This window comes from Numenius arquata, chromosome 5, assembly GCF_964106895.1.
Source record: "Numenius arquata chromosome 5, bNumArq3.hap1.1, whole genome shotgun sequence".
Lineage (NCBI taxonomy): Eukaryota > Metazoa > Chordata > Aves > Charadriiformes > Scolopacidae > Numenius > Numenius arquata.
Window position 1 is genome coordinate 13,037,930 of NC_133580.1, and position 123,495 is coordinate 13,161,424.

At 40.0% G+C, this 123,495-nt stretch overlaps 3 protein-coding genes across 7 annotated transcripts in view; 2 read left to right on the forward strand and 1 right to left on the reverse strand.

Annotated features, from left to right (window-relative positions):
• The window catches only part of NXT2 (nuclear transport factor 2 like export factor 2), an 8,079-nt gene extending 7,771 nt beyond the window's left edge, over positions 1-308 (forward strand). The window contains exon 4 of the mRNA XM_074147572.1: positions 1-308. This exon is cut by the window's left edge and continues 3,279 nt beyond it. The gene's annotated coding sequence lies outside the window, so the exon portion shown is untranslated.
• Positions 309-11,457: 11,149 nt separating this feature from the next.
• ACSL4 (acyl-CoA synthetase long chain family member 4) lies at positions 11,458-50,940 on the reverse strand. 4 transcript variants are annotated; one of them, XM_074147070.1, is made up of 16 exons: positions 50,816-50,940; positions 29,849-29,895; positions 26,089-26,328; positions 25,611-25,788; positions 23,720-23,829; positions 23,490-23,628; positions 21,901-22,051; positions 20,745-20,868; positions 19,876-19,947; positions 18,589-18,728; positions 17,951-18,123; positions 17,689-17,763; positions 17,284-17,475; positions 16,624-16,738; positions 15,732-15,889; positions 11,458-13,936 (listed from the first exon to the last, which is right to left on the reverse strand). In XM_074147070.1, the coding sequence occupies exons 3-16, from the start codon at positions 26,314-26,316 to the stop codon at positions 13,779-13,781; spliced, it is 2,013 nt and encodes a 670-aa protein (XP_074003171.1). In that variant the 5' UTR covers positions 26,317-26,328; positions 29,849-29,895; positions 50,816-50,940; the 3' UTR covers positions 11,458-13,778. The 4 variants fall into 4 exon arrangements, with proteins under 4 accessions (XP_074003171.1, XP_074003167.1, XP_074003170.1 ...); XM_074147066.1 differs by lacking the exons at positions 29,849-29,895; positions 50,816-50,940 and having other exon boundaries at positions 26,089-26,439; XM_074147069.1 differs by lacking the exons at positions 29,849-29,895; positions 50,816-50,940 and having other exon boundaries at positions 11,490-13,936; positions 21,901-22,035; positions 23,486-23,628; positions 26,089-26,439.
• Positions 50,941-75,667: 24,727 nt separating this feature from the next.
• TMEM164 (transmembrane protein 164) lies at positions 75,668-119,131 on the forward strand. Of its 2 annotated transcripts, XM_074147221.1 has the most exons (6): positions 75,668-76,236; positions 91,862-91,911; positions 93,580-93,646; positions 102,955-103,033; positions 112,826-112,926; positions 113,319-119,131. In XM_074147221.1, the coding sequence occupies exons 1-6, from the start codon at positions 75,772-75,774 to the stop codon at positions 113,523-113,525; spliced, it is 969 nt and encodes a 322-aa protein (XP_074003322.1). In that variant the 5' UTR covers positions 75,668-75,771; the 3' UTR covers positions 113,526-119,131. The 2 variants fall into 2 exon arrangements, with proteins under 2 accessions (XP_074003322.1, XP_074003323.1); XM_074147222.1 differs by lacking the exons at positions 91,862-91,911; positions 93,580-93,646 and having other exon boundaries at positions 75,868-76,236; positions 113,319-113,525.
• Positions 119,132-123,495: the final 4,364 nt, after the last annotated feature.

Consider the following 123,495-nt stretch of genomic DNA (forward strand, 5'->3'; position numbering starts at 1 on the left):
TCCTTTGGCATACTACAGTTAAACTGACTTAGAGTGCTTTTGTTGTTTCTTGGTATGGAGAAAAGTGATTTGTTCTGATGGTTTTGATATGCATATGCTTCCTTATCCTGATTGGAGAAAAGCGCGTTATAAAGAAATGCTGTTTTATCAGTAGAGTTTCCACACTTGAATATATTTTGTAAGTTCTTGAAATTGTTTAAGACCTCTTGTATGATTAATTTAAAAAAACCTCAAAAACCTACCTGATGTTCTGTGCCTTTTTTATTATTAGAAATTCTCATAGTTTTTCCTTACGATATTAAAAGTGCAAGAAATAATTTGTCGCTTCCTTACCTTTACTGCTTGTGTTCTAGGTATGAGTTACGTGTTCTGATTGTGCAGGATGGTGCTGGGGCATTGCAGAGCAGGCTGGCTGTGAGCTCTTTGTCAGTGCTGCAGTAAAAAAAAAAGGTCTGGAATAATGACCCTGTAGCGAATGCCTCACCAGAAGCACCGTCAGGCAGTAAACCATGCTGAGCTGGCTCGAGTAACCATCTCAATTTGAGCTTTCCCTCTAAAACTGTCTGAAGTTTAGACTGCTGTCCAACAAATACCTGGATGAAGTCAGACAAAACTTGTGTCAGATCCTTGGATTGTAAATATTTTGACTGAGAACATATTGTTGTGCCTCTGCTGTTTCTCTGTTAAGAGGAAATGAAACACGCAATGGGGAATGGTTCATGTGATAACTGCTGATTCACTCTGTTTTGTTTAAAACATCAGATTACTAACGAACACACTGTGTAGATAGCAGCTTTTAGCTGCTGGCAATGAAAAGATGAAGATGCTATTGCAAGGTCAATGTTTGTGTGGAAATAGACATTGTTCTAGAAGCATGTTCTAGAAACGATGCCAAATATATTGTGAAGTTCTTGCTGTGTTAGAAGGTGTAGGTTTCAGGGAGGCTTTGCAAGCAGTCACTCTGTAATTACCCTGAGCAAGGCTCTGACAGCTGATGCAGTGTAAAGGTTTAGGAGCACCGGGAAAAATAAATCACAGGGTCAAAACAGAAGATATTTTTGCATGTAGGTTGAAAGTGAATCCAGAAATTGTTTTTTCAGTGTTCCCTCTGGCCTGAAGAAAAGAATAGCTAAGTCTTTCTAAACAAGTTTTTCTTTTCTGATCCTAACAGAAGCAGTAGGTCATTGTAGCTCAGCTTATTCCTTCAGAAGGCTGAGTTTAATAGTAACAAATAAACCTATCTTGTTACCTTCCATGTCCAGTGATTGCATGGACTGTGAAGACTAAATGACCATCTCGCCCTGCATCAGTAATACAGGTGCCTTAGAATATACTGTTGACGGAAAAAAGTGTGTTGAATTTCAGTGGCTAATTTTTGTCTTCTTACAATCTAATTCAGTTCAGTCCCAGTGGGTTTGCAGCTTCATGGGTTTTTAAGGTTTCTAACCAGTATACAACGTATTGGATTTATTAAAACAAAAATAAGTGAATGTTGCTGCTGGGCTTAATGCTTATTTATTGAGGTCTGTGCCATAATATGAATTCCTCTTAGGTGTTGGGGTACTTTGGTGTGTGTGTTCATGCCACCAGAGTATGTCAGCTACAGCATATTCCTGGGTTCAAAGTGCTTAAAGCACTAAAGCACTTTTTTTTTTTTTTTTTTTTTTTGGTCAGAACACAGCACATTCATGTTGAATCCTTAGGCTCATCTGCATGGAACAGTCCATAGGGATATTTTGAGTTTTTATGTGTAACTGAATTAAGAGTCATGAATTCCTAATGGACTGAAGTTTTGCTATTCTGAAAGGCTTGATTTTGCTCTGTTTTTCCTAGTCCTGGGGCAGTGCTGCTTGGTAGGGCAGTCTAACCTGGTTTCATAGCGTTCCTGTTTCCAGCTGAGCTGTGTGGGTGTTCTTTCATTGGAGAGTCTTCAAGAAACAGAGGGTTTAATTCAAGTAGGCAGTTTTGTTGTCAGTTAGAGTCCCACAGGATTCTTAACTCCCCTCTGTAACTATCCCATGGTACTCTTCCCTCTTTAATGTGTGATTTAACAGAATTTGAAACAGTATATGGACTACAACAGAAAATGGTAAAGTGTGTTTATGGGAAAAAGATAAACTGTACAAAGAACAGTGCACGAAAGAATATTTTTGTATCTTTACAGTTACAGGTTGTGGGGGACTGCGTCAAAGGCCTTGCAGAAGTCCAGATAGATGACACCTGTAGCTCTTCCCTTGTCCACTGATGTAGTCACTCCACCATAGAAGGTTGGTCAGGCAGGACTTGCCCTTGGTGAAGCCATGCTGGCTGTCTCCAATCACCTCTCTGTCCTCCACATGCCTTAGCATAGCTTCTAGGAGGTTCTGTTCCATGATCTTCCCAGGCACAGAGGTGAGGCTAACAGGTTGGTAGTTCCCAGAGTCCTCCTTTTTACCCTTTTTAAAATGGGTACAATGTTTCCCTTTTTCCAGTTACTGAGGACTTTACCTGACTGCCACTTTTCGGATATCATGGAGAGTGGCTTGGCAGCTACATGAGCCAGTTCCCTCAGGAGTCAGGGATGCATCTCGTCAGGTCCCATGGACTTGCATATGTTCAGGTTCCTCAGGTGGTCATGAACCCGATCTTCTCTTACATTGAGAGGGACTTTGCTCCCCCAGTCCTCGCCTTCCGATCCATCCACTCAAGGGGTGTGGGCACAGAGGCTGCCAGCGAAGACTGAGGCAAAAAAATTGCTGGGTGCCTCAGCCTTCTCCTCATCCGTTGTTACCAATTTGCCAGTCTTGCTCATCAGTGCAGGGGGTAAGCTTTCTTTGACCTTCCTTTTCTGGCTGCCATATCTGTAGAAGCCCTTCTTATTACTCTTTGTATCCCTTGCCAAGTTCAGCTCCAGCTGCGCCTTGGCCTTCCTGACCCCATCCCCACACAACCGGGCAGTGTCCCTGTACTGAATTCTGAAACATTACCTGCTAGAGACACCATGAATGTTAGAAATGTGTGAAGTGAATAACCACATGTGTATAGCCAGTCGCATTTGTATATTGAAGTATTTGTAATGCATATTGTATTTAAACGTATCTCTATATACGGTGTGTATCTTGTTCCAGTGTAAGCTACAGTTAATGCATGATGGTGTTATCTTATTTAAACATCTGGTTGAACTGGAACTATAAGAATAGATGGGCTGGTGTAAATCACAAATTACTGCAGTTCACTGAGGTCTTGTGTTTCTTTCAGGTATTGAAAGGTACAGATGGAACAGCAGATAATTAGAATTAGAGGTTTTGTTAGTTACTTGGCAGGAGGTCTTGTGCTTTCCTTATTTGTGAGCTGTGTAATGAAGGGTAAGCTTTCTCACAAGGGCAGTCCTTTTTTTGAGGTAGGACCCGAATACAGAATGTTGCACATACTTTGCGTCTGGGGTTGGGGGGTGGGAAGAGCAACAGTTGGATTGTGAAGCTGTCATCAGTGGTATTTGTTGGACGCTGACACAGAGGGACTGCCACAACCATCTCTCAGATTCGTCTGTAGGATGAAGCAGTGGAAAGCAGTTGGGAACAGGCTGATATTAAATAAGATGTGTTGAGCACTCTTTTTAGCGTGCAGTGGATTGAAGCTTTAATGTGTGCAAATCTCATACTCAGAAAACTGTCACAAATCCTTCCCCTGTTCTCGCCTAATCTACCCGAGTTCAGCAGCAACAGTTCGCTCTGCAGTTCCCAAAACTTTCTGAGCTAGTAGTCTGTAATGCCTCTTAGAGGACAGAGCCCTGCGGATGGGCAGTGAGCTGCCAGAAAAAGAGAAGTTAATCACTGGGACTTGGATATGCGTAATAATTCCCTCTTTCTTGCAGTGGGAAACTTTGGTTGTGGTCAGCTTAATTCTGATTGTACTGAAGGAAATCCTCACAGAAAATCTTTCATAGAGGGGCTGATACAGTGTTTTAGTTACCCTGATGTGAAAGTTTACTAGACAGTTGGCTTCTACAGCTTAAAATATATGTGTGTGTGTATATATGTGTGCATATATCTTGCTCACGGGTCTTCAAAAAGTCCAGGTTGATGTTAGTACTTGTATTTTCCAGAGATACTGTCTGAATCCTTGCAATCGAGGTAGCTGACTGGAACTTTTACTGTTGATTAACTATTTAATGGGGGATTTTGAGAATATTGGCGGTTTGTTGGTTTCTCTGACATCCTCTTTCCCACACAACACTGACTGCTACATTTTCCTTGCTGAGCTGAAGATTTCACGTACATCTACCAATACAATGCTGGCGTATAGTACTGTTGCATATATTCCCATTGAAATTGTTTCTGGAGCTGGAATTTTTTCCTTGCCCCCATACTTTTCAATTATTAAAATGTCTAGGTATTCACAAGATACTTTTGGATATCTAATGATACTTTGAAATTTGGTCTGTGGACATTGCAGTAGTTTTCTACAGTGACAAGGTTGACTTGATAACTGCCAGTCCTCTCAAGGGTTAGGTTTTTTTTAAAGAAAAAATTATCACCTGAGGTATCCAGTTTACAATGATTCCCCACAAAGTTATAGTAGAGACAGCAAGATGCAGCAGTTGCCAAATATCAGAAGACCATTTTTCTGTTGGAAAGAATATGCATGAGCATTATATAGGAAGTCTAAGTCTAATAACATAAAAGTGTCTCCTCCTCTGAAGTAAAGTCAGAGCTTCTTTTTCCTGCAGTGTGGTTTGGGTAAAATCCAAACAGTAATTTGTATTGTGTAGCACAGCATTCCTAGGAAAAGTACTTGTTCCTTGGAATTGTTTGTTAATCTTTATCTGAAAAAAAACCCACCCCAAATGCAAACCAAGAAAGGGTAGACTATTGACATGGCTACAACATCTGAAACAACCTTTATCTGACAAGTTTTTTGTTTTGTTTTGTTTTTAAAAAAAGCCTGTGTTGTGTGTTGTTTTAATCTTAAGGTCTAACTTGTACAAAGGTATTCTTGGAATTACACATCTCTGTGTGTGGAACGATGTGATTGATGGCTTTAAAAGTCACTGAGCATGGGCGAAGCCAGAGTACCAAGGTGGGGTACTGAGGCTTCCCTCATGGGAACAACTTCAGTTTCTTAAGCTCCTTTTGTTTTGATAAATGCTTCCACATAAGCCAAAACAATCTTGCTTTAATGGAATGAGACCTGACCCTTCTTATCCATTGTACCTGGCATAAATATCAATGCTCTAGTGATAGAAGGGTGCATAATACAGCAATAATTGAGTTGCTTTTAATTATGTGAACTGCTGCCCGCAGCAATAGAAATAGAATAGAAATAGATTTTAAAGAAGAGGATGTTAAGCTGGGATCTAAAGATGATTGACGAGAGAGGTCTCTGTACGTACGCAATGCAGGTGTTTATTGTAGAAAAGCCGTAGGAATCACTCCGGAGAGTTGGGGGACAGCCCTCGCTGCACGACAAGCCTTGGTTGCTGTGCCAGCTGGTGCTCAGGGGCGCTCTGTTCCCCAGCCCACCGCGGTCCCGGCCGCAGCCCCTCGCCGGCCGCCGTGCTCCGGAGGGGCCGCCCCGGGAGCCCCCCGGACTCTCCCTCCTGCTCCGTCCGTCCGTCCTCCGGGCCGCTCCGGTCCCGCAGCCTCACAGCAACCGCTGTCCGTCGGCGGGGCCGCCCTCCTCGGCCGCCTGTCCCGGCCCGCCGCGGCCCCAGTCCCGCTCGATGTAGAGGTGGTAGGGGTCGTGCTTGGACTCCAGCTTGCGAGAGCGGGTGTAGGCCAGGATGAGCCCCCCGGCCAGGCAGCCGTAGAAGATCATGATGAGCAGGATGTACAGCGAGCCGTCCCCCCCCGCCCCGGGGCCGGCCCCGGCCGCGCTGCCGTTGCCGCCGGCGCGGAGGTCCCGCAGCAGCGCCCCGAGCAGCGCCCGCAGCCGCCCCAGCCCCGGGTCGCTGCAGTTCATGGCGCGGCTGCCGCTGCCCCGGCGGCGGGGCGGAACGCGGTGCCCGCCCCCTGCGCCCGTCGCCATCATCACGCCCGGAGCCGGGATAAAACAAACGGCTCGGGGGGTGTCCGCCGCGGCCGTGCTGCCCGCTGGCTCGGGGCTGTAGGAGAACCGGCACGCCGCTCTCCGGGGAAGAGCCAACCCACCTCCCAAACAGGGAGGAAAGAGCCTGGCTTGAAAATTCCACTTCCTCGCAGTGCCGAATTTCATTCTTATGCACGCTTCCACGCTAGAAGGGACAAAATAATTCTTTTTAAAAGGTGCAGCTGAAAAAAAAAAAAAAAAAAAAAAAAAAAAGAGCAGTGGTGTAGAAACCAGCTGAGCAGCTCTCATGCCCGTGCCCCTGGGAGCAGGTCCTGCGCAGGTGGGACGGCTGAGCCCCGCGGAGCACCAGCTGGGCTCCCTCTCCCACTGGGAGCGAACTGTGAGAGAACTGAGAAAAATCTCCGTTTCACTCGGAGAACAGGGCAGATGCCTTTACGTCCCCGTGATACAGAAGCAAGCTCTTTCATGAAAGTAAATGTTTTGGAAAATGTGGCTCCACCGGCCAGGTAAAGCCAGGAAGGAGCTGGTTCTAGGTATTTGGGCTTTGGCAGTCAGCAGTCCTGCTGCAGGGCTCTTTGTGGCAAAGCCTCTGTGCCCAAAGCCTGCCGAGGCGGCCTGGCAGAGCTGTGCGGGACCTGCTGCTCCCTCGCAAGAGCTGTCACCCAGCTCGGCGGTGACAAACTGCAGCAGATCAGCACAGAAGGTCCTGGGCAGGCTCACGAGCAGGTCTGCTGCTGAGTGGCATGGGACAGAGAAAAGCAAGGAGAGATGGTGGGGCGCAGGAGCTTGAGCAGCAGCAGCTGTGGTGGTCAGACACCCGAAGGCAGAATTGATGGGAGTAATTAAACCAGTTGGTAATTAGCTGAAGAGGATCTGTTCCTTGAGTAGAAAGGCCTGGAGAGGACTGAGTGTTAGCAGGCTGTTTTCTGGGCTGTTCCCAGTATGTCTGTGCTGGAGAGGGACAAAGGCTGCAGCAGACAGGCAAGTTATCTTAATTTTTTTTTTTTCCCTCCTAAAGCTCTGTGTCTGTAGTTACGGGCTTTTTGAAATCCTATGAATGCTCTGAGGGCCTCAGATTTTCCCTGCTCACAGGTTGTTCATCTGGTAACTTTTTTTAATTCAGTTGTGATCAAGTTTGTAGGTGAATGCGGTAGCCGTCTGTGTTACAGATTCACAATCTCTCTAGCATTTAGAGTAATTTTTAGATTATGCAGTTTCTTCGTCCGTTTCCAGGAGGTAGTTAGGGCTGATCACTGGGGTCTGTCCCATTTTCCATTCATCGCTTTCAGGGAAAAGGACGCGTTTCAACAGCAGACCAGAATGAGTGCCTGTCTTAAGGGCGGTTGGAAAGGCAGGTTGGAGGGGCATTGACTTGGGCTTTTCTGTGTGAACAGCACGGGGCAGGAGCGGAGTCCTGCTGGGTGAGGCTTGGAGAGAACAGCAGCTGGGGTTGCCATAACGCTTATCATTTAGTCTTTAAAGTTGCTCCGGAAGAAACGCTAGTAAAATGGGATATTTCTGCAACAATGCATCTTCCTTCCTCTTTTTTTTTTTTTTTTTTCCCCCTTAAGAGTTGCAATTCATTATTTCTTGTTTCTCTATCAGCAAAATACAACTGAGAAACAACCTCTGGTTTAAGGATAGTTACAGTCTCCACTCCCCCCTCTCCCCCCAGCATCAGTGGTATTTACAAGATAGAGGGTACAGGTGGGGGACTGCTGCCTGGTCAGTGAGACACGATTCTGTTGTGTGTCTGGGTGGGGGTTTTCTCTTGTGAGTCTTTTTACAAAATCAGGTCTCTCTTAAGCAAAGGTTTTGGCTGGGATACGTTGCAGGCATCTTGCTTTTTCATTATCTACGGGTGGCCTTCTGATAGTGTGTTGGTGGGTAGACAACAGAAATAAAATAGAAAATACAGTAGGTCATAGCTCTTACTGCCGTTAGAAAGGCTGACGATTCGTTTAGAATCTCAAGACAACCCAAAACCAGTCTGATAGATTTTTATTTTTTTTTTTTCTTCACACAGTGCTAGGTTTTTATTTGCTTTTCTACAGTATATTTTTTGTTGGTGTGAATGCTTTTCCTGGCATCTTCCCTCTGAAAGTAAGGACTCTGCTTGCCAGTAAATGCTTAGAGCGGGCTGTATGTAGGTTAAAACTGAGTCAGGCTGACTTGTTAGAAATTCAGCCTGGGTTGTGGTGTAGCGTTTGTGTGCAGAGCTCCTCAAGAAGTCCCTGTCACCACCTGTGCATTTTTACCCCTCAGCAATATCATTATTGTGCTACTGCAAGTGTTCAGAGATCCAGGTTTTAAAAATATCAAGGGGAAAAAAAAAAAAGTCACAAGGTGAGAGGTACCGTGTTACGTGAGAGACAAATGTGTTCCGGAACGCAGTGAGGTTAGAGGCTTTGGGAGGTGATTCCCCTCAGCTGCGTGGGGCTGCGGGGCGGGTATGGTATTTTGAAGGCAGGGACAGAGTGGTTCTGGTTAAATGACTCCAATTAAATATTATAAAAACAGGCTGATCGGGAAAGGTTGCGTCTGCTTAGGCTTGAAAGACAGAAAGTAAAGTAGGGCAGGCAGCTGGAGAGAACAGCGATCCGTTCCTCACGGCCGCTCCCTGGGGGAACACCAGAAGCACGAAGCTGATTCCGTATCCAACGGGAAAGGCTTAGGTTAGATACCGCCGAGTGTAAAACAAATAAAAACCCCAGCAACACCTCCCGGGGCTGGGGCTTTTGTTCAGTGCCGGAACAATGGGCGGACTTGCCACCCGAAGCCATAGTTGGGCCAGTTTTATTCTTAAATAGGCTCAAGAGTGCAATAGGCCTGTTAGAAGCAGCCTGTGCTCTTTCAAATCAAGAAGTGCTTACTTCTCCCCCCCCCCCGTGTTTTTTAAAAAGTAAACATTTATATGACTGTTTGTTTTAAGCATGTTAATGATACATGTCTTAGAGTGATAGGTATTCGTGCTCAGGTCTGGATTTTTGGGAATAATGGGGACAGCAGACAGGTGAGGGCACATGCGGAAACCAGCGCGTGTAACAGACACAGTGACTTCTGGCTTCTCTGTCAGTGTTCCCCATTAACCAGGTTATTGGTGTTTCAGAATGGGAGAACAAGTGAAAAATGCAACAGATTTTGGTTTTGGTTTTTTTTTTTTTTTTTTTTTTGCTTTAATGGCACGGGTGAGGACTCTGAGGGTCAGACACTGTGCCCAGAGCTCTGGTTGTCTGTTTTAATTAGCATTGGTCTAATGTCAAGGCTACACACTTCCAACTAAAGATGGTTTTAGATAAATTACCTGTGCTAATCAGCTTTGATAAAACACTTTGTCAATACAGACTAGACCTGATTTTCTTCAAAACATGTCTCTCCCCAATAAAGGTGCAGTGAGATTCTAGCTATTGCAGCTCCCAGTAGCAAAGCAATAGTGCAAACACCACACTGTTGGGTTTTTTTTAATGGTAGGATTACCACAGGGTCAGCCATGGAGGAACAGGGCCGACTGTGCTAAATACACATTTGTTGTTGGCCTGTCATTTTCACGTAATTAAATTTGAATGAGTCCTGACAGGAAAAAAAGGCAATCCAGAATCTCTTTTGCAGCAGCAGCAGCACTGAGTTAACGGGCAGCGTGGGTATTAATCCAGGTAAGTTCATGCTACTGTAGAATTTCCGAGTTCGACTCTCGGTGTGTCGTTCGGAATTCCCTGTAAGCAATGACTGCCAGTTTTACTGACTGTATTTTGTAAATGACCTTTGTGGCATCTTATGCAAAAGAAGTACAAGATCCGTTACTTTCAAGCTTCCAGTGTTTAAATGTTAGCCTCAAAAAGGAGAATTGATTTAGTCTCATGCAAATAGAGCTTAGGCGTTAGGCAGGCTCAGGAAAACAACACAAAAGACGCCACACCAAACCCACATACATACTGAGAACTTCTATTTCCCACGTTGCATGTGACTGTAGACCATCACTAATTTATCATTAGAACACAGTGTAGTTATTTGAAACTGTCATTCTGGGATGTGGTAGATTCGGGTTTGTTTCAGGGGGCTTTTTTGACTGGAAATTAGTGACCCGCGTTCTCAGTTCGTGTCCAGTTCCTCACTGAGCCGGAAAGCGTTTGATGGGAATTGCAGTTCAAGGCACTGGCTTACCTGGTGGGCGGCTCCGGCTCCTGTTATGCTCAGAGTTCCCTGGTGCCGCACTGGGCACTAGCGTTGCACTGGGTTGGTTAAACACCACCTCACCCCTTCTTAAGGGAATAGCTCATTATCTTCTCTGTTTATACTTTTTCCTCGCAAGCCATTTAACGACACCTTACCGTTACCCGCCGCGTCACTGTTGTGTTATGTAGAGGAACCAGGTCTCCCCTTCCAGCCCCCGCCCAAGGTTCCGTGCCAGAGCTGCTCCTGGAAGGCGTTTGCTCAACCCTCGTTGACTCTGAGGTGCTAAAGGCAGAGTATGGCAAAGATCTTGAGCAGCTAGTTCAGTATTTAGTAAGAAATTGCTTTGAAGTTCTGTGTTTGTTTTAAAATGTCTAATCATAAATGTCACTCGGTGTAAACTTGCTCTCTGGTCCTCCTTTGCCACTGGTGACAGCTCTTTTGTGCCTTTGTTAGGGTCACATGGGATGTAGTTGGCCATTAATCGTCTCTGCCATTCCTCTTCTTTCCTCCGTAGATGAAGCCTTCTGGGCCCACTGTTAGTGCAGACTCTGGCTTTCTCTAGCCAGCCCGGGTTGTTTGAAGCAGAGGGCCTACGCTCTTGTATCAGACGTGCCCAAACTGGATTTTGTTTCTCTTAGAACTCATTTCTCAGGCCGAGGAGGATGATAATTTTAAATTTTGAACCTGCTTTCTGAAGAACTTGCAGCTACACTGAGCTTTCCGGAACCTTCACATTTAGAAAATTAACTGCTCCCTCGCACTTCAGCCCCATATTGTATGTCCTTTCAGTCCAGCACAAGGTGTCATCCGTAGCTACGACATAACGGGTTAGAAGCCATAGACCATCACTTCATCTGCATCCTAGCTCTTTATTTTTAATGGCGAGAATGACATTCTTGCTCATTCTGTTTCTTACTTCTCCACAAGCTCTGTCACAAGAGGATTTAGAATTCATTAAAACAGGATAAAGTTCTCGCCAAACTGCAATTACCTTTGCAAGTAATCCCCCTATTTGAAGGCAGCCTGGTGTAACCCTTCCCCGTCTCCAAAAATGCTCGAAAAGCTGATGTGCATGGAATTGCCTGTTGCAGCACGTCCGCAGTTAGTCGGGTTCTCGACAGACAGACTGGGCCCACCCTAGGCTTTGTTTTCAGCATCCGTAGCACGCGCTTGCTGCTGCTTCTGAGAAGTTCTTCGAAGGTAAGCTCAGTTTTGGAGAGAATGTGAGGTGCGGAACAGTAACTAGAGACAACTTGTGCAATACATAAAGATCTTTACACAAACTTGTTGAACCATTTAAATTGTATTCCACTTTTGAAATGTTAACATTGTGTGTGTGTATATATTGAAAATAGCAATTCTCAGTCAACCGAGACACAGAAGATAGCTGCAGTCTAGATAAAATACATTTCATATAAATACATTCATGGTTCAAAAAAAAAAAAGTCATACAACCTGCTGACAGACTCGAGTGCAAGTAGCTTTCTTACATATATTTAACGTTTGTGATGCAAAGAGGCTGACTGAAGGCTATTTAAACATGGAAAAATTGGTAACGTGGCTCCAGGACTCAGTGATTTAAAAAGTTGCTACTGATCTGGGAAGTATTTCCTGTTGTCATAAACCAACTGTATGTGTCTTAAAAAAATAACTTTATTTTTTAGAAAAGCTATTTTCTTGTTCCATGCGCAACTAGGTACGGTCACCTTTACATACCACATTTTCTTCTTCCCTTTGCCCTCGGGGTTCTTGGCAGGTGAGCTGGCAGGGTTCTGGACTGGCCAGAGAAAGTTATGCCTGGGGAAGGCTGAAGCTGGTCCCAAGGAGAAGGGACAGTTTAGTTAATGAGTAGATAGCCATGATTTATTTTTGTCAAAATCTGTTTGAACTTGGAAAAAAAGAAAAATACACATACATGCGATAAAGGAAAAACTTGCCCTGAAATTGCAAGCTACTGTGTTCAAGAGAAGCATCATACAAAATCTTTTACTTTCTGTACAGTGACAATACCAAATAAATTTTCTTTTTAACCATCATATACACAACACAAATATTACGAATAGAAATCTATAAATACTTTAAAATGAATTTGTAATACATAGCAGTTGAGGGCCATAGCTGTACAAAATGTAAGCAACATATATAAAACGATTAAGAAAGTGCAAAGTAGAACAGTATCAAGAGCCTCCACTTTTTACAGCATTTACGGTTCAAGTGTCAAGAGCTGGCAGGGATGCAGGAGCTCAGGTACAAGTCAAAAGAAGACACAGTACAGGATTCTGCACACAAAATGATGAACTATTATTAAATTGTATCTTCCCACTTCTTCACATCTATGACTTCCAGTTAATAAGAGAACATTTTCATAATGAATTTCTGTAAAGAGTGATTTGTCCCTTTTCACAAGTTCCATAAAACAAAGATTCCCTGTCCACAGGCTACTTTTCCGTAAGTGAAACAAGACTACACAGGGAAACTGCTGTTTCTGGTTGCCTTGTTACACTTACCGTATTTAAAAGGTGAACGGAAATACCTTTCCATAAAGCCAATACAGACAATTAGACCCTGATCCTCTGAATTACGTACAGGTAACGTGTACCATCACTCACACGTACGTGAGGGTCTAGAGGATTAGTGCCTTAAAAAACAAAACCGCCAATTGCCCCTCAAAAAAACCAACAAAACTGGAAACTCCTTTGAGTTTCAAATCTGCTCAGAGACAACTGCCATCAGTTTCACTGCTGTTGCCATCAAGAGGCAGGTTTTGCGTCCCGCGTTCAGGTGGCGATCTCTCATCGGTACCTCCTGGCGCAGGGCAAGTCTTTGTTTTCTGTATGCCGTGTGTCCTAGTGGAACGCTCTGCTTGAATTAAAATACAGTGGCAAGCAAAAACGTATTTGGCGAGTTGGAAGTTTAAATAGTTAATTTAACACTCTTGAATGAAATGTCTTGTTTTTTAGAAAGCTTTTCAGTTCACCTTAATTTGAGTAAGTGTACTTTATATTCTTTTTTAGGCACTGTAAATATTCAAGACACTAACTGATGTGCAGAAGAATCCATCCGTTCTCAAGCAGTGCATTATTAGTGATCTCTAGCAAGTTCTTCACTAATGTCATCTTGGTTTTGTTTTTCAATAGAGAAGGGTAGACTTTGAATACTCTCTTTCCCCCCCTCACTCGCTCAGTATCTTACTATGACAGAAGAATAATCACAATTACATTAATTTTTCTCTTTGAAATATAGGCCAGACTTCAGAATGAATTAAAGAGAAGTTGCATCAGTCTGAAATGTGCTAGAGACACAATACAATGACCTGGTCATACTGCTTCACATAACGATGTCTGTCTCAAAACTGGAGACGATCACATGAAGCTCTATGAAGACCATCAGTGTCTAATCTGCTAATAATTAAGAATTTGGAGTCTAAGATATTCTCTGTTGTACTCGATGGAGATTACAGAAACATTCACCCATTTGGTATATTTTCTGAATGTGTGATATCTACAGTATACACAGACATCCAAAACTGAGGCATGAGAAGGGACCATCTGCACAACCGTCTGGTCAACACAACTTGTTTATTTGCCTCCGTACATTCTTTCGATGTCGTTGAGGTAATGGTTTTTCAGTTCTTTCCTTTTCAGCTTGAAAGCATCTGTCACTAACCCAGTCTCCGGGGTCCATGGTTCAGGGCTTAACCGTACTTTGATGGGTATTTCAAACCTTTCTAATTTCACTGCAGGGACAAGAAGAAACAAAAGCATGACTATGATTACACAGCCAAAGGAATTATTAATTCACACTACCTACAGAAATCTAAGACGAGCATCCTGTAGCTTGTATAATATGCTGTCCTCCTTAGTGACTTAACCTTACGGAAGGGCCACAAGCAAATTTGATCTTGTACCGAAGCTGAATGCTGGTTAGTGTGCAGGTGTTCTAATATCACACTGTACTTACAGCCTGTGTGGGAGATGACAGTCTAAAGCTTGCAACAAATGAGCGTGTAGCCTGAAGATCTGAGACTACTGTCACAAGAGGATACGCTGAAGTCTAGAGTTGTATCTGTATTATAGGAATGTAGTAATTAACTAGATTAACTAAGACTAGTCAGATGTGCTTCATATTTAAATTATAATGAAGTGCTTCTATACTTTCCATGGTTGAATGTTTCTTTCCCAAGTTTTTGCTTCCTAAGAGTTTGTTTAGAATTCAAAACAAAGGGACTTCTCTGTACTTTTGTTACATTCATCGCTTATTTTCCCTTCAGCTGGAAGCAGAGCTCAGCACACGCACAACCAAAGCTGCTGCTGTCTCTTCCCCAGGCAATGGGCCGAAGAGGGGTACGGGAAGGAGGAGGCAGGTCAGTGCTTTGGGGTGCAGGGCAGGGAGCTGCTGCGTGTGTGCGATACTTGATGGACTTTGCTATCAGGTCCTGCATGTAGGATCCCACAGGCATAGGCTTGTAGCTGAATTTCTAGGACAACTGGTGGCAGCACAGCCTCTGGGTGGCAGCAAACGTAAGACAGTTGGGATGTCTGGCAGTAAGGCTGTCCCCAGGAGCTCTTTTGTCTCTCGAACTTTAAACTGCTATTGGAATGTACTGTTTCATCTTACTTAGATGTATGCCTGCTTATGATGAAGGTGCTTTATGCTCTGCTAAAAATTAGAATGATATCTTTTAAAATAGTTTTGGAAAAAAGTTTCAAATAAGCTAGTTGTATCTCAATGGTAGATTCCTGTCTAGAAGGTAGAAAGAATGTGTAAGCAAATATTTTTGAACAAACAAAGCTATATGGATAGTAATTTGCCAAGCTCATGATAGAAGAACACAGATTTAAGTGTTTAAACCCAAGTCTGAACCTGCAGATTGAATTATTTTTTTTTAAAGGCGAGACTTAGTAGTGCCTTTCAGTCTTGTTTTCTCAGTTTCAAAAGGCAGATTCTACTCTAAAGGCAGTGCTTAGTCTGTGCTTAAGTCCAGTGTTACTGCTTCCTTGTATGAGGTGCCAAGTGCTTTAGAGATGTTTTTCCCCAGTTTGTTCATTTTTTGGCCCCATAAAGGATTGATGAGGCTTTTGATCATTCAGTACCACAGCAAGGAGTAGCAGGCTTTTAAGCCATTACAACCACAAGGATCGTGGTTGTTCAAAGCTGTAGGGGACAAAAGTTCCACGGGGGGGGGAAAAAGCTTTGAAGTCTCTTATTTAACTACTTTTCTTACCAGCAAATGTCTTGTAACTTTCCTTAAAACTTGACAGCTCTTTTGGTCCTCATTTTAACTGTATTAGACAAGCAACCTGTCTCTAGAATTTAGCTGAAAATAATCTAAGGGTTGGTGGGGTCTTTTTTGAAAATTTGATGTGGTCTTTTTTGAAAATTTGATGTGGTCTTTGCTTCTGATTAAACTATTAAGTTTTGGCAGATACAGGGGCAACAGGAAGAAGGAAGAGCAGTTAGTGAGGATAACTGAACATTTCTGCTGGATAAGCACCACGAGATTGGCTCCCACAATGTGCTGCTTTACTTACTCTTGTTTGCCACTTCTTTAATCTCTCGCAGTATTTCAGCTTCCATCGTAGGATTGTTACAAATATCTACCCAGGTTCCACTGATGCCTTTCTGCTCGGCTAACGCCGTCAGCTTCTTCTGATTGGGAACCACAAAACTGATCACGTAAGACTGGTCACTACACCAGGATTGCAAAGGAAGGAAGGAAAAAAGATCGAAACAGTTAAGACTTCCATCAGGGTGAATTGCCTACTTGATGTTAGATACACAGATCCACACTGTTCCACACACTTGATGTTAGATACGCTGATCCACACAGCACTGTTCCTATTCTCCCATACAGAATCCTTGTACATTAAGCCTTCACAACCGATGACTTACTGAAGGTGTTCTAAGCTGTTTTACAATGTTAGGTTTGATCGGTATCGTGCTTTGCTGTAATTTTACAAGTGCACATCTCAGTTTAGCTTCCCAGCTACATCCTCCTTTAGCTCGTTCTCTTCAGTTTCCCTTCATGTAGCGTGTTTAATTGAGGGGAGGGAGAGGAGAGACTGGGACTATTTCTAAAATCCAGTGGAGAGCTTTGGATCAGGTGCAGTGTCTCCAGATTAAATTTTCTGGTGTTCTGACAGGAAGCCGAAAGACATGCTAAATATTATGGTATCTGTTTGGGGAAGGGATGGGATGGATCTGGAGTGTATTAGGGTAGGAGAAATGCCAACAGAAAAACATAGGTAATTTCTTCAGATTTTAGGGAATCTGGGCACCTGTGCTATTTCAGAGATGCTGTTTATAACTTGCACTCTGGTAGGGGGGGGTTTGTTCAATAGGAACCATGGAAAACTATAGTATATCATCAGAGAAGTGGGTCAGAGCCTATATTTCATGTTTACCCTAAATGGAGTTTCTTACCTTTTGGCATAAGCACAGATATTGTCAATCAATGGGCAGTTCTTCAGTGCTGCCTCTACTTTGCCCAGAGATACGTACTCTCCTGCTTGTAGCTTCACCAAGTCTTTCTTACGATCTAGGAATTGAGGAGGGGGGGGAAAAGCTTGTTCCACTTAAACTTTTTCATTTCCACAGTCTCATTTGCAAAGCCACTATATATGTATTTTGTGCAACACTATGCAAGATTCTTAATAAGTGTGAATTAAAGCATCTTATTAATATGTTAAGCAGCTAATAGAATGTACATATTCTGCCAACTTTATAAAGGCTTCTGTAAAAAAGTTTATATAGTGCTACACTTCTTGTCACACAACTTGTATGGAAGTGATGGGGACTCTGATCTTAAAGCTTTGTAATTAATACCAAAAATTAATCTTACATTTATTCTTTTAAGTCCTTGTGCTAAATTTAGATAGTGATATTGTCACAGGAAACGGCATCACTTCCAAAATTTTTCTACAGCTGTAAGGACTTTGGGGAATGTGTTTTACACTGCGATTCTGCAAGCAGGTAACCTTAAGTAGATTAGCCCTGGCAAAGCCAACAGGATTAATAGCATGCTTATAATTACAGTTAGTCAAGGTCTTGTACTAGATTAAGATATCAAAAATTTAAGCCAACCTATGATCTGCAGACACCCATCCGGATGAAATTCCCCTATATCTCCTGTACAGAACCATCTCTGCCCATTCTCATCAACGCAGAACTCTTCTGTTGTCTTCTCTTCGTTTTTAAAATATCCCATTGAGACATTAGGTCCACCAATTATAATTTCTCCTCTAGGATTAGGCTTGTCTTTATTAGTATAGCCCCCTGAAAACAAGAAAATCCCCATACAATTATCTTTAACATATATTCTGCTGCTAAGAAAATACTTTGAAGTTAATACACACAAATCGATGACTATTATAAAAGATAAAGAACAATTACTTCATGTGCTACACCTCACTAAGCAGACAGAAAAAGAAACCAGCTAAGCAGTGGTTAAATTAGTTACTCTGAAATCAAAAAATTTAATACTCTCACCTTCTTGCCAGTCTCTCAATTTTATTTCACAACAAATAAGAGGAGCTCCAACTCTGCCAGTGCTGTAATCAGCAGCTTAGGGAGAATACAGAGATTTTTGTCATTTGAAGTATAAACTCAAACCATAAATAAAGCAGTAGCTTATCTCAAGTTACTTTATTGCAGTTAAGAACTAAAGATATTTTGACTTTCCAAAAATCCCACCAAACCCTCATATGTATCTGTATCTTAAATGACATATTACCAGAAGCATTTAAACTACCTTCTGTAATTGTTCCAGCTCCACATGTTTCTGTTAGTCCGTAGCCTTGACCAACAGGACAGCAAAAACAGATGTTCATGAATCTCTGTGTTTGAGGCGAGAGTGGTGCTCCTCCAGAAAGCATCATACGGACATTACCTCCCAGGAGTGCCTTTACTTTTTTAAACAATAGTCTTGGAAGAAAGAAAAAAGCATTAAAAATCATTCACTCAGCTTGCTTTTATAAAAAGACACAAACATTCTTCTTACTTCCTATCTGGAACACCTTAGAAATCGACTTCATCTCTCACAGATTTTTAGTGAACAGCAGGGATAATCAAAAATGTTACCTCTTGAGTAACACTTGAAGATGGCGAAATTCCTGTAATTCCACTAAGCAAACATTCCAATTTCATTACCAGAGAAAAAAGGAATCCAATGAAAACTAACTAGTCATCTGTTTTGAAGATTAGTCATTCCTACCATTAAATATCTATTCGTTTCCAGTAAGAACTTGGATTATTTCAGTTAGTCATTAGATGATATTTGCACGTTGGATGAGAATTGTCTGATGTCTGATAGCTTAAATGATTATTCTTTCGGACTGTCTTAACAAATCTCAAGGGAAAAGGTACACTTGGAGCATGAATTATACTTACACGTTACACAGAGGTGCATCATATCCCCTCTTGATTTGTTCCAGTTTGTAGTCATAGCCTATCTTGAACAGAGTTCTCTGAATATAGTTCATCTCTTGCACTTTACTCATAACATTTTTATAAATTCTGTCCATTATTTCCTATAAAGCATTTAAAAAAAGCAAGGAAAATTACCACGTAGAATAGACTAGCACATGTAAGTAAAATTCCATGTTAAAAATAAAATAAAGCCCTATTCTTCCTTTAAAATGGTAATACAGTAAGAGTGAAAATGTCTGCATCATTGGCTAGGCAATGCTTAACTGTAATGCTTTTAATGTGTGATTAATTAGTCAGTTTATAGACCATTGCGGCTTGGAGCTATTTGAAATGGGTGGAATGAAATACCAAAAATACATTAGAAAACTAGTGACTTAGCCTTACTTTTCTGTGTTCACTTTTTTCTCCTCGCACCAGTATCACTAGCGAGGAGGAGCCCTCATGCTGTACATACCTTCTGTTAGAAAACCTGCCACAAATTGGGCAAACTTGTAAGTCAAAGGCAAGTAATTGAGTCACCATCGCGGGCCTTCAGGCACACTGCAGAAATTCATAGTACCCCTCACATGTCTACAAATGGCTTTCTAAATCTCAGATTTGGTTTTAAAATACTTTCCAGCCCTCAATCTGAAGATGTCTCAACCAACATTTGTCTATTTTTCAGATAGCACTTGTGGAACGCAGAAGCCTGGTCACCCAAAGACCAACGTAAGTGACAGAAGCAATAGGAATTATACTCTCCTGAACCATTTTTTCTTATAAAAGGAAAGGCTAAGAGAGACTTGGCTCAAATGTCACCTTGGAGACAAGCCGCTGAGCTTGAGCACCCCAACAACTCTGGTGGCACAGCCAAACGCCCATATCTTAAAGTGTCCATCTTGGCCAAAGCCCCCCTGCTTTCTCCCTGCGCAAAATGGAGTTTCGGACTCTGAATGTCAAAGACTCCGTGTATCCTGCTGTTGTATCAGCAGCCCAGTAAAACGTCACTGGGAACTATTAGAACACATTTGCAGTTTTGGATCAAAAAGGGTCTTTCTTGGCTTTAGCATCCATATATTCTTGTGCTCATCTGCAGCTTCAGTACTTGGTTCAAGCAACAACAACTGGAATTTCTATATTCTGCTTTTTTCCTATTAGTGACAGTTTCTTACACGTAAAGAGAAAAAAACGTTAGTAAATAGATTTTTCTAGCATGAACAAGATATAAAGCATTTTTTTGGCTAAACGTATCTGGTTCTGCATACTTACAGGCACAGCTGCCATCAGCGTAGGCTTAAGTACGGTGCAGTCTCCTTTGCTTCCCTTCTTAATTTTACTTGACTGTAATAAAAAATGTCAACTTATGAAGCTGAAAACCAAGCAGCTCTTTAGAAAAGGACTAAAAAGAAGAAGATACATTAGCATGTAATTTGTTTAAATCTCTTCCCCGTCCCTCCAAAAAACATTTCCTGTGTAATTTTTTTTTTTCCCCATTGGGATGGAAATAGTAATGGTTAACAATGATTTCAACCAAAATACTCAATGTTTTACAAGCCCAACCTGGTTAAGTCCACTTTGTACATCTTTCTCTTACTTCCTCCCTCTAGCACTTGCTTTCTCCTCCATCTTCCTCCAGGAGTTTCTTTTGCTTGATGCAATCTCTATACCAGCAAAACATACAGAAGCATTCTTTTCCAGCTTAATTTGCTCTTAGTTATCTTACTTGTTAAATGGATGAAGGCAAACAGCTAAATAGAAGATCTACAATAACTGGCTGAAGAACTGATAAAGTGAGAGCAAAAACTTAAAATTACTTTAAACGGTCTTACGTTCAGCTAACCTATTAATAGCTGTTCTTATCCTGATAGCCAGCGGATAATGCTATATGCATTTATTAGGTTTTCTTTTAGATTTTGTAAATATCATAAAAGTAAAGGTTTTAATAAGATTTATATGGTATGACCCGCTGCTGTAGTTAACCAGGGGCATTAATTTACATCATTTTCTGAAAAAAAAAAAAGAAATTACATGTCTGAAGTGTGCCATATACATCAACATTTGTTCAATGGAAGAGGACAGCTGAGGCAGGAGAACGCAGACTGCAAAAGCTGAAGTTTGCTTTTGTCCCCCCCCCTCACCTGGTCGGAGAGCGTGAGCGGAGAGGAATAGCCAATCCTGCAGCCATACGTGATGCAAGAGATTTCTGCTGTCAATTCCAGAACGTGGGCCAGAGGCAAGTAACCGATGTAAGTATCCTTGGGTCTAGGAAAGGGAAGGATGAGATAATTAACAATGATGCACAAGGGCCCTGAAAATACTGTTTTAACAGTTTTATTGTATACTTAGTTATTACTTTTTGAAAGGTGTGGATCACAAGTGAGGCTTATTCTTCTGCATGCAAGAAGGGTGTCATTTCAAACCACAGTTTATAAACAAAATGGGGAAAATCCTACCTTAATGAAATCAGTCTGAATTACAGGATTTGCCTTGTTTACAAGGAAACTCAAAGATTCCTTAGTACTCCACTGCTATTTCCTCTGCTTGTGGGAGTTTTCATCCCAGGTACGAAATTAAGGGTGAAATCACTCGATTTTAAAATAATCACCAATGCTTTACAATTCCCTGACAGTCCTCATAGCATCTCCTTCTACAATAGCTTAGTAGAGAGAGAGCTGATCACTGAAGTACTGAGGCTTCTTTCAGGAAATCATTTTTTAAGAGATTTCTCAGCAAGAAACTCGGAGCTGTTGCTTAACATGCTTTCAGCAGCGTCAGAACTGGGTTTATATCCTGCACAATTTATTACTTTTCTGCTCGTTTAGTAAAGTATACTTGAGCAGATTCTGCAGCATGTGCATTATCCACCCAACAGCAGTATCTCTGGATCAGTGGAAGCGGGAGGCTCTGACAGGCTTCCTAAAGTCATTCTGTCTGCTTGAAAACATCTAAAAAAATTTCCCAAGTTTGACTAGATGAGGAATCTCCTCATCTGGTGGCATCTTCTGATGCAGTCTCTTACTGCAAAAATCCTTCAGACCTGAAGCTAAGAGTAATAATGAAAATAAAAAATGTAGAAACAGCATGTGCGATGAGCTAGAAGGGTGTCCTTTTCAAACGACAGGGTAGGTTCATAAACACAAGGTATATTTCTTATAAATTAAAGATTAGTGCATTCACAATAAAATGAAGAAATTTAGTAACACCTGATGCCAGCAACAGACTTTCTATGAACTTGTGTACTTCTGGAGGTTCTGTTTGATCTCCCCATATGCATGACAACCAAGTGTTTCTTACCCCAGTCCAGGTATTCTCTCGCATTGTCCTGTCATTCCAGCTATTAAGTTTTTATGCATCATCATCACTCCTTTAGGTCTCCCAGTAGAGCCACTGGTGTACATTACTAAAGCCAAGTCTGTAGGAACAGGTCTGCTGGGCAGAATGCTTGCTACAAAATGCAGGGGAAAAATTGTTACTGATTCTTATCTACTTTCTAACTTGTTATTTCTGTAATTAATCAATGTGAAAATGTCTGTAATCAACCAGTGTGAAACAGGTGCTTCAACAAAGGTAAGCACAATGTGCTGTTAAGCAGTCAGTGATGGACGCAGAAGTCTGTGATGAAGACTAGTGGTCTGTTTTGGAGAGGAAGCAAGGGAAGGCAGATTTTGAAAGGAGTGACAACTATTTGGGCATCTGCATAATCTGGGTACTACTTTTGCCATTGTATCTTACAGCTGACTGAAAGCTTTATAGAAAAAGCCTTCTGAAGACCAAGTAAACCTGTCAAGGACAGTGAAGGGGAGAAATACAGCACTGGAGAGAAACAACAGGTTAAGGAAAAAACCCAAAACAAACAAACAAACAAAAAACCCCAACACCCCAAAAAGGTGCAAGTCAGCTTTTCTGTCAACCACTCTTACAAAGGCCAAGGGTATAAAGCCAAGACTATTTTCTTTTTTTTAAAATGAACCTTCCTCAGGTAAGCTGCTAGTTAGTGAGTAAGCAGTAAGCTTACAACACTTGACTTGATTTTTGCTTTAATCCCTTGGCATTTATTCTTGGGATGAAAATTATTAGCTTTCACAGCAGCAGAAGTGTTGCAAGGGAAGCAGGCTTTCGAAAAGCAGCCACAAAACAACACCCCTCAAGGTAACTGCTGGTTTGTATCTCTACCTTAAGCTGATCAAAGATAAGCAGTTGTAATGAACGTGGGCTTCCCTGCAAAAACCCCCTTTGCCAGTTTATCTTCTCTTTTATCCAAGAGAGAGGAGATGTGGCTAAGCACAGAGTGCTGAGTTAATGAAAAGAGATGATCGAGGTTCTTCTTTCTTTTCTTAAAGCAGATGTTTACAGTCACTCCTGGCTGCCCAATGTAGCAAGGGATGTAATGGTTATTCCTCTAGCCCACTGTGCTTTTCAGCTACAGATTAGTTTTTTACTAAAAATAGACAGACATTTCCAGGCCTTCCAGCAAAAAAAAAAAATTAAAAAAAATCCTCAAGTGCTTTCTCCTCTTAGTGAAAATAAGATAAATAATAGGTAAAAGGAGCAGAAAATGGAACACAGCACGGGATTCTGTTTCACTTCCTAAAACAAAGGTGCTGTCTTAAATTATTCTGGTTATGGTTTAGAAGTTAAAAATAAAGTTTTATCCTGAAATACCTGACACTTGAACAAAGGTGCAGGACAATAACTAGAGATCAAACAAATTTTCTGTTTATTTAAAGGAAGACAGACTGGCAGAAGACAAACTGGCAATCTGCCACTGCCTCTGTGTTACAGACCTGCACAGGTTGTTTTTTCTGCTACTCATCCCTTTTTACCTAGGTCTGATTTCACTGTTAACATTAATTGATTAGTTCTCTGTGAAGTGATTCACTTACAGTTTTCTGGTTTGGCTCCCAGCTCTTCTACTGTCTGCATGCTGTGAATCTCCACATTATCAGGGTATTCTGATTTATTGATAGTCTTCTTGTCCACATAAATGATATGTTTAAGACAGGAGACTTGCGGCAATGCAGTCTATAAAAGAGAAATGAAGTTTTTAGCACTGAGTGCACTGTAAAATTATTATAGGGTTGCTTGTAAGCAGGTGAAGCTGGTACCAAATTACCTTAAGCTTGCTCTCGAGAAGTTCTACACTAGTAACCAGATACGATGCTCCACACTCATTGAGACCGTAGGTTACTGCCTCTTCACCCAGGGTGGCATACAACGTAACAACTGGTATGGGCAGGAGAGGGAGAACATGAAAGAAATGTTAAAGTAATACTAAATGCAAAAGCCCTTGCTTTAGCTCACTGGAAAGCACTGAGGGCAGGGAGGGAGGGTGGGGCATAAAATTAGTTCAATGGAGAATTTTCTAATTTGGAAACAAACCAGCTTTTTAATTTTTCCACATCAGAATTTTATGCCACAAAAGACCTCTGAAATGAGGAGGACAGTTGCATAGGAAGCATTTTTTTACTGAGAGGGTGGTAAACACTGGAACAGGCTTCCTAGAAAGGTGGTTGATGCCCCAAGTCTGGCAGTGTTTAAGAGACATTTGGACAATGCCCTAAATAACACACTTTAACTTCTGGTCAGCCCTGAATTGGTCAGGCAGTTGGACTAGATGATCATTGGAGGTCCCTTCCAACTGACATAGTCTAGTCTATTCTATTCTATAGAAGAGAAGTCATCAAAACAAAGAGGCCTACCAAAACCCAACACTGATGCACTAAGCAATCGCACAGTGAGCAATGGAGAACGCGTGTTCTGCCCCTGAGCTCTCAACAACCAGCACTCAGGGGGAGAGGTGACAGCTGAAACACCACAGCGCACCAGTCATGGCTCAAAGCCATGCCCTCTAAAAGCAGCTCTTTCAGCAGCGTCAGCTCCTCTGCTTGCTCCCATGAAATTATTGATGGGGGTGAGGCTGAGAATCAGACTAAGGAATCAGTGTTTTTCACGTTGCTAGATTATTTTTAACTCTGACTGGCTGCAGTGATGCCATTAAGTGTCTCACAGGCACCAAGGAATTCACTCTTCCCATCATCTCTCTATTGGAAAAAAAAACCCCGCAAACCTTCCTGTAGCATTCTCTCCTATTTCAAACTCTAACCTCCAAAGACCATTAAAGGAATTTAATCTTCCTGTCAAACAGGGTTTATGTAGAAGGGACAAAAAGAGATAATGTTATATAGCTGATTCTCCCTACCTCTTAAAGCATGAGGATCAACACTGAATTAACCATCCTCTCCTACTTCAACAGCAAAGTCAGCTCTTCCATTATTGCCCTCTAACAGCCTCTCTGCATGCTCTACCGTACGACCTTCTCCCCGCACAGTCAGCTACTGCTCATACGGGAAGAAAGAGGCAGCCTAGTGCGAGCAAAAACATGAGGTGGCAACACAAACAAGCTATGGGTGACAGTGTGTTGTATGCAGTCTGGGCGCGAGTGTACAGTAACCTTTGCCACTTCACTGAGACGTTTGTATGCATTAAGTCAGGTTAGAAATTTTTTTTGACAGCTTAAAAATTTAAAAAAGGAAGATCACCCATATATGTAATTGTAAAAACATCACCGAAAAACTCTCAGACTAGCATATGATTTTGATTACTGTACCATTCTTCTCTCTTCCAACAACCATTTCATGTTTGGGATGCATAAATCAGGACACAGACAGAAAATACTATTAAAACATTCCACATTTTTTGGAGAGAGATACAACTACTGACATCTTGAGAGTACTTAAAAAAACCTGAATAGTATCCGTACTGTTCTGTCATTCTAACATCTATAACATTGCTAGAAAAACCAGTCTCTAAGTATTAATTTTAGGGATCTCTGTAATGCATAGAACAGACTGGAAACTTTTAAGAATCAGACCAGAGGCAGAGTAAGTTTATGAAATTCTTACACCATCAATGATAGGATTTGCAGATTCAAAATAGTGAACAGCCAAACCAGTGCTGAGAAATGGTTCTAAAATACATGAGAAGTGAACGAGGTCAGCACTCACGAGGAAAGTTGTACTTGAAGCAGGTGAGTGCTGCAATCATCCATTCTGCTCGGGTCTCACAGAATATGACAACGGTACTCTTTGGGGTTAGTCCCAGGGCAGTCAGTCCACTCCCCAAGCGATTCACTTTCTCATTTACTTCTTCATAGGACAACCATCTGTAAGCTCCTAAAATTAACTGGTGAGGGGGGAAAAAAAATTAAATAACTGTGATAACAAGATGCTGCTGGTCCAGCTCTACCACCATAACACCATAAACACACGTACTGCCATTAATTAAAAGAAACAAAAAACTGCTTTCATTTTTCTTGAGGTAGAATAAATCCTGGATTCTGTTATTCTTTAACTACTTTAAAATGGATGTTTTATACCATAAGATGATGATTAAGGAAAACCTCTAAGGAGACCTCCATTGTTGCAGCAAGATGCAAAGCAGGTCAAAACCAAATCAGAATTAAGTACAAAATCATAATTTTACCTTTTTGAACACTTTTCCATTTGGTTGCATTTCATTTTCTTCACTCAGTATTTCTCTGGTCCCAAGACAGTCCTTCTTCCCAAACTTTGCTAGAGCGTGGTCAAACAGCTTGTCCAACGTGTCTGCTCCAGGAATGTTTATGTTTGCGAGTGAGTCAAGATGAGTGACGGAACGGTAGGGGCTTCCAGGTTTGTCCGAGATGGGCTTAGCTTTTAAACGTTTTGCCATAGCCTTTTTCTTCTTAGCATTGGTAAGAAAATACCATGGAATAAATACAAGCATACTGTACACAGATATTAACAAGTACACAGGCAGCAAGAGAATGGCACATCCTTCTAGCCTAAGTTTCATTGCAGGTATTTAATAAAGAAAATCTCTTATTGTGTCGTGAAGCAGCAAGAGCAAAGCGGCAGTGCAGTATGGCGGAGGAAGAAGCGGCAGCAAGTGAAGCTTAGGTAGTTCTGTTTCAGCTTATAAAATTTTAGTAACCTTTGAGAGTTGACAGTGGACACCTGTGGGTGAAGACCAGAGCCAAGCAGAGAGCAGGAAAAAAAAAAGAAAAAGAATTAAATTAGTAATATTACAGTCAATCCATTAGTTCTAGTCCTTCTAAGAGTTCACTTCAAATGCATCAAGATGAAGGAGACTGAAGTAACTGATTTAAGAGGCACGTACGCTGCGTGATACAGCAGCGTCATGCTCTGAAGACGAAAGAGGATGAATCTTTTCTGTACTTGCTCGTTGCATCCACAAATATTTACTTTTCAAAGACTTTTCCGCACTATCTCTGTTTGAATAGTTCAGGGCTGTTGGGATGAAGTCTGTCCTTCACATCATAATATTGTGTTTAAGCTACTGCAGTAATGCTACAATTGTGTAATTATGGGAAAGGTCAACAGTTGTTTTCCCCCTAAATATTTGTACTACAGAGAAAAGATACAGCAGATTTCTTTACTGCTTTTCAGAATGTTATATCAACTTATATTCAGATTAAGATGTATCTTGATACAGAGTCCTCAAAAGTCTACATGTTGTAATCTAAAAATTATATATTCCAAAATGGCTTTATTAACTTTGCCCCAGCAACTGATTTTTTTCATCTATTACTTTTCAACTATGAATATCAAACTCTTGGAAAGGGATTATACAGATTTGCTTTTCCCCCTCCAAAACTACTTTAACATATGTATTTCAGAACTCCAGGTACAGGAAATGGAATCCAATTTGACCAATTTTATCCAATTTAAAACAAAGCACAATTTGGAAAGATTTTGTCTGCGTGAGAACTGGGCCTGAGTAAAGACTGAAGGTGAGTGGGAGAAAAACAAAGGCGTCAGAGCAAACCACAGCTGTGGCTGGCCCGCTGGTCTGCAACTAGTCTGCACTGGCGTGCAAAAGGTTCTTATCTTCATCTGAATGGCACACAAACACGGCATGAACGTGCACACAGCAGGAAACATAAAAGGCAAAGGTGCACTAGGAAAAGAGCAGCACCCCGGACACCGGGGAGCGTGTAATGCTGAGCAGCTTATTGCAAAGCCCAGTCTCTCATGGACAGAATCTGATAAACAGAATGGATGAGAATGGGGAAATTTTCAGGGCTCTATCAAGAATTAAAAGAATATGGGCACACCTCAAAGTGTACCTTTATTAATGTATTTGCCACCCTCAGGTGATGAGGGAGGCTACAATTAACATTTCAGGTTAAACAAGAAAACTGTTACTAACAGCATAACAGAAATCTATTAATAGGTTGTTGGGTTTTTTAATAAGAATTCCAACATCTGTAGTTGTGTTGTAGCCAATATCAACAGCATTTAATGTAATGTAAGATTAAGAGATCTGCAGATACTTAAAATAACACGATCACCATGTTAATTTTTTGAATTAAACCTACAGAATAGAACTACTATTGAATGACAGTATAATGGACTAAACTAAGCTCAGACTTGTTCAGAAAAAAGAGTATTCTGCATATTTCTTTTTATAAAAAGTGAATGCTACATTCTTTTCAAAATGTATACACTTATTCTGCTTTAGTTAACCTCCTCATCATCAACTGCTCAGCGTACAGTCAAACCTCAGCAGAGGAGAGAGCATTTTACTTCCCTAAGCTCCAGTTCCTGAAAATGAAGGTTTACTGGTTTATATTACAAATCCTGTGTGATATTTTAATTCCAGTTAATTCAGTGCTCCAGAAGCAGCAGTTGTGCTTGTATTTAACACAAAATCAGCCATAGCAGTGAGAGTGCAGTAAGAAAGACACCAGTGCATGCCCGCAGTTAGACACAACGCTACATGGTAAATAAACCCCATGGAGAACTCTCACTGCTCTTCACCTTCCAACAAAAAGCGTATGACCAGACACAATGACTTGGATAAAAATCAGACTTGTTGGACTAATTCAAGCAATTTAATATAATAAGACAGTACTCTAGCTTTTAGTCAGGCTGAGTAGTAGCTTTGTCAGAAGTAATCCTACTGGTAAAAAACTAATAATCAAGAACTGACCAATTTAGAAAGGGAGGAGAGGAACGGACTGATATTTACTTAAATTCTTTAGCCAGCGTCCTGGACTGACCAATGCTATAAAGAGACATCTACTTTAACTTTTCCATTGAATTTAATCTCCTGTACATTAATTTTGTAAATTATATTTAAGCTATTTAGCAGTTTGTGTAACATTGAACAACCACAAAAGTTTCAGTCTTTTCTGTGTACATGTTATTAACAGATACAAAGAACTGAAGATCATATTTTCATACATTGATTTGCTTACAACTGTCTAATTGAATCTATATTGATTAATGGTATCTATGAATGTATACTTATTGCAATTACCTCATCTTTCCACTGCTATATTCCACTCTTTCTTATTGCATCTGAGCAATAGTGAATTGAGCTGAAGTCTCAAAGGTTAGAGCTGTCCCTTTTTTACCATATGTAAAATGATGGGGACCTGCTCCTCTTGTTATCTGAGCACTGATGAGATGCAAACACCACAACGAATTATAACAGTATTGTCATGATTTAAACAGGCATTTCATAATATTGAATTCACATTTTCTTACTGATTATCAATACTAAGTCTTTAAAACTGAATTAGATTGCAGAATAGACTGTAAGACTATGTGTGAAAACACGACTGTTTGAAAAATTACATCCTACTGTGTCATCAATAATTCTTTCTACGTGCGCAGAATGTGTAGTTTTATATGTGGAGTGATCTTCAAGCTGACTAAGCAGCAAAACTCAATTCAATGTTGACACTAACTTAAGAACTGTTACAGTTTACTGGAACGACTTTCTAACATGCTAAAAAGACTCATCAGAATGTTCAAAATACTGCCCAATACAATAAAGTAATGATAAAAAGGTTTTAATGGGAAAGAATGTTTGTTTTGTCCTAAAACTGCCACCCTCACCACACTTCTAACTTCTGAATTAAGTGCACATACAAACACACATCATACACTTGCTGCCAGTTATTTTACTGTTTACATTAGCAAAAGTTAACGGTTGCACTTCTTTCATGTTGAAATTTCAGATTTGTTTGAAGTACTCTAAAAAGTATTTATAAAAACAGGTAACTTAGCTAATTTGGACACATTTGTGGTATTTTAAAGTGCTTCTGTCTTGACAAAACTCAGTTGTAATCAGTAGGAAAAACTTAGTCTCAAGAAAACAAACTTGGCCTTTTCCTTCCTTTGAACACATTCATATAAAAACTGACACACACACACACAGAGGTAGTACTTACAAGAGTTCTGACAGCAATGACCGGGTTTTTTTCAGTGTCGATTAGATCTACATTAAAACAGAAAAAAAAAATATTAGAGGTTGGGAATTTTTTTGCCTTGTAGAAAGGAGGTATCTTTAGAATGTCTACCCTAATGCTGCTGAAGAAGAACAGCCTATGAGTTTAGATAAAGGTGACCCCTGCTGCCCATACAAGAGGGGAGCAATGATATTGGAAAAGACTAAGCTTGCAAACTACAGTGTACAGATAAAGATAAAACTATCCAAAAAGAGTTTAATTTTTATGTGAGCTGCCCCCCTGTTTAAACATGTTCTGAATAAAGGTATGAACAGAAGCCTGATTTTAATTTAAAAAAAAAAAAAAAAAAAAAAAAGGGACTTTCACAGTCCATATGGTCCGTTCTTCTGTCTTGGGGCAGAAGCAACAAGTCCTTTATCATTCTTGAGGGATGAGTATCAGCAGAAACATTAACTCAGGACTACCCATAGCATACACTCCCCAAAGAGTCATAAGGAACGTGAAACAGAGTTGGGTACTGAGGTAAGAGGAGAGTTTAGAGAACAAAAGCATGGTTGTGTAGGCAGCGAGGCTTCACTGGTCCCATGACTGGTGAAAAGAAAAGATGCCTCTATGCAACTATGCAGATATGGCTTCAAAAACTCTACTGCATAATTGCTTTCCTGGACTACTTGGGTTTATATGCAGAAAGCTTTTAACTGATGTTTAACCTAGTTACATTTCATTAGCCTTTCCCATAAGTCTAAGATTTTAATCAAGGTACCAATTTTTTTGGATTGAAACTACATTAAACATCCCTTACAAAATTCTCCTACAAACATTTTCTCTTGAAATGTGAAATAAATAAGAGGCATAATAATGTTTTGAGTGTTACTGGCACTTGCATCTGGCTGTATAAGATTTTGATCAATAACAGGACCATCCCAAACTCACGACAAATAAATATTTATCATATTTTAAATATAATACATGAGACTGACATACTGAACTTGCAAAAGTACATCCACATCCATTCCATTTGGTTAGAAGCCAAACTTAGCTATTCAAATTACACATTATGCCTTCAGTCTCCTACTTAAGTTTAATTAGACTTTAAGAGAAAGGATGAGATGCAACATTCATATTGATGCACCATCCATCAAGGACACCTTCAAGGCAAGTCAACTACATGTTATTAAAGTATAACAGTTACGTTCTCAGTAAACTTCCTCCTTCCTCACAAATAAAGAAAATGTAGCACTTACATGAAAAAGTTTCACTGTATTAAAATAAAACCTATGTAATCCTAGAATATTTAGAATCCGTAATATTTTATATTGCCTTACAAAGTTCATTATTTCTCTTAATTGTGCAATGTAACTAGTCTATTTAGACACTTATCTACCTATTTCTTGACGCTGGAAAAGCATGTTCCCAGCACCAGCAATCGCTGTGCATCAGGCATGACTGCAGTCTGAGAAAAAACCAAAGCAAACCAAATTAAATGTAGCTTCTCTCCTAGATAGCTGTGTTTTCAGCATCTCCCAAGGATTTTCCTCAGGTGAATAAGCTTCTGGCAATTTTGAAAGGTAACTGTGTAGACTAGAGTTCAGTTATCATTTGCAATGATATGTTACAGCACTTGTGTTAGAAACCTCACTCATGAGGTAATATTTTCCTTATTACTATTATATGCTGGGTGTTTACAAAAATTCTATAGTCCAAGCTTACTGTAGAAAACAAATAACCAACGCAAATGCTCATACAAGCACTGACACTGCATTTTACAGACTGCCACAGATGGAAGAGATATTCTTTGAGTATATAGACTTCGATACCCTCAATTAAAAGCTTCAGAGACAGATAACAGGCAACACTCCAGTCCTGTCCTGCAGCCAGGGCCACAGAACAAAGTCTGAAATCAGAGCACAGGTTTTGAAACTGAAGAGACACTCCTCTCTCTGTTATTTTGTTATTTTTCATGAATTTAACTGAAAATCTATGAAACAAGTGGCAACTTTTTCTTTTTGGTAAATATAGAAAAATAGCTTTTAACTAGTCACAAAAGCTTATGAAAGTAAATAAGAGCAGAAGCGTGGGAACACGGGAACAGGGAGAAGGTTTATACTTCTGGAAGAAACTATTCACGGAGCAGGAAAAGCCCTAATCTTCGCATTTAACTACTCAAGCAGAACAGAATCAACTCATACAGCGTTTGCACACACAATTAGAATTTCTAAGTATAACTCAAAACCTAAAGAAGTACCTGTGGTTAGAAGTTTTATCCTATGCAATTTAATTTTAATAAGGCAGCAAATTATTATCTTTGTAAGGAAGGACTTTAATTAGCCCAAGTCCAAAACACTGTAAAGGTTTAATATTGAAAATATATGAATAACAGTGTTTATTGTCCTTCCTCTTGTGCTAAAAAGCTTGAAAGGGATCCAATTTACTATGTAATAGCATAAGTAGAAGAAAACATATTTCTTTTTCAATCCACTTCAAATTGCAACTTTTAGAATGTTTTCTCATTGCATTAGGAAAGTCTTCTAGTACAAAAGATAACATTAGTCAGGAAAAGAGCAGAATTCTAGTTCGTGAAGAAAACCTGGACTCTGCAAGGCAAGAAGCTGTTTAGTTTAAAAACACCACCAGAGGAAGTCCTGGTTCCTCTGCAACCGAGCTCTTGCCAACTTCAAATGGAGACACAGTTCTGGCTTTAGCGTAAGTACTCAGGGTCGCCTCCTTTCAGGAAGTTCTGTAATCTTCCAAAACAATCCGGTATGAATAAGGAACAACTGTTTCCAGAATTTCTCTAGCATTCAGGCAGATCTAAACATTTTGGAAACCACAGTAAGCATTCATAATTTCTTAAGTGGAAAAGTGGTTCTACACAGTGAAAAAACCCATGAGTCGATCTGAGTAATTACGTGGGTTATTAGTTACAGTCAGTTTTTGGAAGGGAATTTAATCAATACCTAGCAGTCCTGAATTTGTTCCAGTACTGGAACTGAAAGAACCTAGGATTTCAAAACAAAATGACAGAAAGACTGGGAAATATCACATTGCCAGGAAGATGCAGCAAGCTTAAACACAATAAACAAATGAGCACATACTACCGGGCTCTCTACATATTTTGATTTTTCCAGATTTATACCTGTCACGCACAAGAATGAGAGAACATTTCTACAGATGAGAAGACTGTGATTAAATAGCAATACGAGTTAGAAGAATCTTGTGGCTAATTACAAGTTTTTGGGGGTTAGAAACATTGAAAGAAGAAAAGCTAAGGGAAATGATTCAGTTTTTACATCATATCAGTGGTTTTATGAAAACAAACTCTGCCAATATTAATGCAAGCTACTCATGGTAGAAAAAAAAGTACACAATGTCTGATTTTTGTTCCTTTCTCACAGGCAGATTTCTACATATTTTCCTCTTGCACAATTTTGTACGTCAAAGGGCAATGAAAACTTCAGAGGTATCTAATCAAACGCCAGCAGGTTTCAGAAGAACTTCTCTGCTCTGTCAGCGCAATAGAAGCTCGAAGCCTGAGAGCTTTCAAGAGCTCTTACTACGTCTGTGCAGCATAAATACTAGTACCTGTGTCCCAAGACAGGGAGAGGGCAAGTCTGGTATAGTGGATCCTGGTATAAGGGTCTCTGTTTAAATATATACATTCTATTTGAAACAGCAAAACCACAAGTAGTATTAGGAAATCTTGTTTCTCTTACTGCTGCTCAAAAAGTAGTTAATACAACTTTTACTTAACTACTAAACAAAGATCAGATTTATTTTTGGTTTCAAGAAAAATAGCTGTCCTTTATATCCACTACTTCTATTTTACTACCTCAGAATATATGTGCACTTAATGTTAGTCGGGAAAAAAAATAATCAATTTGTACGTGTGAAGTGTCATATATCTATTGCTGCAACAACTATTGGATTGGAAACCAGACCAGCCACGCTTCCCCAGTGTTTCTCAATTATCTGACAGACTGGTGTGAAACTCTCTCTCCTAATCTTGTATCACAAGGACAAGCAAATATTTGCTGAAAGGGTAAGAGCTGTTTGTGTGCCCCAAAGGCAGAAAACATAAAAGGCCAAGGCATTCCACAACTGAAAACTGCCCATTGCGAATACACTGAATTGGGAGACTATTTCGTCTAGGCCCACCTCATTAACTTTTGCCTCATTAAATTCTATCCAGAATCCGCACTGGAAATACCTGAGGCTCATTCACTCCAGTGCGTCCTCTCTCAAAGCCCCTACTCAACTTGTACTGGCTGTGCTGTGAGCCCATCAAAAGCCGGGGTCACACAAGGGTTAAAGTCAATCCAATTTACACTGCAGTACTGGGAACACCAGCAGTCACCAGAACAGCAAAATCAGCTGCTTCAGAGCTTTTTTGTGGTGAAGGAAGAAAGTGAGAGGCATCGGTTTGACTCACTGGCATTTTAGTTAATGAACATGGTAAGGGCTGGTGGCTCAGACAGACAGGATTTCAGAAGAGGATGGAAAAGGAGAAAATCTGCAACTGAAAAATACTGATATTGCCTTGAAACTCCTCCAACATATACAAAACATGCTTGGACTAAAGGGCACAAAAATAAAAAAGAAAATGCATATTCTATACTAATAAACATTATACTTCAGCCTGATCCCCTTAACATATACCCCAATCTCATCAGGTGTTATGGCAAATGTTACTCCTACTCCAATGTTTCAACAGCAGAGATAAGCGATGGTACTGCTTCCACCCAACGTTTTCAAACAAGCACATGAAAAGGCAAGCAGCATGATCAAGGACAAATTACAGGATACGTGGCCGTGGAAGTTCTCCAGAAAAAGCCATGAAAACAGGCAAATAAAAATTTATAATCTCTTTCTTCTCGTATGTAACACAAACTGGATAGACTGAGTAGTTCTGCATTTAGCTACACAACCATTTTGCAATGGAAAGGTTGTGACTTGCAGGGCTCTGATGATCCAACTAGTGAGATTTAAGGTAGCATCATTGTTTAATTTTCTGCTTCTTTCTCAGAAGTAAACTGCTTTGCCAAAATACAGAAGTAATGGCCTCCTAGACTGTATAATTAAACAGTCTTAGAAGATCAAATGATCTTTAAGTCCCCTTCCAACCCAAACCATTCTGTGATTCTATGAAATCAGTTTAAGACCTGTAAATACAAAGCCCTATTTGCGACATCGTCCATAATGTTTTTCTTACCTGCAAACACTGTCCTTGAGAAATCCCAACTCAAAAAAGCCCCTAATACATACAGTTTACACTAAAACCAGTTTCATGCATTTCATTCATTTCATACAAGGGCTGTCGCTTGCTTCCCCACATGAAAATCACGCCTCTTTTGAGTACAGACTTGGTAAGTTCAAGCTTTCTGAAAACATTCTCTTATTTTGGGCAACTTCAAATAAATTCCAAAGCCTGTTATTGTACCAGTTGTTTTGGAGCATATTGCAACAAAAGACCTTTGCTGTACTCTATCAGTTTGAAACTCCAGACTGGAGATCAAATCCCCTCTTTATCTTTTTTTATTTTTAAGCATTACAAATGAAGCAGGTTAAATAATAAAAGAAAGAAAAAAAAAAGTACTGAACATCCAGACTATTCTGTATAGGTTTGTACCACGGACTGTTTGTGCAGTCTCTAGCATAATACATAACTACAAAGAAGCATTTAAACCTGATTTTTATAACCAGATTATGTTTCAAATTTTCAATTTTTAAGCGTGATTCTAACTTGAAAATGTGATTGAAGATACTGATTACTGCCAAAAAAGACAGTTCAGCTAGAAAAGGCAGAAGTAAAACTGCAAAAGCACAAGTGAGACTTCACACTGAAGACATTCCCTCCATTTTTTCTGTGTGGAATACAGGCATCTGAAAACTGGCATTCTGTACCAATTCCGTGGTGTTTTAAGTTGAGCACTTTTACTTTGCACTGAAAGGGACTGGTAACACTCTTACAAGTTACTTCTTTCAGGTAACTTCTTAACTATGCCACCATTTCGCCTCTCTCGGCAGCGAACGGATGGTCTACGTTTTGCCTCTGTCTCCTAAACGGAACACATCTGACATAAAGCAGGAGTTTCCTCGAAGCTGGGTTTCTTAACAGAAGCTGTTTTCTTAACAGAAAAGAACTCCGTTTTCCCTGCATTTTCAGGGCACAATAAAAGTAAATAACTGATGTACAGTGTCTTACAGTCTTCAAAGTCCGATGTAATAGTCCTGTTTCTGTAATACTAATGAATGTGTGATGGGGGGTACTACAGATACACAACTTACATCCATACTTTCTAATTAAAGCTTTGATTCTAATAGCTAGGTGTTTCGTGGGTCTATTGAGCATCCATTTTTATCTGTTTTCAACTCATTGTCAGCGTTAGGAACATATGCATGGATAACAGGTTGTTTAAGTATTAGGGGGCTCATCTCCCCTCATGTTATTACCATTTGTTTATGATAATCATTTCAACAACATCCTTTCACAATGTAAGGAAATTAGGACATCAGGTGTTTTTTGTTTTGCAAATCAAGATGAAGGAGTACAGGAAATCATCTCCCTGGGTAAAAGTTTTTTAAATTTACCCAGAGACAACGCTCACGCCTGTTGGATACAACTGCTTCACCGATTCCCGGAGTGCATGCATTCAATTCACACTCTGATCAAGTCATGGTATTAGGGCTGGACAACTGTTAATGATGTTTTACTCAACAAGACAAAAAAATGCATTAATGACATTACCCTAGATTAAACATTAACACTTATTTCCTGGTCTCAAATCTGGCACGGTACCAAACATCTGTAAAGCATGACCAAGGAGGAATTGTATGTACTCTTGTGATGATGCATTAGAAATACTTAAAACTAAAATGGCATTTCCTAATACAAAATAGAATAGTAACATGAATCTATTGCTACATAAGAACAACAGTTAGGAAAAGATAAACATAGAATCATTCTTTTTTAAATAGGATTCAGCTAATAGATTCGTCTGACCAAAGCTTAGTAACATGAGCACAGGAGAGCCCGTCATTAAAAGCTACTTCCTTTATTTATAAATTTCCTGAAATCTAGCAGCATTGCTCTGTAATAACCTTTTTGTGGAAGGAGCAACTCAAACAGTAAAATGTTGAAGCACAGGAACACAAGCCCAGTCTGGCAGCCAAACGTGCAATGTAGTGACAGATCATCATAATCCCTCCTAATGCTCTGCTGAGAGAGCCCAGTGACAGTAACCTCCCGCATTCTATTGAAACCCAGACGCAATAAGGGACTACAACAGCCTCTCCCTTTTACCCTAGTTACCTGACAGATTATATACTTCTTTTTAAGTGTCTTCCCAACAGGGACTGTTCTGAAATTTCACAGACTAAAGTTCTAAATACAATTCTGTATTACTTGGAAAAAAAAAAAAAACCAAAAAAAACCCCACAACCAAAACCTGTCTCTTCAGCTCTCATTTTGACAAGACACTCTGCCACCAATTTTATATTTACCTTTATCGCTTTTCAAAAACTTCAGCGTCTCTCAGCAGGGGCATTAGGTTGCCTTGTTCTCAGACACTGGTAATAATTTAGGCAGTGAAATTAATTACATACTTAGGAAAAAAAAAAGGGGGGGGGGCAGATCGGGGGGAGCGAAGTGAATGTTCCTCCTGGCGTACTGTGTTAGCAGTCTTTTACCTACCAAAAAGCATACTGCGGAGGGATTTTTCCCAAAATTCTTACGGGTTTTTCAGAATTCTGTGGGGACAAGTCAACAAGAGGAGCACCAGAGTTGCGAAACACACTTTCCCTTTTCTCTTAGGAGCTCACATCCAAATGCAAATTCCACCCTTTTTTGTGACTAAGCAAAATGAATTAGACTTTCTTATTTGCAATTTGAAGAAATTCTGTCCTCAGTGTTCTGACACAGAGATGACCGGATGTGCACTTAAAAAATACAAGTTTAAGAAAACTGTTCCCACCCACGGTCATTTGAGATGGTGGCCCCTGAGATTTCCAGCATGAGTCATCTCTATTTTTCATTGTGTAACTAGTTAAGCTGCAGAGGAAAACAGTTTGAAAGTCAACAAAATTAGGAGCAAGCATATTTTAATCTTTTGTACAATCACAGTATTTTCCAGGGAAAAAGCAATGATGTCTTTTGAACGTTTAAGGAACTGAATTTTATTGTGGTCCTAATGCAAAATTTTAGCACAGTCTATTGCTTGGTTCATGGTGAATGTATCCTATCACTTTTCAGCCAAACATACCCAGATTCATTTCTAGATCCTGATCATCTCTAGATCCATACCTAAAACTCCCAGATAAAGATTTACCTAAGACAGGACTTCATGCTGCAAGTTTTTGCTCACTTTACTCTGAACTTTTCTTGAGTAAACTTGTTTTCTGCTACTTTCATGTGCTTTATGATAGACATATCTTTAGTGTACATTTATTTTAACAACATTATTTGGTGAGTCAAGTATTACTTTTTATACGGAAGGTCTGGAGGTATAGACTAGGGATGAGTTGTCCATGGATAATATAACTTAATTCAGCATATGCCAGCTTAGTCAGAGAAGTTGGGGATTTTACCCATCAGCAAGGGAGATAATACTGGTGATGGCATTCTCTACCAGGGAAGGCAATCTCATTGACTTACTACATCATAACAGTTCTTTGGTTTTATCTGCACTTCAAAGAGGAAGTAAGATGATCAAGCAAATTACAGTACATTGTCTCCTACAAGGCAAAGTGCAGATTCAAGTTAGATTTAACAGCTCTAAACACTATTTTGTTCAATCTTCTGAGCAGTGTAACACCACCAAATTAGGAAAACAATGCAAAAGTAGTCCAAACATAAATGTTCATACCGAGACAGGAGAACAAGGAACTAGCACAATTCTTAGAGAATTAAGTTTAAAAAAAAACAAAACAAAACACAAACCCATAAGACAGTTTTAAAGGGTGAGGTTTTGAACTTCATCAGCCCCCAATAGACGTGCATGCACATTTACCACACTTATTTTACAGACACCAACATGCTCGTTTAAGGTGTACAATTTCAGAGGCGAGCAGCTTTTGATGGTCTTAGTCCAAAATACCCGAGTAGCTTTTGCAAAACAGCAGAGGACATACTTAGAGGATCAGGTCACTGTATCACGTGCTCCAAGCCTGAGCTGGAAGCAGAGGCAGCACGGAGCAAGCGGCTTCAGCCAAGGAGGTGTGTAACCATATTGTCATTATCCCATGATGGTGCCTGTGCTAAACCATCCCACCCCTCAGCAAAAATCACTGGCAGAGGCCAGCTGGGCACTAGCAGAGCCACAGACCTTCCTGAAAGGAATTTGTTCAAGCCCTGCCAGCTCAGAAGACGTAAAAAAGGCATGCATGACTATTTTCAGCAAAGCACGCAGCTAAAACTCAAGTGGCTTGACATTTAGGTAGCTAGATCACCTTTAAAATGAATAAAGTGGGAGCCACAGTAGCAACTGCAGAACTAAGAAACTGTTTGTACAGCACTAGACTAAACAGAGTAAAGTGGTCTTAGACTTTACAAATTTTGCAGGAAGCATGAAGAGGAAACTGACGCTGCTGACCATTCTTCCAATCTATTTTTAGGAACTTTTTTGCCCTGAAAAAGGGACAGAAAAATCTTTAGTATGATACTGTGTATCACAGCAGCAATTGATGTTTAGTAATAAAAAAGGATATAATGTAACTTGTTAACAACTGCAGTGATACTCAAAAAGCTAACATTGTCAGAAAATGTTTCCATTTTCAACTTAAAAACATAAAGAGTCCTCACTCCAAGTCTATCAGTATTTGGAGTGATCATTATAGTGATGGAAGGACAAAGTTCCCTGTTGGAAGGTTTCAGTCAGGGTTATTTAAGTGCCCACTCCCTAGTTATGGTCAATCTTATTGCTTACTAGCACACACAAAAAAAGTCGCTCTTTACCTTTAATGCAACTGCAGTTCAAGTGGTTCTAGGTAAGTAGGTCGATAAATTAACGAAAAATCTGAAAAAAAACCACCATGAAATAGTGAAAATTCTAGGCACCTCTTAGGTTATAAATATATCTAAACACACCATTCAATCCAACATTTTCCTGGATCAGTAATAGGAGCTTTGTCAGCTGTTTGTTGTCAATACCACTTGTACAATCGCAAAGTACTCCCTGCTACTTGAAAACATGAAACAGGCTGATCATGTACTTTCCTTTAGGTCAGGGGATACCACTAGAAACTCATTACTTATCACTCTCAGTTTTCACCTAAATTCTATGTACTGAGTGCCTTCAGATGTTTGAATGATGTAACATGCTGCCAACCACTGCATCTGACAAAAAGCTCTAACATTTAACTCTTGGTTAAAAGAGCATTACAACATTAGACTGCTTTTAATAGCCTCAACTTTAAAGCTTCAGCAGCCTAGCATTCAAAGCTTACCTTTCTTAAAGGTAAATCTACTTAATGCTGTCCAAGTGACGGAAATATTTTTCATTTTCAGCTTTTTAAGGAAAAGTAAACCTATAAACTAAGAGATAATATGTAACAAATTTATTACTCTTTTGTCTGTCTGAGGAACACTGATGAATCACCTTACAGAAACAGCCAACAGAAACCTTATCCACTGTGGCCTTTCAGATAAGATCACACTCCTTTACACTTGCATTCAATGTCTGGGCACAGACCACACTTCAGAAAGGCAGGAAAATGAGTTAAAAGAGTTGGTGGGGTCCTAAAATCTCATACTTTAGGTATGAAGTAGTATTAGCATACACCCAAGCTACATTTATATCTTATTTTTATGCATACATTCCAGAAATTATGATCCAACGGCAGTGAAAGCGACTTGAATATTCAGGTAACACAGAGAAGATGTCCCCAAAGCCCTGCTCCTCCTCCATGAACCCTTCTGCCTCTGCTGACTGCCACTGCTTGCTCCTCTTTCTCCACTGCGGAGCAGACTGATTTGGTTCAACTGCAATATTTTTACATGGGGAAATGGGGAGGAAGAAAGACTACAAGGCTGGTCACCATCCGCTCTTTTTCATTAGGTAATGTGATCTGGAAAGAATCTTACCCTTATTTCTGACCATTCTGTGTATGTGATTATCATTCATCAAACCACCTCTGAGCATTCAAATAACCTTAGCTCAAGGCTAGAACAAGTTTTTATCTTCAGTTACATCAGACTAAAATTGCCAGTGTTTAGCATGCTCTCTTTTTTCAGTCCAGTTTTATGGAACTGTAATGCACACTGCATGAACTATTTAAAGGTGTACAAGAAAAATATGCCTGAAAGACTAAGTTTCAGTGAAATGCTGAAATACCTACAGAGCTTCTGTCATGTGATCTTAAAGAGCATGGATACTGCATGTGCACAAGCCAGATTGAGTACTCACACCCCCAGGATGGCAAACAGGAGCACACTGCTACAAGCAGGATGCTCCCCATGGTTTCCTAAGGCATAATCTTGCTCCGATCCCTGTTCCAACTTCCAGTTTCTCGCCCTGCTTTTCACTGAAGAACAGCAAGTTTAGTTTCACCTTCCAGTTGTTCCTCTTCCCTGTGGTTATACGTTTCATAATGAAAGCACTTTTGACCAAGGTATTCAAATAGAGGAGCTCATAAAAATGCAAAACTATTTGCATGCTTATGAAATAAACAGAGAATCCATTTTCATAATGAAAATTAAACGCATCTATCCAACAAAGGCACAAAACTAAGGCTATCTTAAATTCATTATTAAATTATACCATGTAAATACACAGTATGAATCAGCTGTACGTAGAGCTGTTTTCATGGAAAGTAATGTGCAAAATGACAAACTAATGGGCTACTATGGGCAGACGGAAACTACTCCATCCTCACTTCCTACCTCTGCATCTGGTGCAAAAAGACCACAGGCACCACAAACCAGGATCTCTTTCTTCTTTTTCATTTTTCTTTTCTCTTGCTGTATCACTTTGCTGTTGACATTACCACTAGATGCAGATTTACTGTCTCAACTCTTCAAAGTAACATTCAAAGCTATGGAAAATATTGTTGTGAAACTACACCTTACCTCCATAGTATTGTGATTCCTTCAGTATGTGTTTTCATTGTGCAAAAAAAACCAAAACCAAAACAAAGTTCCATATTAACAGCACAAAAGAGGTAGGAGATCAGTACTTAAAGCAAATTTTAAGATATAACACAACTTGAGTAAATTACTTTATTGAATTGACATAAAAGGGACCTCAGTGTAATGGAGACTCCAACAGAGAAGTAAAACCAGCACAAGCCCACTGGCTCTCTAGCAGAGTCTTCAAGTTCAAGTTCATGGCAGCTAACTCAATCTCAGCCTGGACTGCAGCGATCCCACTTCGACTGTTCCCTTGGGCTGAAAATTTTGCAGGCAGCCAATTACACATAACCTTTAAGTGGAGCCAGTTGTCTGACATAGGTCCCTCCTCAGCACACAAGTGTCAGTGCAAGGGAGGAAGTGGTAACCTTGGGTTTTAGTTCAGCTGACACGGAATTACTTGCACCTTTACACTGCAGCTTTGCAAGAACTTTAAACAAGCACAAAACAGAGCTACAAGCATAAAACAGAGCTACTGATGAAAGAAGTAGACTCCACCCATTTTTTGCTGTCCCAGTCTGTCCCCTCCCAGAGTGAGTGGGTGCTGGCTGCAGCTTCTGCCAGTTTAGTGTGTTCATGGAAGTGCAGTATTAGGAAAAAAAAAAAAAAAAAAAGAAAAAAAAGTAACCAGAAGCTGTAGCACGGGAACTAACCTACTTCTGTCTCTACTGAAAGCCAAAAGAAAACCCCCAAACCCCATCCCCAAACACTGAAATGTCTTACTAGAATTTTATTAGAGATTACATTTATATATTACACAATACTTCAATATGCATAATTTGACATTTATTGAAGGTCAGGAGTTAGTAACCTTCCTAATCCAAAGTGGCTGTATGGTACAGGAAACAGCAGCTGACGACAGAGTTGAGAGTTTAAGCTATGAAACGAATGGCTTCATTCACAATTTTTGGGGTTTTTGCTCTGAGCCAACATTCAGCGTGCAGTGATACGCAGCTTCCAGCTCCTCAAACTTAACTAGCATATTTGACATGGTGACGTTTCACAGGCTGCTCAACTCCTCTAGCTTCCAAGAAAAAATATTTGTTGAGAATGACTCACTGTGTATTTTACTTATCATGTACTTTAGGTAAACTGAACATAATAAGATCTTTTCCAAAATTATTGCATGTATAACTACTAGAGAGGAAACAACAAAGTACCTGATAGATTACTGAGGCAATGCGAAATGTTTCAGAAAATCTGGCCAGTTACATCAATTTGCTACTCTTTTTCAGCAAGATACTCGCATCCTCTCACCAGCAGATACCACCGTACTCTCCTTGCAATCGTACCACCAGCTTCACTCAGCCCTATGAACTCAACAGGACACTGATGGCAGCACTCACTTAAATGTGGACAGTTTCAATGTGGAACGCTCCACCTATGACACATTTATGTCATCTGCCATAAATATGTGCAGAATTGTGAACTGCAACATTGTGTGAAGTTAGATCAAACATTTTGTAGTACCTGCTTATCTGTGGCATTGCTTGACAGACAGCGAGTGCTCTTCCTACTTCACCGAGTGTGACACTGACAGTGCAGATCATCAGATGAATGCTCATTATTTGCTCTGAATACTCATTAATGTTTTTCTAAACACAACTTTCTTAGAAAACTTTTTGGTTCAAGTTGTATGGGTGGCTCTTAGCGCACAGAAATGCACAAACCAATAACTTATTTAAAATACCATATCAGACTTGTAGCCAGATGAGCAATCATTACGTGAACACAAAAATAAATGATCTTTTATTTGGGGAAAAAATCTTACATTTTAGCAAGTACTGTTGTGTATGAAGCTTGCTATCGACCTGAGTAAGCAGGATGTAGAATGAGCAACCCAGTTGCTCAGTTTCCAGAAACGCAGCATACCTTTAGCTTTCTCTTTAAAGGACCAGCGAGAGGTTGAGTTCAGTTTCAGGCTGATCAGTACATGTTATCCCGAACCAAGGAGTGTAGTTCCTATGTTACAGCAGAGTGGCTGATACAAAAAATTTGAGGACGGGAACCAACAGGTGTGTCCGCTTGATGCTGTGGAGAGCAGAGCTAAGACGAAATGCAAACTGCTGGGCTCTCTCCAGTGCCGACAGCAGGCTCTTGCTGGGAGCTGCGGGCACTGGGTGGACAGTCAGCCTCACCAGCCATATGGGTGTCTGCAGCTGGGAACCTTTGGGCTCCACAGCAAGAAATGGGTATGTTGGAAAATAATCACAGGAAAAGTTATGGGACCTATCAATATGGCAGCGTTTCTGTCTGTAAAAGCATTTGTGCTACTGAGGGACAGTAAGAAAAATGCACTAGCAGCCTGTTACAGAAAACTAAACACAACTGTTAAGTCTGTTCTTACTGTGATATGTAACAAAGATTTTCTGACAGCCATGAAAGAAGTGCCTTAGGGTACACGTGTGCTCTGCAGAAACCATTTATTTGTTTTATATTTCTTTTCCAGGAAGCTGAATTTGAAAATACAAACCAAACACACTTATAACAACTACCAACACTGAATGGAATTTCTCTTTGCAGTATTACATACTTAATATTATAATTTATTCGGCTCCTCTCTATGCTATTATTTTTCTATTCCTATGAGCAGGATTTGTGCAAACAAGGCCCTTAAAAAGACTTAAGGGTCACTTACCAAGGAGACCAGTTATTCAATTATTTTATGGGCTGCTCTCCATTTCTGAAATGGAGCCAAGCAGAAGGTGTACAAAGGATGCACCAGTTACAGAAGCATGAAGGGTCTGGTGAGCAGAGGTACAACTATTTGGGAACAGGAGGAAATATGTTAAGAACTAAGCAGCAGCACAAATATGTTTGACATTTGGTTTGAGTTGTGTTGCCTAAGGGTCAAAAATTTCTGGATGGAAAAGGAGGTGTTTTGGGGTGCTCAGTCTCCAATAACCCCAGTGCAGCAGCCCAGAGCTGTGATGCCCCGCTCTGGTGTGGAAAGGGGCACTGCTGCTCATGGAGCCCAGCCTTGCACACACATGCTCCTGGGCTGCCATGGAAGGACAAAGTCCAGTAAGAATCTTTGCTAAAGGCCTGCTGCTACTCAAGTTACTTTTGTAAAGTTAGACAGCAAACACACCAGTGGCAGTTTTACAAACTAGACAGTAGCTGTAGTTGAAACTGAGTAACTGCACATACAGAGGAAAACCTCAGCTAAGGCACGGTTTGAAACGCACGTCTTGTGTCTTATAGTCTGTAGAACAGTGGTTTAGAAAAAAGCAATAACCATCCTTTACTGCTACATGAATCTTCTGTTGTGTCTCCTAAAATGTAAGTCAGATTTATTAAGCATTATTTAAATTTAAAATGCTACACAGCTGAGTTAACCACCTGGCCAAGTAAAACAAGGAGCAGAGTACACTGTACAAATACTATTTTCACTTGAAAATGGGTTGCACAGTATCATGAAATGGCTAAAAAACCCAACCAGGTCTGCTGTACAGATCTAACAAGTAATTTGCAAAACACAACCATTAGCTAGATGTTAAGAAAAAATTTTTACGTTAGCCATGCCTATACTAGAACGAAAGCACAATGAGGTAGGCTAAACATGCAATTAACAGATATTTTAAAAATAAATTATAACTTAATTACATAATATACTTATAGAATGTAAATATAACATGCTTATATTTATTATAAATTTAAACAATTCTTTAAAAAAATCCTCTGAACACAAGCATTTCTGTAACTGTCTTGGTTTTAGTGTAGTAAGGACAGCTAAAACAGAATAACACGTCAGAGTTATTTTAATAATAATTTAAAAGTCTCTTTAATTAGTACAAATTTTAAGAGTACAAGTACTGGAATGTACTGTTCTATTTTAAGTCTGTCCTTGTCATGTTAGCTTGCTTCTGATTTCACAGGTTTAAAAGCATACTTAGATTTTCTTTTAATTGACATATACATTAATATTCTAACTGCCAGTATACACCTATGCTATAAAACATTCCTGATTACCAATGTATGGAAATACAGACATTTTCCCTGCACACTAACAAAAGTGATGAGCAAAAATCATGAGATGAGCTGCAGCATCATCACACATTTTAAGGTAAAACAGATGTGCGTGCAGGTATTCTGCTCTGGTTTTTGACACTTAACAGCTGCTATTGACAGACCAATGAATTTATAACAAAAATTAAAAAAAGAAATATAAATCTATTGCCTAATAGGCAAGTTAAAAGTATGCTTTTTAGGAAAAGATGTTCAGCTGATGAAGCAGTAACATACTCTAGGGATCAATAGTCAGATCAATATACTCTGAAGGAAATCCTAGTTCATTAGTTTTGTCCTTACTGAACAGCAGTATTCAAGTAGAATAGATGTAAGAGTCTCGGATTTAAAGTGATAACTGAGGATCCACCTTGGATCACTTTAAATCCGAGACTCTTAAATCTGTGATAATTGGTGGATCACTTTATCTCTACCTTGGAGATAAAGATATCTCACCTTGAAGCCCAGTGAACTCCAGCTGCAGAATATCCATCGATTTAGCATTAACTGTACTACAAAAAGGATGCAAAATTTAAATACAGGGAAAAAAAAAAAGAAAAATATATTTTCTTAATGTCTAGGATTCCTTACAAAACACTTTGCTGGGGTGAAAAGTACTCTTTGATTTCAATGGAAAGTCCATGTACTCAGCTCTATCTGAAGCAAAGAAAGAGGGAAACAATTCCTCATGTCCTTCACATTACACAGCTATTAATCCAAAAGCAAAGCAAATAAAGCATGCTGACTCTTTGATGTGGTAGCACTAGCTCCAACCTCATGTCTATCATAAGCAACTCACATACACAAACTTTAAAAGTCATCCATTATACAAAATCACATTCTGGCAAAACGTTGGCTAAAGGAAAACATTTCCCACCCCTTCCAGCCCCACGCCCACAACCACCTTCCCTTACTTGTTCCGCTCCTCCATTTCCCAAGGCTGCCTGTGCTATTTATTTCCTTCCTGAAAAATGGCTCAATGCACCTTTCTGAGTTTCTACTATATTTGGGATCATCTTAAAATGTAAAATAATTCTACAGCCAATCATACCAACATGCCTCACTCACGCACACTCCTCATACCTATCCTCTGCAGAAGATCAAGTTCAAGCCAGCACCACGTTTAGTCCTGACTCAAAAGGTACTATGAGCTGTGGTGGCAGAAGCCAAAAGTAGCATGGTAGCCTGAACAGTAGAAAGGCTTCTGATCTAGAGCAACAACAACCGCATAAAGAATTTCCACCCCCACCACTCATTCCTAACCTCTGTGTCATGCACTCAGTCAAGTAAATAATGTTAGGCACATCTGGCACACGATTAAAGCCATATCTTGATTCCAAGTACACTTTACATGAAGTATTAGGTAGGAACTGGTTGCCTAAGAAGTGGGGCAGGGAAAGCAAATCTACTGTAGTTTATTTAAGTTCTGTCCAATTATTTCTGTTGATCTCAGCCAAGCGGCTCAATGTCGATCACCTACTGCAGAAAACAAAACCGAAACCACATCTCCCAAACAATTCTGGCAACTGGCCAGAAGTCTTCCTCTTTGCAAGCGCAAGTCTTATTCCATACAGTGTCTTTTAGTTCACACTCGTATAAAACAAGTGAAGACTTCTTGCTTTTCCAGCATATCTGGGATTAAGAAAAGGTTCTCCCCGTTCACCACTTGGACCACAAAGAGCAATCTGTGAGAGGGCCTTGGCGCTGGCAGGCTTCGTGTCCACCATAGGTCATCACCTGTCACAAAAAACCCATCACACCACTTCCAGTGGGTGTTTTACTTTCAGTGCGATAAAAATTACTCCGAGTGAGTGGCCATAGAAGAAATAACTACTGCTGTGTTCAGCTTTCATTTTTATGTGCCTATCTACTGAGTTCAAGATTTTGAAGAAACACACAGTTACTAAATGTCAGCAGATTATGGACAATCCTAATTTCCCTTCCCCACCCCCAACCAACAAAAAAAAAAACAACCCAAGGAAACAAAAGAAAAGCAATAACAAAGTATTAATAATTCCTATCCCTGTATAGCCCAGCTCTACTAGCAGAAGAGAAATACTCTCTTAAGCTTTCCCTTGGGCCCTTCCATGCAGCTGGCCTATCCCACTCCAAATGGAAAGCACCTTCCAAATGGAAAGGCGACAGAGAGCAATCCCAGTTACAGGAAGAAGAGAAGGTAACTTTGAAATGAAGATGAACACCAAAGCAGTCACTCTCCAGCTGCTGTAGAATGCAGGAAAATTAAACAGCATGGCCAACTTTTGAGATGTGCCTTTCACAAAAAGGGTGGAAGACATTGCACCATCTAAACAACAATCCAATGTATGAACAAATGTAACAAAACTGTAAGTCTTATTTCTCAGGAAATAGCTTCCCTCCTTCCATGAAACTTCCTTCTCTCCTGAGAAAATAAATGTCCTGAAGCACAGTGACCACATGCTTAGTTGCGTATACAATGAAGATTTCCCTTAATAATTAACTCCGACTCTTTTTTGGCTTCGTTAACTCCTTATTAAGAACAGTTTTCTTATAAACAAGCACACCTTCATTTGTCATGTTAGCCACCTAACTCTATTTATTAATCATTAACTTCAATAGATTTTGCATGTTTACTTGGCTCTGGCTACTGGGTATGATAATATTTGGGTATGAACTTCATTTAAAACAGTGTAATAGGCTGCATCCATTTTACTAGATACATATCTTAACGTCACTTGGAATGTATTTGTATCTAATGCCTTGCCTTAGTGATTTGTTCAAGAATGGTTTCTCTAGTTTTAGAAAAGGGCTGAAGCATAATCCTCCTGTTAGAAGGAGGCGTCATCCACTGAACACCGGTCATTTATTACACTGAAAATTTATAGCTGCTGATAAATGTTAGATTATTCAATTAGCAGACACTGGGCAACACTGTCACTTGCTTGTACGGTGTATGTTACAGATAGTGTTACAGGTAATAAATAAGGAAAGTTTGCATGATATGCAAATACCCAAATAATTAACATATCATGAAAACATTACCACAGCGGTGTTCTTGGGGGAAGAAATGGTCTTTTCTGTTTCAAGTTTATACCGTTCTGTAGTTTAAGACAACAATGAAGGAGAACTGGCAAATACAAAGAAATAAGAGGCGAGTTAAAAATGCATTAAATATTTCCTAAAATAACTTTTATGTGGAAATATTTAAGGCATCTGTAGAACTGTATTAAAACACAAACATTCTATCGACGCATGAAGACCAGAATAAAAAAAAAAAAAAAGAAACCAAACAATCTTTCTGAAACTGTGGAATATTGCTAACTGTGTCGCTTGTTTGGGAGGAAAAAAAAATGGTTTGGGGATTTATTTGTTTAAAATTTAAGATTTTCAAGTCTTAAAAAAAAAAAGTCCATGTCTTTAATCACTGCAGTTAGTCTGAGATGACAAATCCCAAAGATTCAAAAAGCAGAACTTAACTAAAACAAAAAAAGGATATGTTTCTAATTGCTATTTGTAGCTTTATTTGCTAAATTTTGCACTTCAAATTGGCAAGGCTATAAAAGCAAGTTCGTCAGTGTAAATGACAAAGCATGTCATACTTATATTTTTATGCTCCAGCATAAGATGAAAAGAGCAACCAAGTAAGGACAGATATTATCTTTAACCTGACAATCATCTTTTACAACCACCAGGGCTGACAGCTGTTCGTTTAATGTACATGAAACAATCCTCAATTTACAGCAAATTGCTCTGTAACCTCCATCTATATTTACTGAACGTTGAAAAAAATATCAAGTATGTTAGGAAAAAGGGTGTTATAGTACAAAATATTCCAAAAGTTGCTATAATTATTTCATTAAGGCCTGAGGTAGCGCGGCAGCACTCGATAGGGGTCGGTCCGTCCAGCCCCTGTCCTCGGCCCGCGGTGCCCCCCCACCCCCGGGCCGGGGCAGCCGTGCCCTCCCCGACACCGGCTTTGCAAATAAGCGTCAAAAATCCACACAGCGTCCGAGGATATTTTAGAACACCCCAAAGCGAAACTTAATCTCAACAGGACAACAAAAACATTCAACCGGTTTCTTGCTTTGCCTTAACAGGTGCTCTTATGACGCGACACAGAAAAACATGCCCCGTGCGTAGCGCCGAGCAATGAATCACACTTCCCTGGGCTTCTGCGTGTGCTACATCAGCATCAGCCCATACCCTGAGCCCAGCCTCCTTCCCTGCATCTCGGCGGGGGGGCTCGGAGGGAGGAGACGGCGCTGCCGGTGCGATGGCAGGCCCGCCAGCCCCGCCGGGAAGCCGAGACGAGCGGGCGGGGATGTCGTTAAGGCACAGCGAGGAGCGGAGCCCGCTGCCTCCTCGGCGGTGGGCGAGCTGGGCGAGTGGGCAAGCGGGGCGAGAAGCCTGCTGCCGGCCGAGAGCAACAGCGCCTGGCTCCGGACCTGGGGGCTGAGGAGACGATGGGGAGCGAGGGCCGGCGGCGAGGGCAGCTGGCGGGGAGGGAGCCCCGGCGGGAGGCTCCTGGCCGGGTTTATTCCCGGTAGTCAGCTCACCCCGCGCCGCCAGGCAGCCTCCCCGCCACCTGCTCCCGAGCCGGTACCAGCTCCTCCCCGGGGCCTACCGCGCTCCCCCTGCCGCCACCGGGGATCCGATCCCCCCGCCGCTCCGGGGAGGCTGGGAGGGACCTCACCCCGCGTAACCCCCGGCTCCTTCCCTCAGCTGACCCGGCTGCCTCCGCCCCGCCGGGCAACGGCCGCCGTCCCACCCCCGGCGGCGACCCTCCCGCCCCTCACCTGCTCCCAGGCGTCGCCGGGGGGCCCTTCCCGGGCCGCACTCACCTCGCCTGGCCACCTCCTCCCGCCGCTACCGGCGAAGAACGGGGCCGGCGGCTCTGTCGGCTGCTAAAATGGCTGAGAGCGCGGGGGGAGGGCCCCCGCTCCGGCGGCGCCGCCGTCCAATCCTCCCGCCGCCGCCTCCGTGACGCGCGGCCGCGGAGGAAGGGGCGGGGGCGGGCCGGCGGCCGGGGGTCCCCGGGCGGGCTGAGGCGGGGCCGGGGGGCCTTGCCGTGGCGCTGTCCCCTCTACCCGGGGGGTGCGGAGGGGGAGGCCGGGCCCCCAGCGAGCGCTGGGCAGAGCCGCCGCCCCATCCCACCCCGCCCGTTCCAGTGAGGCGCGCGGCACGCGCACCGACGGACACAGCGAAAAACACCTCAAAAAACAGAAACCCACCTCTAAACCCCAGCACAGCCGCCCTCCCTGCCCGCGTGGGGAGGGTCCAACCGGGAGCTGTGATGGCGGGGGTCCCAGACTCCCAGGGTGGACCAGGCAGCGCCGGGGTTCGTCACCCGGCTTTGCCTCCAGCCCCTCTGGGGAGCACCAGGCCGAGCCGAGGCCCCCGCGTTCTTCGCTCGGAACACAAGACGTGGGTTTCATCAGCAGCACTGACGAGAGCAAGCAGGATTACTCACAGCGCGGTTCAAAAAGCCAGAGGCCACAAATATCCCTGTGATTCATGCCAGAGTTTACCAGATGGTTTTATGTGCTTTGAGTCTGAGGCTTCTTCAGAAGAAAACTAACACAAAATAACTAACTTTTAACAAGACACACAGCCACTTAACAACACGTAAAGGAAGAGGAAACATTTCATGCTCCATCTATGCTGAGCCCAAGTCCAGCACAATCCTCCCCCACCCCATATGGAGTGGGAGAGAGCGTGAAAAAAGCAAAATTACAAAACAAGCCATAGCTATATTTGGTAACAAGAGCTTGTTCCTATAAAAGACAACACCTTGCAGGAGGCGACAATTTTCTGGCAACAACTGAATATGCAATGTGGATGTTATACTTAATAGCTCTTATTCTTAGAGAAGCAAAAAGCGCATCACTTCCTCGGATGGAGGCTCAGATGAATCACTGCGTGGTCTTTCCTTTGCTTTATAAACTCTAGCACAGTCCATTATTACTCTCACTTCGTTCTAATTTGTTTCAAAGCCCACTGTTTTGTTTAATGTCAAATCATCACTAATGAGAGGGCCTGGATTGTGCAAGATGCCCAAAGGCACACCTGCGTTATGCAGACTGAACATTTTTTGATCTAACCTCCCTCTGTTCAGGAGAGGCTGGGCAAACAGACTTGCTGCAAATCGTTTTTCCAACTAAATCTCAATTTTCTAAATCTTTCTCATAAACAGCAAATGTGCAAGAGAATATATTTGTAATTTGTTCCAACTATTTTATACTTCCTATAGTCTTAAGTTTTGAATTAAATGAACTTGGATTTGCCGTGCTGTGTCCTGCTGGTGGGTAAGGAAGCGTGTCCTGTGCCTAAGCCAGTTGGAGCGCTGGAATGGCCACCGTGGGCCAGCACAGAGACTGAGCTAGCACAGTGTGCTGCTTCCAACGGCGGCTGGTCATCTCCTCGGAAGATAACAAATTCTGCAGCTCAGAGGCTTTTAGCTACAAGTAGTCTATTTCTACTCTTGATAGACAAATTAATGGAAGAAAACTCCAACTGCTTTCTTAATCCAGATAAGCTTCTGGCATCTACAGCTTAATGTAGTTCCACAGTTTAACTTCTTGCCGTGTGAAGATTGCTTCTGGATGTTTTGAGCCTTCTGTCTGGTATTTCCATTTGATGTCCCCTGACTTTTGCGTTAATTAACCACGAATTATCATTCTATCTTAACTACTTCTTAATGCCACTCCTTGTTTCATAGATTTGTATCACAGATTCCGTGCACTACTACCTTGTTCATCTCTCCTCTAGGCTGAGAAGTCTCATGTTCTCCAGGTGCAGTTTCATAGTACCTCAAATTTAAGTTGGAGCTTCCATCTCACTACCTCAGACTGTGTGTTCTTGCTCCCACCTGGATTTCACGTGCTCCTGGTTGTGTACTCCTGCGGAGTGCGACTCTTCCCCCACCTCCTCCTTTATGCCCTCCCTACTGGAGACCTCACCAGGCCATGGGACCTCCATCAACCTCCTCAGCCCTGGACAGGCTGGCCTTGCATGCTATAGCAACAAGCTCCATGGGGAATCTTGGTGCCTGCAGGGCTTGTCCACTCATGTCCCCAAGCCGGGCACCATGGAATGACATCCAGGTTCGGTGGCATTGTTGGGGATGCTTAACAAAAGGCTTTGTTGGCTTCAGAAGGATGAACATCTTTGTAATTAACCAAAATCTGTTTCCAGGTTTGCCAAAATTGTTAATTTGACTATCTAAGGAAAAAATACAACCTGTCAGGTTATACTTCAATAATGAGTCCTAAAATTAAACTCACTACAGAGAGGAACTCCAAGCGAAGAGTCAAATGTACCTTGTTCTGTGGAGGCTTTAGAAACAGCACTATGGGAAACCTTCCCTGTAGCTACAGGTATGGAAATGCCTAACTGAATTACATAGGATTTACTGATGTAGCACTTGCTTTTTTATTTGTCATACAAAATAGTTCTGTTTAAACTACTCTTTGAAAGCTTTCAAACGGTGGGGTTTTTTTAAAGCAAAGCAGAGACAGATTTATTTGCTTTCTATAAATAAAGCTACGGTCAACTAGCAATACTCTGAGGATAAATGGCATAAATGGAATACTTCCAAAGGCTTCAAAACAGGTAGCTAAGAAAAACAAGCCTATTGTCAGGAGCTTACATTCACCTCAAGAGTGCAGAAACGCCCTTGCAAACATTTTAGGAGTCCACAAAAATTAAAACTGCCTTTATGTAACAGTATGTCATACTATCTTTAAACCCAAATCTGTCTGAAAGGATTCTCATTTTCTCTCATGTTGCAACTGCTTTGTATCTTTCCAGTAAAAAAAAAACCCAGCAGTGATCTCTGTGGAATGTGACCAGCATAAAGGAACTTCCCAGACAGTGCAATTGCTCTGAACCAATGCTAATTTTCATCCTGATCACAGAAGTCAAAAAGAAGCAAGAGAAAGGTATGTTGAGGACAGACTAAAGCAAATCTAGAAGGTTTTTCACCCATGATTCAGGGCAAGCTTGCAAATAGTCAACAGCTTCTCACCTCATTCCTGATATCAGCAAAGGGATTGCATAATGTTAGCACTTTTAATCTAAGTAGTAAATCAATATTTGGAGCCTTGTGGGTTGTTTATATTAGGAGCAGTGGCTGGTGAAATCAACTATTTCTTTGATGCAATCCTGTTTCTTCACATAGTGTACAGTTAGAATCAAAACAACAGAAAACAAATTTTGTACACAAACTTTGCCGCTTTGTAGCAAGCCCTCTCCAAAAAAAAGTTGCCTCAGTTTTGTCTCAGGTTGGTAAAGTTTTAATGTGTTCCCTTTTTTTAAAAAAATAAATTGTATTTCTGCTACTTCCCAATAAACTTAGAGAACATAAAAAAAAAAACCCATGTTAGACCTCCACATTCACTCTGCTCATCAGGGCCAACACGCTTTTGTTCACTCTAGATCTTTTTAAACTGACTCTTAGGTTTTAAAAGACAACACAACAAAACCGACATAGTGGTCAGTCATACACACTTGGTGACACAAAGGATTATTGATCTCCCCAAAGAAGTGCATTTCAAGGAGGAATTTCAAGTGGGGGGGAGTTGAGGGATGGCCTGTTGAATAAAGGGCAGTGTTTTAAGAGAAGGGGCCTGCTTCCAAATGTGGGAATTGTTTTGTTCTTTGATGCCTTCTGTTCAAGCTACTTCCATTCCCTACTTACTCTTATACATGAAACCTGATTGGAAAATTATCTGCAAATCTGTTTAGAACAGTTGCCACAAAAGAACCAATTTCTATATTTTACATAAAGAATAAAACGATCTCTATCTCAGCTAGTATCTACAGCCAACACACTGGGCCTTTTGGGGAAGGAGCAGGGGGAAGGTAGAGACAAAGTTTGCTACATCTTCTGAACCAAAAACCTTTAACCAATTCTGGTACCCTGATCTACACAAATACAACTTCTCATTCTGAGTCATTATGTAGAAGAGTGTACAGCAGCTTGGAAGCCTTGAAAATATACTTGCACTATGTAATTAAATCTTTGTTTTAAGCCATATTCCATACATGAAACAGAAACATGTACATGCTTGCAGACATAATATTTGTATTCTGTAAAAACTTCACGGTCATTACCTACTCAGATCCCTGCAGGGTTTAGAGCTACTTTTTATTTCCAGAGGTAATGCCTTACAGTAACTTTCTGCCTGCTTAGGCAGTAAGAGAGACAACTTACTGTAGCAGTACCCAGATACCTATTATGCACCACAACACCTAAATATCTGCAGCATTTCAGAGACTTTAACTGAGATATACTCAATTAATTCATCAGACATAGGGGGCTACATACATAGCACTACATATAGCCCAGTAGCCTTCAACATACCATAGCTGTGACAGCAGAGAGTCATGTTTTTTGTGCTTGGATTTTGATTCTGAAAGAAGGCACCTAGTTCTTTAATGATCTTGGGTCAAATCAGCACTTCATAGATGGTAGCGTTGACACCACATAACGCCAAAGGAGGATGCAGTTTCAGTGCTGTCTTACTGTACAGTTTATGAAAAAACTGAAAAGCCCCATCAGGAGCAGAGCTTTAGAGTATTAGATCCTAAATAAGATGGTCTATGGAGATGGCGTTCCTGACTGAAGAACATACATTTCAAGAAAAGAAAGCAGTATTGATAGAGACATTGCTGATCTATACCACAAGAAATCTAGGGAAAGATTTGCTGCTCTAAATTTAGTTTTGTTAGTGCAGTTACATGTCTTACTAGTAGAACACATGTAACTGTACCATCATTAGATCATTGTACAAAACAAAGTACTTAAAACTTTGAACAGCCATTACAAGGAGGCCTTCAAGTAGTTGTCACATAATGAAATATGTTCTAGTGCTGCCTAGAGACATTCAAAAGGTAGATAATAAAATGCTATAAAAATTATATATTATATAAAAATGTTTTCTTAATTTTTCACACGATCCAGTCTAAAGTGCACAACACAGCAATAGCCATAACAAGCCAGGTTTACTATAAAGAGCCAATTAGATTAGGACAGATTATGGCTAAAAAAACAGCTAAGTAATTGTTGTCTTCTGATCTATTTCACAGTCTTCTCATCAGGACTTTTTGAGTCTTATAATTTCCTTTAAGGGAATCATAACATTTTAAACACTATGGTGCCCTAATTTACTATGAAACCATTTGGGAAATTCATTAGAGCAAAGACTAAAACTCAGTAAGGACCTTGACCTCAATAATTTTGCTATTTACATATGCCATGGCAGAAGTTCGTCTTGACAGAAAGAGCAAGACCCGCCTCCTAATGGATCCTTCTTTCCACAACGTATTTTTTTTTATTTAGAATCTAGATAGCAAAAAATAATTACTTGTTCACCTTAACTTTGTTCCAGTCTGTCATCTGACCTCAATTTTTGTAAAAATATGATACTTGATTAAAAAAATAATGCAAGTCCTAATCATGTATGCCTGTGGGCTGGCTGCAACTTCAAGTACATTTCTGAGGAGTATTTGACAGGCAAGTACAAACAATATCCTCCGCTGTACTTCCGTACAAATCATTCTCACGTATTCCTCAGAATTTGTAATGTGAGATGTCAGTAAGATTACAATGACTCAACTTACTGCTTATCTGTTTGAAGTCATTCCTGTAACTTTTGGGGGCAAATATACATCAGTAGATTTGCATGAAGGACAGACATAAGCTTATGTCCAAAACGTGTTTTGGTACATGAAGGAATACTTATTTTAGAATAACTGGCTTCCTATGTAACAATATCGCTATTACACAAAGATTAAATGGTGTGTTTCTCTGTTTATTGATGTTTCATTTCTTAAAGCCAAACCCAAAAATCTTAAAACTGACAGACTATGAGCTCTTTTCTATACTTATTAATGTAAAATCACATCTAAAAGAAATTTCTGGAAATTATTTGGTGATAAATTGGCAATCTACTTACGCAAGTCTTCTTGTTAGTGTGAACTCCCTTGTGTAATTTTTTTAAACAAACTGTAAATGACTCTTGGAACATCTGTTTCTATGATTATATATCCCTATAAGAATCAGTACAAACTGATCCTGCTTCTATCAGATATACTTTCTTTTTCTTTCAGGAATCGCTGTGCCCAGAAGGTGAAATTATGGTGTGACAACACAAAACTCCAGCCCAAGGACAGAAGTATTATATATGCTTTAAAGCGAGTAGGTAGCCTCCCTGTCTTAAAATATTCTACACATCCTGTCTAAATTACCGCAAGCTGCCAGTCTGCCCTGACATGCTTCAGCAATTCTGCTTCAGCTTGTTCCTGAGTAAGGGAGTCCTTACAAGACAGTCTTGCAGCTTCCATCCTCTCTGTCATGATTTACAAGATGGAATACCTGTAAGAATCTCACTTACCCAGCTTGTCAAAATGGCAGGATATTGCTGGAATTCAGATTATATTATTTTCATTCTGTCTCTGCAGCGAAACTTTCAGTTGTATCTTGTTTTTTCTAGCACAATCCCTTTCTTCAGAGACTGATTGATCTCTGCAGTGTTTTCCATCAGTCCAACAGAATCGCCTCCATAGCAGTGTGGACTATTGAAAAAAGAACACGAATTCCAGAAGAGCCTTTAAAAAGGTTATTTATGGATAGTTTGCAGTCGTGGTACAGACCACCTCAGCAATTTTGCATATTACACTGAACGGTGTAATAAATGTGTATGATTTTTCTTTTCTTGGTCACCTTTTTCAGACCCTATAGAAGTCACACACAAAACATTCCCCACATACACTTTTATCTCTCCCGTCCAGGTATGTCTATACAGGCTCTTGTTTACCTGGACAAAGATGCTAGAGTAACATTCTTAGTAGCATCTTTCTGTCAACAAGTCAACATTTCCTTTGCCTAGTAACTTGATTGTCAAAATCTGTGGGTCTCTATTGATCTGTTTCCATTCATAAACATTTGTGGTACACAAAATGTCTATCCATGAAAAAAAGGGAAATGACATACAAAGATGAGAAGTACACCCTAACACAGTGTCTTTCAAAAAGATATTTGAATTCTTACCTTAAAAAGTACTTTCCATGAGATCAAGGACTTGACTCAGCACTCAGATCTGTAAAGCAAAAGCACTTTTAGTGAAGAATCCAGGTAAACTTCAATCTTTAACGCTGTTCTGAAGTTAACACCACTGTGATTGCTTTAAGTGCTTGCACGTGTGACATTGACTTCCCTTTTGCAGTTAAAACAGAAGACAATTTACTTACACAATCAGTTTGTCGTATCAGTAGCTGCTACCTACTTGTACATGTTGTTCTTCAGGTTTACAAGTAAAGTCACATATGCAAGAAATATTAATAGAATATGCTTCATTTACACAGTACTTCTAATGACTGTATTTTCATTTCTGTCAGTAGTTCTATTACAAGTTGATTCCTGGAGTCAATTACTTAATTTATTCACATGACACTGAATACGCAAATTGTTTGCAAAAATAATGTTACTGTTGTAGTAGTTAAGAAGTAAATGCTTGTGGATGAAACCTAGTTTCAAATATTGGCAGACACTGGAGCTGGGGTGGGGAATGGCTGCATTCTGAGCTGTTCTCTGCTCCTGCTGATCTTGTACTCAGAATCCAAAACTGCCTGAAAGTAGACACCATCACATTATCTGTAACGATATCTGCCTCCAAAGGACAGCTCAGGTATCAGTATTACACACAGCTGAGAAATACCACGATAACAGTTTCTTTTAGTTCAGAAGAATAGTATCACTTACAGACCTATTTTCTTACTAGACAATGATAGTTAAGAAAGATGATGCCTGGGGGAGTTTCAGCTTTAGCCTATGCTGCCTAGATAATTTAACTTCTTCATTAATATACAATAGAAGCATCTTCAAATAAAAGACTCGTAGCAGCTTGAGAAAATTAGAAGGTAGTGCAAAAACAGGCAGGGTAACAAAAGGTACATTATATTCCCTAGACAAACAGCCTGAGCAATTCCATCTTTTACCAAGTTTTAGAATATTATTTTCACAACTTCTTACAACTATATCACTGGCCCTAACAAGAGATGTTCCTCTTCACAAACTTGGCCTTGCTTATCTCCCAACTATCAAGGCTACAAACAGCGCTACGGCTATTTTTTCTTTACACATTATTGCCCAGTATTTGCAGTAACACGCTTCAGGAGAAAAGTCCAGAGTAGCATAAGTCTTACTTTAGGACAATGGAGCACAGCAGTGGTGGCACCTTTCCTCTCTTCACGGTTGAAGTATGGGTTAGTTCTGCCTGCAGAAGCTGTTCAGCAAGCTCTGATAATCACATGTGCAGAGTATGTAGTGGAGGACAATGTGCTAGTTCTCAGTATTTAAAGGGTTGCTTAAAACAAAGCAGATCTATTTCCAAGACATATTTTCACACTGGATTTATGTATGATATGGTGAGCTTTGAAATCCCAAAACACCAGCTACATCTGTCTTGGGCTGGTGTAGGAAGTTCATTCCTTCTTATGAGCAAATTTCTCATATCAAAATGTAAATTCTATAATTTGGAGACTTACAAAGTACATAACGGAACATAATTTCACTCTTTCCCCTTTTTATCTCTGCTGTCTATCAAAGTTTGGTTTATATCTGAACAGACTTCCTTATAAAGTAATTTACTCCCACTATTTTTTTTTTCTTTATGAATCCAGCCTGCAATCTGCTTCCACTGAAGTTAACTGCAAACTTCCAGTACCACCACTGGGACCGTGTTTTGTGTCCATGTTCACCAAAGCAGACCTGTCTGGCTGGGAGGAGGGGGCAATCTATCCCCCCAGACATCCCATAAGCTTTGCAAGGCTTTTTTTGTGCAGTTGGAGTGCAAACAGTTGATTTTAAATGTTACAGAAGTGTTAAAACACCTTAAGCAGAAAACTTGTCAAGGCAATTAATCAGGAAAGACGACAATTCAGCCGTCAGCTCCAGACCAGGGCTCTTCTGTGCAGGACAAAAGATCACAGAATCATAGAATGGTTTGGGTTGGAAGGGACCTTAAAGCTCATCTAGTTCCAACCTCCCTGCCACAGGACATGTCCCACTAGACCAGGTTGCTCAAAGCCCCATCCAGATGTCAGATTGTCCAATGACAGAAGAAACTATGTATTTATACTGACACAATTCCAGCATCCCTGGGTTGGTTGGTTTGTTTTCCAATGAACTCCAGAAAAAGCAAGCATTAGCTAGAGATCATGGGTAGAGGTGAAAAAGGAAAGGAAATCCAACCATGTCTTTTTAGACTAGAAACCTTCAAAAGTAAGTAAAGGAACAGAATAGGTGTTGTAGCCTCCCATCCTGTGAAAGCACCACTGGAAACAGGTCTGAGCCCATGGCTGTATGCAGCGCATCCATACTCTGAAAGGACTTGCGTTTGGACTCCTATCAGTGAGTAAATGTGAATTGCAAATCACTAGAGCCTATTTTCAGATATGTTAATGGGAAATAGTTTAGAAAAAAGTACCTGGGGTTAGTTACGTGCCATGCCAGTACCAGTCTGAATGATACTACCATAAACTGTGCCACTCAGTTTTGCTCTTAGCGTCTTCAGACTATCCACAGAGTAGTGATGGCAGTCAAACATTTAACTGTATATTTTCACAACAGTGCCTGCAATATCTTGTAATTCCAGATACCACCTTTTATTGACATGCTTCTTAGTATTAGCCCATGCAGTAAAGAAAATGTAGGAATATTGAAACATCTCTGACTTTTGTACTACAATTAGGAAGTCTGAAACTTCAGCTGGAGCATTTGACACAATGCTGCCGAAGAGCAGAGAAATAAAAGCTACCTCCTTGTTCAATGTTACACTGATGTTCACTTCCTTTCCCAGAAATGGCTGACCACAGGAGAGAAAGCCAATAGATTGAAATATTGCTATGCAGAGTAAACAATTAAACAGATCTAAGGAAGCTTACCTGTTTTTTTTAAACAGATTTGAATTCCTAGCTCTTTTTCTTCCATGGATTCCTTGTTTAACAAAGGCTGGCCACTCATTGTACAACTTGTGCTGTTAATATAGAAGATTATTCAGCATTTCCATCATAAACCAAGTTGCCATGTATATCCCGTGTACCCAAAATTCAGAACCAATATGAAATTCTTTTCAAAAAAGCAAATTGATCTCAAGTTTAAAAACACTCTTAAACCTTTAACTAGTGAAGTCATATGTGGCAATTTACACTCTTGTACAGAAATTATCTATGAACTTCAGCCCACAGAGAGTTAAAAAAAAAAAAAAAAGCTTATAAGGTGGGATACCTTTTCCCCATACAGCTTTTATAGTGAAGCCTAGTTATCTTGTGAAAGACGCTTTGTCCAACGCCTCAGGTAGGATTTTCAGATGAGAAAAAACCTAAAGCACCAGTCTCCTCCTTCAAATTTACTCACAAAATTAGATTTATAATCAATGCTACAGTTTCTTCCTTTTTCCCCTATTAATCATTTCAAATATTAAATACTTTTATACTCCTCTCCAATATGCTACAACAGCACCTGAAATGCATAGACTACTTGCAGTATAGAGGAAGCACCACAAACAGAAACGACATTCTAGTCTCTAAACATCTTTTCCTTCTGCTACTCATTTAATGGTAAACCTATTACTTACTTAATTTCTGTGACTTCTATCCAATTTTCTCTTTTTTGTGTAGTAAAACCAGCAAATGTTACTATTACTTTATACCCCATGCACAAAATTTAGGACCTTTCAGAATTCATCTTGCAAATAGACAGAATTAAACCCGGGGAAGCTATCACACAAAGCAAAGGAACAAGGACAGATGTTTTCACAAAAACAAGACTCCATAAGAACTGGATCAGGCACCTAATGAGCCGCCATTGACTTCAGCAGCATAGGGCTCTGTCCTTACCAAGAGGCCAGCAACTCAGATTACTGAAATATTATCAAATATTATCAAATTAATCTGCAAATGTAAGGGCGTTCAGGAAAAACGCCCCGGGATTTGTGATGAACAAGAGGCGTAAACAGTTTCAAATCAACCACCCAAGATTTCACTTTAGACTAATTATGGTTTTATGGTGTAACTTAATGGCAATTCCTCTTAATACTGGATTAAAAGTTTAAAATAAGCAAGCCATATTCAATACCTTGGGAGGTCTACAGTAATAATACCAATTAAGCCTAATAACTTCATAAGTCTTTAGGTCTAAGACATTCCTCTGGGTGTTAGGTGATACTTCAGCCAAATACTGAAAGGTGTGATTCAGGCCAATAAATAAGTAGTTTTAGCAGAGCAAGATTAAAATGTCTGCCATTAACCCAAAATAATCATAAATAAATGCTTTTAAGTTTTTATCTAATGATCAACGTATTGCCAGAAGGATTCCTTTTTTTCCCCACAGGTTAGGTGAGGAAATTGAACGAGGACGTGTAATATTCAATGATAACATTATGTTTTTTAGGCCTGTTTGGAGACAGAATGGGTGCAAATGCTGGAGCTGATGAGTGGCCTTTCTGAGAATTCTTGTTCAAGATATTTCAAAGCAAACTACCCCATTTGCAAAGAAGATGTAAATGCTCCCCCTTTGCCTAACACCCCTCCCTTTTAAGGATCAGAGAAGAGAGGGAAGAAGCACCTGGGAATTAAATTTCAGAATCCGATTGAGAATTTAAAAATCCTCAGTTCTACAAGGTTCAGGTTACTACAATCTACTCCTTACAGTCTAGCCAAAATATTGCAGATTATTCAGGCCATTCAACATCCAAAAATACATTGTGGAAGCCTCTTGTTTCTGCTAATAGGCAGATGTATCTAGGTGTCTGTGTAGCACTACTCAAGCAGGATTATCAAAAGTTAATTCAGTGTTTATTTTGGCAGTCTATTGTATCTATGCAACAAGCCCTATCCCAAATTGCTACTGAATCATGCTGCTTGCATACTTTACTGCTTTTTTTTTTTTTTAAATGATCTTCTGCCAGACCACTCTATTTTTGTAGCATGGCAGAAACCAGTGGCATAGGCGATTTCCATTTCTTTACTAAAAATCACCTGCTTCCAAAAAAGGACAGGACATCTCTTTAATAGCAGTAACCACTACATGACTGGAAGCCTGACTTCTCTTCTCAGAGGTGCAAACCAAGCTAAAACTGGGCTGCCACCTGCTGCGCAATTTTATTTTTTATTCTCAATTAAAAATGCAAGCCATTTTGTGACAAAGGATTATATTGCAGAATGCAGATGTCTAGCCTAATTTCTCTCAGAAAAACTCCTCAAGAGGGGAGGAGTTAGACACATACGGGAAGGGAGAAAAACATGTCTTGAAGCAAAGGTGTGTATGCTGGTATGCACTCAGTGTTTTCATGCAAAATCAAACAGGTGCCTCAGCCACGAAGGCTGTACATATCTGCTCTGTGACATTAGTTCACGTGTGTATTATCTGCATGTTTACAACCCAATATACTTCAATCTCTACAAAACAAATCCTCTCAAAATACCAACTAGTGGTCACATTTAAACTGTTTTACAAAGTATGCGAATGAATGAGTAAGAGCTATCTTTAACCCTACAGATAATACAAAGTTTTGGCTGAGTGTTAATCATACTAAATTGCACTCATCTGCTTGACTGAGGGTTTTATACCTGTTTTTTTAGGAAAGAAAAGCATATTTGTGGGGTTTCCTTATTCACAGAACAGATAAGTTGCTTCAGCTAAGAAATTTTCACATCAGCTGTACAAGGCTTCCCAGCACACTTTCTTCAGTTACCACGTAAGTAACTCACTGTGAAGAGTTTGTCTCTCAGAACTTTTCCACCCATCTGCTACTTAAATACAAAGATATCTAATGAATAAGAGGAATATTAGACTTGTGCCACTTTGAAAAGCTCTTTTCATTCCTTATGAAAATTAGACAGGTGCAATACATTAAAATTGTCTTGGGGTGGGGGCAGACAGAAATTAGTAAAAATAAAGCAGACCAGTAAAACTTGATTTGTTGAGATCTATGTTACGTCCATGACATAGAACAATTATCTCAGTTTGATCACTAGTGCCCCTATGCTCTCTAAAACTATTATTAAAACTTGTGAGGAAAAGATGCTGAGTTGACTGAAATATTGACAAATGCTAACTAAAAATACAAAGTTTCAAAAGCTCAAACAGGGCTACATGTTTCAGGTGGCTGATTTAAGTCATGGAGCAATTTTTGTTTCGTATTTTAACAGGAGCCGACCTGCCAGCTAGCAAAACCATTCAACCAAAAGATATTAAAGAATTTTGGGAATACATTAAGATCTCAAGACAGAAATCAGTGTTTTGGTAGGATGTTGCACCGTTGTTAGAATTTTCTCTGTATTAGTAGGGTGCTTTGAACTTGATCTTGCACCACTCAAATAATTTGTTTGCCTTTGTCAGGTTTTTTGGGGGAAACAAAGTCAGATTCTGACATATTACAAAATAGTTGTCAGACTACAACAAATTATTTTGATAATACCAATTAGACAGGCACTGATTATGCTGCACTTTCTTCCATATAAATATCTCCTCCCTGTCAAACAATTGCAGGTAGTATTCTCTGTTCACAAGACACCACTGCAAATACCTTCATGGGTAAAGATACCAATTATATAGATACCGAGCATATTTTAAATATACCTCGTTCATTTACATAATTTGCAGATGCCTCATGGCATTACAGAAATAGGAGAGGGCATGTACTGGTATTATTGTGAAGGTTTTAAAGAATCTTTTAATGAGAAAGCTGTACCTTATTCTGCTTGCCTGACTGAACATCTAGCGTTTTCTTTTGTTATCTGGCTGACATTTGTGCTCTTTGGACTTTATAAACAGCAGCAAATGGATCTGGAAAACATGAATAACTTGAAATGTTTCAAGCTGCAATATAAATATTTTTGTTACTTCTTTCCCCCTTTATTGGATAAAGCTTTCAATTACATGCTTCCGGAGGTCTGGCCACTCCTTTGAGCTATGAACCCACACTGCAGTTTCTGCTTATCCCTTTTTCTCTGGTTCTAGTAAAGGAAATAATTTGGGTACCTCTTTTCACCATTAGTCAGAGTTTCTAAATGGAAAAATCTCTTACTGACTTCAATATGATCTGCTGGGTAAAACACCTGTACTGAGTACCAGAGCCCTGAGCCCCTGTCCAGGCAGGAAAAGATTGCATCAAGGTTGAGACTGTGGAAAAAGTCTTCCCAGCAATCATCCAGAGGAGAGAACAAAAAGCAACTAGCTCTGAAGCATGATGCATACCGTCAGCCAAGCTGTTAAAATGCTCACATGTACATAGGCCACTAGTCCTGATAAATTTAGAGAGCTCTTTTTGCCTCCCCTGTTCCAGTACTGAAAATTGTTAGCAAGCATCCACTGATGTAGCATGAATACAGGAGCCATTGACTACAGGATCCATCTGAATACTGAGATGAGAACATAAGCAGAAGTATTAAATCTGCATAAGATGCATACTTTCCTGTTTCCTTCAAATACCGTGCATTACACTGGCCTAAGCAAAAAATCCCTCTTATATTTACACATCAACTCCTTTCAAAATAATTCAATCCTTAAACACTTCAAGAAAACTTAATTCAAGTTATTTATCACTAGATTTCAGTCCAATGACTGCTGCGATTTAGAGCTGGTTCCTTCTGACCCCATCTCATTAGAGAACTGCGAAGCCTTTCCCTCTCCCAGCTGGAACAGGAGAGCGCACAATCCCTGCCCGCCTCTCTGCAAACACTGACGCCTCTTCCCAACGTTTGTTCTCTCAACGCTTGATGCCTGGGCCCCTGCCAAACCCTCAGGGACCTACTGCCCCGTCCTCACACCTTTTGCAGAAACAGGCATATATTCTTGGTATTTAAAGTAAAATTCCCTTACAGAAGAGCATCACGCATCATGCAGGTGTGTCGTGTATCACTAGAGCAGAACCAGTCCAGTTCTCACTCTTCCATTTCCTGTGTGTAGACAAGCAGTGGCAGCAACCTCCTCAAGACATAAAACAACAAAAATTGTGCTGCTACGGAAAAAGAAAGGGTGGGCATTTTTTTATTGTATTAGTTAATAGAACATTATAATGAGAAGCTAAGAGGATGAACAACCACTAGAGGGCTCATTATTCCATATAGTCTTTTTAACAAAACGGTTAAATAAACCTTTCAATAACAAAGAACTTAAGCTTGACCTTTGTGTTGTGTGAGGCTCCTACACTTTATGAAATGCATAAACTTCCACAGAAAACATGTGAGTATACCCATTTTTCCTCAATAACTTTATAAAAAAATGTCTTTACATGCCTCACCATGGTCTTTACCATGGGCTACAGTGAAATCTCTGCTCTGGTGCCTTGAGCACCTCCTTCCCCTCCTTCTGCACTGCCCTTGGTGTCTGCAGAGTTGTACCTTTCACATATTCTCACTCCTCTCTCCTGGCTGCTCTTGCACAGCAGTTTCCTCACCTCCCCTTCTTAAATATGTTATCTCAGAGGGGCTACCACTGTCGCTGAAGGTCTCAGCCAGCAAGTACCCTCTTGGAGCTGGGTGGCGCTGGCTCCATCAGACATGGGGGAAGCTTCTGGCATCTTCTCACAGAAGCCAACCCTGTAGCCCCCACCACTACCAAATCGTTGGCACGCAAACAAAATACAAGAGTATAAGGGCAGCTTTTGGTATTTTACAGCATCTCATTTCATGGATTATATTCAACAGAATAGTTAACGTGTGACTGAGGTCTATGTATGCTAATAAATGATAGGAGGATCTAACAGAACCCAGGTCTGGCTCAGAAATCTTTGTGAAAAATGTATCTGCCTGACATACCACAGTAAAAGCTGAGGTATTGAACACCACCTTCCCTAAATATCACAAGACATTAAAATACACAGTGATAACACAATGAGACATAACAGACCTGATCACATACTATTCCATTGTAGAAATGGAAGAGTACAAATTTTATAAAACTTAATTAACCAGAGATTACATCAGGTAATAGTTCTCCTTCCTACCTTTTGTTTTGTTTCTGAGAATGGAATTACATTATGTTAAATGTAACAGTTCCCTGATTTTGAATACCAAATGTCACTGTGATATTAATAATAAAGGCAAATTCCACACAGAAGTTTAGGGAATACAGAAGTGTTCAGAATCTCTCAGGTTGAGATTCATTAATAGTGACAGTGTCTCATAATCAGAATTTAGATTTCAGTTTTTCAGACTGAACTCAGTCTTAACTAAAAGGGTTTTCAGTAAGTCTTCATGGATGCCAATGTGCCAAATAAACATTAGCAAAATAGAACAAAAATAGAAAGCACAAATTCTTCTCCCTCCCTATCTATGTAGGTTTATAGAATCACATATCTCCTACATATACCAGTCATAGCTAAAATCAACTCTAACAAACATGAACCAGGCTAACAATTCTTGTAAAACTAACATGGCAATCAAATTAATCATTTTATTAATTAACTTCATATATTTTTCTGAGACATCAGCACAAAAAGTATCTTGCTGTCTATCTATAGATATTTCAGAGATCATGTTTCATTTGGGTCTGGTTCACTGAAAGACTAGCTAAGCACTGTTAGAAAATTTATTGAATTGTTGCGGATATAAGCATCTGTAAGTGTGCATTATATTAATATATTATTTTGACTCGGAAGGCACCAGTGAGGAAAGTTCTGTTAAAGCTCAGCTTCCAAGAAAAAGAGTTTTGGTGGTTCTTTGTGAAACGGCTTTTATTATACTTAGGAATATTATGGTGCTAGCACTGGACGTGAAACAAAGCAAATACCTTGAAAACTGAAAAATAGCTAAACAATAGAGGACACACACAAAAGGGAGTGAATGTCATTGAGCACTTTAAGGCATAAAATGTTTAGTTACTCATGTGTGAAAAGAGCAGTCATCTTCTTTCTGTTAGTTCTCAAGATAATTCAAGTTTAAGAATACATAACATCTGGATGGAAACTTTAGTTTTCTTAAGAACTCATGTTTCGTAGCAGATCCATTTTTTTCACACTCATCTTAATAAAAATATTTTCCCCAAGGTCCAAACAATTTCAGAGAATGCCTTTACTCATTTAACCTACGAAACTACAAAGAAACGTATCACCATTTCTCAGATGCATCCTCAGCCTGTATTACGGTTACTGACAGTGCTGTTTGACCTTTTAATTTCAGCATAGGTAGAGTAATTAATATGCAGATGAACTGTTAACTATAATTTTCTTTATCTTAAAGCAAACCGCGCACATTCAAGATATTTCTTTATTTCTTTCTGCTTTTACATCCAACTGGTTTTGTGTCTATTAAAATTGCAGCTTTTTAGGTAAGGGAAAAAATAAGTAAAACACTGCAAACATGACAGAAATGTGATTCAATGAAAAGCTGGTTCACACAGTTGCCATCTAACAACTTTGTGCTTTATATAATTATTTGCAGTCCATCAGATTAGAAAACATGAAAATGTGATATGCTTTTTAAGCTTCTATTTTGAATGTTTCAAGTTGACATTTACTTTTTTTCAGTATTGTCTAGCTTACGTTCTAGCTAAACTAGCTGACAGGGAGAGATATGATAAATGCAACAGCCTTTCTTCTTTCTCTCAAGAAAACTCCTTGAGAGGAAATCAGCAATTACACTACCACAAGACTTCTTTAAATTCATAAAAAATACATGTGAGCAACTGACTAAACACAAGGAAGTCAGAATAACTGACAGAAGAATCTCTATGAACCTAGATTTGTAGCAAGGAAAAAAACAACCAAACAGCAAAATAACAACAAAAGAAGCCACCCTTTACTGAGTGGGTTACCGGACTGAATTTTTCTAGGTGGTTGTCCTATAGGCATTTCTGGTTACAAATGTAGTTCAAAATGTGAACTGTAGGTAATTCAACACAAAAAAGTATAATATCTATAAGCATCTCAATTTTTTTTTTGGGAGAACATTTATTCCAGAACATTTATTATTTATGCCGCTGCCGACAAGTAGCCCTGACTAAAATCAGCCCTGCTGGGCAAACCCTGAGAATTGTGCTAGGCTGTATCTTCTTGCCAATTAAGCCTAGGTAGTCCAGGCCATGTCTTACCAGGAGCTAACAGTGCCGCCGCCTAATTATCTCCATCTATTTCCCATCTTCATGCTCAATAAAACAAAGCAAGTAATCAGCATTTACAGCAAGTAGTGTTGCTTGCAGCCCCACTGCTTTTGCAAATGATCCTGGGTTTGATTACTTTTTGAAAGGTGAATAAAAGGAGGAGAATTTTCTTAAGACTATAAAAATATTTCAGGACCTAGTAGAACTCAGCCTGGGGTATCATAGCCATCCTAACAACAAAAACCACATTGAAAATAAGAGAAGGAGAGAAGAAGCATGTACACATACATACTCTTCTCAACATTTTGTCAGGGTAGGGGAGCAATTTTCCCAATTTATGAAGGGAAAGTGCATTTGAATTAATTCCTGGGCTACAAGGAATGCATCAAGAAGGCCAGCTGAAAAGTGGAAGGAGGTGGATGTTAGTAGAAAGCCAAAGAGACTCTGGTTTCTATTTTGTACAGAAACAAGCCTTGCAGTTTACAAGTCTAAGCAGTAGAAATGTTGTTGCTTTCTGTGCACAGGACTTGAATATATTCTTGCCCATACTCTGCAAGTGCTGCCCAGTGGCTATTCCAAGTCTCATTCTGACTGCTGAAAGCATACTTCAGCCTGCAATGCTGTGCCCAGTACTGTTCCTCAGATGAGAAATGACAGACTAACAAGGAGTCTCAACCCAGCTTCCTTTTTAAACTTAGGAGTGTGATAAATTTGTTGCTGACTCTGACTCCATTTGCATCTCCAAAGATCATCAGATCAAAGATCCTGCATGTAGTGTTCATGCTCTTTATTAAAAAAATTCTTGTAATAAACAGCAGTACTTAACTGGCCACCTAATCCCAACTCTTTGCAAAACTTGTCCCCATTACTACTTTTCCCTTCAATCCAGGTGCCCTCTTTCCCTCCTGTCTTAGGTAGGCAATTCTCATTTCCTTCCTAGTTCCTATGTCTGTATGAGCAGGAATTCACACAAGTCTCACTTCTCAATATCTAGACCAAGCACATAAAACTACAATAATGCTAATTTGCAAGCTGTGGGAACAAAGCAAACTCTTGTCTCCAATGCATGGTCAACATCACAAGACTGTCCCCCTCACGGCTGACCAAGAAACGTCTAACAAAGGCAGGAGAAGAAAGGAGGAAATGGAAGAGAGGATAAAATGGAAGAGTTCCAGATATGATGAAGTGGGAAGGTTTTTGGTACAGTCCTGACTGCCACAGACTATGTAAAATTAGACAAGACACAATTGCTTTATGCTTCAGGTTTCTTTCAAGAAGCAGGAATAAAACCCCTTTTCCCTAGGTTTTGAAGAGATGCATCAGCCCCAAAACAACAGACTGGTGTCAGAGGACAGCATGGGGAATGTGCTCAGAGACCTGACAATTGCATCCAGCTCTAGCCATTACTAAGATGACTGTCCCTCTAAGTTTATTTATTTTTAACTTTACATTAGCACCCACACTATAGTGGATGTTATTCCTAAAGCTGTGGTCATCTGTTTTTGCATAATAAATGATGAGTTACAAATAAAGGATTAATTGTTCATCCTGACACTTTAAACCTAGTTTTCCATCAGCTAGAAGACTCTATTAAATTCCTAATCATTAGATTTGCTTTATTACCTTGTGCATAAAAGTGCACAATAAATAACAGCTCCACTGTTAAAGTAACTCTTCATGAAGATTTCTTCAGCTATACCTGTGAGTACTGTTCTTTGCCAGAAACATTTCAAGACTTAAAATATTATTTTACTTTGTTGTGCATTTTGTTTGTGGGTTGTTCTGCTTTTTTTTTTAAACAACTATACCACAAGGACAGGCAGTTTCTAGTAAATCTACAGGTGTCAGTACACACTGATGTGTAGAATCACATTTCTGAAGTACAGCAATACAGTTTGATGTTGAGAAAAGGTCTCAATTTCTATACTTAAATTCAAAGGATTTGAGGACAGGCTTAAGCTAAGCACGTGCTTAAATGCTTTTTTGAATAAGAATTAACGTCTTTTAGTCCCTCTGCTTTGAAGTTCAACTTCTGATGCTTATTGATAGTATCTACCGCATACAAGACGTCAGGCCTTGCCTTTACTTCCAGGCTTACTTAAGATGGAATTTGCAAATGATACATTAGGGAGAGATAAGATACAGAGGTTTGTTTTACAGAGGGAGCAACATTCCACAAGCTGACTTCGAACTTCACACATTGCCAGGGAGCAGCAAGAGAGGGGCTTGCTCTACCAAGGCAGGCAATCCAGGAGCCAAGGGCGACCACAGGTAGGGGCAGCAACCTTGCCAACAAGGGTGCAGTCCCACAGCACCAAAGCAGGCGGCAGAGCAGGGCTGGGGACAGTGACGGGTTCTGTTGAGAGTCCAGTGATCACTAGAGAAATGAGGGGTGACAAGTCGCGTCCAAAGCCAGTCTGGGAAGCTAGTCAGGAAGTCAGGAACAGCAAAGGACAGAAGTCTGCAAACTGCACAGCTTGGGGCAGGAGTGGGGTCTGGGCCAGAGCTAACACAGAGCTCCCAGGCAGTTGATCTGCAACTAGGAGCCCCACACAAGGCTGCTCCAGGTGGCTATACCTGGTGTACTCAGGGCCGTGGCATTTCTCCATGGATTAACATTAGGTTTCACCGTTGTTATATTTCAAGAAGCCACACTCAGAAAAATAAATCTCATCTTAGATACAAGAACAAGCCTCAGGCTCTTGTGCAAACATTTTGGTTACAAGAATTTATTGCTTTTAGAGAACCATTTCTATTGACACAGGAGATAGATCTATGTTTACAATGGATCCTAGTAAAAGCCTGAATTACTCAGTGAAAGGATGAGAAGAAATGGTTAACAAACAGAAGACAACCACAGCTTAGTGTTTGGTCAATAATACTAAATTCTTATTCACAGATTTCAGAGCACTTTTCAAAGCTGAAGAAACTGAAACAAGAGAGAATGAGGGGACTGTGTGCCAAAGCCACCCAGCAGATCAAGATCAGAGAACCAGATCTTTTGGATTTATAGTGGATCACAATCTGAACATGAATTAACGATATTGTGCTGCTGCAAAGAAATATCAATCATACCAGGATGTCCAGTTTTATACCAACTATGTTCTGTCTTTCTAATGAGTGGAAAATGAGAGAAAAACAAGAAATCAGCAGGTTGCCTCATCCACTGCCATGATCCAAAGTAGGATCAAATAGATCAGCAAAGTGCTCCAGATTACAACTACCTCTGGAATTACAATTGTAATGTTAATCAGCTTCCTCATATAGTCAACAGCATAGCCCCAGCAGATCTTATGCTGTCATAAGACAGTGTGAGAGAAAATGAGTAGCACCAGGATGAGGAAAGGCAGCGATGATTTATACCAGGTGATTTATACCAGCATAATGTGCTAAACTATGATGCAACTCGATCTTACTGAGCATCCTCTTTATTTTTTTAAAAAAGCACGTTTCTCAATGGTCAAGAGTATTTTAAAATTTAATTGTCCTCCTCAGCTTTGTGACACCTGCAAAATTAATAAGTATGTTTTCTGTTCTGTTATTTACATTGTTAATAACAAAAAGACCCAGACTGAAGACAGGCTCTAGGAACCCAGCAATATATTCTTTCCTTTCGACAGTAAACTACTGCTTACTAACCAGTTTCACGTAGACCTTATAATACATTTTTCTCCAGACCGTATTTCTCTAACTTTTTAATGAAAAGGTCATGTAAGTGTCAAAAACCTAATCAAACTGACAGTTGGCTCTGTCCTATCCACAAGGCCTGGTCCTTACTGGAGGAGAAAATCAAGTTATGTGGCGTGATTTATTTTTGACAGATCCATGTTGACTGCTATCATTCCCTGCTTACCATCTAGGTGCTAATAATAGTTTGTGAGATTGTTTGTCCCAGGGTTTTTCTGGGGATTTAAATTAATTACACAGATTGAGCTGTATTTCTCTGACTCCGTCCCCCGCTTTGATAACAGCAATATACAGTTGCAACTTCTGTTTTTTCTGCATCTCATTCACTTTCTTAGTTAAATTTGTTCTTTAACTGTCTTTTCATCATGATCACTAGGCTCAAACAATTTGAAAACATTTGGTTTACCTGAGTGCTCCTAATCTGTTCTTTACTTACTCTGGGCTGAGATAATTTTGTTCTTGGCATCACCAGTTCTAACAATTTGCTTGCAGGTGATTTTTTGGAAGTCTGATACAATAAAGGCTCTAATCACTTCAGCTTTCTTTATAATTCATTTTCAGATTTTCTTCTCTGTTGAGTAGGGAATTAATCTTTTTCTCCGTCTTCCTCTTAGTATTAGTGTACTTACAGAGCAGTTTTTATCTGATAGCTTGATAGTTCAATTGTTTTGCAGCATATCTTTTTCAGTCTTTCTTTCTTGCTCTTAGTAATCTTACCTGTCTTCCTCTATATTTTCTTCATGTGCTGAAGGCTACCTCGTAAGGTGGTCAAGCTAGCCTTACTATTATTTCTATTCTACTCATAATTAGGATAAATGTGCCCTTGTGCATCTGGTTTCTGCAAATTCACTTTCTGCAGCAGGTTTGTGCATAATTAGATCAACAACAGCTGCTTTAATGAATCAGCAAACACTGAGAAAACACCATTTTGTAGGAGAATTCTTATCAAGCTCGAATTGTGGAAAGAAGAACTTTAAGATCTTGGAAAAGCCTGGTGGGTCCCCCTTCTTTCGAAAAAAAAAAGGAATAATTTCTTCCACAGCAGAAGGGCAGGTGCACACTGCCTCCAGCTTTACAGCCCAGGTGTTGCTGCCTCTCTGTCTATATAGAAATCACTTTGGCTCAGCCAGTAGAGATCTGCCTCACCTTTTTATATTTATTTGTGGAATTTTGCTTTTATTTTCAATTCAGTACGCTCAACAGTTTGGCCAACGCAGTTGCAGTGCTGTCCTGTGGAGAAGGGCAGTCCCGTAACGGCCAGGAAGGGGAGAGTGATGTGCTACGGGCAGTGTGTGTGAAATAAAGTCTGTAGTAGGTAGTGTGCAGGGTATGTTTGCTCACAGTTCTACCTACCTTGACAACATCTCCTTAACACACTATCCTACTGAGATCTCTATAGACTCATAGAATCATCTAGGTTGGAAGGGACCTTTCAGATCATCGAGTCCAATCATCAACCTAACACTGCCAAAACCACCACCAAACCATGTTCCTCAACACCACGCCTACCCATCTTTTAAATACCCTCAGGGATGGTGATTCCACCACTTCCCTGGGCAGCCTACTACAGTTTTTAACAACCTTTTCAGTGAAGAAATTTTTCCTCATATTCAATCTAAACCTCTCCTGGCACAACTTGAGGCCATTTCCTCTTGTCCTATCGCCTGTTACTTGGGAGAAGAGACCGACCCTTACCTTGCTACAGCCTCCTTTCAGGTAGTTATTAGCCTTTCTGACAGAAACAACCTGTATTTGCAGTACAACTGCCTCACAAAGCCACAAACCAGCTGCCCCCAGGAACCAGGCCCGGCCTGCACTGCTCGAGGCCCGCTGTTGTGCGCAAACGGGGGCCGTGCTCGACGTCCCTCACTTACCCGCTTTCAGAGAAGCGCCTCTCAAGTTTGGCTTTCTACTCTGTGCCGTCAAGACACAGGCAGCTGCAGTTTCTTGCCCGACTAATACCCGCTGTGACGGCACTTGGGAAACTCGTTCATCAAGTTAACGCCGCTGGTTGAATCGAGTGGGCAAACACTCATGGGCCCGCCAGCAGCGCTGAGGGGAGAACCGTGGCCAGTCCTTGCCTTCCTCGAGGGGAGCCGGGCGGGCGGGTGGGGACGGCAGGACAGACCGCGGACAGCTGTCCGGAGGAGGAAGGGGAGCAGCCGGGCGAAAGCTGAGGCAACAGGCGGGAGGAAGCGCAAGGCAGACGCGAGCGCGGCCCGCCGCGGAAGCCGCGGTCGCCGCGGCGGAGGGGAACGAAGGCAGGGGCGGGAGGCGGGAGCGGCCGGGGCGGAGGGAGGGAGGAGCGGGCGGCCGGCCGCCGCCAATCCGGCGGGCTCGTCCATTTTTCGGTGTGAGTCAGGCACGTCGGTGGGGTGATGCTGCGGCGCTGGGAAGGCGGCGGCAGCAGCAGCGGGGAGCGGCCCGCCCGCTCGGGCTCGTTCCCTTCGCCGTGCCGGCGCCGCCGCTGAGGCGAGCGCCGCTTCCTCCTCCCCCCCTCCCTGGTGAAGGCCGGCCCCATGGCTGGGGGCGCCGGGCCTGCCTCCTCCTGGCCGCGCCGCGCTCCCTGACAGAGCCGACGGAGGGAGCGAGCCCGTGGCCGCCCGGCGGGAAGGGGCTGGGCGGGCTGCGGCGCGGCCCGAGGGGCGCGGGGAGAGCAGGTAGGGCGGGCGGTGGGAGGGAGGGAGCGGCTCGGCGCAGGGCGGGGGGGACGGTTGTAGCGCTGTCCTGCGGGGAAGGGCAGCCCCGACGCGGCCAGGAAGGGGAGAGCGACGGGGGCGGGCGGAGAGCGCCGGCCGGGGAAGAGGAGGGGTCCTGAGGCGAGGGGCTTTCGCCGCGGCTGACGGGCTCCATTCATCTGTGGCTCCTCCCTTCTCACAGGCTGTTACGTGCGGCTTCCGTCCGGGCATCGAAAGGAAAAGCCAAAAATCAGCTTTGCCCTGAGCCGCTTGCTTCTCCTGAAGCTTGGGAAGGAAGGGGACTACAAAGGGGCCACCCTTGCATTTCATGTTTCGTCAGCCCGACAGCATTTTGGCTTGGATTCCATCTTGCTCCTACCTGTTCCTGGACAGTAACGGGGAGGAGAAGAGGCAGCGTCCCAGCATGTCTCGTTACAGCCTCCATAACCTCCTGGACTGGATGTACGGGGGTGTGGACCCCAGCTTTGCTGGCAATGGAGGGCCAGAATGCGCGGCCTTTCTCTCTGGGCAGCAGCGCCTTCTGGAGAGTTTGATCTTCCTCAGTGTGGGCGTCGTGGAGATCCTTCTGTCCCTGTGGAAGCTCAGGCAGCTGCATTTCAGGGAGCTGGAGGGTCACCTGCTGCAGCAGCCCCAGACTAAGCAGGAGAGCTTGGGCAAGAATGTGTTGCTGGTGGTGCTCTGCCTCATCTTTGGGCTGGAGGTGGGCTTCAAGTTTGCCACCAGGACCGTCATTTACCTCCTGAACCCCTGCCATGTGGTCACTATGATGCAGGTAAGGCTTGTGTACAGTCGCTGGGAAGTTTGCTTTAGTTTTCTATTTGCAAAGCAGTATTTTTTCCCCACAGTTGGTTTGTGTACCAAAAGTGCATTACAAAATGTATAAACGTTTTAAAACTGACTTAGTTTTTAATCAGCTGAATTGAAATGTATGAAAAAAACAAGTGAAATGAAAAGGTGATATCGTAGCTATGACTAATGTCCAAATCTGGTTGAAAATGCAAAAAATTAAGGCTGTCTCACCACTTGCTTTCACCTAATCCTTGTTTCAATAACAGAAAATGCTGTTTCCACTGACAGCAGTGGTAAAATTTGTACTAAATATAATGAAAACAAGATTATTGCTAAAGCGGCTATGTAATTTACATGCAACTTTTTCAAGTAAGTGACTTCTAGGGATATGAATGTATTTTGCAAAGGTGTTGAAGAAACAAATTGCTCTTTATTTTGTGCAATGTTGGTTTACCCTTCTAATTTTTGAAGCTAATAATAAGGAAAAAAGTGTTGCTAACGTCTCATACATGAGGTGAACAAACTGATCTGGCTTAATACCTGTGGATAAACTATGTACTTTAATGACATGTGGCTTGGTTGTTGATGCGTGATAATGTCCAATTTGTGTAGCTTCCAAGATAATAGAAACATTTGTAAACAGTTACCAAACTGATATCTAAAGCTTACAAGCTCTGTTTATCAATAGTCTGGTGCACGTACTTAACTACCAGTTTCACTGAGCTTGGTAAGGAGTGTGGGAGATGTCAAAAATTATTTTGTTTAATTTTGCTCATATTGTACTCCCATCATGACAACTTAGAAAATTTAAGCTCAAGAATTAACAGAAGAATGTTAAAAAGGCTTTCATAAAAGCTGCCATGGTAACAACATCTGTCTCAGATCTCTAACAGATGACAATCAGACCGATGCCATTCTTGGTCTCCCTTTGCAGAACACTGAGCGATCTGGGCTGTATTAGATCAAGCCAGTAGTTGGTTTCACTCCTGGAGAGCATTTCCAAATAGGAATGAAAACATCTTTTCTGGTTGTAGCAGAGGTTTGAGGGAGATGCGTATTATTTCAAGACAGGAAACAGAAGCTCTTACAGCAATATTCAAGACCTTTACAGCAATTAACTTACAGTTCCAGAATTTAATTAGTCGGCTATGTAAATTCCTAAGCAGTGATCTGGCCCAGTGGGAGATGTCCCTGCCCATGGCAGGTGGGTTGGAACTAGGTGATCTTTAAGGTCCCTTCCAACCTAAACCATTCTATGATTCTATGATGCAATATTATCTCAGTAATTTACACGATAGGACTCTTGCTTCCCATGAAGTGGTAACAATTGCTGTGTGATCAATTAGTCAGTATTGGTAATAAAGGGGAAAGGAGAAGGTATGAAAGAGCTGTAGAAGTGATTAAGATAAAATAATATAGCTACATTCCATATCCATGCCCATCTGGGCATGTTTAGTTTGGAGAAGAGGAGGCTCAGGGGAGACCTTATTGCCCTCTACACCTACCTGAAAGGAGGGTGTAGAGAGGTGGGTGTTGGCCTTTTCTCCCAAGTGAATAATGACAGGACCAGAGGAAATGGTCTGAAGTTGCGGCAGGGGAGGTTTAGATTAAGTATTAGGAAGAATTACTTTACTGAGAGAGTGGTCAGGCACTGGAACAGCCTGCCCAGGGAGGTGGTGGAGTCGCCACCCCTGGACGTATTTAAGAAATGTGTAGACATGGCACTTCAGGGCATGCTCTAGCGCCCGAGATTGTTGGTTTGTGTCTGTTTGTGGGTGGGGTGTGGTTGTGGGCGTTTGGTTTGGTTTTGGTGTTGGTGTTCTGGGATTTTTTGGGTGTGTGTTTTTGGTTTTGGGTTTTTTTTGTTTGTTTGTTTTGTTTTTTTGTTGGTTGGACTCAACGATCTCAAAGGTCCCATCCAACCAAAAATATTCTGTGATTCTATGATCTTGGAAATACTCAATGTTTACTGGAAAAATTTCCTATTAATTCTCTAGGAAGAAGGTGAGGATATGTTAAATTATGATTTGAAAGTTTAATTGGCTTGATACGGTATTGTAATATGATGTTATGATAAGTATTCAGCAAAAGCTAATGCTTATACAGAAATGGGGGAGCTAATATTGTTTACCTCATTTACTAATGCTCTCCCCTAGGAAGGCAGAGACTTAACCTCTGTAGTCAGGCACGGGCAGTTCTTAAATCTCTTTCAGACCAATTGTGAAGCTTTTTTTTTTAAATAATCCTATGCTAATTTCTCATTAGAAATGGTGTTCCAGCATTTGTGAAATTGAGAAAATGGATATGTCAGCAAAATTAAGAAGTCATGCCTCTTCATCCTCAAACAGATGTATTAGAAATAGGCCTGGGCTTAATGTGGAGAATGAAAATGGCTGCAAAACCAACAGCTTTCAGCTGAGAAAAAGAAGTGAGATGCAAATGTAGTCCATGATTTCCATCAGCAGAAAAGTAATACATAGAAGGTGTAATCTTGCAAGCATTGTTTTTCTGGCCTGAATTTGCTGAGGGCAACAGGTTGGGAAGATTAAATACATGAATTTACCATTTATTCTTCAGTTATGTTCTTACAGTAGTTTGTACTTAATCCTGCTGCTGCGCCTAAGCATCAGGATGAGCAAAGTAGGAGGTGAAGAGATGAAACATGCTACAACAATAAAAGTTATTTCAAAGGGAAGCCAACAGTAGCTGTTGGTAAAGGTCTCTTCTTTCACTCAATTTCTGTTTTCCCTTTCTTCAGGTGAGACTGTTTCACCTCAGAGCAACAAAGGCTTTGGGCTCTGAGCCAAAAATATTTGGAACTGGAAATTATCCTTCAGATTTTCTCTGCATAAAAGCAAAACTCCTGCTTTTAAAAGACCTAAAACTGAAATGAAATCACAAACCAAAATGGGAATTACATCTGTGGTGCATTTGGGCAGACAAAACTGTGTAATACAGTGGATACTGAGTTCTACAAACGAGTCTGTTTCAATCAGGTATCTTAATTTCTGCCTGTGATGCCAACCTGTGTTCAAATCAAATCTCTTTCCTAAGTGGGAAGAACTAGTTTAGATGTGTCATCGCAAGGATGAAGTGTCAATCAAATGAGCATATCTAGCTGCCTAAACAGTCCTCATGGTTAATCATATTCAGAGAATATGTTGCTGTCCTGCCACCTAGTTGGATTATCTAGAAGCAGTACTGCTCATTTCCAGCCCTGGTCTTGGGTTTGGCTTCTGAAGAAAGAAGGACAATACTGTTTCTTCACCAGTGACGTTAAGTGCAGCATCATTGAGAGAAAAATACTTCATTTTATATATATATATAAAAAAATATATATATATTTATATATATATATATATATATATATATATATATATATAAAAAACCAAAGATGAAATGGAAGTCTCTGTGGCTTCTTTGACAGCCCTTAGATGGGGATGTTTTTGTGCAGTACAATATTTAGTATGTGGTGCAGCGAGGAGTGGGAGTCTATGAAGGAATTCATACTAAGCTCTTAGAGTGGTCTTACTGAAAATTATTTGGATACATCTATTAAAAAAACCCAACAAACCCCACCGCTTTTTAGGACTGAAGTTATGATTGGACCAATGGTAATGCTGTAAACTTGGCATAAAATGCTGTCCTAAAGGGGAAACATTAAGTTCAATAGGGTGTTGCAAACCTATCCTCCTTCATATAGCAGGAAAAAATTCAGCATATGTTTAGGGGATCAAGTGTTATATTTTCAAGACATTAATCCTTTTCAGTATTTTAGAACCCATAATTATGATATTGAAATTGAATGTGTGAAGGAAATCTTTTAAGTTTCTTATTCAGCAACATAAGAGAGAGGATTCAGCCGATAACCAATTACAGCACTATTGATTTCTTTAAAAAGTTTTGTAAAGGAGACTTTTAGCAGCAACCAGAGCACGCTTGTTGAGAAGTGTATAGGTAAGTGTTATCTCCCTGTGTATGATAATCAAAATACTTACAGAATTGCTTTAGTGAGGTGAAAATAAAATGTCTTGCCTTGCAGTGGCAAAACCAATTACACCAAAACCCATTTGTTTATCTGTTCCATATGCTTTAAAGTATACATTTTAAAACTTTTCAATCAAAACACTTGTGTTCATATAGCAGTTCTTCATTTCAGGTTCAGTGAAGATGCAGTCAGAATTTCCATCAAACACTCTGTTTTTCATTATTTGTTCCTGTACCCCTATTTTGTAATTTCTGACACACATATTTTGCAAGCTGGTATTTACCATCAATGTAACTTAATGAAAATGGATAAACGCAGATGTCTCTTGATGTCTTCTAACACATCAAGCTGGAGTTAACAGGCAACTAAGATTAAATGTAGACAAATCTAAACCAGGACCCAGAGATAAAATTAGTCTGTATTGCAAAAGAGAAATTTGGAAAACAAAATGTAAGGAAAAACTATTATGTGAAGCTATCTAAATCAGAGTTTGTGGGTAACGGGCAGGAGGAAGTGATCTTGAAAGGTCCTTAAGACTATGTGATTTATTTTTTTTTTCCTTTTTTAAATTACAATTTTAGGTTTGTGAGTTGGATCTTGAAGCTGGTAGTTTTAATTTGGTTTCTTGGAGCTTCGCTAAGACTATTCAGTTCTGAACACTCAAGGTTATAACTGAGCAGTTTGTAGAAATTAAAAGTGTATGTGTAAATTTCTTGAAACCTTGTTTAGGGAAGTGGCAGAAACATGACTGTAGTCTAATACCAAAATGATAGGTACAGCTAGTCCTTCTCTTAAACTGTTGTAAATTGTCAGCTTCCTTGATTTTAATATGCTAATGCCTTCTTCCAGAAGGTGATTTAATACCAATCTGTAAAATTAGTTTTGGGATTATTTTTTTTTGTTTTGTTTTGAGAAGAGGTTTGCAAATGTTCTTCCTTCAGAATCATTTCTCGGTGGTAAACCCTCAGCTGGTAAGTTGTCATAATTCTATTCCAATTTTACACTGAATTATTGCACTTAAGACAGTTTAGAACTGACATCCATCTGAAATAAAGAAAATATTTTTGTAGGAAACACTGGTATTGCTGGATGGTTACTTCAATCAGTGATCTTTTTTAGCAAAGAGAAGTAAACTAAAGGGGAAGTGATAGGTGGAAAAAAGGCAAGGAAAAGAAGTATAGGGGAGTCTAGTTTTGTCCAGTGATCTCAATCTGATTTTTGCATAACTAAAACCAGGGCTAAGTGCATCTGCAGTTCAGTAAATACTAAATCCTGTGTTCACTATTTCCAGTTTTAGCTTCTTCAGAGACCTGGATCCTTTCTGTCCTCTGCAAAAGAAGCTACTGTGTTTTTGGAAACAATGGGTGTTTTCAGAACTTACATGATAAACATAGCTTGACTGAATTCTGCATCATTTGGGAATACGTCCCAACATATAACTTGTTAATTATCTTCCTCTCTCCCCTTCTCCCTTTTTTTTTTTTTTTTTTAAACCTTGGAAAAGATCTGATTATGTGGTCACAACTATTTATTGAGCTGAGGAAAAGCTTTTATGTCATAATTTTGATACTGTATATAGTTTGTTTCACCATATTTTTAGTAAATCCCGTCATATAGTAGAGAAATTGAGAAATATTAATATGAGGCAAGGCAAGGATTCTTAGTCAGAAATAATAGTAATTTTTAATTTAGTATAAAAAGAATAACAAATGTATCTAAGGCTGTGAACCACAGTTTTCTTTGTTTGAAGAGATTACAGTTCAGCCACTTTAACTTATGCAAGCTTTGGCCAGTACATGCTTTATCTTGAGCTGGAATTGTGCGTGCTTTAGTCAAGGTGATAGGGATCACGGTAATACGCCCTGCTGCCAGTGAATGTTCTGGTTGAGGAACTGGAGTTTAAAGCTCTAAGTTAAGCCTTTGTTTTGAGGTTGCTAGAATCTGGAAATACCTGCTGTGCTTGAGGACAGAACGCATACTTTGGTAATTCTTGCTTTTATTCTGTGTATTCTTAGAATAAAAATATAGAATAAAGAGTATAAAAAGTGGGGAATTGACAAGAAGTAATCTTACTCTCTAAAAGTGAATAGGAATTGCGTGACTGGAGATTCTTGATGAAAAAGGTTAACTTTCTCTTACCCCAAATATTTACATTGAGGGTTATTATTTAAAGGCCATTAGATTAATAATTAGGAAATCAGATATTGGTTTGTTTTGATGAGATCATCATAGATTTAAAGCAAATATCAAAGTGTAACGTATGTACTTTGAGCAACATGTTGTGAAGAAACAGGCCTTTTTAAATTTTTTTTCCTCTTCTGTTTCTTTTTTCTTTTTCTTTTTTTTTTTTTTTTTTTTTTTCCAGAATGGAGCTGTTAATTGTTTCAGTTTACTCTCCAGTGTTGTAATGTATCACTATTGACTTTAATGTATTTTTAGGGTGGATTTTTTAACATTTAGCAGTTTGTCACACCTTTCCATGTAGCAGCTTAAACTGATGTTTCAGGAATAGCTGCCTGAGGCCTTTAGGAACTTCAATGGGGCAGTTGACTAAATCAAATAGCATCAGTAACCATATTGGACACCTTATAAATTCCAGGGATTGGGATGACTTTCACCTAATGATTTCCATTCTAACCTGCTCCTTCGTTGTCTTCCTTGCGCTGCTGTAAATGTTTACACTCCCGGTCACAGATGATGAGTTTTACTGCAGTGGTTGTACATCAGCCACATCCACTGTAGCAATTTGAACTGTGTTGATGTTTGCCCAGAAAGAGTTCTGTAGGGTGAATTTGAAACCTGTGAAGAGTGTAATGGGACTCATGTTTCTCGTGACACTTCCTCAGGGCTTTAGATAGATGTGGTAAGGGTTTACATTAATTCAGATTGCCAAGTACTTAGTGTCAAGTAAATTTAATTGTTTATATTTTAATACTTTGGTAGTTAGTGAAATGCCAGCTTAGATTATCAGGAATATGGTGTTACACGCCTTGGAGTTTTATGGATTGTGTTACTGTTTCTGTTTCTTTGGCAAAAATTATCTGTAATAATAAAGCTATTAGATGTTCATTATCCTGCTGTTTTTAAAGGTTATGAATTTCTGTTGTAAAATCCTACAAATTGAGGAACTGTGACAAGAAAAAGGTATTGGTGGCTTGAGGCAGAGTAGAGCAGGACTTTTTCTATGACGGTTTTGCTTCCGTAGGAAACTGATGTGAAACATCATGCTTGGGGAAAAAGTAACAAAAGTGAATGCATGTGGCTATGCAGATGAGAATCTTACTGTGAACTCATGCAAGCTTCCACACTGTCACTGACAGATGAAAATGCAAGTTAATCCAAATTCAGTGCAAATTAAATTTTCTTAAGAAATTGGACTTTTGAATATATATATATATATATATATTTTAATTCAACCTTTTTTTGTTATTTTACCCCCAGATAAGTTTTTGATTGTCAGGTTTTGCTAAAACGCTAAGCTAGGAGTGGGGAAGGAAGTAACCCACTACTAGTGAACGGCTGGTGCCAACAATGATTAGAGAAAAAAGAAGGAAAATAACCTCAGTGGCACTTTTTCTCTGAAATACTAATTCCTAAGATGTGATAACTAATGCTACTGCACACACAGAAAGACCTGAGTCTTATGTTAATAATTAATCCTAAAATACAAGAATTCTAGAGATCTTTCACCTAAGACTGTAAAAAGGGAAGAAGTACAGGCTTGTCGAGCAAACAAACTAAGCCTGTAGAAAGGGAGGCTAATCTAGAATGTCCCAATCAACATATAGAATTTACAAGACGTTAGATTGTAGAGGGTGGAAATTGTTCAGTTTACTACACTTCTTTCATCACTGGGTAGAACTGGGAAAGGAAGAGGCTGGAAGGAGGGACAGGCAGCTTTTTCTTTTCCCTTAGTCTGCTTTATATAACACAAACTTTTACCATAGTATTACTTAATGCTCTGCAGCAATGTTGCTTTGAATCACGAGTATTCTTAATGCTAGATTAACAATTCCACAGGACATATTAATTAATCCCTGAACCTGTCTGACAGCTGTGGCAGCTGTGGTTTTTATGCTAAAACATGAAATACATTCAAATTGGTGCTATTAAGCAGAGAGAATGTAACATCTTTTGATATCTGTTCTCTTTTCGGATTTGTCAGTCTGAACTTGTCAAACCCCAGTTATGTGAGGTTTTTTGTGTTTGTTTTAAGTTATCTTTTAGAAGGCAAACAGATGGCTTTTAGGTTATATGGCTCTCCTGTGCTGAATTTATAGTTTATACAAAAACAGTTGACATCTAACATACCTAGATGCTGAATCAAAGCCATATGATGGAGTTGTTAAACCATTACCTTCTGATAAATGATAGAGTGGTTGTTTTGAACTTAATTAAATAATTAATTTTAGAGATAATAAAGCCATTTACATCTTTTAAATTATCCAGCTGCTTGAATGTTCCTTGCCTTACATTTTACCATTGTGGGGCAAAATGGATGGTTTTCACACATATAGTAAAATACACTTCACCACTGAATGTTAGCCTTTTAAACATATCTTTTAATCTCTTCTGCTCTGGAGGGCACTTTGATACACCTAAGAAAGGGTGAATTTTTTTTTTTCAGTGCAGATTGTCTAGAGCTTATCTCTCCTTTTTTTGTGTGTGTGTATCTTTTTTAAAATTAATTCCAGTTTTGGATTAATCCAGTTTCCATGAATTTTTCACATTGCTCTGAACATTGCAAGTAGAAATTAAAGTCTAACCTCTTGAAGTTTTAATTTGGAAATAGTATACTAAACTGATCAATTTATGACCCAGTTAAGTGATCATGACTGGAATTTTTGAAAAGAAGGGTACGTTTCCAGCCTGCTGCAATGTGATACTGAATCAAACAGGCAGCTCAGGCACAGACAAGCTGCTGCTTTGAAAGGTAAATGAAATCTGTGCTGCATATGTGAGATGAAGCAGTTTTACTTGTAGCATGCTTAGCCAGAGACATCTTGTAGCACCTTCTGCCAGGAACAACTCTACTCAGACATCTGCCAGTGTTCCTATTGATATTTTAAGTGCTCATTCGTGTGATGTTTAATCTGGAATGTTTAGAGTTGTGTGACTTGTTCTTTTCTTCCCCTGCTACCTTTTCAATTGTTATCTTTTGTCTTTTTAATTTGTTTCTGATCGAACAAGATGATCTTTGTGTTAGGCATCTTTCTGTCTCAGCAGTATGAAGACTGTTGAAGAAAAGCCTTTCATGACAAGTTCTGACTGCACTCTCTGCCTCAGTGTACTAACTGAAAAATAGCGTCATTAAAATACTTCTGAAGGGAGCTCTTATGTGTAATATTTTGTAGAGGTTTGGAACGTTTTGGAATCAAAAAAACCAGGGAGATTTAGATTAGATATTGGGAAGAAATTCTTTACTGTGAGGGTGGTGAGACACTGGCACAGGTTGCCCAGAGAAGTTGTGGATGCCCCATCCCCGGAGGTGGTCAAGGCCAGGCTGGATGGGGCTTTGAGCAACCTGGTCTAGTGGGAGGTGTCTCTGCCCATGGCAGGGGGGTTGGAACTAGATGATCTTCCAAGGTACCTTCCAACTCCAACCATTCCGTGAAAAAAAACTGAAATAAAATCAGTGAGCTCTCTCTATTTAGAGTGCTCATGGAGTGAGGCAATAACATTCAGTGAATAAAATGGTATCCAGGCATAGATATTTGAAGAGAAGTTTTACTTCAGTTCAGAGACAGTATTGCTTTGATGCCCTTCTGTTGCATCCTTTTTGAACAAAAGGTTGTGCGTATCTTTTGAGAATAGCTCGTGAGATTTTTTTACTAGTCTTGATTTTTGAAATGATGATTACTAAACCTAGTAGTGGCATGTGGCGTGCTTACACATCAAAGAAACAAGGAAGTACTAGACATAGGAGAAAATTTGGAGCTGACAAATTATTTTATGTCAGTGCTCTCAAAGCTTTTGGAACCTATAACATAACAAATATATACATCCTCGCCAGTATCTGAGAGTTTTCCTAGGCATAGCTCTAACATGTACCACAGCCTCTCATTTTAGGTATTTAATTAACTGTTTTTAGGTTCTCTATTTTAGGCAAGTCATGGCTCAGAATGATAGGCTGGCTAAAATGCTTGCAGGCATGCTAGTATAGTAGATTTTAGCTACTGTGGGTAATAGCTCACTAATATATTTGGGACTGTATGTTGAAGTTTGAGTTTCCCAATATCTGAGTATGTTGGAGTTGTACTAAGGCAGATTTAGTAAAATCTGCTCACCTCATGATCTCTTCCTTTCCTCCTCCCTTCCCCCCCCCCCCCCCAAAAAAAAAAAACAACAAACAACAAAACAAAAAAGAGTAGTCCATAACAAATGTACCATAGAGGCACTGCTGGATTAAAAACAGAATTATACAACAACAAAAATCTTCTCCTTTCTTACTATTTTCAATCTAGCAATACAGTTAAATGGAAAATAGGAAACCAGATATGTTTGATGGTTTGTGTGCTTTACTTTTTTCCACTTCTTTGTACCAATGCACTTGCCCATTGCTGCAGTCTACATGTACAATCTCTAAAAGACATTGAATAACATTTTTTTTGTATGAACTTAAAATCAAATAACAGAAACCTCTAATAGCTCCAAATTAATGTGATAATTGCAGCATGTAATACTTGAAGTGCAAGAAGTGAAAATACTATCAGGGGTTAACACTGCATAGAGATTAGGAAATTTGGTTGTATTAAAGGGAGGTCAGATTAAAGTTAGTGTAGTTCTTTTTGGTTTCATGATGTTGCAATCTCTTGTGGATTTTGGGGTGTTTGTTTCAGTACTGTTTTTTTTTTTTCCCACACATCTGCAATTTGGGTACCTATTCCTGTCATATTTTAGCACTAGGAAAGAGGTATAATCAATTAAAAAGCTAACTGCAAAATACTACCTTATTTTGATTGTAATTTAGCCTTTTTTCCCTGCGTGTGAGTTTGACTTTTAACTAGAGACACTATTGCAATGTCAAGAAGTAATTTTTTTGGTAAATTCTGACTTCTAAAAATGAGTTTAGGAAAAAAGATCTGTTTTTTTCCAGCTATCCAGTTCCTTTTTAACAGTAGTGTTTCCCGTGTTTGGCTATGCTTTCTTTTAGCGATTAAAAAGGGAGCGAAATTAACAGGGATTTGTGGAGGGCCAATGTAATACTTGAGGATAGCTGCTTATTGCTGTCTATCAAATAAGTTTTCTGAATAAACTAATGCAATGGTATCTTCTTATTGTCTTCAGAACAGTCCTTTTACATACAGGCTCTTCTACCTGCTACACTGAGACAAATGAATAATACAAGCAGATTTAAGGAAATAATGATTGTTAAAGTTCACTGAGCTCAAAAGGTATTTCTTGGGAACTCCAACAAATACTGAATGACAGGGTCACACATGTTTCTTTTAGAAAATTTTAAATTACTACAGGCAGAAAAATAGCATGGGTATTAACCTTCTGGGTGAAGGAGCAATTAAGCAGTGCAATCCTGTACATTGCAGTCTCCAAATCATCACGGCCCTGCTGATCCATCACGTGTTGTGGCGTGACCTTTGTGTTTGGGCTTATGCAGCGGGGTGCTGGCCATGCAGTTCCTTGTGCCAGAAATATTTCCCATGGGGATGGACAATGATATTTATGGTCTTGCAGAGCAATTGGGAAGTAGATTGACAGAATTTCTTTTTCATCTGGGTCCTCAAGGTTGAAGTGAACTTCAGTTTACAGGTTGACCAGTGTTACGAGTGTCCTTGCAGTTTATTGACTGAGAACAATTGTAGAATCTTCTGGTCCTGTGCTGGTGAAAGACTCGGACATCCTGACTCACAATATTGTCCCCACCTAGGACTTGTTATCTATACATTTCCTCAAGGCCACTCACAGTTCGGTACCCTCTCTTGGTACCCTCTCTTTCTCTCAGTCTCGTTAGCCTATAGTCTTTTGCAAATTGAAGACCATTAATGTGTTAATCCATGTATGGAAGTTGTTCTATACTTTTTGATCATTCTTGTTGACCTTGGTAACCCTTTTCTAAATCTGCTTTTTTTTTTGAGAGAGAGAGGGGGAAGGTAAAGGGGAAGGGAATGATCAGAACTGTTCCCAGAATTGAGCCTATCAGACAATGTATATTTTATAGCTTATTTTTTCCCTCCTAAAAATGTTACTTTTGTGCATTTTGGATTTCTGATTAATTCCTTTGTCCTTCTTTTTGTTTGTAATGTGAAAACATAACAGGTTACAGATCTGACAGAATAAGGAGGGACATTGAAGTTGTTTCTTAATATTTCTTCTAAACTGGAAAATTTAGTTATTCTGCCCTGAACAAGGAGAAGCCTACTTCAGTGTGCTTTAAAAGACTTGCTGCCCTGTTTGCATTGGATCTCCGTGATGTGCAGGCGCAGGGGGTAACATCCGTGCTAGCCCGAGTGACTAAAACCTTGGGAGTTCCAGCAGCAAAAGAGAGGCTGGGAACTCTTCGCAGCCATGCTGCTAATTTAATGTGACATTGTTTGGTTTATAAAACATAGCTGTTTCCTCCTGTGAGGCAAAGGATTTTATTTCCAGTATGACAGTGAAATGTAATATGATTATGGGATAAGTATGCAGACACTTGCAGTAGAGCTTGTGAGCTTGTCTGCTGTGAACTAGGTATTTCAAGGCTGCTAATTACTCTGAGCTGAATGTTGATACTTTTTATAAATGTTTGAATCTACTCAGTGATACAGTGATTTGGAAATCAGATACAAGGGTGTCTTGTAACACATTCTTTTTAAGAAGTCGATGTTTATTTATCACAGGAAGTATATACATCTTTAGAGAGAAAATGCTTGATGTTAAACTGCTAAAAGTGAAACATTTGAAGATCTATTCATTATCCTGAAGTTTTAACATAAACATTCTAGTTACGATTTCTCTGCTGTCATAAAAAATGGAAGGCGGGCTTATTTTCTGAAAGGTCCCTCATAACAGAGGGACTTGCATGCTTAAAAATAATAAATATTTATTTTTCCCTCATTAGTTCCTCAAACTGTGTTTCTTGCAGTAGAGTTGATGTAAAAATAAACAGCTGTGAATCTTGTTCTCTTTTTGCCTGTCTCCATGGTAGTGAAGTATTTTAGATTGTTATGTCCATCTCGGTCTTTGTTACAATGCCATCCTTTTTTGATACTAGCTATTTCTTATCCTCAGTGGTGAGATTCAGACAGCACACAGACTTGTATTGTACTTTTTGCTCTACTGTGTGGTAGTTGGAGTACTCTGCAGTGTGTCAGAAAAAGAAATCTGGTGTGATTAAGACATATTTCTGGTTTGACTATTTTGTACATATAGATAAAAAGGTCAATCTGTCTTTTTTGTTTGGTTTGTTTGTTTGTTTGTTAGTTAGTTAGTTAGTTTGGTCTTTTTAAGATGTAGGAAATAAAAAGAAAGAAAAAATCTGTATTGGAAGAACAGAGATTTTTTTCCATGAAGGTTGTGAACTGTGCTTCAAAAGAAACATGTATCTTCTGTCAGACTTCTGAATCTAGGGAAATCATAAAATAATCTTAATTTAAAACTCTGGATGAACTAGTGAGACTCGAAATATCATATCTCCTTTTGCTGACATACAGCATAGAGTGTTTAAAAAGATTAACTAATAAATGCAAGTAGCATGGGAAAAAGTAGTTATTATAAGAGACCTGTAGAAGACATTTATGGTCTCCAAAGAAGAGAAAATATAGTCCAGAATTCAAGGAACGTTAGTTTCATTAGCAAGTGTATTGCAAAAATACACAATGATGGAATAGTGAAGCATAGTAAGTGTCAGACACTTTTCCCAGAAGACACATGGGCCTTGTGTGCAAGGTGATACGTAGACCTATGTAGATACGTAGATTTTTTCTTTTTTCTCAGCACAAAAAAGTCATCCGTTACTGGATTGTCATCATGCATCTGTTATGTTCTTTTACTCTTTAAGCTGCCTTGATGAGTTGAAATTACTGGTTTCCTAAATAGAAGAGTTCAGAGAAACTCTGATTGGATTTTAACAGTATTTGCTAAGAAATGCCTTGGGGTACATTCAGTGAAATTTAATCGCTGCCTCTTTCTTGCTGTGCCTTTGTATTCTTGCTGTGACTTACAAAAAACAATTCGTGTGCGTGCATGTTCTAAACAATTAATGAGACTGACTTGAACTGAACGTACAGGTAAGTGGATCAGAGAAATAAATGGCTATATGTTAAGAACTTGCACTGAAAATAAAATATTTGTCATTACCATACAAATAAATGTACAAATTCCAGCAAGCGCCTTTTATACACAAGGGCTCAGTAGTGTGATCTAGACTTCAACATTTCTACTGTTGCTGCTGCAAGTATACATGATCTGGTAGTAATTAATTAGAATATACATCAGAGGCCTCTTCCCAGCCCTGCAGCACTTCAAAAAAACATGTTTGGTGAGTTGTCTAATCTGACTCGTCCACAAAGCAGACGTATTCTCCAAACGTTCTCACTTGAAGTGACTTAATGATAATTTGTTTTGTAGGTTGGAAGTGAAAGAATCTATTGTGAATTTATTTTAACAACAGCAGTAAAAAGTGTGATCCATTTTTTTTTTCTCATATACTTTTTATCAGACCATAGGCCAAAGTTTCTCTTTGCAGTAGTGAACAATATTAAAAAAAAAAAAAAAAACAAAAAAAAACCAAACAGGATTTTTATCACTGAACCCTTATGTAGTAATCTTTTCATATCTGGAGTAAGACTTACTGATAGGAAGTATTTTAAGTAGTTGTGAGAGGTTTTGGACAGCAGTATTAAAAGGTGATTAAATTTAAATTAAAAGGTGACTAAATTTAAATTAAAAGGTGACTAAATTTAAATGGGGCATTGTTGCAAATCAACAATACTTTATTACATAAATATTTAAATCAGGTCCTATTTATTGTAGGAGTATGGCCTGTAAAGAAAAACAACCATGCGGCTCCAATTGTATTCAGTTACTTTCAGTCTTGTGACACAGGTAGCTAATAACCAATGATGTTTTTACAGTACTTTAAAAATACTTTATTGAGTGTCGCAATGGACATATTTAAAGATGACCACTAAGCTTATGCATAGAGCAGATACTGTGGTAGCCTTATTTTGGGAAGCATTAAGAGGCTTTTGTAGACAGCCATCTCGCATGAGATCTTCAAGAGCTGTGTCCTGCGCCGCTAAAGTGAAGCCAAGTACTGTCATTGGAAATGCTTGGTCTTGAGCACAGCAAGGACCTTATTGTGACTGAGGGCTAAGGGAGCTGCTGTAGTAAAGCGATATCTACTTTATGAGAGACCCTTTATAATGACAATATCAAACAGAATTTGACTTGTTTCTTAAGCACTGGCAGAAGCCAAACCCTGGGTGCTGCTCATACCGCTTAAATACTTTTATATATAGGTAATATGAGACCTTTTAATTTGTTTGAGATTTTTAGTCTTCTCTAGCTCTGCTGTAAATCGGTTCTTCTTTGTGACATACAGAACTGTGAAAGAAAGATATAGAAAATGGAGTCTAAAAGAGATCATGTCATTAATTTAAATTTGTTTCTAACATTTCAGATTTTTCTTCTTGCCTGCCCTCCATGTCGGATTGCAATGATTCTCTTCAGGTAATGCCTCTTCCTTACTATATTTCTGTCTACTTGCATAATGTATTTTAGAAGTTAATCACAGCTCAAGTCATAAAATATTAAGATACGTATCCAGTTGGAAAGGCACATTGGTTGGATTGAAAACTGACGTCTTGCAAAGCGTCAGGGCTTAAGTGGTGGGAGTTGAGCCCCATACCCTCGGTTCTTTTGTACTGGTGGTTTTGGCCTCGCTTAGCAGCATGGATTAGCTCAGTAACAGACGAGAATGCAGGCGTCTTTCTACAGATTAATGTACGGCCTTGTGTAAGTTGTGGCATGTGTCTTGTACCTCCTCACTAAAAATTAGTAACTGGGCTTCATTGAGGCCATGCATACAATAAGTGTCTAGTTTTAAAACTGTGGATTTAAGTTAAATAGTGAAAGCAACTTCTTGCTGCCCTGGGTATTTCTCAAACCTATGCAATCTTTTCTAAAACACTGTGTATTGTTACTAACTGTAGGAACCACAAGAGTTTCTAATGTGCAGGGAGCTCTATTGGACTATTGCGGTAGAGTCAGTAAGCAGCTAAGGCGGGTAACTGGTCATTGTGGGGAGGGTGACAGGGCTTCCTGGGCAGCATAGTATTCAGGAGTGGCTGTGATTGCCAGTTAGCTGTGATGGCTGTGATTGACAGTTAGCTTGGCTGTTTCTTCTCTTAGTCTAGGCAGTGACTGGAAAAATGATGCTGGGGGGCATACCTCGTGAATTATTCTGGAACTGCTACTGTCTGTCTGCAACTTTCCTGCTGTTCCTAATTTAGGCAGGGAGCAGGCTGAAAAGAGAGATGCTGTGTTAGTGTCTCCATCTCAGAGAGTGCGAAAAGTGTGCCTGGTCTCCAGGAAATCCTGGGTTTACTCTGGACTTGCAAAAGACTGGTCACAGAGTGGAGACCACAATATTTGTTGTTTTTCAGAATGAGCCTTTCTGTTTTCTAACACCTGACAGCATATAAATTACATTTGAAAAACTGTTTTGAAATTTTGCCCTTTTATTTCCTTAAGTTACTTTTAAATTCCTAACAGTCTATGACAGGCAGTGGTTGTAGACAGTTTATTCTTTACTTTGTCTCTTAATGTAAAGTAGACTGAAACAGTACTGATACTGGTTTTGTGCTCTTGTGATGCAACAACTGTACAAAATGCAGTATTATACTACTACTTTCCTGCCTTCTTCTTTGCTTAGGACTTGCTGTTGCATTTTGACAAATGTAATTATTTTATTTAAGGGACTTCTTCCAAATTCCTGAAGCTTTACTTTGAAGCTGTACCATTATGGAGTTAGACTGCAGGAAAAAACTTTATCAAATAGGCTGTTTTAAGCTCTGAAAGACAAATGAACAGCAAAATTCCAACTATTTAGCAGCTTGCATTATGAACGGGATTAACACAAACGGGCAGTACAGGCTTTCTAGGAATCCAAAGCTCATTATAGAAAGCAGTCCTAATTTAGGAAATTATTTAAGTGTGTATTTAAAGAGAGGTTTTTGTCCTGGTTATTTCATTTAACAGTGGCTTGATTCAAATTCAAGCTAGAAGAATTTTCTTAAATCTCTTGCTACCTTTTATTGAATAGATACTACATAAAATATGTGAAAACATCACATTTTATTTCTGTCCATGAAAATAATATCAAACCTCTTTTATAAGGCTGCAGATGCATATGCTGAATGGGGCCCTCTTGGCATTGCTGTTTCCTGTTGTTAACACACGCCTGGTGAGTGTACTGTACTTTTCCTCCTTCTTTTTTATTTATTTCTAAAAGATCTTTTTTGGAAAGATATTAGATCTTTGCTTTGTTTGGCCTTTTAAAGTTCATTTTACTAGGCCATAGGTTCCTGCTGCAGGTCACTACAATAGACCCAAAATATTTTTGGATTTTTTTTGTGTTTATAAATCAATGTGGAAAGCTAACACCGCTGTATTCCAGCTGTAGGAAAAACTACTTTGTCAGTTCCATCCTAGCTTTTAAATGGAGGGAAAACTTAATGGCTTTGAAAGATCAAAATTCAGTTTCAGGCGTTTCAGACTAGATGTAAATGTAAGGTTTCTCAGGCATGGAAAATACCAAATGTTGTTGGCTGTCACCCCTTCTCCCCCAAGATTAAGCACAGCAGGTTTCTTTTTTTCATCCAGGTTTTCAAATCTGCTGTAAAACTCCTGTCTCCTGGACAAAAAATTAGGATAAGGTCAAGGGAGGTCATCCTCCCCCTCTACTCTGCCGTGGTGAGGCCACATCTGGAGTACTGTGTCCAGTTCTGGGCTCCCCAGTTCAAGCAGGACAGGGAACTGCTGGAGAGGGTACAGCAAAGAGCTACAAAGATGATTAGGGGACTAGAACATCTCTCTTACGAGGAGAGGCTGAGAGACTTGAGTCTTTTTACTCTGGAGAAGAGAAGACTGAGGGGGGATCTGATCAACGCTTATAAATACTTGAAGGGTGGGTGTCAGGAGGATGGGGCCAGTCTTTTTTCAGTGGCGCCCAGAGACAGGACAAGAGGTAACAGGCGTAAACTTGAACATCAGAAGTTCCATCTAAACATGAGGAGGAACTTCTTTCCTGTGAGGGTGGCAGAGCCCTGGAACAGGCTGCCCAGGGGGTGGTGGAGTCTCCATCTCTGGAGACATTCAAAACCCCCCCTGGATGCGTTCCTGTGCAACGTGCTCTAGGTGGACCTGCTTTGGCAGGGGGGTTGGACCAGATGATCTCCAGAGGTCCTTTCCAACCCCATATCATTCTGTGATTCTGTTGGTGTCCCCTGTAAGATTCTTAAACCTATCGACAGTTAATGGTAAGAAAAGTTATCCTGAGTCTGAGCCATATGAAGTATTTCTAAGGGTTATTTTTAAGAGCTGTTATGCATGAACATGTAGGGGGTGTGGGTATGTGTATATGCATATATGCCTCTACGTGCTTGTTCATTTTTTGGTATTTGACTTATTTGCAAAAAGCTATTGTTGCAGTTATTTACATGCCTGTTTTAAGATAGAGTTCACTTAAATTTATCTGCTTACATGTTTCTGGTGCCTGGATAAAATACTTGTATTTATATCCATCTGGTGAATTAATGATATTATTAACAAAATTGTTGTGGACTTCAGACTCCATTACAGATCTCGTTAGTGGCTGTCCGTTAGCAAATCTTGATTGTCTTAATGAGATTAAGTATAAAAATCTGCATTTGTATAGAACTTTATGGCTGATATGCTATGTTCATTGGCCACACTGGAGCTAGGAGACGTGAAAACTGACAGTTTTATTGTCGGCTTGTAAATGGTTTCTTTTCTCCCCTCTTTAAGACCATAAAATTTTGCACTGGGGCACAGTTTAGTTACTAGAGAGAGCATAATATATCTGTAGGCTTTTCCATGTTAAAAATAATCTTCCATAAAGCATGACACACACATGCACAGGAGGTTGCATCATACTTTTCAGATTTCAGTGGATTTAGTAATATAATAACCCTAGAGTTCTTTCAAGATTTACATTGCCCTTCCTAATCTGATAACTACATATATTCTTTTCTATGCTATAACGGCTTATGTGAAGTTTGCAATTATGTTTTAATAAAACTTGGTACTGCTGAAGAGGCATCAAATGAATAAAACGAGTGTGTTTTTCTTGATAAGGAGAACTCTTTTATTTTGTATTTCAAACTATCTAGTTTTTAAGTAAATGTAAACTTTAGCATAACAAAATTATTATTATGGGTAACCTTTAAAGGATAAAATAGTGAAATATTTAATAAACCATTAGCTTGTATTTTCTCTGCCATTATCATAGATATCATTCATATTAGGCCAGTGGTGATTAAACGGGAAAAATACAGACTGCTTATATAAAATACTCTCCTTAATTAGGGATAGAGGAGCCAAAGGATAATGTCCAAGAGCAAATATTTTTGGAATAAATACAACTTAGGATATTTTTGGCCTAACAGCTGCTTGCTAGGCTGTTCTTCTTTCAATGTTTCTTCTGGCACGAGATAATGTGGATGATGTTTTATGGCGCTGCTACTTTAACCCAGATTCTCTCGTGACAGGCACACATTCTGCTCTGCAACTGTCACTGTAGGTGTTTACACTGACATTGTCCTGATAGCAATAAATATATCTTAAAACTTAGTAGGAAGTTAAAAAAATCACAATAATTTTGTTCATGTTTGTAGTATCTAAATGAAAAACTTTTGATTCAGTCAAGAATTATTGTGTCTCTATGTCTCAACTTTTTAATTTCCATGTTATGGTATTTTAAGACATATTTTAGTGTGTACAAAAATTTTGTATACTTCATTATCTCTTTAAACACTTGTAATATATAGCGTGTGGCACAAAGAGCATGAAAATTTGGTGAGTTTAGAAGTGAGGAGGGAGCTGTTTGAGACAGAGTTCTGAGCTCAGTGAGAGCTGGAAGGCAGGAGGCTGTTGCCTCCCATCGCTGAGAGATTGTACCAAATTGATGTATTGCCATAAGCACCAAAATGCCTTGCTGTTACCTTTCATCATGTAAAATGTATTTTATCCTTACTAGTTATTTGATATACAGCTGGATGTTGTCGTCTTGTAGGTAGTTTTCATTGTCCTCAGCTGACATTCTCCTAAACCTGTCTCTTTCTTCCATGTGGATTGCCTGTTAGTTATCTTACAGGCAGCAGATGATCATGGGTGAGCTGTAGTCTCTTATTGGAGAAGTCCGCTAATTTAGCAAGTTCAGCAGTAGGCAGGTATGTGCTAGCTAGCAAATTGTGTATCATTATGAAGATGAAAGCGGTGAGATGCAGGAGAAAATATTAGATGTACAGTTTTATTTGTACATATCAATAAACTGAAAGGGGCAAGAGGCAGAAGATACAGAATGAAAGGTAATCATTACTTCACCAGCTGATGGATGTTTGTTTAGGAACTAGTGGGTGTTAGGATTTTGGTTCTAAGTGTTAACCTGTTCAAAGTAATTTCCAGAACACCTCTTACAACATTTTGTGGCACATTCTGTTCTGTTAGGGTCACATATTTTTGCTACCAATTATGTTACTTAATGCATTGCAAGTATTCTTTTTGTATATATAATTCAATGCTAAATTATCCTGAAAAATAAATTTTTGGAAGCTTCTAGCATAATTTGACATTTTCCATTTTCTTGTAATCTATCTGTTAAGAATTTCAGTAATTTCAAACCTATTCTTAAATATTAAGATATTAATATCTTAATATTAATCTGTTGCCAGTGGAAATGGAGAGTTGAGATATTTGTTGAAACTACAGTAGAAAGTTTCTAGCGTCTGTTGTTTTAACCTTTCAGTGGCATTATAGTCATTAAAAATCTTGTTGGACTGAAATGGGCACCTGGGATAGTGTTCCAAAAAATGTAGCCTGAAAGATGAGGTCAGTCTATTCTGTTTTTTCCAGGGAAATGTTTTCCTGCCTTGGCATGATGTTGAGGTGCTAACAATTAACAGTCTTGAGCAACAGATGGGCCCACTTCTATTTATTTGGCAATTAAATATTCTGGTTATTTGCTGCATTATTTACCATGTGCTGATGGAGTTAAATTTTGTGCGTTGGAATAGTCATTGGATGAAGACAAACCAGTTTGTTTCTTATTTAGTTAATGTTTTTGTGAGTTCTTATTACCCTTTCAGAAATAAAGAGTATTTTAATTTTCTCTTGTAATTTCATTCCTTTCTCATGATGCAAATCATTCTTGGCCAGCATTAACAATTCATGTGGCAAATAGGAGGGTAATCTTTTATGACCCTTAAGTAAATAGAGAAGAAGGTGCTAAGGGAATCGGATTGTTAGGCTCCCAAGTGGGAGCCTAGAAAGGTATGAGAGGATATACAGCAGTAGAAAGATTTCTTTTTGCTCTGTATTTATATTATATGGAATACAGTGTAGGTCCTGATAACCTAGCTATGCCAGTAAATTCATTTAACTGCCACAAAGACTTCCAAGTGTTTGGAGAATAACTGGTTTTGTTTGAACTTTTATATTGCGTTAATCAAATTTGAAAGGAAACTCTTTCCGCTGGTTTAAAAGTGGGGTTTTTTTGCAAGCTGATGTCCTGAAAACGTTGATATAGATAAAGTAAAAAACAGGACATGTCCCAGAGGTGTTGGACTTCTGTCTCTGCTCACACAGCCAAGATGGTGCAGTTTTCATGTTTCCAGAAGCTGCTATATTCTATTATTAGAACTATTTGGCTCGAGAGGTACGCGTTCTAAATCTGTTTTAGGAACAGAACCATACTCTGAGCAGTACTTACAGTGCACTCTATGTAGCACCTCTGATCATTGCCTGCTGCATATCTGTTGACTGTTAAGGTAATAATTCACTGTACTAAATAGTTTGCCTGAAATGCCTGTGCCTTCACAGAAAAATTGAATAGTTTATGGTAGCACATTATGTCATCTCTAAACTGGCTTGATCTAGCTGGCACAAGGAAGAATAGTTGCAACAGGTTGCACTTGGGGGCTGTTGAGAGATTGTGCTTTGGTTTCTGCATCTTTCAGAAGAGACAGTTGCCTAGGTAAAGCAAAATCTGTGCGTGAAAGACAAGCAAATGAGGAATTCATTCCCTGCTCCCCATGGGCAGGCAGGTGTTCAGCCATCCCCAGGAAAGCAGGGCTCCATCAGTGTAATGGTCACTTGGGATGACAAATGCCATCGCTCCAAACGTCCCCTCCTTCCTTCTTCTTCCACCAGCTTTATTGCTGAGCATGATGTCATATGGGATGGAATATCCCTGTGGACAGTTGGGGTCAGCTGTCCCGGCTGTGTCCTCTCCCAACTCCTTGTGCCCCCCTAGCCCACTTGCTGTTGGGGTGGTGTGAGGAGCAGAAAAGGCCTTGACTCTGTGCAAGCCCTGCTCAGCAGTAACTAAAGCATCCCTGTGTTACCAGCACTGATTCCAGCACAAATCCGACACATAGCCCCATGTCAGCTACTGTGGAGAAAATTAACTCTATCCCAGCCAAAACCATCACACCATGAAAAAAAGTCTCTTAAAACTTGTCAGAATTTGGCTACATCATGAGTTGGAATCCTGGGGCCTTGCCCTACCTGGATTTTCTAGAATTCATATACCAGTGAAAATGGTGTTTCTTTTTTTTACCACTTTTTTACACTTACCACTGTGTTTCTTTTTTTTTTTTTTTTTTGGTTGTGTTTCTGGTCCCCTCACCTTGTAGCAGGGTATTATTTCTAGTCCTGTGTTCCACGGTGTCTTTACTCTCCAGGCTCAGCCCAAGAGGTGCTCTTTGATAAGCTCTCACGAGTTCCGTAGCTCACCCGTGCTAACACTGCCTTTGGCAGCAGGGGTGGAGTCTGATTCTTTCCCTCTCTCTATATATAACCCCACGCTAACAGGATTAATTGGAAATGAGAACTAGATAAACTTAATTGATAAAACCGATCAATTAATGATACTTTAAGGGAATTATAATTCCCTGCACTGACTGGACTGTGTAGAACAGCTGAGAGGGTGAATACTGGTTGAAACACCTACTTGAAAGAGAGATTGTTTATTTGGACTCCTCAGTATGCATTCATATCAATTAAAGGCAAGTAGGTGTATGGCAGGGAGTTTGGATGAAACGCTCTGCTTCTAAAATGTAGAAGGAATTGCTGCAAATAAAACCTGGGATGCTACTTCAGACCGTCATGCAGACAGGTGACAGCCCTGCTACTCCTTTATTTCAGGGGGCTTTGCTGTTGACATTAATGCCAATATTAACACATTTTTTTTCCTCAGTCTACTCTTTCCCAGTATTAAAATATATGGGAATGTCTTTTCTGATCTACGCCAGATGTACACCCGAATAACGTACCAATAACTGGAGCATGGATCAGCTTCTTGGGTGTTTGCCAGTTTGGATGTATGCTGGAGAAATGAGTCCCGGTCAGACTGGAAATAGTCTGTTTTCCAAACACCACTTGTGTTTAGGCTTAGATTTTGTTTTGTGTTGTTTTCCTTTAAGTCTTCATGTCTGTTTCTAGACCATTCTTCTAAGCTTCTCTGGCAGCTGTTTCTTCTCTGCTAAATAAATAATTTGCTATCACAATCCTAAATATGCTGAGAAGTAACCAGGATGTTACATGGGCCTGGTAGACATTTGCCCCATGATTTTTGTATTGTATAGCTTTATATAGGTTCCTTCTCTCTGTTTATTCTGTTTTGTGGTCTGCTTTGCAGGTAAAAAGAAAAACCTATGTTTCTGGCCTGTTTCTTTGATTACTGATTATGTTTAGGAAACTAGTTACTGAGTATAGGTTATGAGTCTGAGTTACTGATTATGTCAACCAAGGTGGCTGGTACAGAGTGACATTTTGTGTTCCTATACACAGAGCTCAGAAGAGTCTGTCTCAGTAACAAATATCCAGTGATTCTGAATCTCTCTGGGGACAGGGGTGGTTGAAGAAATGTACCATGAACATCGTTGGTTTGTTACTAGGGAAATACTGCACTTGAGGAAGGCTGCAAGGTTTCCACTGTGGCATCTGACAGGAGAGGACAAGTCTCTTGGGTCCTATGAAGAGGGTCTGCTTTGGACACTGTTGGAGTCTGGGTTTAAATACATGTGGCCTTCACGAGTGTCTATGGCCAAATATTATTAGAGGGACCAACTTAATATTTTTACTTACTTTGTTCTGTAAGTGTTGCTTTGATTTTTTTTAATTTCTCAAACTTTACCACTTGCTGAAGTACTTACTTGTTTTCACAAGGAGGTTCTTTAAATCCTAGATTGATGGATGATCCCTTCTACCTTGTCTTCACTTGCAGTTTCTCTTTCCGTGTAAAAGGTACCTATCTGCTATCTATGAGTGGGTGTTCTATTGATAAAACAATTTATAGACAAGACCTTTAGAGCTAGGCGAGTCAGTTGCTCGGTACAACTTTATAGTTCATCTTCTATGTTTGTTCATTTTCTGTTTGTTGTAGTCTGGCTGTACAACTTGAGTGCTTGGTTGTACAGAAACTCAGCTTTTGCAGCTCTGCACCAGGAAATGCACTTGCATAATTAGCCAGGCTTCAGAACAAGCAATCTTTCATAGTCAAAAAAAGATGTTTTGTTTTACACAAAAAAAATTTTGTCAACACTACTGCAGCACAACAACAGTTACTCTGTTCTCGGAAGTGTTGTGAGCGTCGTGTTTGTGTAACTGGCCCTCACAACTCAGCGAGTGTAGCAGCCACGGATACTAAATAGAGAATGCTCCTTGGCAGGAGTGAGTGCCTCACGTTGTGTTGTTTATAGCTGGAGCTATTGTTTCTGAAGTGTGCCTGTTCCAACTGGGAGAGGTGCAGCTTTTTCTCCAGTTAGGGAAAGTAAATTAAGAGACTTTAGCCTCTTCCCAAATAATTTTGATTCCCTCACTTTTCCCTCTGTGTCTTTCAACAAGGGAGAGCAGAAAGGGTTCAGATTCAGGAAACCTCACAACTCACTTGAAGTTCTTGCTTTTGCACACTATTATCTTGCTTGGTTTTATGTTTTGATACAGAATACTTGGAATGAAATAACCCAACAGATTGTATGGAAGATTTTTTTAGCCTGGTCTCCCAAGAGCTGGCTGAACATCTTGGAGGTTGCGGTCAGGACAGTGATAGTGTTCAGCTGGGGAAATTCACTGGCAGAATCCAGCTGTTGGTTTTAGCATCTTTTACATTCAAAATAGAATATAAGAATTGTTGAATTTAAAAGATCACTATATTAATTACCAGCTCTTTATTGACTGCTATTTAGGAAGAAGTCCAAACTCTGTTTCAACCTCTCTTCTGTTGCTGTAGAAATTTTTGTAGTGACTCTTTCAATGCTATGACTCCAGTGTTTCAGAACAATAATAGAAAAGGAAGGCATGCTTTTTTTTCCTTTATTTTTTCTTCCCATCAGCAAGCCACGATGGTAGGTCTTGCGTCTGGATTCACTTTAGCCTTTAGAGTGATAGAATGAGTCTGCATTTGAACCCAAGCTAACGGCTTTGTGTTATTCCTGGGAGATTTCATACTTGTGTGGTGGTTTTGTCCAGTTTTCACTTCTGAAAAATAATGGAAAAGTATGTTTTTCCAGCTTTGTAAGTGAGCTGCAGCAAGAAGTTGAATTCTGCACTTTGAATTTGAATCTTTCCTACTACTGTTCAGTTTTAAACGTGTTGCTTTAGTTTAGCTTTCAAATACAGTGCATCGCCTTTTCTAACTGATAAGGAGCAAGAATTAGTTGGGTCTGGATTAAGGGGCTCAAATTAAATTCAGAGTTGTGGTTCAAGTTATTTTTAGCCCAGTATTATTTTAGTGCGGTCTGTTTGACTTCTCCTCTAAGAAGTAGCACGAATTCAACTACTAAACACACAAATGACTAATTGTAATTTCCCAAAAGTTGTCAGCAGGTGAGAAATACCTGATTTATTACTAACTGATCACTTGTTTACATACATATGCAGTTTCTCTGTAAAAACAATAAAATATCGGTTATTTTATATTTGGTGAAAGTTCACAGTTTCACACATGCGTGCAGATTGCCATAAATCAGGTTTTTTGATCTTTGCACAAGCCGCCTCAGTCATACTTTTATATATTTGTTTATATGCTTTTTATATATAAAAGACCTCATTTATAGAGCTCTATCACTCACAAGGTAGCAATTATATTTTCTTTCGAAATAGGCTGCTGTCATATGGGGTGTGTATAGTTTCTGGTTTGATTACTTTAGGGTTTTGCGTTGTTATTGGTAATTTATGCTAACTAAGAAAGGGAGAAGAGCAATCTTGCGTTATTCTTTCTTTGTTGTGCTTCTGGCTAATTTTAAGAATTGTCAACTTGAAGTGCTGCATTGTGTTTGTGGCAAGGGGAATGGAATGGTACCATTAGCTGCACTTTCAAAGCCCTGACTATTAATGCCATCTCTCTGTTAATATACATAGATGTAAAATAACTGAACTGAAGGGATTGTCATGGGTCATAAGGAGAATGGTTCCTTGTAACTCAGTTGCTAGTGATAAAAAACGTTTACAAATATTTTCTTTTTTCCACAGCTTCCATTTGAAATGGAAATTTATTACATCCAGCACGTGATGCTGTATGTTGTGCCCATCTACCTGCTGCGGAAAGGAGGTAGGTTTGCAATTTACTCTATGCATTTTGAATTGGGCCCTTGCAATGAAGAAGCTGTGCTTCATGGTTACCACAGGCTTTACTCTTACTCTTTTCTGTGTTGCTACTTCATAGTTTCAGGTGTTATGTTGGAGTTGTAACCCAGGTAACAAAGACTTGTGTCAGGCACTGAAATGGGAATAAAAAAATGGTCTTTTTCTCATAGGAATATGAAGAATATTTGCATAATGTGCGCTGGCATCTTGAGTAGCATCTCTGTCAGCTTGCAACATTCTAAGTTCTTGGTGGGATGTATTTTAAGACTTTTGCCTCCTTGAATGTCTCTTTAAGAAGTTCTGCAACTTAGAATGAGCTGAAAAAAAATTATTATTATATCTCCACATAAATATTAGTCGGCTAGTTAAATAAATTCCTGACATTCTGAAGTTCTAATGAAATGTAGTGACACATATTAGTGACATGAACTAGCTTGCTTGTTATATCTTCTAGCGAGATTACTAGTTTGCGTTCACATATACGGTGGTCGTCCAGTAAATCTAGAAATCCCAAATCGTTCCATTGGCCAATAATTTTTCTAGTTGTCTCCCCTTAGAAGGGAATTCAGCATGTATTCATCTGGTGCGATGCTCTGCCCCCCTCTAGCGTTGACATGCCTCCAGCTGCATTTTCTAGCAGAGCTAAATTGTTTCATCCAGGAAATAAGAGATGATAACTTATAGTAGAGATGTTCAGCAGCCTTTAATGAAAACCCCAAGGATGTGATGTCAAGCAATGGGACACAATTGAGTAAATGGTAAACATTTGCTAGAAGAACAAGCACAGTCAGCCTCTTCAATTCTGGTAAATCTTGTGTATTTTATGCCAGCAGTCACTTACCATCCTTCACATTTATTTCGCTATAGGTTTGTAATCTTTTTGTTTTTCACTGCTGAGTGAAACTAAATAAAAATGATCCAAAGGAAAAAATGAAGTATCATACTTCAGATCGTTGTGTTTCTTTCTCTTACCAGAGAAATATGCCAACCCCATTTAATTTTAATCCATCATTAATATCTTAAAATTCTGGCAAATAGTGCTAAAGCCCATTATAGCTGTAGATGTTACACAAACTGCTAATCCTTGCAGGGGGGGGGTGTAGGGAGGGGAGGGAGAAAGTCTAACCAGCCATGTAGTACACTGTGGGCAATGACAAACCAAGCTCTTGGGGTGTCACTAAATCACTTCTTTTGATGGTCTTGAAGTTCCCATACAACAGCATGTATTTCCTTAGCTTTAAAGTTTGGCCTTGGATGTCACTTGATGTGTTCCTTTGATTTTTGGTTGGTTGGTCGGTTTGGCTTATTTTGAAGTAAGGGCTCTCTGGGTTCTTCAGCACCCATTTCCTGGGGCAGATAGGACTGTGTCTGCAGCCTGAAGGGCTGTGTGTTCTACAGTTGTCACCCTAGTGCAGCTATCTGAATTTTTGCCCTTTATTAATTTACTGGTATTTGCTGCCATCTAATGTTGACATGACAGCAGTGAAGTTTCTAAAAGAACTTTGTTGGCTAAATCTATCCATTGAGACTGCTCTGGGCTGCGTAACTAATAACTCTTCATTTTCTGATGCAGTTGGCTCTTGATCTCCAACCTGACTGTAACACCTCGTTAGCAAAACGCACATGGACTTTTGTAGTAGTTGTGGTTAGTGCCACAGGAGACCTAATGTTTGATGGAAAAATTACTCAGCCTGAAAACATTTGTTAATACTTTGTCATTTCACTAGCACCTTTGTTTAAAGTACTTTCCGAGTAGATCACACCCTTTATCCTAACTATATCTTGTGAAAATTGCTTTTTCATCACTGATGTTGATCAGCATGCAGCTTTAGTTCTGTATTGTAAATAGAAATTTCCATTAGTGAATGTAATGGATTACCATTCTATGATTGGGAGAATTAATTGAAAGGTAGTGAAATTGGAAAAATGAAAAGGAATGGATTGTCTATGGAAAAATATATTACTTCAGTTTTATTTGGAATCTGCCAATATTACTGATAGCCTTAATAGGATCTCAGTTGTAACATTTCTCAAAGGAAGGTTGAGCAGAACACCTGAAGCAGAGTTGATTTGAGGCTCATTCTATACAGAACTGCATGTCTGAGTTTGTTGACACGCTAATTAAGTATCAAACCAATGGTTCTCACACATTCAATTACCTGTTGAAGTGTTTCCTTTTTGAAAGGAAACTGGATGACAGTAAGCAGGGGCTGTAATTTTTTTTCTCTCCCTGCTATTCATGACAGTGATGAAGACAGGTTATTTTGCAGTGGCAGCAACACCTTCATGTTGTGTGTGTCCAGTGCCCCCCGCCCCCTCCGCCATGTAAGTGTGGGGGCTATACCATGCTCAGGATCAAATTGATGAGAGATGTTCAGAACTCAGGCTTCAGTGAACTTGCTGAAGCTCAAGGATGTGTTCCCTCTTGGGGATGAAGGCCTCTTTCTCTCTTCCTCTTCCCTCTCCCTCCCCTCTGTCCTGAGTGAATATGAATTCCCATACTTGCCCTTCTGACGTATTTTCTTTCCAAGTGCACATATGCAGGTGTGCGGGCACTTGCGTGCCAGGGTAGACAGCAGAAATGCTTATGCACTAGGGCTCGGATCTTTCTTGGCTGCAGTAAGAGGTGCTCATGCAAAATAGATGTAGTGCCGTTATAACAGGCCAGCACAGAAGACTGAGAACTCGAGGCAGTTCTTACAGGAAGTATAGCTGCAGTTGGCAACTTTTTGCCTGAATGAATCTCACCTCATATCACCTGTGAACCTTGCCAAAAACTATATGATGCATGTGGTTAGGACACAGCACTCCTGAAATAGCAGGATAGGCTGAACCAGAGCTGTAGGTCACTGTTTTCTTTTGTCCTTAGGAGATGAGACCTTTGCTTCCCTGTCAAAAAAAGTATGAATGCTTTTGTAGCTTCTGGATCGGTTCACTGTGCATCATCTGAGTGCTAGGATTGGCAAAAGGGAGGTGCAATGAGTGGATTGTCAAGATGAAAAGAAAGTGGGAATCACACCAGCAGAGATTTAGACCATGGAACCAACTCATTCATTGAAAAACTCCTCAAACCACTTTCATCTACAGCTAAGCTGGTCTTCTGAAGCATATGAGTATGCCCAGATAAGTATACTTTGTGCTACTGGGATATAGATTGCTGGTAGAAGGCTTAGGGAGGTGCCAGCTTCAGGAAGTGTAATGTCTCAAACTGCCACAACTGTTGTGACAGTGCGTTAACCTGACCTTCTGGTTAACACACTGGCAAGATCAAGGTATTAAAGACCTCCAGTGGTGTTCAGGTCAACTTAGTTTTTCTAATGTATACTCTTAACGTAATGAAAAAAAATCTAGTTTGCACTGCATTGGCCTTAGAGAGGTTCTTGACTCACAGTTCTTGACTGTCTTGGTCCTTAAGCTCATTTGGTCACGTTTTCAGATGGATTTGGCAAGATTAGATGAGCACCTTATTTCAGATCATATTGAAACTTAATCAAAGTGGAATTGTTATTTCCTGAGTGCTGTGAGCAGATGATACCATTTCCCAACAGTTTGAAGTAAGGGTTAATTTATAGCAGCTCCCTAGCAGAGAAATTGAGGAGAGAAACTTCCTTGTGTTTTGAGATCCCCAGCATTATTTAGTTGACTTAACATACTTTTCTACCTCATAAAGTTATTAGTGATGATTTTTTTTTTTAGGGTTTTCTCACTTTAAGGAGTAATCTGATGTGTGAGCAGCTGGACATGAAGTTCCAGAATATCATATGTGCTTAATCAGAGGCCCTTGTGTTGGTGTCGCTGAACGGCTGTGTGGGTCTCACACTGTAGCCTGCAGGGGGAGATAGTCTCCAGCATCCACTCTGTCACAATGGCCATGCAAATGCTCAAAATTCACTATTCAAATGCAGGTTGTCCACGCTGTGGAGAGAGTAAATTGACTTGGTTGTATTTTTTTGGGGGGAGGGAATCTTCTTTTGGAGCCAAAACTGACAGTAATGGCCTTGTAAATTCTGGACACTCCTGTGGCCTGGCCACATGTATTTTAAGAGCTGATTCACAAGCTGTGCACAAGTGGACAGACATATACACCCTAAATAATTAAGTAGTTGAGTTTTTTTGCTGAGAACAGAGTCAGAATTTTCAGCTTATAAGGCAGGTTCTGTATCTTTATAAGCAAAAAAGAAGCTATCTCTTTGATTCAATGCATTAAGTCCTTTTCTTTTTCGATCTAAGTGGCATCAGAAGTTCTATGCTTTGTCATAAAGTCAGTAGAAGTTGATTTTTTATTTTCCCCCTCTCCCCCCTATCTCATGGAGCCTGCCTCTGTTGCTCTTCAGACAGATGGACAGAAGCAGCTCTGTACAGCCAGCTTTCCTAAGGGCAGTGCAGCGCTTCGTACCTAATGAGAAGCTGGGCGAAGTTGTGAGATGTAGAACACAGATACCGAGTGCAGACTAAAGGATCATTTTTCCTCTGGCTGTAAACTAGGAAAGCGCAATTAAAGCAATTGGGGATCTAAACTTCTGCTCTCTGTTGGCTGTTAGGACTTGCTGGCAAGAGTAAGGATTAATGTATTTAAAGACATTTCTAGCTGTTGTACCCTTTCCCCACTTTGTGACACTTACCTGTATTTAGCTATATCTTTCCTTAGCTTTTAAGTCAAGTTACAAAGCAGGCTTTATTATATACCTTAGTAGTAATCTGGAAGAAAAATCACTATCTATTTGAATATAGTTAGGTAGTCATAAATCTAGTTTATCTCCATCCTCACTGAAGTACTTGATAATGTGCGGTACAGCTCTTTCAACTGAAACTCTTAATTACTTGGAGACCTGTCAACTCCTGTGTGTTACTCTCCTGCTGGCAGCCTCCATGTTCTTATTCCGGCTTTTCTCTGCCTTCTGAATCCCATGTATTAGCCGTGAATTCCTGGTTCACTGTCTGGCGGTGCTTGTGCTGTGGCAGCAGGAGCAACGGGGTGGCTGTGGCCCTGTCCCGCAGCTGGAGGCGAGCGCTGGTGCTCCGGCCGTGGGCTCATGTGCAGGCTCTCTTGTACCTGGATCGTTTCTGGATAATCTTGTTTGATAATTTAAGAGAGCTGGAGAGGAAGAGGAGGGGACACGTCTCTGTCGTGTGACCCTCTGAGCTTTATGCACTGGGCAGTTACAGTTCCTTTGAAACTATGGTGGCCTATTATGAAACACTTAAAACTAAATAGGGAAGTTAATTCGGCATTCTCTGAGTGGGCCCAAGGTCTGTTAAAGACTTCTGTCTCTCTAGGAGATAGAGAAGCATAGAAAGGTATGTGCCAATAGATGGAAGAACTGCTACTATATGAAGGAAGAACTGCTGCTGCTTCTCTATGGAATATAAAAAATGGTTTCTGAGAGGAGAAAGTAATATAAGACCTTGTCTGAGCTGTCTCTGATGACAGTAGCTGGCATTGAGGGACATGGAAATCTCCTGGCATAAGGTAGTATTTTGAAATCTACACATAGATTCAGAACAGCTGTAGGGGAAACAGTGGATTTCAGGCTTATCCTCTTGAGAACGTTTTTCCTGTTTTCCCCTGGAAAGGAAGTTTTATCTCTCGGCTAGCTTGATAGGTCACACTACTAGAATTAACCCTTTGATCAAGGGAACTAAAATGGAAATAAATTTGCCCTCACATTTTTATAAGCTTGAAAATGAGGGAATTGTAATAGTTGTTCTGAGTTTTGGATTAAGCAGGTCTACCTGTAATTGTGAGGCTACTGAAGGAGAGTGTGCTGGGCTGGGAAACTGGTAAAGCTCTATCAAATGTAGTAGGAATGAAAGCAAGACATTAATTTGGAAAAAGATATTATTTTAACACCCTACTAAATTTAAAAAAAAATTACTGTATTTAGGTTCTAATTCAAACAGTGGAGTAATTTTCTCCTGCCTTATGTTTTCACAGAAATACAAAAGGACTGTTACTTTCTATTAAGTGCGTTCAAATTTTTACAGGTCTATGTTTTGGGAACTTAAAATAAAGATAATATTTTATAAGAACCCTAGAACTAGCGCAAGACATTGGGAGTGGGGGGGGGGGAGCAGGGAGCGGGGGGCAGTATAAAAGAAATTGGGTCTCTTTGATCTTTAGATTTTTAAAGCCATGCTTCCATTTCCTAGATGACAAATTAACCGCTTGGCATGTTCAAGGTCAACAAGTTCTTGTTGCAGAAGCAGGTGATGAACCCCAAACTCTTCAATCTATATCAAGTATTTCCTATCAATATTATTGAAATAATGAAGTTTACTTTAAACTGAAATATGCAGTGCTGTGCTATTTCAACACAAGAACAAATATACAGTCTATTTGGATGACCCTGTTTTGGAACGGACTCAACTGTCCAGGGTGTGAGCATTTTTGAGAATGAGATAAGTGCCAGACTGGCAGTGGGACTGAATTTTTGAAAGGTTTAACATATAAGAATTGCCTGTGATCCTTGGTGAATAAAGAGTGAATCTCACCGCAGCCTATGCAAATTGATTTCCTATGGGAGCAGCAAGTAGCTTTTGCCAAAGCCAACATGGCCTTTCAGCCCTGCTCAGCTGGGTCTCAATTCTGTTTGTATGTTTCTGTTAACAGAGTGCGTGCTACAGAAAATAGACCACGCTGCTCCGTTAAACAGTCATCTGGTGAATAGCAGGACTGTAGAGTAATAAAATCTATAGTGATTATTTACCTAATGAGACATGTATAGAAAATGTCCCAGGTATGAATTGAAAATTAGTTTTCCAAAGCACACTTGGGAATCCAGAGGTCTCTGGAATGCTTTTGTGTGGAGGTCATTGTTTCCTTTATGTCTCTTGATGTCCAGATAATGATACTGCTGAAAATCACACTATTATTTTCAAGATTGCAAAGTCTAGCAAGGAGGGACTTTTCTATCATATAGTGAGATCGATAGTCTGTAGAGGTTGAGAGTTGCTAATGTATTTTTTGAAGTTTTGAAACAGAGAGAGGATGTAGCAGTGTGAGATCCTTTGCTGCAGGAACCTGCACAGCTCTCCTGAGTGACTTCTGAAACACGATTCCCTGACTAAATTGAAGCTGGACATGAGAAGCTTGGGTTCAAAGCCAAATTATGCCACTGATCTGTTTTGTCATCTTGTGCAATTTCCTTGACTGCTTTCTCCCTCCAGGCTTGTTTCATAGCTGGGTTTGCTTCTCTATTTTAGACTTTATGTACTACCTGCACTGTATGTCCCCCAAATATCAAGGTCTCTGGATTCTAGCTTTTCTGAGTGTTTACCTCTCTAGACTACTGCCCTCTGTACTCGGGCTTTGTTGAATACTTTTGAAACATCACAGGCAACTGCCAACCAGGCCAGCTCACATGAAAACGAATTTGGTACGGCCCTACTCTGCTGGTTCCTGGGAGCTCCTTTAGATACCACATTTAAATTTTATTTTGTGTTTTGCATCTGGGTTAAACATGCACCTAAACCTGCAAGGACAATACAAAAAACACTTTGCAAGTCAAATGATGTTTTCTTTACCCTACAGCCGAGGAGGAGCACAAGGATTTTCTGTATAGCTCGAACAGGTCACTTGAAGTTGGTGCAGCCAAAAACAGATCCATGGTCTCTTGAACTCTGAGACCAAGGCTAGTTGTTTCTTCTCTTGCTCCGTGTCATGAAAAACCATGTTCAAGGTGGTATCATGTATCTGATGTTTTCAGGCAGTGGAGTTTAATGAATATTATTGCTGTTTAAGTGAAGTCTCCTGTACTGGTTTCTCAATAGGGTGCCAGCTCTTAGATCCCCCTTGCGAAGTATGTTCAAAGAACTAGACTGCTGTGGTTGTTTTCCCTTTACCTGTGGAGCACTCAGCTTAAAGCTAGTCACGTAGAGGTCACTTTTACCTTTGGATTTTGCTTGTAGTTCAGACACTTCTGACCTTCGCCTACCCACTGGCTAAGAAATCTTATGAGCTGCCTTATGCTTTCAGAGTAGCTTCTCTGCTCCTATTTACTTGGTTGCACCAAGTCACAGCTTGCTTACTAAAACGTGGTGTGCTGTTGTATCTTGGGTAATTACGCTAATATTGTGTCTCATTAAAGTTAGTGAGTGATATACGGGGTGCATATGTGCTGCTGTCATTCAAGCACATGATCCACTCCTCACTGCCTGTTGGCTAGCAACAGAGAAGCGAGGGTATTTTGAGTGGACAATGAATAGCTGTGCGGTTTCAGACAATAAAGCGTAGGTAAGTTTGAATTTGTAACATTCACAAAATGATATTTAAATTAGATTATTTCAGGTTATAATCACATTATTAGCTACTGCAAAATCAACCTGAACTGGAATGATGGGTATGAACAGTGGAAGAAAACTATGCAGAAAAGAATTGTAAAGGGGCAAGAGGGATCGACAAAGCAGTCCTCCAGGGCTTTTAACCCTGAGACAGGATCCACTGTTACATGGTGGTGTGGTAAAGCAAGAAACAGCAGTTACTTGCCTTTATCTACATAGGGTACCATCCATAGGCACACTTACAGCAGCTTTAGGCTGGTGAGTTGTCATAGCCAGCCACGCCAGTTCCCAGTAGCGTTGTACAGTATATGCTGAAGTCTGTTGAATCTTCCTGGTAGTTACTGGCTGTGCTCGCTAGCGAAGGCTGACAGGAATGTCACACTCTGTGCTGTAAGCTTTCCTTTGAGTACTGGATGCACGATGCAATATTTAATAATATCTAATGGATCAGAGAGCAGAAAAAGGCAGATAAAAAAAGCCAGTGTGTTTTTATAATCATCTGAAATTCTACAACTTCTTATGGCGGCTGAGCAGCTTGACTTTGTGCGTCTTTTTCTTTGTGTCTCTAGGTTAAGTTATTAAAGTCATAAAGAAAATAATTTTTCCCCGTATCTTATACTGAAATTTTCATGCCTGTTAGTAGGAGGCTTTAGAACTCTGTAAACTGTTTTTGTTCTCGCCATATGATGATTGAATATTCAATACCAAAAATAGTTTTGTATCTAAGAGTACTTCTATTAGATCTGATTTCCTTAGTACATTCTGGCTCACATGACATTGTGTTTTGTCAAAAATTAACAAAACCTACTTTCAGGAGGAGCAAGACAGGTGAACGCAAGAATAAATAATGTGATATCTGCTACTTCATTTGAAGGGAAAAAATATGTTACAGTATCTGTGATATCTGCTGATTATTAAATTGTTTGTAGTGTATATGCTTTTTTGTTCCTCGATATTATTGGTGCAAGTTACTTTTTTAATAGTTGTTAAATAACCATAAAATTAGGAAATGGCAATTAGGCTATGCTCTACTGGAGTGCTGTGCAGGAACTGCCACTGCCTAGGTTAGTTCTGTGCATGCTGAAGTCATAGCCCCCGTAAGAAGCAAGTGTTTAAGTGTAAATAACCTGATTTTTGAAGATTCACTGCATACCATTACTGTATTTTAAAATCATTTAGTACTTCTGTGTTAGGAGGAAGAGTGAGGTAAAAATCACTGGTGTTGGTGAAAGGCAAGCTTAATGAGGTAACATGTTGTTCATTTTACTGCTGGAGCAGGAGGAGGGAAGAAACTGTTCAGGACGCTCCAGGTAAGAAATAAGGCTCTCGAATATTAATTACTCGAATGGTATTGAGTAGGTTATCAGCTAAAGCCAGATGCCCTAACATCCGCTGAGGAGAAGGGAGAGGATTATGCACGAGTGTTTGATGGACACAGCAATTCAGCTGAACACTAATGTATTCCTTTCTTTTCAAGGTATCTACACTCCAGAACCACTCTGCAATTTCTGGTGGGCTCTTTTATCCACGGGGTTTATGTTTGTATATCATTTTAGCATCTTGCAGATTCTGGGATTGGTAAGTAAATACAGGTTAATAAATGGATAGTTTGCAAGTACATTCATTCACAGTAAAAATACTGACTAGTTTTTCAAAGTGTCCAGATATATATGGGTAAGACTATTGGCATGCAAAATTTTAATTGCATGTTCTAATGGGCATTTCTATCTCATAAATATTGGTAAAATATTTCATAAATTGGTTCTGTACCTCCATAAATCCATCTATTAAATATACAACTGAATTGAGATCTGCTTTCCTTCTGAAAGATGCCCTACGTGTGTTGAACGAAGGATTGTCACCTAAACATTTTTAATTATTATGGTAATTTCAAAATTACCACTTTAGGTGTCTGAATCAGTGCAACATGAAAATATTGTTAATTTATGAATTTGTTGTCACTTTCTCAGGTTACAGAAGTGAATTTGAACAACATGTTGTGCCCAGCTGTCTCAGATCCTTTTTATGGGCGCTGGTATCGAATCTGGGCATCTGGACATCAGACTGTCATGACCATGACTCATGGGAAGCTCGTAATCCTGCTGTTTTACAGTGCTGTCCCCATCTTTAAATGTAGCGTGGACTTGCTTAGGCTCCCACCTAAGAAAATAGACTGAAATTTCTCCCCACGGAGTGGTACATACAGGAAGCAGAGATACTTATACTGGAAAACAAAGAGGAGGGATGAGAGGACAATGTGTTTTATACTTCTCCCCAGAGTTTATTGCCTCAAAAACACCTCCATAATCAAGTGAGGTTTTTTTTAACTGCTGTTTCTCACTGCCTATTGCCGATGGCAAAATTAGTGGCCTTATTCTGGAAAAGGTTCGTGTTTTATACATTTTGTGTAATTACAGTAGAATCTTGCTAAGCCACCATTTAAAATTAGGCCAGGATCCACATTCCAGCAAAGAGAGTGGCAGTGCTACCTCATTTTGACTTATTTTCCATTAAATATAAGTACACTTATATCATAGGGTAGGAAATAAAGCTGAATTACAACACTCCACTGATGTGAACAGAACGGCATCTTGAGGTGCATCGTCCTGGCTTAACTCTTAGCACTTGAATGTTGCAAAATGGTCCCAGTAAAATGATGTACACTTAATCTCCGAGTCCTCAGTGCAAAACAATGAGGTTCTACTGTATTTTCTTTAAGCTGGTTGAAAATGATGGGGAACAATAACTCATTCAAAAATTTTTTTTTTTTTTTTTTTTTATTGACTATTTAATTTCTACGCTGCTGTGGATAAATATCTGTCTGGCTAAGTCCCATCAGATCTTGATGCTTTGGACATGGTTTTATTTAAGTGAGCAGAAAAACATCATGTTGAAATAATTTCGAAAACCCATGTTACATATAAGCTATGATATTTCATCCACTGTTCTGACCTGACTTTGAACAAAGGGTTTTTTTTCACTTAGCTTAGACTGGAGAGAGAGTGGAGATACAAAGTCCAATGTAAACATCAGCGTTTTCTTTTTTTGCTTACTGGCTTTTGAAACATTCCTCCTCTGCGTTCTACGCTGATCCTCTCTCAACAGAGTGGTTAGTGAGGAAACAAAATGACAGTGTTCTCTCTCTACGGCTCCAATACATTCTGTACACTGATTTTACAATACAGGTATAAAAAGGAATGTCAAATCAGTGCAGGCCTCTGCTGTTCCAGTTTACTAGTGTGACTAAAACTTCCTGTCAACACGTCTTTTGGGGAACAGGATGTAGACAGGCAGAACGATAAATAGTAAACTGTGTGTACCTGTTAAATTTTCCGAGGCTAAAGGAGAAACTGTTGGGCCGAAAGATGGGAAATCTTGAGTGTGTTCCTCCAGACAGTTAATTGTGAGTCTGTTTTGCAGGTCTATTATGTTTCAGGGCTGCAGGAATTTTGTTGTACAAGTTTGTTGCAATTTATAGATTCATTGTGTTGTCAAAGCTGTGACTTGTAAGATAAAACAAAACCATCATACCTCCTCCATCTGGATCACCTGAAGATGTATTTTGAAATTAAGGTACAGTCTTTATACCTCAAAAAGGAAAAGTAAGAATGAGAAGTGGTTGCCTTTTTTTTTTTCTTTCTTTAAAAAAGAAAAATTTTCATTGGAGAGGGAATAAATGGCTACTTCAAATATTTTCACTTCATAAGATTAAAAAAAAAAGTACCCCCCAGTCAGAAATATATTGTTCCACATTCTCCTTTACAAGCTGGTTTCTGGCTTGCTTCCATGCCTTGCTGTGTATATACATATATATATTACATGAAAAAATATACTGCGCTCTCCCAGCTTGACATATACCTAAACTATCCATCAAACGTGTATAGTGAGTCTTAGTTATACAGACTGTAGGGCTCCTGGTGGTTTTAATCAGAATTCAACTTGAGCAAGTGAAGCACCTGATAATGAGAACCCCCAGCACAGAGTTTCTGTCAGTTGTTGATCCTGCAAATGTCTCAGTCCATAATGGGTTTCATCGAGTGGTCTCGCTGCTGCCCCAGTAAAGCCGGCCAGATGGTGCTTAAGTATTTGTGGAGTGAGGCCTAAAGAGAGAGAACGTGTTGGTACGGAAGGGCTGAATCTGTCTGCGGAATTACCTGCCGAAGGGATACAAGTTCTTGCTGTTTATTTAAGCAGATTCAGTGTTTTGTGATGAAATACAGGATGTTGCTGGGAGATGCTAAGATGTGCAGTGCTGGATGTTAAAGCGTAACCCCTATTAATATACGTCATCTCTTATGAAGAGCTGAATGAGATATACAGTGATTCTTCCCTCCCCATAGCTCCTGTCAAGTGTATCATGGTAGATTTATTTACTTAAGAATTTGGCCAAATGCCTTATGTTGGATTCAATGCTGTTTAGAAAGAATGTTTGGTATTACAGTAGAGTGATTTTAGCCAAATTTTGCAAATGTTACTTAGCATTATTTTTTGCTTAACTGTACATATTTTATTTTTTTGAAGAATCTTTCCTGTTTCTTTTTTTCCTTCAAAATATTGTAGTTACTGGAAAAATTTCTGAGTTATGTGAAAGTAGTAGCAGCTTTTTTTTTTTTTTTAATACTATTACACTTCCTGTCTATAGTCATACGCTTCAGGGTATTCTAAACAAGTATGAAACAGCTGCTATTTGCCACCGTTGACTGCCTCTGGTCAACTCAGACTGCAGAAGCATTTAAATAAGCCCAGGTGTCTGGCTCAGTGTTTGCTTGGAATGCAAAATTTGTGAGCTCTTCCAACTGACTTCAAATCCAGCGGGAGGAATGGCGCTGGTGATACAGCTACCACCAGGGAAATCCCTGGGGCAATTCGGATGAGAGGGTTCTCCGTGAAGCTGTACCACTTGCACCATTGACTCCGACAGCAGAGCCACTGGGATTGCTTCTGCCTCCCTTCCCACCCCCCGCCACAGGTGTTTGCTTTGGTCACTGTGCTGTGACTTGTGCTTTTCTTGTGCTTCTTTCTTTCCAGTTGTTCTGAGTCACACTAGAAATGTCAGGCCTAATTTCCCAACACGGAGTTTGCCGACAGAACTGCTCATCGGTGCCAATGGGACACTCAGATTCCCCTCCCAGACCTTACCAGTGCAGGTGCTGGAGCTGGTTGAACTCTTCTATACTGAATTAAGTTGCTAAAACGGCTAACAGAACATGGTAATTCAGCTAAGAAGTAGAGGTAAACCAGCTGCTACGCTCAATAAGGGTTTGAGAGTATTGGAGCTGCCTAAGAGTCGAATGGTGCAACTGGAGTCAGGTGGGAGGGAAGGCGGTGGAACCTACACCTTTTTTTGAGGGTAAGCTTCTTTGCTTGTTGTACAATATGGATGAAGCTGGCTGAGGTAGCATAGAATCATTTAGGTTGGAAAAGACCCTTCAGATCATCGAGCCCAACAGTTAAGTCTAACACTGGCCAAGTCCACCACTAAACCATGTCTTTAAGTGCCACATCTACGCGTCCTTTTAATACCCCCAGGGATGGTGATTCCACCGCTTCCCTGGGCAGCCTGTTCCAATGTTTGACAACCCTTTTGGTGAAGAAGTTTTTCCAATCTAAACCCAATACCCAATTTAAACCTCCCCTGGCGCAACTTGAGGCCGTTTCCTCTTGTCCTATGGCCTGTTACTGGGGAGAAGAGACCGACCCCCGCCTCACTACAGCCTCCTTTCAGGTAGTTGTAGAGAGCAGTAAGGTCTCCCCTCAGCCTCCTTTTCTCCAGGCTGAACACCCCCAGCTCCCTCAGCTGTTCCTCACAAGACTTGTGCTCCAGACCCCTCACCGGCTTCGTTGCCCTTCTCTGGACATGCTTCAGCACCTTAATGTCTTTCTTGAGGCACAAAAGTTAAATTATTCCCTCCCCCCCTTGCTCTGTTCTGAAGGCTTTTAAAACTTATTATTTAATTTTGGTTTATGGTGTGGTGCCGCAAGAACCTGTATGAGCACAGCTGAGTCACAAGTTTCACAGGTGGTGAAGAACAGGTCAGAATGGGAGCAGAAAGGGCATGAACTTCTGAAGCTAATGTCATGGAACTTCATATCCTTTATTCCTCAGCTGTCTCCGGTATCTGGAATATGCATCAGACAGAGCTTGTTCAGTGTGCAGGATATTGGTTTGAATGGGAGAGCAGAATACTTAACTCTCCACTGGGGTTATTTAGTCTCTTCCCTGGCAGAGGCCAATTTTCTTTTCCCTGAATGGTTTGTTTTATAGGCTGTTATGCTACACGGATGATTTCTTTGGTTGCTTTTATGCTCATTTATGCTGGAAATTAAAGAGCAAAACTATACTGCTATTCTTGAATGCTAATGGCATTCTCTCCTGTGGCACGATGCGCACAATCTATGTCAAGATAACTTGAAGCTGTTGCCCAGTAGCTGGTGATGAGATTTTACAATTGAAAGGGCAGTCCTGGTCCTCCCTGGCCAAATGTTCCGAAATCTTTTGTTGCAGTTTAATTCCCTCCTGTTTAAGCACCAAAGAAGAATTTGCGTCTTGTTTTTTGTGAAGGGTGATAATTAACAGCTCTCAATCATGCTCGTATCAATCAGTGAAAAGCCCCTGTCTATGAACACAAACCTACACTTGGGTTTGGTTCAGCTTCTTAGGGCTTGATGGAACCTCCTCGTGCTTAAGCAGACGCTGCCTTGCTGATGCTGGGGGACACGCTAAGTCAGGCCATTCTTCCCTGTAAGATTTATAGAGTACCTCATTGTAGATTGATCCGTCTGTTCCTGGCCACAGTCAGGGGTTTGATATTTCTGTGTATTTGACATCATCTTGTAAAGCCCAATTATATTGTCCTTTCAGAAATGGCCATTTGCAACCTGGAACAATTGCTGTACTTTACTTTTATGTCCGAAGTCTTGCATCTAAAGCCCAGGCATTCATTTTCAATGCATCTGTAGCTAATGGAAAATAGAGATGTGCTGGTTTTCTTACTGTTGCAATTGTTTCACTAGAGGCGGATTCTTAGGAAGTAAATTGGTCCTAATAGTTAACAAAGCTCTGAAAAGGCCAAACCCCAGCAAGAGGGCATCTGTCAGCCCTTCTGTTCGGAGGCGAAAGGTTTCTAGGGGCAGACAGGTCAACTTTGATGTTTTCATTTTTACAGTGACAAGACTCATAACAAACCTGTTGATTTTTGTGATCTCGTACTCAAAGTGATATTGCTGTAAATCTGTCTTGCAGCTTTTAGTGTAACTTAGTCAAAGCCAAGCTGTTTTTTAAATGACTTCATTTTTCTTCAGGGTCAATTTTGTAGTTTTTTTAAAATGATTTCTGCATTTCCGGAGTCATTATCTCAATGCTGCAGAGGAGGCAGCAGGCGGAACAGCGAGCGGACCCACCGCGCTCCCACCAGCCCAGCCGTGCTGGGGAGCTGGAGCGGCTCGGCAGCACCAAGGGCTTTGGAAACTTGCAGGTCCGCTTGCCCAGCCCCTCTGGGTCATGCACAGAATGGTTTGGCAAGGGCAAGGGTGGACGTGGAGAGGCTCAGCTGCCACCTATGCTCTTAGCTCTGAATAATTTGTAAGAGTGTTATAAATTTTTGTAAACTTTTTAATGTGCTAAAACTTGGTTATGAGGTAACATTTACAAATAAGGGGTAATTTGTGTACTTGGTTTTGTATTTTGGTCTGATGATTTTTTTCATTGGTGTGCCCCAGGTCCAGATCACTGGGCAAATAGTTGTTAAACCTTTGAATTAAAACAAATAAATGCGTTTTAATGGATACTGTACAGTTTGTTATCATTCTAATCGCGCCGGGCACCGAGGAGTCTTGCTTAAGGCGTTTTAAAACCCTGTACATCTCAGCCAAGCGGGTATTTCATTGTGTGAGGTTCCTGGCACAAGAACGTACTGGATGTGCCCACCTGTAGTATTATATATGCCCTGCAGAAGTCTTAAGTTTTCGCACAGCTGGGGAACAGAACCAATCCTCTTGAACAGTATAAAGGCTGATAGAACTACTTAAGTAGAAATCTAGTACGAAGTGCTTTATGAAAACCCAAGATGAACTAAGCAAGCAATTGCCTTTTTCAGGCACTGCCGATTATCCTCTGCATCTCTCTAGAACTCTAATTGCAAGTCAGCCTTTCATTGTTTGATACCAACATATATGTAAGAATAAGTAAGTTTCCACCTCTGAAACATCCTTACTATTCAGTACTATTTTGCTAGTTTGATTTTTATAGCGATAACCACGTCGCTGGCTAACGTAGCAAGAAGACTGGAAGTTTTTAACTAGCTATACATCTCGGTGGACTGGGAGCTTTAGGTAGGTTTTACCCAAGTCAGACTAACGATACCAAAGCTGTGAAATGTTAAACCAATGGAAGGTATTTACTCACGCAGGTTTTTCCCATTAGTGGTGAGTTGTTTTGGTTTTGTTGTTGTTTTTTTTTAATCTCCTAAACCAAGGCTTCAAAGCACATGGAGAAACAGCTGCATCAATCGTCAACATCTGAAAGTTACATGGATTTTATTGGTTTGTTTTCAAAGACTTTGCAGCTACAGATGGGAGATCTAGTCATATTGAATTAGTCAAAAACAACCAAAAGAACATCTAAAATCAGATCTGAATTTCAGAGAGATGTTGGAAATATCTTGCTTTGCAGAAATACACTCCATTTCACTCAGACTCTGTGGAAAGTGTCTCAGTGCACTAAGAATTTGGCTCGGGGAGGAAAGTTCTCCAAGTTGGGTTTACCTGTCCGGGTCCTTTGTTTTGTCATCAGCAGGCTTGTGGCTTTGTAGCTTCACAGGAATACGCTCCTCCCCTCACCCGCCTCTCTGGTGCCAGCACAACTCTCCGTGCTCCCTTTGCCCGGCTGTCCCCAACCCAGTGACCAGCCAGGGCCCCAGGGAGCCCTGCTGCCGGCCTTGCGGCAGGGACGCTGAACAGCTAAAGCTGTGAATGAGCTACAGGCTCCGGTGGGCCGCTCTCCCTGCATCAGCTCGAGTGAAACAGCTTAAAGATGGCCCCGCCGTGTTAAGACTAAAAGCTTTTGGGGAAGGGGAGAAGGCTTCTTGCCTGGCCCTCCCTGCTTTGCAGGAACCGCGTAACTCGGTGCGAAATCTACACTGTAAGTTTTTTCCATAAAAAAGATCTGGTCAGCACCACGGTCCACACGTTAGCTGGTATGACATGCAAGAGAAAGAAATCCCTCGTGGCAAAGCAAACCTAGAGAGTCTTTAGAATCACACCTACTACTGTAAGGGTAATACGAAGAAAGTACTGAAATTATTTTAGGTGATATTTCAAGGTATTCTTTGATGCACGTTTTGCCACATTATTCTGTTGAATAACGTTGCTACAAGCAATGTCGGCAACCTGTTGGTTACACCAGTATAACTGGTTCTGCAACAAAGTTTTGCTTGGAGAGGTTGAAACCACTTCCCCCTCTCAGAGAGTAAAGAGGCCAAGGCTGGACAAAATTCCATGTTTAAAGTAAGACATAAAAAGTACAACTGGTATCAATACTGATAATTATACTGATGCAAGTAATGATATAACTGATGTAAACTGATATAAATGCTGATTTAACTCGGCGTGTTTAGTGACTCGCTTCTGCCGCCATCTCTTCCCACAGGAGGCAAAATGAAAGAGTTAAATCACAGGAAAATATTCCTAAACACATCATTAGCCTTTAACATTGACACTAACTGCAAATGCATAAACAAAACAAAGTTGACCAAGCCACACAATTAAGCAGAGAAACATAAAAAAAAAGGTGATTCTTTTTCCTTATTTTATTGGGTAAATGATTTAAAAGGTAATAACAATAGTGTTAAAACTACTACAATATCTTTCCACAGCCATATCTCACAGACCCACAGATAACCTTCTAGATATTTTTTTTTTTTTTTTTTTGCTTTTTTCCTCATTTTTCTCTTTTTAAGCCGTACTTATATTAAAATGCCCATTTCAACAGTTTCTTCACACTAATAGCAATTAAATGTGGAAGGAAGGAGGATCTAGTTAGAAAGGAAGGGGGTTCAGGTAATCTGTGATATTATTGTGATCAATCAAGTTACCAAGGAAGGAAGGAAAAGAGGGGCCTCACAAGCTACTCCAGGTAGCTCGAAGCCCACTGCGTGTCACCATCGCATTGAAGATAACTCAAAATGCTGGTGAACAATTTAAAGTAATTTTTTTTTTTTTGTAACATATAAAACACTAAAATAACTTAGAAACTAGATCCAAATATCTTGAAAAGAATCAACTTTGATATACAAAAACAGTCATAAGTTGTTACAAAAGTTTCAAACAAAAGTTTGTTTTCTCAGTGCGTTTATGTACCAGCGCAATTACTGGGTCCAGAGCAAAGAAAGAGGTTTTTATTTTTTATTTTTTTCTTTAACAGTAATAAAAAACGAGGAAAACATATCTTTGTATATAAAGAATCATTGCTGGTCTTAAGAATAAATGTAACCAGAAACCCTTAAATCTGAGAGGCACACTTTGGGTTTCTCTTTTTTTTTTTTTTTTTAAACTTTTTTCTTTTTTTTTTAAACATAAAAGGAAAGTCACCAGTTTATTTAAATGGAGAAGATATTCAGACTCCCCAAATAAACTTAATTCAATTAACATCACTAGCAAAAATCAGTTAGAAACTGTACAAAAATAAAAAAGTTAACACATTTAATCCTGCAGGGCTTTTGTAAGGACTGGAAGGCAGGCTTTAGGAGCAGCATTTGGGCATGGCTGGAGGCTTCTTTGGTTCGATCTAACACACATAAGAGATGTAACCTACTCCAGACAACAATTTTAAAAACCCGCACGTTTGAAGACAAGTAAAGAGGTCCGTATACAAACGCCAGGGTGTGCAAACGGATTTGACCGCCTTGATTTGCTCGTGTCTCTGAGGTCCGAACGCCAGTGAGTCTCCCCTGCGACCGTCAGCATCGGGGCCCAGATGGTGAAAAGTCAGTGCTACAGCTGGCTGGGCAGAAGGAAGGCCACTCGAGGCAAGACTAAGTAATGGTTTCATGTCAAGTCTACGGTTTCGTTGTCTAACTCAGTTTACAGAACGGGGGTTTTGGGAACATTAAGCAAAAGAATTAAAAAAACCCAACCCCAACAATAAGGCAAACTGAGTAGTGATCATAAAAAATTAGCATTCCCACTTAAAAAACAGTGAAATAAGCTACTTGGTTGTACCTTATCTTCTTATAAAGTACCCCAAATGAAAAAAAAAAAAAAAGGTATCTAAACCCAGCAATATATCTAAAAGGGTACTAAACATAACTACCAGGGAATGGCATTTGTGAAAGCCATTGTTGATCAGCTTTAAGCAAACAGACCTGTTCTGTCCCAGTGCGTGTCACAGTGAACTGCACGTTCCGTACAAATAAACCCACAAGAACACAGAAACAATCCATAGCGTTTCAGCACTCGCGTGCTGAGGAGGTAGGTGCCCTAGAAACACTGTAGATAGATTGAAATTCCAATCTTTTAAAAAAAATAGCATACAATCTGATTGACCACAGACTCTGTAACAGTTTTTTAATTAGTGATACAAAACTCTGGTCCAGAAGGGTCTGGCATTAACTCATTTCAAAAGCACACCTTTACAGTTTGTATAACACCCTTTTAACTATATTTTTAAGCAACAGCTACTAAGAGATAGACAAAAATGCATTGTGCATTATGCTGTATACAAAAAGGAGACAAAACTATCCTTTTCTCCCCCAAGCCATGGTGGGAAGTATTGCTGACCTTGTCCTTAAAAACCTGCAGGATTGTTTATTCATCAATATATCATTATTACACTGGTAAGAAATTCTGTATAACATCTGCATATATCGAAGATTTTTTAAAAAATCTGATATGATTTTAGATCCGCATGACCAGTCACGTGACCTGCTTGAGGTTGAATAGCACCTTTCAATACATATATATTTTTATATATAATAGATCTTTTTAAAAAACTTCTAACAATGAGCTCATACAGAAGCATGAGCGTGCTGTAACGAGATGACAGATAAAGATGGGGTTGGATGACTTTTTTTTTTTTTTGCAGCAGAATGATTCGGTTTGTGCTCAGTTTCCCTATAAGGGCAAGAAAAAAAACCAACACAACTCTACCAG

Bases quoted from the DNA above. Each gene is read 5' to 3' on its own strand.
- TMEM164 (XM_074147221.1), top strand. From the start codon at position 75,772: ATGTTTCGTCAGCCCGACAGCATTTTGGCTTGGATTCCATCTTGCTCC. The intron at 93,647-102,954 runs GTGAGTGTACTG...TTTTTTCCACAG, and splicing joins CTGTTGTTAACACACGCCTG to CTTCCATTTGAAATGGAAAT. The intron at 103,034-112,825 runs GTAGGTTTGCAA...TTTCTTTTCAAG, and splicing joins CTACCTGCTGCGGAAAGGAG to GTATCTACACTCCAGAACCA.
- ACSL4 (XM_074147066.1), bottom strand. From the start codon at position 26,439: ATGAAACTTAGGCTAGAAGGATGTGCCATTCTCTTGCTGCCTGTGTAC. The intron at 20,869-21,900 runs GTAAGAAACACT...TCCCTTTCCTAG, and splicing joins GAGAGAATACCTGGACTGGG to ACCCAAGGATACTTACATCG. The intron at 17,764-17,950 runs GTAGTTTAAATG...ATTCTCCCTAAG, and splicing joins AGCTGGAACAATTACAGAAG to CTGCTGATTACAGCACTGGC.